This window comes from Heptranchias perlo, chromosome 5 (assembly GCF_035084215.1).
Source record: "Heptranchias perlo isolate sHepPer1 chromosome 5, sHepPer1.hap1, whole genome shotgun sequence".
Lineage (NCBI taxonomy): Eukaryota > Metazoa > Chordata > Chondrichthyes > Hexanchiformes > Hexanchidae > Heptranchias > Heptranchias perlo.
The window spans coordinates 88437117-88569236 of NC_090329.1; the positions used below are offsets into that span (position 1 = coordinate 88437117).

The following is a 132120-nucleotide window of genomic DNA, read 5'->3' on the forward strand; positions in this document are numbered from 1 at the left end:
AGATTAGACAAGTGTGTAACAAAGGCATAGTGGTCTTAATGGGGGACTTTAACCTTCACATAGATTGGGGAAAGCAGACTGGCAACTGTCAGAAAGGTAGTGAATTTCTTGAGTGTTTCCGGGATAGATTTCTACAGCAGTATGTCCTAAAGGCAACAAGGGTGCAAGCCATACTAGATTTAGATTTAGTAATGAGTAATGAACCAGATTCAGTTAACTGTGCATGAACATCTATCCAATAGTGATCATAACATGATCGAGTTCAAGGTTTGTTTGAAAGGGAAAAAAGTGAATCAGCTGCTAAGATTCTAGACTTGGGTAAGGCCGACTTCAATGGGATGAGACAGAGACTGTCCACAGTAAACTGGGCAAATCTGTTAATGGGTAAAACGACTGATGATCAGTGTGAAATGTTTAAAGAAACATTTAACATGATACAGAATCGGTTTGTACCCCTGAGGGGCAAGAACTCTACTTGCCAAAAAAAACAGCCATGGACAACTAAAGAGGTAAGGGACAGTATAAGACATAAGGAAAGGGCATACAAAAAGGCAAAAAATGGCACAGATCCTGGTGAATGGGAAAGATACAAAGATCAACAAAGGGTCACAAAACAGATAGTAAGAGCAGCAAAAAGAGAGTATGAAAAGAAACTTGCAAGGGATATCAAAACCAATACTAAGAACTTTTATAGTTACATTAGGAAAAAGAGGGTGGTCAGGAGCAGTGTTGGTCCCTTAAAAACTGAAAGTGAGGATATTGTCATTGACAATGGGGAAATGGCGGACATGTTGAACAATTACTTTGCGTCAGTATTTGCAGTAGAAAAAGAGGATAGCATGCCGGAAATCCCAAGAAAACTAATATTGAATCGGGGACAGGGACTCAATAAAATTAACATAAGTAAAACAACAGTAATGAAGAAAATAATAGCACTAAAGAGTGACAAATCCCCAGGACCAGATGGTTTCCATCCCAGGAAGTAGGTGAGCACATTGATGATGCCCTAACTATAATCTTTCAAAGTTCTCTAGATTCAGGAACTATCCCTCTAGATTGGAAAATTGCACATGTCACTCCGCTTTTTAAGAAAGGAGAGAGAGGGAAACCAGGGAATTATAGACCAGTTCGCTTAACATCTGTTGTGGGGAAAATGCTGGAGTCTATAATTAAGAACAGGGTGACTGAACACCTTGAGAATTTTCAGTTAATCAGAGAGAGCCAGCATGGATTTGTGAAAGGTAAGTCGTGCCTGACGAACCTGATTGAATTTTTTGAAGAGGTGACTAAAGTAGTGGACAGGGGAATGTCAATGGATGTTATTTATATGGACTTCCAGAAGGCATTTGATAAGGTCCCACATATGAGACTGTTAGCTAAGATAGAAGCCCATGGAATCGATGGAAAAGTACAGACTTGGTTAGGAAGTTGGCTGAGCGAAAGGCGACAGAGAGTAGGGATAATGGGTAGGTACTCACATTGGCAGGATGTGACTAGTGGAGTCCTGCAGGGATCTGTCTTGGGGCCTCAATTATTCACAATATTTATTAACGACTTAGATGAAGGCATAGAAAGTCTCATATCTAAGTTTGCCGATGACACTAAGATTGGTGGCATTGTAAGCAGTGTAGATGAAAACATAAAATTACAAAGGGATATTGATAGATTAAGTGAATGGGCAGAACTGTGGCAAATGGAATTCAATGTAGACAAATGTGAGGTCATCCACTTTGGATCAAAAAAGGATAGAACAGGGTACTTTCTAAATGGTAAAAAGTTAAAAACAGTGGATGTCCAAAGGGACTTAGGGGTTCAGGTACATAGATCATTGAAGTGTCATGAACAGGTGCAGAAAATAATCAAGAAGGCTAATGGAATGCTGGCCTTTATATCTAGAGGACTAGAGTACAAGGGGGCAGAAGTTATGCTGCAGCTATACAAAACCCTGGTTAGACCGCACCTGGAGTACTGTGAACAGTTCTGGGTACCGCACCTTTGGAAGGACATATTGGCCTTGGAGGGAGTGCAGCATAGGTTTACTAGAATGATACCCGGACTTCAAGGGTTAAGTTACAAGGAGAGATTACACAAATTAGGGTTGTATTCTCTGGAGTTTCGAAGGTTAAGGGGGGATCTGATCGAAGTTTATAAGATATTAAGGGGAACAGATAGGGTGGATAGAGAGAAACTATTTCCGCTGGTTGGGGATTCTAGGAGTAGGGGGCACAGTCTAAAAATTAGAGCCAGACCTTTCGAGAGTCAGATTAGAAAACATTTCTTCACACAAAGGGTGATAGAAGTTTGGAACTCTCTTCTACAAACGGCAATTGATGCTAGCTCAATTGCTAAATTTAAATCTGAGATAGATAGCTTTTTGGCAACCAAAGGTATTAAGGGATATGGGCCAAAGGCAGGTATATGGAGTTAGATCACAGATCAGCCATGATCTTAACAAATGGCGGAGCAGGCACGAGGGGCTGAATGGCCTACTCCTGTTCCTATGTTCCTATCCCTTCCCTTCCCTCCCAGAACCATGATAGGGTCCCCCTTGTCCTCACCTTCCACCCGACCAGTCTCCACATTCAATGTATCATCCTTCGCCATTTCCGCCACCTTCAGCAAGATCCCACCACCAATTACATTTTCCCTTCCCCTCCCCTTTCAGCATTCCGAAGGGACTGCTCCCTCCGCGACACCCTGGTCCACTCTTCCATCACTCCCAACAACTGCTCTCCTCCCCATTGCACCTTCCTGTGGAGATGCAACAACTGCCCTTTCACCTCCTCCCTTCCCACTCTCCAGGGCCCCAAACGCTCCTTCCAGGTGAAACAGCGATTTACTTGTACTTCTTTCAGTTTAATTTACTGTATTCGCTGCTCAATGCTTTCTCCTCTACACTGGGGAGACCAAACACAGATTGGGTGATCGCTTTGCTGAACACCTCCGCTCAGTGCGCAAGCGCGACCCTGACCTGCCGGTCGCTTACCATTTTAATTCCTCGTCCCACTCTCACTCTGGCCTCCTACACTGTTCTAATGAAGCTCGATGGAAGATCAAGGAACAGCACCTCATCTTTCGATTAGGCACTTTACAACCTTCCGGACTAAACATTGATTTCAATAACTTCAGATCATAACCACTCCCATTTTTTCAGACAGTAGGTGCTGCTAATTGTTCTGATGTTGCCATTTACAGCTCCTCTAGACCCATCTTTTGTGTCTTTTCTTGTCCCATTACCTACAAAGTTATTCTTGACTTGCAGCATCATCCCTTTTGTCATTTAATCACTCCTGCCGTTCTCCCTATCAGAGACCTTCCATTTTGTTCTTTCCTCCCCTCCCCTTCCTCCCCCTTCCTTTTCCCTGGCTCTGTACTTGCTTAAAAACTGTTTAATCTTCAACATCTTCCAGTTCTGACGAAGGGTCATCGACAAGAATTGTGCACGTACACCCCAAGGACTCTCTGTTCCTGCACCCCCTTTAAAATTGTACCATTTTGTTTATATTACCTCTCCTCATTCTTCCTACCAAAATGCATCACTTCGCACTCCTCTGCGTTAAATTTCATCTGCCATGTGTCTGCCCATTTCACCAGTCTGTCTATGTCCTCCTGAGGTCTCCCACTATCCTCTTACTGTTTACTACAATTCCAAGTTTTGTGTCATCTGCAAACTTTGAAATTATGCCCTGTGTACCCATGTCCAGGTCATTAACATATATATCAAAAAGAGCAGAGGTCCCAATACAGACCCCTGGTGGACACCACTGTATACTTCCCTCCAGTCTAAAAAAACAACCATTCACCACTACTCTCTGATTTCTGTCTCAGCCAATTTCGTATGCCACTGCCCTTTAATCACATGGGCTTCAATTTTGTGGTACTTTATCAAATGTCTATTATGTGATACTTTAGCAAACGCTTTTGAAAATCCATATACACAACATCAACTGCATTACTTTCATCAACACCCTCTGTTACTTCATCAAAGGACAAAGAGAGTAGGGAAAAGCAGGTCATTTTCAGTTTGGCACGCTTTAACTAGTGGGGTACCACAAGGACTTGGATGACGGGATGGAGTGTAATGTATCCAAGTTTGCTGACAATACAATACTAGGTGGGAAAGTAAGCTGTGAGGAGGACACAAGGAGTCTGCATAGGGATATAGACAGGTTAAGTGAGTGGGCAAGAAGGTGGCAGATGGAATTATAGTGTGGGGAAATATAAGGTTATTCACTTTGGTGGGAAAAATAGAAAAACAGAATATTTTTTAAATGGTGAGAAACTATTAAATGTCGGTGTCCAGAGAGATTTGGGTGTCCTCATACAAGAAACACAAAAACTTTAGCATGCAGGTACAGCAGGCAATTAGGAAAGCAAATGGCACGTTGGCCTTTATTGCAAGGGGGTTGGAGTACAAGAGTAAGGAAGTCTTATTACAATTGTACAGGGCTTTGAAGGATTTTGTTAACGCACGGAGTAGCAGCTATCGACAGAGTCTGGTTTCGACAGAGTCTATAATTGGGAATTTGGTGAATGAGGGGATTCGGTGCAGTAAGGGGTGAGGTGCATTTGTTTGGACAGCGGAGAGGAGCGTACCGAGAGCGGGACACAGCAACAACAAAACAAAACTGCAGTGTGACGTCACAGGTGAGGAAGGTAGGTGGTTGGTGGTGAGTATCTCTTCTGTTTTCTTCTTTCTTAGGACTGTGGGCTCAGTAACTTATAGCATAAAACTAAGTTCTTTTAAAAAAAAACTAAACTTAATTTAGTTATAGCATGTAGCGTTTTTAGTGAATCAAGGTCCCTAGTGTAGTTAATATTCTCTAAATTAAGAGTAATTTAAAGGAGTAAACTCCTTCAAGGGAGTAACTAAGGAGCTTATCATGGCAGCAGAGCTCGCACCCATGATATGCTCCTCCTGCACTATGTGGGAAGTCATGGACACTACCGGTGTCCCTGGCGACCATGTGTGCAGGAAGTGTGTCCAGCTGCAGCTACTGGCTAACCGTATTTCGGAGCTGGAGCTGCGGGTGGATTCACTGTGGAGCATCCGCGATGCTGAGATTATCGTGGATAGCATGTTCAGTGAGGTGGTCACACTGCAGGTAAAGATTATGCAGGCAGAAAGGAAATGGATGACCGCCAGGCAGAGTAAAAGGACTAGGCAGGTAGAGCAGGAGTCCACAAGGGCCATCTCCCTCTCAAACAGATATTCCACTTTGGATATTGTTGGGGGAGATGGTTTGTCAGGGGAATGCAGCAAGAGCCAAGACCGTAGCACCACGAGTGACTCAGCTGCACAGGAGGGGAGGAAAAAGAGTGGCAGGGCTATAGTGATAGGGGATTCCATCGTAAGGGGAACAGATAGGCGTTTCTGCGGCTGCAGACTTGACTCCAGGATGGTATGTTGCCTCCCTGGTGCTGGGTCAAGGATGTCATGAAGAGGCTGCAGGGCATTCTGAAGGGGGAAGGTGAACAGCCAGAGGTCGTGGTCCATATCGGTACCAACGACATCAGTAAAAAAAGGAATGAGGTCCTGCATGCAGAATATAGGGAGTTAGGAAATAAATTAAAAAGCAGGACCTCTAAGGTAGTAATCTCAGGATTACTCCCAGTGCCACATGTTAGCGAGAGCAGAAATAGGAGAAAAGACCAGATGAATACGTGGCTTGAGAGATGGTGTAGGAGGGAGGGGTTTAAATTCCTGAGGCATTGGGACCGATTCTGGGAAAGGCGGGACCTGTACAAGCTGGACGGGTTGCACCCAAGCAGAACCGGGACCAATATTCTCATGGGGGCATTTGCTAGTTCTGTTGGGGAGGGTTTAAACTAGTATGGCAGGGGGATGGGAACCAAAGAGCAGGTACAGATAGGACAAATTCAGACCAGGAAACGGGAAGTAGAAAAGCAGTTAGTGATGTAGTTAGCGACTCAGAAAGGCAAAAGAAGCAAAGGTTAAATAGTGTTCAGCACAGGAATTTGACGGGGTTAATGGGTATATACTTCAATGTAAGGAGTATTACAAACAAAGCAGATGGGCTAAGGGCACAGATAGACACATGGCAGCATAATATCATTGCTATAATAGAAACCTGGCTTAAAGAGGGGGATAATTGGCAGCTCAATATACCTGGATATAAAGTTTTCAGGCAGGATAGAGTGGGTGATAAAAAAGGAGGGGTGGTAGCATTATTGGTTAAAGAATCAATTACAGTTGAGAAGGGATGATATGCTAAATGGTCATCAATCGAGACCATATGGATTGAGCTAAGAAATAAAAAAGGGGCAGTCACACTACTAGGAGTGCACTATAGACCCCCGAATAGTGAATGGGAGATAGAAGAACAAATATGTAGGCAAATTTCTGAATGCAAAAATAAGAGGGCAATAATAGTAGGGGACTTTAACTACCCTAACATCAACTGGGATTCAGACAGTGTGAGGGGCACAGAGGGCTCAAAATTCTTGATCGGTGTCCAGGAGAACCTTTTTAGCCAGTACATGACAAGCCCAACAAGAGGAGATGCAATTCTAGATTTAGTCTGGAAAATGAAGACGGGCAAGTGGGTGAAGTGACAGTGGGTGACCATATTGGGGATAATGACCACAATTCAGTTAGTTTTAGCATTATTATGGAAAAGGACAGAGTTAAATCAGGAGTAAATGTTTTAAATTGGGGGAAGGCAAATTTTACAGAACTAAGAGGTGATTTGGCAGAAGTGGACTGGACACAACTACTTGGGGAGAAATCAGTGACAAGCCAATGGGAGGCACTAAAAAGTAAAATTCTACGGGTACAATGCAGACACGTCCCCTCAAAGAAAAAGGGTGACACTGTCAAATTTAGACCTCCCTGGTTGTCTAGACGTATACGGGGCAAGATAAAGCAGAAAAAGAAACCTTATGACTGTCACAGAAAACTAAATACTGCAGGAAGTGGAGTATAGAAAGTACAAGGATGACGTAAAAAAGGAAATAGGGAAAGCAAAGAGAGGGCATGAAAAAATATTAGCTAAATAAGATTAGAGAAAACCCAAAGATGTTTTATCAGTACATTAAGAACAAGAGGATAGCTAAGGAAAAGATGGGACCTATCAGGAATGATAAGGGTAACTTGTGTGTAGAAGCAGAGGATGTGGGAAGGGTTTTAAATGAATATTTTGTCTCTGTATTCACAAAGGAAAGGGATGATCTGAACGTAGTCGTTAAAGAGGAGAGGTGTGAAATACTGGATAAGGTAAACATTACGAGAGAGGAAGTACTAGAGGGACTGGAATCCTTGAAAGTTGATAAGTCACCAGGGCTGGATGGATTGTTTCCTAAGCTATTGAAGGAAGCCAGAGAGGAAATAGCGGATGCTCTGAGGGTCATTTTCCAATCCTCACTAGATACAGGAGAGGTACCGGTGGATTGGACGACTGCAAACATAGTACCATTGTTTAAAAAGGGTACGAGGGACAGGCTGAACAATTATAGGCCAGTCAGTCTTACCTCGGTGGTGGGCAAACTATTAGGATCAATACTGAGAGATAGGATAAACTGTCACTTGGAAAGGCATGTTTTAATCAGGGATAGTCAGCATGGATTTGTTCAGGGAAGGTCATGCCTTACAAATCTGATTGAATTCATTAAGGAAGTGACAAGGAGGATTGATGAGGGTAGTGCAGTGGATGTTGTCTACATGGATTTTAGTAAGGCATTTGACAAGGTCCCACATGGCAGACTGGTCAGAAAGGTAAAAGCCCATGGGTTACAGGATAATGTGGCGAATTGGATCCAAAATTGGCTCAGTAACAGGAAACAAAGGATAAAAGTCGATGGGTGTCTTTGCGAATGGAAATCCGTTTCCAGTGGTGTGCCATAGGGTTCAGTGTTGGATTCCTTGCTGTTTGTGGTATATATTAATGATTTGGACTTGAATGTAGGGGGCATGATTGGCAAATTTGCAGACGACACAAAAATTGGCTGTGTAGTTGATAGTGAAGAGGATAGCTGTAGACTCCAAGAAGATATCAATGGGTTGGTTGAGTGAGCGGAAAAGTGGCAAATGGAGTTCAACCCAGAAGTGTGAGGTAATGCACTTAGGGAGGGCAAACAGTAAAAGGGAATACACAGTAAATGGGAATATATTGAGAGGGGTAGAGGAAGTGAGAGACCTTGGAGTGCATGTGCACAGGTCCCCGAAGGCAGCAGTACAGGTAGATAAGGTTGTGAAGAAGGCATATGGAATGCTCTCCGTTATTAGCCGAGGTATAGAATACAAAAGCAGGGATGTAATGATGGAACTGTATAAAATGCTAGTAAGGCCACAGCTGGAGTATTGTGCGCAGTTCTGGTCACCACATTACAGGAAGGACGTAATTGCTCTGGAGAGAGTGCAGAGAAGATTTACAAGAATGTTGCCAGGGCTTGAAAATTGCAGCTATAAGGAGAGATTGGATTGGCTGGGGTTAATTTCCTTGGAGCAGAGGAGGCTGAGGGGAGACTTGATTGAGGTGTACAAAATTATGAGGGGCCCAGATAGAGTAGACAGGAAGTATCTGTTTCCCGTAGCGGAGAGTTCAAGATCTAGAGGACATAGATTTAAGCTGATTGGCAGAAGGATTAGAGGGGACATGAGGAAAAACCTTTTTACCCAGAGGGTGGTGTGCGTATGGAATTCGCTGCCCAAATTGGTGGTAGAGGCAGGGACCATCAACTCTTTTAAAAAGTACCTGGATCTGCACCTAAAGTGCTGTAAGCTGCAGGGCTATGGACCTGGTGCTGGAAGGTGGGATTAGAATGGGCACTCAGTTGTTCTTTGAGCCGGCACGGACATGATGGGCCGAATGGCCCCCTTCTGTGCTGTATCTTTTCTATGGTTCTATGGCTTTGGTGAGACCTCACCTGGAGTACTGCGTACAGTTTTGCTCTCCTTATCTAAGGAAGGATATACTTACCTTAGAGGCGGTGCAACAAAGGTTCACTAGATTAATTCCTGGGATGAGAGCGTTGTCCTATGAGGAGAGGTTGAGTAGGATGGGCCTATACTCTCTGGAGTTTAGAAGAATGAGAGGTGATCTCATTGAAACATATAAGATTCTGAAGGGCCTGACAGGATAGATGCCCTGGCTGGAGAGTCTAGAACTAGAGGGCATAGTCTCAGGATAAGGGGTCGGCCATTTAAAACTGAGATGAGGAGGAATTTCTTCACTCAGAGGGTTGTGAATCTTTGGAATTCTCTATTCCAGAGGGCTGTGGATGCTGAGTCATTGAGTATGTCCAAGTCTGAGATAGATAGATTTTTGGACTCTAAGGGAATCAAGGGCTATGGGAATCAGGCTGGAAAGTGGAGTTGAGTCGAAGATCAGCCATGATCTTATTGAATGGCAGAGCAAGCTCGAGAGGCCGTATGGCCTACTCCTGCTCCTATTTCTTATGTTCTTATGTAATCAAGTTAGCCAAACACAATTTGCCTTTAACAAATCTATGCTGGCTGTCATTCATTAACCTATATTTTTCCATGCGGCAATTAATTTTGTCTCAGATTATGGTCTCTAAAAGTTTCCCGAGCACCAACGTTAGGCTGACTGGCCTGTAGTTGACGGGCTTATCCCTCTCCCCTTTTTTGAACAGGGGTGTAACATTTTCAGTCCTCCATTCCTCTGGCACCACTCCCATATCTAAGGAGGATTGGAAGATTGTGGCCAGAGCCTCCACTGTCTCCAGCCTTACTTTGCTCAGTAACCTAGGATGCATCCCACTAGATTGGGTAACTTCTACTTTGAGCGCTGTCAACCTTTTAAGAACCTCCTCTTTATCTATTTTTAGCCTAGCCAATATCACTATTACCTCCTCCTTTACTGTGACATTAGAAGCATCCTCTTCTTTAGAGAAGTCAGATGTAAACTATTCATTTAGTACTTCAGCCACGCCCTCTATATCCACTAGAAGATCACCTTTTTGGTCCCTGATTGGCCCCACCCTTCCTTTGACGAGCCTTTTACTATTTATATGTTTGTAAAAGACTTTTGGGTTCCCTTTTGTGTTACCTGCCAATCTATTCTCATACACTCTCTTTGCCCCTCATTTCCTTTCTCAGTTCTCCCCTGTACTTTCTGTATTCAGCTTGGTTCTCTACTGTATTGTGAACCTTACATTTGTCATAAGACTTCTGTTTCATTTTAAATCTTTATATCTTTAATCATCCAGGGAGCTCTAGCTTTGGATGCCTTTCCTTTCCATCTCGTGGGAATGTGTCTAGTCTGTACCCGAACTACCTCCTCTCTGAAGGCCTCCTATTGCTCATTTACTGTTTTACCTGCCGATCTTTGATTCCAATCCACTTTACCCAGATCCCCTTTCAACTCACTGAAATTATCTCTCTCCAGTTAACTATTTTCACATTTGAGTGTTCCTTGTCCTTCTCCATAACTAGCAGAAGCCTAATGATATTGTGATCACTGTTTCCCAAATGGTCCTCCACTGAGACATGGTCCACCTACCCCACTTCATTCTCCAGAACTAGATCCAGCACTGCTTCCTTCCTTGTTGGGCTGGAAACACACTGACCAAGAAAGTTTGTATGTACACATTTCAGGAATTCCTCCCCTTCGTTGCCCTTTACACTTTTATTTTTCCAGTCTATATGAAGTTCCTTGGCTTGGATTCACTCCTGCATTTTTTTTTCTTCCTCCATCCATGTGGGGAAAAACCTGGCCTTAGCTCTCAGCTTGTTCCTGATGGTACAAGTGAGCACTCTCTGGTACAGCACATTGTGCTGTCACACTGCACATCAGTACTGTAACCTCTAGCAGATTTGCACTGATTACACTGGGATCTGGGGGTCCTAGTGCAAGAAAATCAAAAGGTTAGTATGCAGGTGCAGCAGGTGATCAAGAAGGCCAACGGAATGTTGGCTTTTATTGCTAGGGGGATAGAATATAAAAACAGGGAGGTATTGCTGCAGTTATATAAGGTATTGGTGAGACCGCACCTGGAATACTGCATACAGTTTTGGTGTCCATACTTAAGAAAAGAAATACTTGCTCTCGAGGCAGTACAAAGAAGGTTCATTCGGTTAATCCCGGGGATGAGGGGGCAGACATATGAGGAGAGGTTGAGTAGATTGGGACTCTACTCATTGGAGTTCAGAAGAATGAGAGGCGATCTTATTGAAACATATAAGATTGTGAAGGGGCTTGATCGGGTGGATGTGGTAAGGATGTTCCCAAGGATGGGTGAAACTAGAACTGGGGGCATAATCTTAGAATAAGGGGCTGCTCTTTCAAAACTGAGATGAGGAGAAACTTCTTCACTCAGAGGGTAGTAGGTCTGTGGAATTTGCTGCCCTAGGAAGCTGTGGAAGCTACATCATTAAATACATTTAAAACAGAAATCGACAGTTTCCTAGAAGGGAATTAGGGGTTACGGGGAGCGGGCAGGAAATTGGACATGAATTTAGATTTGAGGTTAGGATCAGATCAGCCATGATCTTATTGAATGGCGGAGCAGGCTCAAGGGGCCGATTGGCCTACTCCTGCTCCTGTTTCTTATGTTCTTATGATTGTTCTTTATTGAAGGAGAATTTTCAGTGACAATTCTTTTCAAAAGAGCAGGGTAAAATCACAATGGACGGGATCAGAGGGAGTTAGTCGCCGCGGCATTTTAACTGCCCACCTGCATGGTTTCTGCCAGGCAGCCAGGGTTAAAATCGGCCCTTTAATTCGCTTCTAAATTATTTGCATCTTTATTTAATGCTGATTTCTATTTTTTCCACAGGAGGGCGCTACAATTGCTTATTGTAACAAACAAATTTATTCCAGTTTGTTACTATCAACAAATGGATCTTATTGCACAAAATAAAGACATTAAATCTTGAATGGATTGATTAGAATCCATGACAGGGCAACTTGTATGTGATATGTGGGCAGAATGGATATAATGTGCCAAATGGCTTTTCTTCATTCCTATGTTCTTATGTGCTGCTGCTGATTAACTTGGCTTTCCCATTCCCAGTGCTGCAATGCACATAGAACAAATCACGTTATAATATAGATCACTAGTCACTGTATGTTGTAACATGTTCCCACAATTCAATGCATCAAGTGAAATCACCAAAAGTATTAATTCTGTGTATCAAAGTATTATACAATCATTCAAACTTCTGAGAGAAACTTTAACAGGCAGAAGAAGGAGCGGGGGTCCAGCCTATCCAATCAACAACAACAACAATTTGCATTTATATAGCGCCTTTAACATAGTAAAACGTCCCAAGGCACGTCACAAGAGCTTTATCAAACAAAATTTGACACCAAGCCACATAAGGACAGGCTTGGTCAAAGAGGTAGGTTTTAAAGAGCGTCTTAAAGGAGGAGAGAGCGATAGAGAGGCGGAGAGTTTAGGGAGGGAATTCCAGAGCTTACAGCCGAGGCAGCTGTTGGCACGGCTGCCAATGGTGGAGCGATTAAAAACGAGAATGCTCAAAAGGCCAGAATTGAAGGAGCACAGAGATCTTGGAGGGTTGTAGGACTGGAGGAGGTTACAGAGATAGGGAGGAACAAGGCCATGGAGGGATTTGAAAACAAGGATGAGAATTTTAAAATTGAGGCGTTGTCAGACCGGGAGCCGATGAAGGTCTGCAAGCACAGGGTGATGGGTGAATGGGACTTGGTGCGTGTTAGGATACGGGCAGCAGAGTTATGGATGAGCTCAAGTTTATGGAGGGTGGAAGATGAGAGGGCAGCAAGGAGGGCATTGGAATAGTCAAGTCTAGAGGTAACAAAGGCATGGATGAGGGTTTCAACAACAGAGCAGGGACAGGGGCGGAGATGGGCGATGTTACAGAGATGGAAGTAGGCGGTCTTGGGGTCAGAAGCTCATCTCAGGGTCAAATAGAAAGCCAAGGGTGTGAACAGTCTGGTTCAGCCTCAGACAGTGGCCAGAGAGAGGGATAGAGTCGCAACCTCAAATTCCCACCTCAAATTCTGCCAGCAACTGCCCAGATTATGGTGTTTTTGCACTTCCAGGTCCCATAAATTTTGAGACCAATGAGTTTAAATAGTAAAGTAAATATTTAGAATTCTATTGTGTTCATTATTACAAAACTCAATTTATGTGGTTTGTTTTCTACACTAGTGTTGCAACCAATTCAATTAATGTAGATATTGAGCAAGGCCTTTGCCATCCACGACCTAATTGTGGATGATTGCATTGATGTCAAGGCTTTGACGGAAACTTGGCTCATGGGTAACAACGTCTTGACCCTTACTGAAGCCTCCCCACCTGGCTATACTTTCCACCATCTGCCCCGTCCAAACTGCTGCTGTGACAGATTGGCTCTTTTTGCCAAATCACACCTTGGTCTCTCCCACTGCTCCTCTCGTACCTTTTCCTCTTTCAAGCACCTCACCTTGATCCACCCTTCTCTCTTCTTAAAAATCCTGACTCTCTGTAGTCCCTCCCAAGCCCCACCCTTGTTTCTTACTTTGGTTTGCTCCCTCTTACCTCCCTCAGCCTGCTCACTGAGCATCTCCTCATCCTCAATGATTTTAATCTCCATCTCAAATCACCTTGCCCTCTCTCCTCTTATTTCACTGCCCTTTTGTCCTTCCTTAACCTTTGCGTCCAGATAAACCTTCCTACCCATATTCACGGTCACTCCTCTATCTTGACATCTCATGTGAAATAACACAAGATGACTTCAATGAGGAAATGAGGAAATCAGGAACAATCATTACATTGAATGACATAGAATGTACAGCACAGAAACTGGCCATGCAGCCCAACAGGTCTACGTCGGCTTTCATGTTCGACAAGCCTCCTCCCACCCCTCTTCCTCTAACCCTATTACAAAACATAGAAAACATAGAAAATAGGAGCAGGAGTAGGCCATTCGGCCCTTCAAGCCTGCTCCACCATTCAATATGATCATGGCTGATCCTCTTTCTTAATACCATATTCCCGCTTTCTCCCCATACCCCTTGATGCCTTTTGGGTCTAGAAATCGATCTAGCTCTTTCTTAAATATATTCAGTGACTTGGCCTCCACAGCCTTCTGTGGGAGAGAATTCCACAGGTTCACCACCCTCTGAGTGAAGACATTTCTCCTCATCTCAGTCCTAAATGTCCTACCCGTATCCTGAGACTGTGACCCCTCGTTCTGGACCCCCAGACGGGGGAAATATCCTCCCGGCATCCAGTCTGTCCAGCCCTGTCAGAATTTTATATGTTTCAATGAGATCCCTTCTCATTCTTCTAAACTCTAGTGAATACAGGCCTAGTCAACCCAATCTCTCCTCATACGACAGTCCTGCCATCCCAGGAATCAGTCTGGTGAACCTTCGCTGCACTCCATCTCTGTCAAGTATATCCTTTCTTAGGTAAGGAGACCAAAACTGCACACAATACTCCAGATATGGTCTCACCAAGGCCCTGTATAACTGCAGTAAGACACCTTTGCTCCTCTACTCAAATCCTCTTGCAATGAAGGCCAACATACCATTTGCCTTCCTAACTGCTTGCCTCACCTGCATCTTTGCTTTCAGTGACTAGTGTACAAGGACACCCAGGTCCCTTTATACATCAACATTTCCCAATCTATCACCATTTAAATAATACTCTGGCTTTCTGTTATTCCTTCAGAAGTGGATAACTTCACATTTATCTACGTTATACTGCATCTGCCATGTATTTGCCCACTCACTCAACTTGTCTAAATCGCCTTGAAGCCTCTTTGCATCCTCCTCATAACTCACAATCCCACCTAGTTTTGTGTCATCAGCAAACTTGGAAATATTACATTTGGTTCCCTCATCCAAATCATTGATATATATTGTGAATAGCTTGGATCAGGGGCCCAAGCACCAATCCCTGCGGTACCCCACTAGTCACTCCCTGCCACCCCGAAAAAGACCCATTTATTTGTCTGTTTTCTGTCTGTTAACCAATTTTCAATCTGTGCCAGTATATTACCACCAATCCCATGTGCTTTAATTTTGCCATTATGTGGAACTTTATCAAAGGCCTTCTGAAAATCCAAATAAACCACATCCACTGGTTCTCCCTTATCTATTCTACCAATTACATCCTCAAAAAACTCCAGTAGGTTTGTCAAACATGATTTCCCTTTCATAAATCCATGTTGACTTTGTCTAGTCCCGTTGATATTTTCTAAGTGTTCTGTTATCACATCCTTTATAACAGACTCTAGCATTTTCCCTACTATTGATGTTAGGCTAACCGATCTGTAGTTCCCTGTTTTCTCTCTCCCTCCTTTTTTTAAATAGTGGGGTCACATTTGCCACCCTCCAATCTGCAGGAACTGTTCCAGAGTCTATAGAATTTTGGAAGATGACAACCAATTCATCCACTATTTCCATGGCTACCTCTTTTAGTACTCTGGGATGCAGATTATCAGGCCCTGGGGATTTATCGGCTTTCAGTCCCATTAATTTCTCCAGCACTATTTTTTTACTAATACAAATTTCCTTTAATTCCTCCTTCTCACTAGTCCCTTGGTTCCCTAGCATTTCCAGGAAGTTATTTGTGTCCTCTTCCATGAAGACAGAACCAAAGTATTTGTTTAATTGCTCTGCCATTTCCTTGGTCCCCATCATAAATTCTCCTGTTTCTGACTGTAAGGGACCTACATTTGTCTTCACTAATCTTTTTCTTTTTATATACTTGTAGAAGCTTTTACAGTCCACTTTTATGATCCTTGCAAGTTTACTCTCATACACTATTTTTCCCCTCTTAATCAATCACTTGGTCATTTTTTATTGAATTCTAAACTGCTCCCAATCCTCAGGCTTGCTAGTTTTTCTGGCAACTTTATATGACTCCTCTTTGGATCTAATAGTATCCTTAATTTCTTTTGTTAGCCATGGTTAGGCCACTTTTCCTTTTGTGTTTTTGCGCCAGGAAGGAATGTGTAATTGTTGCAATTCATGCACTCGTTCCTTAAATGTTAGCCATTGCCTATCCACCGTCATGCCTTTTAATGAAGCTTCCCAATCAATCATAGCCAACTCACCCTCATACCTTTGTAGTTTCTTTTGTTTAGATTTAGGACCCTAGTTTTGGATTGGACTATTTCACGTTCCATCTTAATGAAGAATTCTATCATGTTATGGTCACTCTTCCCTAAAGGACCCCGCACAACAAGATTATTAATTAACCCCTTCTCATTGCACAATACCCAATCAAGGATAGCCTGTTCCCTAGTTGGCTCCTCAACGTACTGGTCTAAAAAAAATCTCGTACACACTCCAGGAATCCATCCTCCACAGTATTATTGCTAATTTGGTTTCGCCAGTCTATATGTAGATTAAAGTCACCCATGATTACTGTAGTACCCTTGTTACATGCATCTCTAATTTCCTGTTTGATCCCATCCCCTACATTTCCACTATTATTTTATTTGAAAATCACAAGCTTTCGGCGCTTTCTCCTTCGTCACCTGACGAAGGAGAAAGCCTCCGAAAGCTTGTGATTTTCAAATAAAACAGTTGGACTATAACCTGGTGTTGTAAGATTCCTTACATTTGTCCACCCCAGTCCATCACCGGCATCTCCACATCATACATTACCACTACTATTTGGAGGCCTTTCGACAACTCCCACCGGTGTTTTCTGCCCCTTGGTGTTTCTTAACTCCACCCAGACTGATTTTCTGAGCCAATATCCTTTCTCACTATTGCTCCGATTTCATCCTTTACTAACAATGCCACCCCACCTCCTTTTCCTTTTTGCCTGCCCTTCCTAAATATTAGCATACCCTTCTATTGATTTCTCCCTTCTGTGTTTATCTAACTTCCCCTTCAATGCATCTGTGCTAATCACCTCAACTACTCCTTGTGGTAGCAAGTTACACTTGCTAACCACTCTCCGGGTAAAGAAGTTTCTCCCGAATTGCCTACTGAATTTATTAGTGACTGTCTTATATTTATGGCCCCCAGTGTCTAACGTGAGGTGCAGCACCCACCTGGAAGGAAGTCCCCAACCTCCTCTTACCACTTATGGCTCAGCTGCTTATTGTTAGGAACAGGGGATGGAAAAGTAGTTCTAGCCCCAGCTCAGGATTTATACTCGACGGACTAGAAATTGAATCCTGCAGCAACTGTTTTTCAGGCGAGAAACGGGCACTGAAGGGTCCAATATGGCGTCGGTATGCACGCGTTCATTCTTCACCAGGTAATTGCCACACACCATATTGGATAGGGCACCCTGTAGTCGCCCAGGGTGCCTGCCTGAAACAGGCGTTAGGCTCATTCCCTATGCAAATCGGTGACCTAATGCCTATTTCAGGCCTCTTCCCAAAGTCGGTTGGTGCCTGGGCACAGGCACCCACAACTTTATGCAAATGACCACGTCCCTAGGATTTGGGATAGGATCAAGGCCACTGGTGAAAATCCACTGCGTCATATTTCCCGTAACAGAGTGTGGTTCCAGGAATTTTGGACCCCAATTTATAATGGCAGAATTAAGAAACATTTTCTTCCAATGTAAATGGTGGAATTTAGTGTTGGTGTCTAAATGACGCCACTTCTTCCTCATTATCTTATTGTAATGAAGGTCCCATTCATTTCTGGCAGGAGCTTCCTGGGCCCCACATTAACCCTGACTAGAAATTCACATCAAGCGCATAATAGGTGGAGATCAAGCATTACTGATCTCCACCGATATTGACAATCTGTTAGGCCCTGATGGCACTCACTTAGAGGGTATTATGGAGCCAATAATCAGGGCAAACATGTCGTCAACACATGAAACTAAACTGCATTCCGCAGTTCCTAAAATATATACAAGGGCCATATATATATATATATATATATATATATTCAAATATATGAATGCAAACTACCAGTGGGGAGCCTGGCCAGCCGGCCACGCAGACCAACAAATCGTAGCTACATTGCCCATGATTTTCATTCCATTCCCTTTATGTCATGGGCAGCCTGCCTGTAATCTCCTGATTTGTGTGCCGAGCAAGCGAGGCTGTTCACCAGTGACGCACATTCATAAAATTGGCCTGACACTGAATGCTATTCCGTGCTATTCCATTGCTACATACAGTTAAATGATTGTCAATTGTCTAACTGTAACTATTCATTTATTTGCTAGTGATTGAGCTTTTGTTGCCATTTCCAATATAGTATCACTTACAACCCACAACATAATATGCCCTTTAAGGCTGGAACGTCGAATTGTTCTGCGTTGTTGAAATGAATGCTGAGGTCAGTTACATGTCAAGCTGAAGATTGGAATCTTGGCTTTGTTTGATTGACAGGTCAATTAAGAATTTGTGGGCATTGTGGGAGAGAGATAAATGAAACACCACATTTTTAGATTGTTGTTCATCTGTATGAAGGAGTTGAGTGCAGGAGATAAAGTATAGCAACTGCAAATTATTCTAATTATAAGAATCATTGTTTAAAAAGTTTAAAAATTCCTATTTGTACACGTACACCTAGTTAGGAGCTTAACCAATAGCCTGCTCGTCAATGCTCAGTTCAGGGTTTGCCAGAATCACTCAGCTCCAGACTTTGTCACAGCCTTGGTCCAGAAATGTACAGAAGTCAATGAAAAAACCCACTACTGGCTGGAGTCATACCTGATACACAAGATTTTGGTCATGGTTGTTGGAAACCAATCATCGCAGCCCCAGGACATCTCTGGAGCAGTTTCCTAAGGCTCAGCCCAATTATCTTCATCAATGGCCTTCCCTCTGTGATAAGGTCAGAGGTGCGCTGCTCACTGATGATTTTACAGTGTTCAGCTCTACTCATGACTCCTCTGACAATGAAGTAACCATGCCAGCCTACAGCAGGACTTGACAACATCCAGACTTGGCTGACAGATAGCAGGTAACATGCGTGCAACATAAGTGTCAAGCAATGATCATCTCCAACAAGAAAAGACCAACTAACTCTCCCTGACCTTCAATGGCATCATCATCACTGAGTCCCCACCATCAACATTTTGGGAGTCACCATTAAGCAAAAGCTTAATTGGACCAACCATGGCAATACTAGAGCCACAAGAGCAGTACAGAGACTGGGTACTCACTTCCTGATCCCTCATTGTTTCTCCACCATCCACACATCACTCATCTGGATTGGTGCAGCCACAACAATACTCAAGAAGCTCAACACCATCCAGGAAAAAGCATCCCACTTGATCATCACTTCCTCCAACACCAGCACATGGTGGCTGCAGTATGTAAGATCTACGAGATGCGCTGCAGAAACTCACTGGTGTACTTTTACAGCACGTCCCAGCCCCACTACCTCTACCACCAAGAAGGATAAGAGCAGCAATGTCATGGGAACACCATCACCTGCAAGATCCCCTCCAAATCACATGCCATCCTGACTTGGACAATCTTTCCTCATCATGTGGTCAAACTACTGGAATTCTCTACCTAACACTATCGTGGATGCACCAGCAGCACAAAGACTGCACTGGTTCAAGGAGAAGGCCCACACATCTTTCTCAGGGCAGGGATGGATAATAAATTTAGCCTTGCCAAAATTGCTCACATTCCAAGAACAACAACAAAAACTTGCATTTATATAGTGCCTTTAACATAGTAAAATGTCCCAAGGCACTTCACAGGAGTGTTATCAAACAAAATTTGACACCGAGCCATATAAGGAGATATTGGAGCAGGTGACCAAAAGCTTAGTCAAAGAGTTAGGTTGTAAGGAGAATCCTAAAGGAAGAGAGAGAGAAGAGAGGAAGATAGGCCTAGGGAGGGATTTACAGAGCTTAGGGCCTGGGCAGCTGAAGGCATGGCCACCAATGGTGGAGCAATTAAAATCGGGGATACGCAAAAGGCCAGAATTGAAGGAGTGCAGAAACCTCGGAGAGTTGTAGTGTTGAAGAAGGTTACAGAGATAGGGAGGGGCAAGGCCACGGAAGGATTGTAAACAAGGATGAGGATTTTAAAATCGAGGCGTTACTGGACCGGGAGCCAATGTAGGTCAGCGAGCACAGGGGTGATGGGTGAATGGGACTTGGTGCGAGTTAGGATATGGGCAGTGGAGTATTACATGAGCTCAAGTTTACGGAGGGTGCAAGGTGGGAGGCCAGCCAGGAGACCATTGGAATAGTCAAATCTAGAGGCAACAAACACATGGATGAGGGTTTCGGCAGCAGGTGAGCTGAGGCAAGGTTGGAGACAGGCAATGTTACGGACGTGGAAGTAGCAGCTCTTTATAGGTGATGGAGAGGATATGTGTTCGGAAGCTCAGCTCAGGGTCAAATAGGATGCCAAGGTTTCAAACTCTCTGGATCAGCCTCAGACAGTGGCCAGGGAGAGGGATGGAGTTGATGGCTAGGTAACAGAGTTCGTGGTGGGGACCGAAGACCAGGGCTTCACATGATAATTAGTTGGAGGAAATTTCTGCTCATCCAATACTGGATGTTGGACAAGTAGCGTGACAAATCAGAGGCAGTGGAGGGGTCAAGAGAGGCGGTGGTGAGGTAGAACTGGATGTTGGCAGCGTACTTGTGGAACCTGACGTCGTGTTTTTGGATAATGTCCCCAAGGGTCAGCATGTAGATGAGAAATAGGAGGGGGCCAAGGATAGATCCTGAGGAGACTCCAGAGGTAATGGTGCGGGAGCAGGAAGAGAAGCCATTGTAGGTAATTCTCTGGCTATGACTGGATAGATAGGAATGGAACCAGGCGAGGGCAGTCCCACCCAGCTGGCTGATGGAGGATAGGTGTTGGAGGATGATGGTGTGGTCAACTGTGTCAAAGGCTGCAGACAGGTTGAGAAGGAAGAGGAGGGATAGTTTACCATGGTCACAATCACATAGGATGTCATTTGTGACTTTGATAAGGGCCGTTTCAGTACGGTGGCAGGGGTGGAAACCTGTTTGGTGGGGTTCAAACATGGAGTTGCAGGAAAGATGGGCACGGATTTAGGAAGCGACAACATGTTCAAGGACTTTGTAGAGGAAAGGGAGGTTGGAGATGGGGCGATGATTTACAAGGACAAAGGGGTCAAGGGTGGGTTTTTTTGAGGAAGGGGATATTGATGGCAAATTTGAGGGGAAGGGGACAGTATCAGAGGAGAGGGAACCATTAACAATGTCAGCTAAGTTGGGGGCCAGAAAATGAAGTTGAGTGATCAACAGTTTGGTGGGAATAGGGTCAAGGGAGCAGGAGGAGGGTCTCATGGACAAGATGAGCTTGGAGAGTGCATGATCCCCTCATAGGAGAGAAACTAGAGAAAGATGAGAGCTCAGGAGGGAACCTTAAGCTAAGTTTGCCTCGACAGGCTAGGGGAAGTTAAGGAAATGGCAGCTGAATGGATGGTCTCAGTCCTATAGACAAAGACGTCAATGAGCCCCCAGCACTTGTTGTTGGAGGTGAGGGTTGTGGGGGGCAGGGAAGAGGGGTTTAAATAGACAGTTTGTAGAAGAGAAGCCAAGGGTTATCTTTGCATTCCAGGATGATCCTGGAATAGTGAGCAATTTTGGCAGTGAAGAGCAGGACCCAATGTGCTCCAGCCAGATCTGGCGATGAATGGCTAACCCAGTTGTCCATCATAAACGTTCAAGTCTGCATCCGCTGGACTTAAGGGAGTGGAGATGAGGGCCATACCAGGAGGAAGGACCAGGGTGAGGGAGAGTAACGGTTTTAATGGGGACAAGGACATCAAAGGTGGAGGTGAGGCTGTGTTTGAGTAGATTGGTAGCTACAGAAATGTCGTGGTGAATGGCGGGCCAAAGGCTAGACTGTTGGGAATTTGAAAGTGCCGTTGTAAGTGACTTGGGGGAGAGCTTTTTTCCAGGGGTAGACACAGAATGAAGTGGTCCTGAGAGAGGGAAGGAAGTGAAGAGGGATACAAGAAAGAACAAATAAATAATTTTTTTAATGTTTCAGCATTTATACACAGGTGGCAGGGTAAGATCAGCTATATCTTAGGCACCTAAGATGTAAACACATGCCTCCTTTGATCCTCCACTTCTTCCTCCAGAGCCAGTATATAGAATGACATGCCCAGTCAAATGGGTACTATGGAGGCTTAAGTTCAGTGGCTTTAATTGTTCCCATAAGTGATCTGAGTATTTTACTTTGTGGGAGTTGACTCACACTGTCCTATAGCTGCTTGTACAATAGTATGACTCAGGAGTGTAAAAAATAGTCTGCCCTTGTGACCTAAACCTTATGTTCACATCTTTCACACATGTACTTTCTCTATCTTACAGAAGGCAGACCAAACAAACACTTGGTGAGGCAAGGCTTGATACAAATTGTTAAGCTGCTTTATTTCACAGCAAACATACAGAGCAGCAGTTATGATCAGATTCACTTAGTTCAATCAGTACAACTTATTTTCACATATTGATACAAAATAAGGAATATGCCATGCCTCCCCAATCAGTGGTTGTCTTACTTGACTTAAACAAGATGTCTTCTAACAGTTTCTCCAACATTTCTGACATGATGATCCTGTCTAAAACTTTTGCAGCTCTCTGTTTAAAAGCCTGACAGCCTTTCTGTTTCAAAAAGCCTCTCTGCTTTTTTTCCCTGTCTCTTTTTATCTGCACAGACAGATCAACCACCCATTATATATCTCTCCCAATTTTCATTTCAGCTGATCCAATATCTCCCATTTTACTTGATCGTCCAAAGTCAAAATTACCCCCAATGAGTGTGAGGTGTTCTTCAATGATCTAGACAAGCTAATTAGTTGCTTATTGCTTAGTCTCTAGGTGCCTTTTTTAAACTTGTGAAAATATGTTTTTTTAAACAACGTTAATGTAACACCTATTTTCAAATCATTTTTGTGGAAAAATGGTCAAAAATCCTGAAACATAACACAGACTCTCCTTTAAGAAAAGGACCCAACATAGCTGATTGGGTCTACCACCATTTTATATGGGTGCTTGGTGACTGGAGAGCTGTTCAGGCACTCTGAATGCACAATGGGGCCGTAACTTCATTTGAATAATTTGGGAGGATTTAATGAACGTACCGCACTGAACCACATGTGTTTTCCAGCCCACTGTGCAAAATGGGTACAGCACCAATCTGAGACATGAGCACCTTGTAATCTGCGTCATTCAAACTTACTGCACTGCTGCATTCCCAGCACCAACCACCACATTATTGGCTCTACATTCAAATAAGTGAATGTATTTAAAACTATTTCCTCATCACCAGTCTACTACAAATTGCATTTTGATTGGCAATGCAGTGCTGTTGATCATTTGCTTGTTAATGTTCAGAGCTACAGAGAAAAGAGAGACATGGGTTTGATCTTCAAGGTATGCTCTTGATCTGAGCTGCATCAAGCAGGAAGGGATTAAGAAGAGGCTGTGGTATTTTCCAGCAGAGGAAGGATAATCATAGGGGACAGCGACGCACTTGGCAGCTCTTTATAGGTAACACTGAAGCAGGCTGGACATCTGCCCTCTTGGCACTAAGGTGTCAGGTCAAATGGACAAATGAAAAAAAGTGAAAACTTACAGAAAAAGAAATCTTGCCTAGAAAAGTACCCCAGTGGGTATACTGAGCAGTCAACACCACTAGATTTATAATGATAAACATGTAAAAGATCAATGAGTAATTAATGTTGTTGATGACACTAATATTCTTATACTTCAAGAGCCAATGTTGACTCAAGCACCATTTTACGTACCTTAATTTGTGAAATAATCTCAAGCTCCATGTGACTGTTACAGCAAAAGCCATGGCAAGTGTTATAAACAGCATTGGTATTCAGATGTTATGGGTATTATTTCATAATTCAAACAATGGTCAGATGAAAATGTTTTGAATTAAATTGCTGTAAAAACATTTCTCCTTCCTTTTGAGAAGTATACATATTTGAGCTATTATTACTTGGTCCCATTGGCAACAATTTTGTTATTTCAGCTACTGGTGCAGATGATAAAATGAGCAAACCCCAAGCTAATAAGAAACTGGATGTGGATTCAAACAATGGACAAATGTTATCCTGTTTCTTTCTCTTTCCCCCTTTCCAACACCAAGACACAATAGCCTAGAAATTACTGTAGCCAATGTGTTTATTTGACATTCTTTTGTCTGCTATTTTAGTGAAGCCAGTGACCTGTTTAAAATAAATGGGTTAATGTCTACATTACAAAAGGAGGCAGAGGAATGTCAAACATTCATCCGCTAATATCAGCAACAGTCATTTCTAGTAGAAAAATTGTTTTTCTCCCCAGCCTATACACTATTCTCTAACCAAGAGAGTGCGTATATAGCCTGTTCCCAGGCCTTGGAGGTGCCACCATGAAGTTCACAAGAGTGTCACAGGTTAATCTGGCTCCTCTGTGGCTAACTGTATTGATTTAATCAAAGTGGTGTGCCATAAGGTCACTTATACTTCATCCAGTTTTAAGATGCAAAACAGTTTCTAAAAACTATGTTAGGTCCATGTTGTATTTCGGGCAAGACGTTAAACCAAGGCCCTGTCTGCTCTCTCAGGTGGATGTTAAAGATTCAAAGAAGAGCCGAGAAGCTCCCCCAGTGTCCCGGCCAATATTTATCCTTCAACCAACATCACTAAAAACAATTATCCAGTCATTTATCTCATTGCTCTTTGTGGGACCTTGCAGTGCGCAAATAGGCTGTCGCATTTCACTACATTACAACAGTGACTACACTGTATGTGAAGTGCTCTGGAACATCCTGAGGTCATCAAAGGTGCTATATAAATACAAGTTCTTTTCTTTCTTTCTTTTAACCTCAATTTGACTTGAGTATTTTCTCATCTATAGAATTAAGGATTAAAGCCATTTACAGCAGAGCTAGTAATGCAGTAAGTATATATTAATTGCTCCCAAGTATTTGAATAATTATATTCTAAAACTATACTCTTTCCAGGTCCTGCACTGGAGAGATAATATATAACAAGGAGAACCAAACAGGGTAAGAATGTATGTTTCATGCACACTGTTGAAATTACTATCCACTTCACACACTGGCAGATAGTATAAATGCATACACAGTTTAAATATATAAAATCCCAGAAAACAACTGCTACATAATCTTATTCAATCAATTCATAATTGAGCCTAGTAGATAAGTGCGTAGTTCATTTAAGTACACGACTGCTTCCCATGCACACTTAAAAATGTTGCCTCCTTAAATTGGCATTTATATAGCATGTTCTGTGATATGATGACCTACTTTCACCTTTAACTTACAGCATAAATCTCAGTGTGTTACAGTACATGGCAGAGTCATCCAGTGCCTTGTAACTCAGAGCAGAGACGGTCTTATTTATATTGTGGCAGACCTGTGCTTGGTTTCCATGGACATTATAGTACTTTTAGATGTATATGGTTTTGAATTGACTAAAATTAATGAAGCAGAGTAGCACGTTTCTGCGGCATAGCTATAAAGAATTGCAATGTTAAAACCAGGTACTGTAACATTAGGCACACAAGGCTACATACTGTACTGTGACTATTATGACTGAATGTGTTGTTCTATTAGCTTTACTTAAGCATATACTTCAGTTAAGTACTATACATTTGAGAGGAGTGGACTTTATTGATCTAAAGGAGCTTTTCTGTTTTTGTAACTTGGTACTGGTAATAGTATCACATTGGTCCAAATAACAATACCTGTATTGAGTGATTCCTAGTGATCTCCAGACTAAATCAGTTTACTGTGTAAGGTGCAGAATATACAATTATGTATTTTTCTTCAACCCAAAAGTTTCTTCAGTGTGTTTCATTTGCTCTGTTCGTTATCTGTGTACTCTTCCATTTCCACATCCGAATCGAAGAGCGAGTGACCAGTGTAATCAGTGTCCGGAGTCTGTGAATAGGAAACGCTGTTCTCAGTTACTTCTTCGTCAAATGTTTCTGTGCGAGAATACAAGCTGAAGTCTTGGAGTGGTGTTGGAGTCAAACTGTCTTCACTGGATTCATCTTCATTATCATATGAAGCATCATCACTCTCTTCAATCCATTCAGGCCAGAACTTCCTCTTAATCCTCTCACAATACATGGCAAGATTAACTAGCTCATCTGAAAAAAGTCAGGAAGGATGTACACAAAATTACTCTACATCTCTGAGCATTCTGTCATTCAGAACAGAGAACAGTGTCTCAAAAGGTTTTCAATATTAGATTCTCTAGAATAACTTGATCATCAAGAATGGCAAAGGGAAACCTTTGACTTGGGCTAAAGCAATGGTTGTATTTGCATGAAGTCAATTTATTTGAATCTTATTCACCAAAATAGATCAAATCAATACTCTATTTTGTTTGTATACAGCTAATATTCTGCTGGCTCCAAGCGTTTCACCAGGTTTAGAAATAATGACTATTTCCAGAGATTCCCAAAATGGACCTAAAGAATGCCAGAAACCCCTGATGATTAATTTATGCTAAAATTAAATCTACCCATTTGTTTTCAGAATTTGTTGATCAATTGAAAAACACAAACAGCCATTTTGTGTCAACAAATCTGAACGGTAACAGCTTCCTTGTAGGGTCTTCTTCATTCTTTTGAATGATTTCCATCTACTACACATTGGGAGTAATTTTCAACTTTGCCACCTGTGTGGTAACCTGGCAGAGCCATTCACCCGACCGTTGTAGCACCTGCCCGTTTTTCATTGATTTGAACGGGATGAAAACTGGGCAGGTTTTACAATGGGCTGTGACCCACTCCATAGGTTAAATATTCCCCCTCTATATGAGTAGATCTTACCTTGTGTAGCTCTAGAGAAACCATGGGCCAATTAAGCGTGGCATCGGAATGCCAGCAAGATCTCATCAGATCATGCGCACACTGAGCAAGGAAGCTGACCTCTCTTCAATTTGCACAGTCAATTCATCTAAATCATTTGAACATACTCCCTTTGCACATTTGCACAGGCCCATGCAGCTTAACTGATGTGTGGGTGAGATATCTGCCATGATCCAGCAGGTCCTTAAGAGATGTAATCACTACAGGTGTGCAAAAATTCTTTCAACCCTTAGAAGGGATGAAAATAGTTTTAGATGTTCTGCCTTGGGTCACTGATAGTACTCTCATCTCTAAGTCTGATGGTGGTGGGTTCAAGCTCCATTCCTTGAGCTTATAATCTAGGCTGACACTTCAGTGCAGTACTGAGGGAGTTCTGCACTGTTGGAAGTGCCATCTTTCAGGTGAGATGTTAAACCAAGGCCCCTTCTGCCTTCGCAGGTGGACGTAAAAGATCCCATGGCACTCTTCAAAGAGTTCTCCTGGTGGTCCTGGCCAATATTTATTGCTCAACCAACATCACTAAAAACAAATTATCCAGTCATTTATCTCATTGCTGTTTGTGGCACCTTGCTGAGCATTAGGGTCAACAATACCTACAGGACCTAGGAACAGATGTAGGAGAAGATGGCATGCTCATGTTGATGAGTTTCTAGTATGATGCATGGCAACGGTAAAAAGATAGGATGGATATCATTCCAACAAGACAAATGGCCCAGTGCAGTTGAGGAGAAGAAAATATCAACCAATTGCTACTGCTGTTCTCATGCTGCCACTGGTCTGTCTTCCTCAGGGGCAGATACTGCCCTTCTTCACCCTCCTGTTGGAATGGTGAACTATATGCTGATGCCTCATCAACAGCATCGTTTCACAGCATGCAGCACACCAGCACCATTTTACCATCTTTCAGATATTAGAGTATTCAAAGCACCTGAAGAGCTGGAGCTAAAGGAAAAATCTGCAGGGCTATGGGGAAAGAGCGGGGGAGTGGGACTAATTGGATATCTCTTTCAAAAGAGGAGGCACAGACACGATGGGCTGAATGGCCTCCTTCTGTGCTGTATCATTCTATGATTCTATATTTCAGTTTGAGCATGTCAAAAGTCAACTTGTACTGGTATGTAAGCTGTAAAGAAACATCATTGGGGTCATTTTCAAATTTTCCGCCTGGGCACTAACCTGGAGGAGTGGTTAATCCACCCATTGTAGAACCCACCAGATTTTCATCCGATTGAGTCATGGTTGCAATACATAGGCCAGCTGTTCAGCCATTTTAAACTTTGGAAAAGCACAGTAATTTTGAAATGGCACATGATTATATGAATCGTAGGAAATCTCTGAGACACAGGCATTAATCTGCCAAATACTAAACTGGCGGTCATATACCATCTGCTTATTAAGGGAATGAACGCACATTTAATTTATGTACACCAACACTGCTGGACAATGCCTGGATATCAATGTAAATACAAAACCCTGAGCTCTAACGAATTGCACAAGCCGGCAGTCGCACTGTTGCCTTCGGAATTGCAGGTTCTGCTGTGTGCCCAAGTTAATGTATGGTGAGCATTGCCAAACATCTGCTTGTGGATAGAATGATGGCTCATGTGCTTAGAAGGATATGCTGATAGGGTAAGATGAAGTAGGGTGAGAGGAGGCTCGTGTGGAGCAAAAGCACCGGCATAGACCATTTGGGCCGAATGGCCTGTTTCTGTGCTGTACTGTGATGTCCTATTGGGAATTGAAAGCAACCAGAGGCATAAAAATTGAGAGCTGTCATTTTCCTGACTGATACAGCGAGAGGAGCACCAACTAAAGACTGTCCTTCCAGCTCATTGATCAGGGCTCATTGATCAGGAGGGGATACAGGTCAGTAACCAACTCCCTGAACAGCCTCAACCTTTACACACACTGCGTCTCCTTTATAGGGAGGTAGCATTTTTTTGGGGTAGATGTTCAACTTACTGCCTGGACATAAAGTCAATGAAAATTAAAACCGTGTGCTTTCTGCAATGGGTGGCCGGTTTTACACCTGGGCGGTAAGTTGAGAATCTACCCCTTTGTCTCTCAACACAGTACTGGAGATAGTTAGTGAGGGTGGTTGTGTGTTTTCTATGAGGCCTTGACTCCTGTTCCATCCTCTGTCTCCTACAGGGATACAGGATACCACTTCCTGCAGCTGTAATGTTAACCAGCATGTTCACTTTAAAAAAAAACTTCGCACTTAACAAGAATCTCAGGTTCCATTAACTTTTCTTAAATGAAGTTGGTCAAAAAGTCCTTTTATAATGTCAGGGCCTTAACTGAAATATATTTACTAGCCTGCCAAACCATTTATTATTCCACCCAAAATCTCCAATTAACCAGTACTAATATCACATCAAGGGGAGAAGAGTTACAAATAACTTTATAGCACAAATTTTAAGAAGTATTCTTTTTTTACCTCTGTTCATTTAGTGAAATAAAAGGGAACAAAAATCTTCAGATCACATATTTCTTTTGATTACAATCACGTCCTGTCAATGTAAGTCTATCTGTCTGTAGCCTGCTGCAGGGTTTAAATCATTGGCTTGAAAATGCACAAAATAATGTTAACCATGTGCTTTGGAAATTAAATCATTGATAAAATACATAAAACAAAAATATCTGCACGCCTTATGCAATGATGTGGTTGCTATTAATATTTGTTTGACACTGTGTTCTAAACACCCTTAACTTTAACTGTGATATAGTATTTTTGTAATAGTATTATAGTAATTCCATCACTGTCAGTCAAGTTGTAAGAGGAGACCATAATTCCGAAAGCTCCTTGAAGCACAGGAGCAAATGTGAAGACATTTTGCCCATAGCACCACCTTCTGGACTAGATTCTGGTAGCTGTGACCTAACATTACCACCGGAGGTCACTGTTTTTCAGAACTGTGAAAACCAAAGGCTGAATTTTAATAGTGAACCAGAATTTCTTGAAAACTTACACCGAAACAACAGCGTATATATTGTGTAATGCTGATTTTCAGTAAAAAAAGATTGAGGAAATTCGGTTGTAAGTGACTTATGTCCATTTTTACGTTACACCAGAATTTCCTCGATCTTTTACGCCAATTCCATGAAACCCTCTGCAGCCCATTAACATAGCTCCATTCCCATGCAAAAGTGCAGCTCAAGCAAATTTCCTGAATTTACACATGCTGAACGCCCTGTTAATTTACATCTAGGTGCAACAGGACACAAAGTCATATTTTTCATGTTAATAGTGATGGTTTTTTGAGCAATTCTTTTTTTTATTGCTCCCCACTGAGATCTACCATGTATTTTCTATATCTTTGAATGCATCTTCATGACACCAGAATGATTTACATTAAAAATTTAAAACCTTACACAATTGCATTTTCTCAAATTTGCTGTGCCTAATGTGCATAAATGATGGTTTGTTGACTTCAAACTTTAGGGGCGCTAAATTGCGCTGTGTAGCGCCCGTTGTTTCAGCGCTATACGGCCTCTCCGACATCCAAGATGGCGTCTTGGATGCGCACGCAGGTGTGACGTGCGCCAGACGCCATTATGGTGTAGGAGTTAGTGCATGTGCTAATCCTGAACGCTGGAAACATGTAAAGTAGGGAGAAAATGGCTGCAATCAGTGTGCAACGGTGATTTAAAGTGATACACACCATTTTTGACCTTAACGCTCAACTCAACACACAGTCTTATCCCCAACCATCTAAACGTTCCTTACAGTGCCTGAAGGACCCCCCACCAGCGCTATTTAAAGGAGCCATGCAGGTGTTGCAGGTTAGTTGCTGGATTATTGCTTCTGGCTGCTGGAGGAGTAGGAAGTGATTTTTGAAGCTCCCTATTCTTACTGAGAGTTCCCACACTACTTTTGAGAGTGCTTTGGCAGGTATTGCCTTACGGGTCGGAAAGTTACAACCCTGGTGGAACAACATTCCTGCCAACCATGGGCGGTCTGCTAGGGCTCCCGCTGAGCATTGAGCATGACTGGGAGCATGCAGAGAGGCCACGCATAGCAGGTCAAGCTGCGAGGAGACGGAGGACGAGGAGGCGCAGGGCACTGAGCAGGAGGCCCTACCCAATGAGGGCCTTCCAGGATCAATTCTCTTACTCAACATGACTGAGGAGGATTGCATCCGACTCCTGAGGTTCACCAAGGAAGCCGTCACTGAGATCTGTCAATTGGTGCGGCCACAACTGCAGCCTCAGAGCAGGGCAAGGACAGCATTGCCTGTGGCTGTGAAGGTCACCATGGTGCTGAATTTCTAGGGCAAAAGATCATTTCAGGCCTCTGCTGGCGACATGTGCAACATCTCGCAGTATGCAGTGCACTGCTGCATAAGGGAGGTCACAAACGCATTGTACCAGATGAGGAACAGGTTCATCACCATCCCTCTCAACAGAGACAATCAGAACGAGCGAGCACAGGGGTTCGCCCGCATTGCTGGCTTCCCCATGTTGCAGGGTGCCATTGACTGCACACATATTGCCCTGCGTGCCCCGCACATCAGCTCGGCTGTCTTCATCAACCGAAAGGGCTTCCACTCCCTCACCGTGCAGCTGGTGTGCGACCACATGCATTGATTCATGGAGGTCGATGCCCGCTACCCTGGGAGCAGTCACGACGCCTTCGTCATGTGGCAGTTCAACGTGCCAGCCATCTTCCATCTGACTCGGCAAGTCAAAGGCTGGCTACTGGGCGACAAGGGCTATCCCCTCACGACATTTCTCATGACACCGGTCAGGAACCCACGCACACGTGCACAGCAGGCCTATAATGAGAGCCATACTGCCACACGCAACATCGTGGAGCACACCACAGGCCTCCTGAAACAACGCTTCCGCTGCCTAGACCGGTCTGGAGGAGCCCTGCAGTTCTCCCGAGTGGGTGGGCAGATTCGTGGTGGTCTGCTGCATGCTGCACAACCTCGCCATCATGAGGGACCAGCCTTTGCCACCAATGACTGCAGAAGATCCTGAGCCAGAGGTGGAGGAGGAGGAGGAGGCTGAGGAGCAGGAGGATGAAGAGACTGAGGAGGAGCAGGAGGAGGGGGGTGGAGCTGGAAGAGGAAGTGGAGGAAGACGCAAGGTTGTAGCAGGAACCACACGCCTTGTCTGCAAGGACTGTGCGTGCTCACCTGATCCGTGCCCGCTATCAATAATTGGAACTACATCCCCCAACTCACCAACAGTCCGACATTCCCTACCTTTCCCCTCCCACAAGACAATCAAATCGCCCTCCATCTGATTATACATTGGTGTCCCTCTCAGCTTATTGCATAAATAAAAACCACCGCCAAATGCAAAATCAAACTCTCATTTATGGATTAATAAATTAAATTATGCAAACATAACAGAACTATTTACCCTTGTGTATTCCCTTAGTGCCTGTTGTCCGTGTGCCTTTACCTATCCTAGTGCTCCTACAAGGTGCTTCCCCAGTGGCTGGAGCATGGGTGGTGGAAGGCTGCTGGCCTTCAATGGAGGAATGTCCAGACCGCCTTGGAGGACGACCTCGAGCAGCTCCGGGCCTGGAGGGCCCGGCTTCAGATTGCACCATCTCAGCATGGGCTGCAGCAGTCTGGTCTGGCTGGCCAAGAGGCAACAACAGGGGCACTGGCGGAGTGGCAGGGGTGGGAGCAGGAATGCTGTCATCCTGAGGGAGGGCCGCAGGGCTGATTGCCATGGTGCCACTGTCACTCTTTCGGGGCGGCGCCTCGGCAATACTGTTGATCGGCTGAAGAACGGATTGCTGGAGTGCTGTGACGCCTTGAAAGCCCCGTTCCACAGTGGTCCCCAGAGCCACGATAGCAGCAGTCTGAGCTTCAAATGCAGCAGTCTGAGCTGAAAATGCAGCAGTCAGACCTTGGATGGCAGATGTTTGTGCTGCAATGGATGCTGTGACATCAGTCATCAGACGCTGTATCATGGTGGCTGATGGAGGTGACCACCCGTTCCATGTTGGAAAGGATGGGCTCCAAGTTGGAGCTGGACTCCTCCATGCCCCTTCTCATTGTGCGCAGGCTTTCTGGCAGGCTTTCCAGTGCCCCAAGCATTTGGTGGTGTACGCCCATCAGCCGTCTTCTGTAGCCTGGCCCATCGAAGTGCTCATCTGACTCCTCTGCAGCAGAACTAGTGAGCGACCTCGCCCTGCGGCGAGTTGGCACCTGTGGTATCCACTCCCTCTGCCCCAGCTCCTGCACACTTGTGCTCGGTGTCTCACCACATGCAGATCCCTCCTCTAACTTAACCTCTAAAGGACGCGCAGTGTCAGTCTATGAACTGATGGAAGCAACTGTCAGATTGAGTGACGGTGTGGCTTCAGTGTCCTCCTCCTCCTCCTCCTCCTCCTCGGGTGCCGTCACATGTTCTTGGGTATCTGCAATGACAAATGGAAACAAATGGAGTTGTTGAGTGGGGAGGGGAGCAAGTAAGAGGTGTGTGCTGACAGCATGTACAGCACATGAGTCAGAAAAGATTATGGGAGGAGGGAGATGTGGAAAAGGAGAAGGAGCATTAGATATGCAGAGACTCCCTTCACCGGGACCTCCAGCGCGGCATGTTGTGATGGCTGCAGCGACGGCCCGCCCAATGATCCGCAGCACCGTCTCCTCTAGGGGGGCGAGGACGTGCAGATGTGCCCGTCCAGCCTCAGGTCCCTCCTGCTGGCGGGTGTTATACGCCACCTTCTCCTGCAAGACAGAGGACAGTGTGTCAGTGAGTGTCCTGCAAGGCGTGCGGGTGATGTGCCTGTCATGGTCAAATAGCTGCCAGTTTGTGTGACTTGTGAGTGGTGGTTGTGTAGCCTCCAATTGTGGCACTATGTGTGGGTGAGATGCAGCATTGCGTATGGATGGGCAGTGTTTGTTGGTGGGTGTATGGGTGGGTGACGGGGGGTGCCATGCATGGAGTAGGTAGGATGTACCACTTGACACTTGTATTCACTCACCTTGATCACTCGTGTCAAATCATTAAACTTCTTCCGGCACTGCACCCACGTGCATGGTGCAATGCTCCTAGCATTCACTTCCTGTGCCACAGCCTGCCAATGCCTGCACAGCTGTAGTCTGGAGGGTCTCCAGCCACCCTGCGGGTACATGCTTCCCCTCCTTTGGTCCACACCTTCCACCAGGGCCTCGAGAGCATCGTCGGAGAATCGTGGAGCCCTCTCTCTTGCCAGTGCAGCTACTCGCAATGCCATTCTCCATTCTCCTAGTTGGCTGTGTACCTGCCATTGGAAATGTGCCTGCACCTTTAAGTAGTGCAGGCTGCTGATGACGTGCGCTGTGCACGCCCCATTTCCAACTTCCTCATTCTCCGTGCAGCCCCTCAGCAGCGAGGGCTGCGCTTGCTGCACGGATGTTTCATGTTAAGTAGCAGGCAGCATGAAGTTGGACCCTTCTCCAATTTTTCCCCCTAATTGTCACAGTATCATAGTAGGTACAACACAGGAGGAGGCCAATAGGCCCATCGTGCCTGTGCCAGCTCTTTGAAAGAGCTATCCAATTCCTCTGCTCTTTCCCCATAGCCCTATAAATTTTCTCCCTTCAAATATTTATCCAATTCCCTTTTGAAAATTATTATTGAATCTGCTTCCACCTCCCTTTCAGGCAGTGCATTCTAGATCATTACAACTCGCTGTGTAAAAAAATGTTTCCTCATGTCACCTCTGGTTCTTTTGCCGATCACCTTAAATCTGTGCCCTCTGGTTACCGACCCTTCTGCCACTGGAAACAGTTTCTCTGTCAAAACAGTTCATGATTTTGAACACCTCTATCAAATCTCCCCTTAACCTTCTCTGTTCTAAGGAGAACAACCCCAGCTTCTCCAGTCTCTCCACATAACTGAAGTCCCTCATTCCTGGCACCATTCTAGTAAACCTCCTCTCCATCCTCTCTAAGGCCTTGACATCCTTTCTAAAATGTGGTGCCCACAATTGAACACAATACTCCAGCTGAGGCCGAACCAGTGTTTTATAAAGGTTTAGCTTAACAACTTCGCTTTTGTATTCTATGCTTCTATTAATAAAGCCCAGGATCCATATGCTTTTTTAACAGCCTTTTTCAACTTGTCCTGCCACCTTCGAAGATTTTTGTATATGCACCCCCAATTCTCTCTGTTCCTGCACCCCCTTTACAATTGTACCATTTAGTTTATATTGCCTCTCCTCATTCTTCCTGCCAAAATGCATCACTTCACACTTCTCTGCATTAAATTTCACCTGCCATGTGTCTGCCCATTTCACCAGACTGTCTATGTCCTCCTGAAGTCTGTTACTATCCTCCACATTGTTTACTACATTTCCGAGTTTCGTGTCATCTGCAAAATTGAATTTATACCCTACATACCCAAGTCCAAGTCATTAATATATATCAAAAAGAGCAGTGGTCCAGTACTGACCCCTGAGGAACACCACTGTATACTTCCCTCCAGCCTGAAAAACTGGTATGTCGTGTGTAAAGAGGGAGTGAAAGAAGGAAGATGGTGTAAGTTCAGTGCTTTCGTTGGTCCCCGATTGTTTAAGCTGACTTCCACTTGTTTTACGCCGGTTTGTACATTCCAGTTTATGCTAATGAGATTCTCCATAACTTGCCAGTTACACCATTTCAGGAAATTATATTATATTCTTTGGGTGCTCTGGGATACGTGCTATTCCTCGGTTACATATTTTCAATTCCTGCCATAAACTCTACTGTTTGCTACTTCATCCTCCTCCCCAGCCACTCACTCAGGCTGAACTGCAAAACCCTGTTCGACCCAGAGCTGAGCTTCAAACCTTAGGTTCTATTCATCACCAAGTTGGGTCATTTCTAGCCATTCAGATGCCACAAACCACCAGCATGAAGCTCAAGATTGAATTGCTATCTTTGTCCATAAATTCAGTTCAATTTTATTAAGAGTATTAAGATATAATTGATAACAAACACAGTTATGTTACATCAGAGTTGCTGCCCTTGTATCATTGTACAATGAGTGTTAAATAACAGTGTCAGCATGCCAGAAATAGTTCTGGGTTTGACATGAAGCTAAATAATAAAGCAATCTCACTGGTGCGGTGCAAACTCCAAGTGTATGCTTGCCTTGTGGTGCACGGCTGACATTAGATTAGCATACTAATCATCATGGCCTCATATATTAAAAATTACATAGGAACAAGAGGGACTATACCTGGAGTTTTAGAATACAGATAGTCGGTCACAATATTGCTATTAATGCAATTTCAATGCTTTCAAGCCTCATGACTGACAGAAGGGTGTAATAAGGTAACCTTCAGTACTAACACAGAAATATTATGGAATTAAGGGTTTGGTATATATTACTACAATTAAATAAATACAGCATGATTAAAACAATGTGAAAACATATTTTATATATTCAATAAAGAGCAGCTCAAACAAACAGAATCAAAATTATAAATCCAAAAAAATTAATTTGCCCAAACATAAACCAACTTTTTCTATCTACCAAAAGAAGCCCAAAAACAAATACACCATAGTGTGCAAATTAACTAACTGGAAAATTCCTTACTGAGTGATAACATTAGTTTCAGTTGTGTGGATTTTTCTTACATCCCTGATTACTTCTCACCTCTGATCAGTCTTTCCGGCCTGGTTCCTGGCAGGGTCCACATTGCCTGAGCTAATTGCCCAAATACAGCAGCATCCACTGTGGAAGGTCTTGGGCCCATGATGTACTTCTTATCGCCTGCAAATATCAGGCCAGATCAATTTAGATTTGTTTGTTTTTCCATTGCCTCCCCATTGTTAAAATACCCTCTATGCCATGTATAACTCCCTCATTAGGAGGATAGATAGAGACCTGTTCACAGCCCTTTGCCAACGTCACCCTTGAAGCAGAGCTTGCGAGGTGTATCAGAGCAGTGCAGAATGATTCGCTTTTCAGTATTCTTTCCTTCTATTTTCCCTTCTTTCAGTCTTTTGTCACAAGTTACATTTTTATATGTAAACGCGGACAAAAAGAATACTTCGGCTGGGGGATTTTTTTGCAATTACTATGAGAAAAGTGGAACAGAACATGTTTGATCACTACCCAGTCAATTCTTTACCTCACCCATATCAGAATCTACATATACCATGTACGTATTTCATTAACACGAAACACCCTCATAGCATAACCTACATTTTCACTTATAAAGTTAAATAGTATTAGTGTATAATACTGTACTGTCCATTAGTATCAGCGTGTTGTTCTGTAACGCTAATTTATCATAGTACATTGCCCTATAACAACAGTGTATAACACTATTGCATTGTAATGTAGTATCCAGTAATACCCGAGTAGTACAGTAACAACAACAACTTGCATTTATATAGCGCCTTTAACATAGGAAAACGTTTCAAGGCACTTCACACGAGCTTCATCAAACAAAATCTGACACCGAGCCACACAAGGAGACATTAGGACAGGTGGCCAAAAGCTTGGTCAAAGAGGTAGGTTTTAAGGAACATCTTAAAGGAGGAGAGAGAGGCAGAAAGGATAGGGAGGGAATTCCAGAGCCTTGGGCCTAGGCAGCTGATTAAAATCGGGGATGCGCAAGAGGCAAGAATTGGAGGAGCGCAGAGATCTCGGAGGGTTGTAAAGCTGTAGGTGGTTACAGAGATAGGGAAGGGCGAAGCCATGGAGGGATTTGAAAACAAGGATCAGAATTTTAAAATCGAGGCATTTCCAGACTGGGAGTCAATGTAGGTCAGCAAGCACAGGGGTGATGGGAGCACAGGATTTGGTGCGAGTTAAGATACGGGCAGCAGAGTTTATGGGAGGAGGAAGGTGGGAGGCGGAAGATGGGAGGCCAGCCAGGAGAGCATTGGAATAATTGAGTCTAGAAGTAGCAACGGCATGGATGACGGTTTGAGCAGAAGATAAGCTGAGGCAGGTGCGGAGACGGAATGTTATGGAGTTGGAAGTAGGTGGCCTTGGTGATGGAGCGGATATGTGGTCGGAAGCTTATCTCAGGGTCAAATAGGTCGCCAAGGTTGCGAACGGTCTGGTTCAGCCTCAGACAGTGGCCAGAGAGAGGGATGGAGTCGATGGCTAGGGAACGGAGATTGCGGCGGGGACAAAAGACAATGGATTTGGTCTTCCCAATATTTAGTAGGAGAAAATGTTTTTTTGATTTCAGACAAGCAGTGTGACAAATGACAGACAGTGGAAGGGTCAAGGGAAGTGGTGGTGAGGTAGAGCCGGGTGTCATCAGCATACATGTGGAATCTGATGTTGTGTTTTCAGATGATGTCGCCGAGGGGCAGCATGTAGATGAGAAATAGGAGGGGGCCAAAGATAGATCCTTGGGGGACTCCAGAGGGAGCGGGAAGAGAAGCCATTGCAGGCGATTCTCTGGCTATGACTGGATAGATAAGAATGGAACCATGCGAGGGCAGTCCCACAATCAACTGTGTCAAAGGCTGCAAACAGGTCGAGAAGGATGAGGAGGGATAGTTTACCACAGTCATGCCACATAGGGTTTCATTTGTGACTTTGATAAGGGCAGTGTCAGTGATGTGGCAGGGGCAGAAACCTGATTGGAAGGATTCAAATATGGAGCTGTGGGAAAGAAGGTCACGGATTTGGGAGACAACAACACGTTCAAGGACTTTGGAGAAGAAATGGAGGTTAGAGATGGGGCGATAGTTTGCAAGGACCGAGAGGTCAAGGGTGGATTTTTTGAGGAGTGATGACAGCAGATTTGAAGGGGAGGAGGACAGTACCTGAGGAGAGGCAACCGTTAACAATATCAGCTAACATGGGGGCCCAGGAAGGGAAGTTGGGTGGTCAGCAGTTTGGTGGGAATTAGGATCGAGGGAGCAGGAGTGGGTTTTGGGGTTAAGATGAGCTTGGAGAGGGCATGAGGGGAGATAGGAGCGTTCAGGGCTAGGGCAGGGGGGAACCTTGGGGAATCTATATTCAAGACTGAGATCGACAGATTTTTGGACACTAAGGGAATCAAGGGATATGGGGATAGGGCGAAAAAGTGGCATTGAAGTTGAAGATCAGCCATGATCTTATTGAATGGCGGAGCAGGTCAAGAGACCATATGACTTACTCCTGCTCCTATTTCTAATGTTCTTATAAGTTTGGCTTGGTGAGCTGGGGAAGGGAGGGAAGCGGCAGAGGAAGCTGAACGGCTGATCTCAATCTTAGTGACAAAGAAGTCCAAGAGCTCTTCGCACTAAACTATTATACCATACTTGTCCAGTAGTACTAGAGTATTATAGTGTATTCCTCAGTAATACTATTGTATTATATCACACAGTAATATTAGTACATTGTGGTACATTAACAGTAATAATGCTGTATTATATTGTACTACTCAATGATGCTATTATGTTATGTTATCTTTAGGTTTAACAGAAACAAGCTATTTAAACATAACATTATTGTGACTGGGACTTTTATATTATCCTATATTTTCACTTATTTGAACTTATCACAAATACCTTTCCAAAACTTGGGCCCTGAAGGATACAACCTTCCCTTGTTTCTATGACGTGATAAGAACAATCTGCAGCTACAATATATAAAAAAGCACAGATATTTTGGATGAATATTCATGTATTTTCAGGTTTCAACTTCCTTTATGGAATTCAGAAAGTCAAATTCTGATTTCATCCAGAAAACACAAATGCAGCATTCTAGGGAATTTAGAAGTAAATCATTTGGAAATACAGACACAGACTGCCAGTAAAATACTGGCACAGATATTGATAGGAACATATGGAGACCAGCAGGACACACAGATATTGATAGGAACAGATGGAGACCAGCAGGAGACACAGATATTGATAGGAACAGATAGAGACCAGCAGGAGACACAGATATGGATAGGAACAGATAGAGACCAGCAGGAGACACAGATATGGATAGGAACAGATAGAGACCAGCAGGAGACACAAATTTTAGTCACTTTTATATTACGTTAATACCACGGGCCCCCAACAGCAAGTCCTAGTTAGCCGGCAATATTACCAAAAATAAATGTGTTATAGGTTCATCGCCATTAGAGATCCAGGCTCTGGATTGATCTTATGAATGCGTTCCACATTCAGTGGACATTCTACTCTCTGCTATTTTAGTGAAGGTGTTAACCCATTAATTTTAAATGATTAAGAAACTGTTAAAATAGAGGGAGTGGACTTTCAGATGATGCCTTAAGCATTCGTACACTATTGGTGTAATTTCAGCTCCCCCAGTTTTTGCTGCGTCTCCCTATTTCCCACTGATGCTGGAACTCCTGCCACTGGCCAGTAAATGTGCTGAGTGGATCAGTATTTGCATGGTTTGTTGCCATGGCATGGATCCCTGTACATTACAGACAACAACATGGCTTTGCGCGTGGGCTATGACCAAGGTGGCAACATCATGGATTCATTGTGTTTCCAATACAGAAGCTACAGAGATACCTGTATGTGAAAACGTAAGAGTATCTGCACTTAGGTCACTCCCGCGTGTCTATAATGTAAACGTGCCTACAAAATCTCAGAGATCACAGACACAGAATACAAGGGAACAGACACAGATCACCAGAGAACACTACCACAGATCAACAAGGAACAAAGATGCAGATATTGAGGAATTGAAGGCGCAGATTAGCTGGGAACACATATGCAGATGTTGAGGGATGACAGGCACAGATCACCGGGGAACACAAACACAGAGCAGCTGGATTGCAGATTTCCAGGAATTATAAATGCAAATCATGGAACATAACTTAAGGAACATAAGGGGTGATTCCACACACCAGTCCTCTCAGATAGGAACATTGCTCCCCACTGGAAACCCAGGATTACAGAATGACTCTTAATAATCTAAAAGAGGCAGAGATTAAAGATGCAGATCATGAAGGAACACAAAGAGTAAAAATACCCAATCGGAGGAGGGCCGATTTCAGTGGGATGAGAATGGATCTGGTCCAGGTAAATTGGAATCAAAAATTGGCAGGCAAAACTGTAATTGAACAGTGATCGGTCTTTAAAGAGGAGCTGGTTCAGGTACATTCTAGGTACATTCCTGTGAGGGGAAAAAGTAGGGCAACTAAAGCCAGAGCTCCCTCGATGACAAAAGAGATAGAGATTAAGATGAAGCAGAAAAAGTGGGTGTATGATAGATGACAGGTTGATAATACAAGTGAGAACCAGGCTGAATATAGGAAGTTCAGAGGGGATGTGAAAAAGGAAATAAGAAGGGCAAAGAGACAGTATAAGAATAGACTGGTGGCTAACATAAAGGGAATCCAAAAGTCTTCTAGGCATGTAAACAGTAAATGGGTAGTAAGAGGAGGGGTCAGACCGATTTGGGACCAAAAAGGAGATCTACAAGGAGGCAGAGGGCTTGGCTGAGGTACTGGAGAATTGCAAATGTTACACCCTTGTTCAAAAAAAAGTGTAAGGATAAACCCAGCAACTACAGGCCGGTCAGTTTAACATCGGTGGTGGGGAAACTTTTAGAAACAATAATCCGGGACAAAATTAACAGTCACTTGAACAAGTGTGGATTAATAAGGGAAAACCAGCATGGATTTGTTAAAGGCAAATCGTGTTTAACTAACTTGATTGAGTTTTTTGATGAGGTAACAGAAACGGTCGATGAGGGCAATTCGATTAATGTAGTGTATATGGACTTTCAAAAGGTACTTGATAAAGTGCCGCATAATAGGCTTGTCATCAAAGCTGAAGCCCATGGAATAAAAGAAGCAGTAGCAGCATGGATACAGAATATCTTTTGTCAGATAATGAAGCAGTCCGAGCCCGCATGCAGCAAGACCTGGACAACATCCAGGCTTGGGCTCATAAGTGGCAAGTAACATTCGCGCCAGATAAGTGCCAGGCAATGACAATCTCCAACAAGAGAAAGTCTAACCACCTCCCCTTGACATTCAACGGCATTACCATAGCCGAATCCCCCACCATCAACATCCTGGGGGTCACCATTGACCAGAAACTGAACTGGACCAGCCATATAAATACTGTGGCTACGAGAGCAGGTCAGAGGCTGGGTGTTCTGTGGCGAGTGACTCACCTCCTGACTCCCCAAAGCCTTTCCACCATCTACAAGGCACAAGTCAGGAGTGTGATGGAATACTCTCCACTTGCCTGGATGAGTGCATCTCCAACAACACTCAAGAAGCTCGACACAATCCAAGATAAAGCAGCCCGCTTGATTGGCACCCCATCCATCACCCTAAACATTCACTCCCTTCACCACCGGCGCACTGTGGCTGCAGTGTGTACCATCCACAGGATGCACTGCAGCAACTCGCCAAGGCTTCTTCGACAGCACCTCCCAAACCCGCGACCTCTACCACCTAGAAGGACAAGAGCAGCAGGCACATGGGAACAACACCACCTGCACGTTCCCCTCCAAGTCACACACCATCCCGACTTGGAAATATATCGACGTTCCTTCATCGTCGCTGGGTCAAAATCCTGGAACTCCCTTCCTAACAGCACTGTGGGAGAACCGTCACAACACGGACTGCAGCGGTTCAAGAAGGTGGCTCACCACCACCTTCTCGAGGGCAATTAGGGATGGGCAATAAATGCTGGCCTCGCCAGCGACGCCCACATCCCGTGAACGAATAAAAAAAAAAAAAAATTGGCTAAGTAACAATAAACAGAGCGTAGTGGTGAACGGTTGTTTTTCGGACTGGAGGAAGGTGTACAGTGGTGTTCCCCAGGGGTCAGTACTGGGGCCACTGCTTTTCTTGATATATATTAATGACTTGGATTTGGGTGTACAGGGCACAATTTCAAAATTTGCAGATGACACAAAACTTGGAAATGTAGTGAACAGTGAGGAGGATAGTGATAGACTTCAAGAGGACATAGACAGGCTGGTGGAATGGGTGGACACGTGGCAGATGAAATTTAACGCAGAGAAGTGCAAAGTGATACATTTTGGTAGAAAGAACAAGGAGGGGCAATATAAACTAGAGGGTACAATTCCAAAAGGGGTGCAGGAACAGAGAGATCTGGGGGTATATGTGCACAAATCATTGAAGGTGGCACGCAGGTTGAGAAAGCAGTTAAAAAAGCATACGGGATCCTGGGCTTTATAAATAGAGGCATAGTGTACAAAAGCAAGGAAGTTATGATGAACCTTGTGAAACACTGGTTCAGCCACAACTGGAGTATTGTGTCCAGTTCTGGGCACCACACTTTAGGAAAGATGTGAAGGTCTTAGAGAGGATGCAGAAGAGATTTACTAGAATGGTAACAGGGATGAAGGACTTCAGTTACGTGGATAGACTGGAGTAGCTGGGGTTGTTCTCCTTAGAGCAGAGAAGGTTGAGAGGAGATTTGATTGAGGTGTACAAAATGATGAAGGTCTGGACAGAGTAGATAGAGAGAAACTGTTCCTATTGGAAGAAGGGTCAAGAACCAGAGGACATAGATTTAAGGTGATTGGCAAAAGAACCAAAGGCGACATGCGGAAAAACTTTTTTACACAGCGAGCGGTTATGATCTGGAATGCACTGCCTGAGGGGTTGGCGGAGGCAGATTCAATCGTGGCCTTCAAAAGAGAATTGGATAATTACTGGAAGGGAAAAAATTTGCAGGGCTGTGGAGAAAGGGCGGGGGTGTGGGACCAACTGGATTGCTCTTGCAGAGAGCCGGCACAGGCTCGATGGGCCAAATGGCCTCCTTCCGTGCTGTAGGAATTCTATGATTCTATGAAAGACTACTTGAAAATGTACATGGAAATGACCAGGGAATTTAAGGTAGAGTCAGAAAATGTAATCCTCTTTGTAGTTCCCATCATTAAGGTTCATGTAGAACATACACTGAGTGAGAGGATCTGTCATGGGGCAAGACCATTTTTTAATGCAGACTAATAAACAATGGAGGTGAGGATTGCATTCAAGTGAAGGTTGTTTCAGTGAAATTCTATATGTAGCAAATGGCAATAAAATAAGGTTTCATCTCACCCAAAATTACTGAAAGTGATCTCATATCCTTTTCCATTAAGGTATATATTTCCTCCTTTGAGAAGCGGCCAATGCCTTGACCATACATTTCCCGTTTAACAATGCCTCTTGTTAGATGGCACAATATCCATTTCAAGAATCCGCTGAATGGGCCTGAGACAGACAGTATTTTTCGGGTCTCATGGAGGTTGTCGATCCACTGACAATATATTATGGCCCTGTAATATTAAAAGAACAACACCGTAACATTAACAAACAACATTTTCGGTCAGATTTTGGTGCAGGGATGCAAACAATATATACACAGTAGCAAGGACAAGTGCATCTCTTGTTCCCCTCCCACAGCCACATGCATTGGGAGTGGGAAGGTAGCAGCACTGGAATGTGAGTAGGGGCGGGGCGGGGGGGGGCAGAGTCCAAGTCCAGCCGACAATGGGTTTTGGCACATCAACGGCTTCATCAAGCCACTTCCCCCAAATTATGGATGGATAGTTTTCAAAGCTATATACAGACAAACCACTGAAACAAAAGTTGGTGTGATCTGTACACTTTTTTTCAAAGAAGGAACTTTTCATTTTGAATCCCAAAAACGATTCTGATAATGTTTATGTCATTTTCAATTTTACTACAGGGGGAATTTTTGAAATTGTGAGTAAAATTCCCTTGATGATTCCTCCTGCGTTCGGTACATAGAACACCTGCCAAGGTCAAAATTTAATTCAAATGTAATAAAAATACACAGTCCGTGCAGCACTGCATCAATCTGGAGATGAACTGTTTGGGCACCGGCACATCAGCCATAGATTAGCCTGAGATTATGCCCAGTATAGTGCTTTTGGTGGGAAAACTGGCTCCTATAAACATAAACCTTTATACAATTGAAATGGTAAGATGACAGGGTCTCTCTCCAGCTCCCTGTCATTAATAAATGCTCAGTGGAGCCCTTTTAATATCATCTCCAACTTGGCAGCAAATAAAGAGTAAAAAAAACAAAGGTGACATGAAATTTAGCTGCAAGTTGCTAAGGTTGCCTGAAGACAAGCTCCTGTCTCAACCTCAGCACCCTGCTTTTAATGGTGCTTTGAAATGGAGCCACAAACTGCTAGCTATGGTGAAAAAATAAATGTATGAACTGCAACTGATATCAATGGTGGCAAGATTAAAATTATGCAAAACCATTTTCAGTCATTGTAATTTAAAACAATGTGACTAACTTTAATCGATCCGATCCTGCAAGAAATCAATCACAGAGCTTGGTGAGAGTTGGGCGCATTTGCTGAATGGAGTGGCTTGCTAAACAGAGTGACGAGGGGAATTTGGTGAGAGTGGGAAGGAGGTGCTACATAATTTAAACCAGTAAATAAGTAAATATATAAATAATCAGAGTAATTAATTAGATCTAAGGGGATAAAATTAAAATTAACTAAGTAGAGGATACCAACATTAAAGGGACCAGAATTGTATTAAATAAAAATCTGGTATAAATAATAAATAGGAGTAAGGGGTTACTAAACTAAAACATATATATATATATAAAACATAAGAGACATATATATATATAATGTAAGTATAGACTTTTAAGCAAAATGATGGTACAGCTGAGAGCAGTTGCCTGCAATTCCTGTGGCATGTGGGAACCCCAGGACGCCTCCAGTTGCTCGAGCTCAAGCTCAGGGTTTCTGAGCATGTGGAGCGGCTGGAGTCATTGCAGGGCATACAGGAGGCTAAGAATTTCCTGGAGTGCACGTTCCAGGAGGTGGTCACCCTGCAGCTACAGAGAGTTCTGGAGGATAGTAAGTGGGTGGCCATCTGGCAGGGTAGGAAGAGGCAGGCAGTGTAGGAATCCTCAGGGAATGTGGCACTCTCAATCCGGTTTTCAGTGCTGAACACCGGTGAGGGTGACAACACCTCGGGGGAGTGCAGTCTAGAACACATCCACGGCAACGTGGGGCAAGTGACTGCACAGGGAGGCACAGCAAAGTGTAAAAATGCAGTGGTCATAGGGGATTCGGTAGTCAGGCAGATAGACAGGCGTTTCTGCAACTACCGACAAGAGTCTCGCATGATGTATTGCCTCCCTGGTGCCAGGGAAAAGGATATCACTGAACAGGTAGAGAACATTTTGAGGGGGGAAGGGGAACAGCCAGAAGTCATCGTCCATATTGGAACCAATGACATAGGTAGGAAAAGGGATGAGCTACTACAGACAGAGTTTCAGGAGCTAGGAAGGAAGTTAATCTTTGGATTACTCCTTGTGGCACATGTGAGTATAGAAGCAGTAAGATAAGACAGGTTAATGCGTGGCTGGAGAAATGGTGCAGGTGGGAGAGCTTCAGATTTCTGGGGCATTGGGACCAGTTCGGGGCAGGAGGGACCTGTACAAGATCGACAGGTTGCACCTCAACAGGGCTAGGACCAATGTCCTCGCAGGTAAGTTAAATAGTGCTATGTTGGAGGGTTCAAACAAATTTGGCGGGGGGACCAGGATGAAGCATTAGAGAGGAGATATAAGATGAACAGAGGACTGGGAGAGACAAGAAGCATAAGAATAAAGAATAGTTTAGAAATAGGATGTGGGGAAATGCGAGGCAGCCTAAGATGGGCTTAGAGTGCATGTGCGTAAATGCACAGGCCATGGTAAATAAGGTTGGTGAGCTGCAGGCACAAGTAGCCACGTGGGATTGTGATTATAGTGTCAGTAACGGAGACCAGGCTCAACAAGAGAAGGAATGGACACTTAATATTCCTGGCCACAATGTATTCAGAAAGGATAGGGAAGGAAACAAAGGAGGGGTGGGGTGACAGTATTGATCAAAGATACTGTTACAGCACTAGAAATGGACGATGTACTTGAAGGTTCAAAGACAGAATCTATCTGGTTAGAATTAAGAAACAATAGAGGAGCAATTACCTTGCTGGGTGTGTAGTATAGGCCACCAAATAGTGCGAAGTAGAGAAGCAAATTTTCAGGCAAATTGCAGAGTGAACTTTAAAGTAGTGATAATGGGGGACTTCAATTATCCAAATTTCGACAGTGTAAAGGGCAAAGAGCGGGAGGAATTCCTGAAATGTGTACAAGTGAACTTTCTTGATCAATATATTTCCAGGCCAACGAGGAAGGAAGCAGTGCCGGATCTAGTTCTGAGGAATGAAATGGGACAAGTGGAGCGTGTTTCAGTGGGGGAGCATTTGGGGAACAGTGATCATAATATCATTACGTTTAGAATAGTTATGAAAAAGGACAAGGAAAAATCAAATGTTAAAATACTCAGCTGGAGGAGGGCTAATTTCAGTGAGTTGAAAAGGGATCTGGCTCAGGTGGATTGGAATCCAAGATTGGCAGGTAAAACAGTAAATAAGCAATGGGAGGCCTTCAAAGAGGAGATAGTTCAGGTACAGACTAGACACATTCCCATGAGGGGGAAAGGAAAGGCATCCAAAGCTGGTGCTCCCTAGATGACTAAAGATATAGAGATTAAAATGAAACAGAAAAAGGAGGTTTAAATGTCATGTTCATAATTCAGTAGAGAACCAAGCTGAATACAAAAAGTGCAGAGGAGAACTGAAAAAGGAAATAGGAGGGGCAAAGAGAGTGTATGAGAATAGATTGGTGGGTAACACAAAAGGGAACCCAAAAGTCTTCTGTAAACATATAAACAGTAAAAAGGTAGTCAAAGGAAGGGTGAGGCCGATTAGGGACCAAAAAGGAGATCTTCTTGTGGAAGCAGAGGGCATGGCTGAGGTACTAAATGGGTACTTTGCATCTGTCTTCACTAAAGAAGAGGATGCTGCCAATGTCACAGTAAAGGAGGAGGTAGAGAAATTGAATAGGATAAAAACAGATAAAGAGGAGATACTAAAAAGTTTGGCAGCGCTCCAAATAGAAAAGTCACCCGGTCCAGATGGGATGCATTCTAGTTTGCTCAGGGAAGTAAGAGTGGAAATTGCGGAGGCTCTGGCCACAATTTTCCAATTCTTAGTTATGGAAGTGGTACCAGAGGACTGGAGGATTGCAAATGTTACATCCCTGTTCAAAAAAAGGGGAGAGGGATAAACCCGACAACTGCAGGCCAGTCAGCCTTTTAGAGACATTAATCCGGGACAAAATTAATTAGCACTTGGAAAAATATGGGATAATAAATAAAAGCCAGCATATCGTGTTTGACTAACTTGATTGCGTTCTTTGATGAAGTAACGGAGAGGATTGATGAGGGTAGTGCGGTAGATGTTGTGTACATGGTCTTTCAAAAGGCATTTGATAAAGTAGCACATAATAGACTTGTTAGCAAAATTGAAGCCCATGGGATTAAATGGGCAGTTGCTGCGTGAATACGAAATTGGCTAAGAGACAGAACGCAGAGAGTAGTGGTGAACATTTGTTTTTCAGACTGGAGGGAAGTGTGCAGTGGTATCCCCCAGGGGTCAGGGTTGGGACCACTGCACCTTTTGATATATATTAATGACCTGGACTTGGGTATACAAGATATAATTTCAAAGTTTGCAGATGACACGAAACTCGGAAATGTAGTAAATAGTAAGGAGGATAGTGGGAGACCCCAGCAGGACATAGAGAGACTGGTAAAATGGGCAGACACATGGTGGATGAAATTTAATGGAGAGAAGTATGAAGTGATTCATTTTGATAGGAAGAATGAGGAGAGGCAATATAAACAAAATGGTACAATTTTAAAGGGGGCGCAGGAACAGAAAGACCTGGGGGTGCATATACACAAGTCTTTGAAGGTGGCAGGACAAGTGAGAATGCTGTTTAAAAAGCATATGGGATCCATGGCTTTATTAATAGAGATGTAGAGTACAAAAGCAAGGAAGTTATGCTAAATCTTTATAAATCACTAGTTAGGCCCCAGCTGGAGTATTGTGTCCAATTCTGGGCATCACACTTCAGGATGGATGTCAAGGCCTTAGAGAGGGTGCAGAGGAGATTTACTGGAATGATATCAGAGATGAAAGATTTCAGTCACGTGGAGATTAGAGAATCTGGGGTTGTTCTCCTTAGAGCAGAGAAGGTTAAGGGGAGATTTGAAAGAGGTGTTCAAAATCATGAACGGTTTTGAAAGAGTAAGTAAGGAGAAACTGTTTCCAGTGACAGAAGTGTCAGTAACCAGAGGACCCATAGATTTAAGGTAATTGACAAAAGAACCGGGGGGAGATGAGGGCAATATTTTTTACGCAGCGGGTTGTAATGATCTGGAATGCACTGCCTGAAAGGGTGGCGGAAGCAAATTCAATAAAAGCTTTCAAAAGGGAATTGGATAAATACTTGAAGGGGAAACATCTGCAAGGCTATGGGGAAAGAGTAGGGGAATGAGACTCAAAGAGTTGGCACAGGTGTGATGGGCCGAATGGCATCCTTCTGTGCTGTATCATTCTATGATTGTATGAAATCAAATTGTTCATTTCCATTACTCATGGTAATTCCTACTTATCACGATTATCAGTTGTTTTTCTAACAATTATTTCATTTTAAAAGTTGATGCAGTACCTTTTAACTGTTACTAAAGGGTTTACTTTGAAAATGTGCAGCATATAACATAACATGTACCATGTGAACTGGTGATATATAGTGACAAAGGTTCCAAACCTCCTTTTCCCTTCACTTTCATTATTATAGCAAACAGTTGGAAACATTACTCCTCAGCATTGACTTCCTCCAGCAAGTAAGGTTTCTCTCCATTCTTGTGGCAAGGCAAACTTGGATTGAAGTCGTGCCTTATGATACTAATATCACATGTATTAACACATTCATTGGAACATAGGAACAGTAGGGCATTCAGCCCCTTGAGCCTTGATTATTAGATTTGATTATTACTATTAGAACACCCCTCAACCTTCTAAACTCAAGGGAATACAATGACACGAAATTCTTCCATCCACTGTTTTAACAAGATCATTACCGCATATAACATTTTAAAATTCACATAACGTTAAACTAGCAGACAAAGGAACAGTGTGTAATAAAAATGGCTTATTCAGTAAGTGTAAACCTATGCCCTGAAAGCAGGTAATAGAACTGAGACTTTTCACATTTTTGATTGGAAGACCAAGTCATTTTCCTGAAGTGCCAGTTGTGTTTCTGAAAGTGCTTCATGTTTTCAGACTTTAAGCAAGTACTGTTGAATAGTGTCATATTTTAAACTGACTGCTTTGCAATATTGTTAGTCAACTTATTGTCAACCTTGTCATTTTAATCTAGCCGTAATGCAAAGGCAACAATAAAGCTCCAGTCAATAATGACACTAATGGTGCTATTGAATGTCAATGATTGACTGATTTTAAGGTAAAGATGACAACCAGATGGAACACAAAAGACTTTAAAGTGAGAACTGATTGAATTGTGCTGTCTCATACATTTTGTGTGGGAACTAATGGATTGCTTTCTGCTCCTGGTTTTTACCCTCTGGAAGTTGTGATATACTCATCTGTCAGCAAATTCAAAATTCTGGTAGTAAAACCACTGATGCTGGTACTTTGTTTTTCCATTACTTCAGCTATAGTTTTGTTAAAAAAAAACAGAACAGTTCAGAGGAAATGTATTCCAAGCACACAGAGTTAACAGAAAATGTTCATTTTGTCTATGACCCTACTGCAAAACTGTTAGACATTTTGCCGTCTAATACCTAATTCACAGCTTTACAGTCAGGTTGATGGTTTAGCAATGGACACATCAGTCTCCTCAGTCACAACTCTGCAACAGCTCCAATGCTTTCTAACATCTTCGGAGATACTACCCCTGTCTAACCATGAACCTCATAGAGCTTGACATACACAAACAGTCCACAGTGGCATTAATAACATTAGACTCATAGTCAAACTTATAGAGGAACAAATAGATGGGTTATTCCCTTTCCATATTGGGCTGTAAATTGCTACGAGTGGCAAAACAATAGTGGTCGCCGCTCATTAGATTTATGTTCACCCAATAAGTTAGCACGTTCTTTCTACCAGCAACTTCCTTGAGCTGCGATTTCAAAAAACATCAGTGTTCTTTCCCGGGCTGTGTGAGCGGTGAAAGGATCTCTAAGGCCCCTCAACTAAACAGCTTGAAGCAAGCCACGCTGTGAGAACCAGATAAGGCAGTTCATAGACAAACAGCGCAGACTAAAAACCCGGATGTGCCCGATAAGGTATTGTAAAATGACATAGAGAAAGTGAAATAAAGAGAGGATAAGATTAAAAGACTGAGATAAAAGAGACAGAAGGAAAAAAGTTTTTTTTTTAAAATTATAGTTTTTAATTTAATTTTTTTTAAATGTCCAAAATCTATTAAAATCAGGAGTAATGAGACTACACATTTTTAAAAGTTAATTTTTAGTGCCGGAGAGGTTGTGTGGCAGTCATTAAGACTTAGCACACTGTTAAAATTTAGTTTAGACCTAAAAAACTGAGCGTACCTATTTTGTGGCGAGATCAGTTCATTTCCAGCTGAGTAGGAGAGCAAATTGGCGCTGGTCCATTGATTCCATTGATTGCAGCCGGTGATATCCCTTCAAGACGAAGCTGTCACATCGTTGGCGAACCAGGAAGAGCAAGTTCCAGATTTCCGCATTTAACTGCGCACATGTGGTCAGCGGAACATGCTCTTCGATTTCGCCACTAATAACAGTGAGTGCTGTTAGGCTCACCGTTATTTGAAAAACAATTTCTGGGCCAATGTGCTGACAGAGAGACTGCCAGTAGGTTAAATATAAAGATTAATCTACTATCAGTGAACAATTCATGAATTAAAATGTAATGCAAAACGTTCCATAGTACCCAGTTTCATTAATAAACCTTCTGTCATATTGGTTGAACTAAAATGATTTTTTTAAAAATTCTTTCACGTACATTTGGAGAAAATGGATAACCTATCTCCCAAAATATATACATAAAGCATGTACCCAAACCCGAGCACCATCATTAAAAGACCAAGGCTACAGACACTTTTCTTATTATTCAAAAGATTCAGTACTGAAGGGTTCTAAATAAAGGAAACTGATGACATGGTTACATACTTGCCAACTGGCCAGGTTTCATCCAGCCACCACTTAGAGGTGTGTCCACTTGCCTGCATTTGCAGATGAAAATTAGTTCTGTTCCTGGCTCTGCCCCTCTATCTCACTGTGGCTCCTATGTGCTGCTGGTGCTCCTGCTGCTCCAGGGGATGGAATTCTGCTCTGGGTGAGAATTCTCGCAATATCTTTTCAGAATCAGGAGTTCCCGTCCGCTGCGAGGCACTATCCCCTTCTTCCCTCTAGGTGGACCTGGCAGTAAAGCCACAACTTCTTCCCTGCTCTGGCTCATGGTTAAAATAGCAATCGGGCCTAATGATATCATCAGACCCCCATTCTGCCTATTTAAAGGACCCCTCCAGTCCTTCTCGCCTGCTCAGAAGAGTAGATTAAAATTATAGTCTGTGGGATCAGTGCGAGACGTCGACGCATGAGTCCTACGATGGATTTTAATGGCTCACTCTGTTTTCGCAAGGGGGCCAGGGTTAACATCGCTCCACAGGTCTCCTTGCAGCTAATGGCACAACTGTGCAACCAACTGCTTGTTGACCCCCAAGCTTGCAGAGGCACTTGCCCTTGGTCATTGCCAGGTAGATGGCCGGCAGAATGATGAGTGTGGGCAGACTGGTTTCTGCTGAACTCATTGCCATGATTTCTTTTATCTTGCATAACTTCAACCATGAAATATTGCGACTGGGGTGTCTTAAAAGCAACCCCATCATTAATTTAAAATTGTTCTGCCAACCAACACAGAACTTTATAACTTGAAGTTAAATAGTTTCCCTGAGCAGAAGTCAAGTTTTGTATTGTAAGAGGCCACTTTCGAGTCCAATCTTACCTTTATCCTATTCTCTTAGAGGTTTAGAGCTTAGAAGGCAGCCATTAGGCCATTGTGTCTGTGCCAGCTCTTTGCTCGAGCAATCCAAAACTAATCTGACTGCCCTGCTCTCTCCAACATAGCCCTGCATCTTCCTCTGCTTCAAATGCTTATCTACTTTTCCCTAAAAAGGTGCCAATAGTCTCCGCTACAACTATTCTCTGTAGCAAAGCATTCCAGGTTCCAATAATTCTTTGTCTAAAGAAATTTCCCCCACACCTCTCTCCACACTCTCATAGTGACAATTTTAAATGGATGATCCCTTGTCACTGACTCCTCAACCAGAGGAAGTAGGAATTGATTCTCCTGTTATTGCGCCTGGGTATACTGGATCGCCTGGGTATACTGGATCGCCTGGGTATACTGGATCACCTGGATATACTGGATGGCCTGGGTATACTGGATCGCCTGGGTATAACGCACAGAGGAAAACTGGACGGGGAAAGTCACACACCCATCAGAGAGCCTGCCGAAATTTCCATCCATCAATTGGACATAAAATGGCAGGCTCTGTTACCAGAGTGCAATCCTCCTTGCCCGATTATCCTCCATGCACTAGGCCCAAGCGATCCAATACACCCAGGCACAATACAGGAAAATCTTCCCCATAGTCTTTCTCTATTCACCCTTTCAAAACCCTTCATAATTTTAAAAACCTCCATCAAATATTCTCTAAGCTTTCTCTGTTCCGATGGGAGTAGCCCTAGTAACTCGAGTCTCTCCTCATAACTAGTTTCCCATGCCTCGCATCATCCTGGTGAATCGGTACTGTACGCTCTCTGTGGCCTTAATGTCCTTTCTGTAATGGAGTGTCCAAACTGTACTCTTACTGTGGCCAAACCAATGTTTTATAGAAATTTATCATTATTTCTTTACTCTTATACTCTATGCATCATTATATAGAACCCAAAATGTTGTTGGCCTTTTTTATGGTCTCATCGACTTGCATTCATATTTTCAAGGAACAGCTCCGTAAAAGCTTCAATTACAGGCCTTATTTAAATATTAAAATGACTGCAAAACTGCATACGATCAAATTCCTGTGAGAACATGACAGTATCACACAACGTCCCTGTCTACCTGACACACCAGTGGGAACAATTCTGACAACTGGAAAATTCCTCCTAATAAAGACGAGGGAGGCAAAATTCCAATAGCCAAGCTCCACCAGCAGAAGTATGGCAGAGCTTGGGCCTACATCCGTCAGCTCCGAGGAATGCCGACCTAGCCCCTAAGACAGGATCATCAGCATGTTTGTGACGGATGCGGGAACAGTGCCTGCCCTGATGGAGGCTGGGAATGTCCTGTTGGGCCTATCAGGTGGTCTGCTGGATTGAATTTCCCAGGGAAGGCCGAGAGCTCTCCCAGACACACCCCTTTGAAATGGGTGGGAGATCCACTCTCTCCACTCCTCAATGGAATTCCCTGGCTACTCCTCCACAGGATGGATTCCTCATGGAATCAAGTTCCACCCCATTTTCTGCCTTCCCCCCAGCAGTTATTTCTGAGATACACCCAGTGCCCGCGCACAATTTTGGGTCCTAGGTGGATAATTTTATCAGTAAATGCTCTTGGCATGAAGCCTCGTTCACTTTGCAGTGCAGGCGGGCAGCTTTGCTTGCCAGCGATGCATAACAGCCCATCATAATTCATCCATCCAGAGAGATCCTAAAGTACCCCTTTTCCAGCATCCAACAGTTTCTTAAATGTTGCCAAGCTTTTCACCTCCACCATTCTTTCTATATGGATATGCCGTTTGTTTATCATTCTTTGTGCGAAGAAGAATTTCCTGACTTCATTCCTAAATTTCCCTTTTACTAGTTTGAAACTGTGTCCCGTATCCTATTCTCACAATTTAATTTAATTTAAAGTAATGTTCTGGATTTACCTTTCCCATTCCTCTATCTTATCTACAGAAGATCACCTCTCAGACTCCTCCTTTCTATACTGAAAAGTCCAAGGCTAGAAATTGGATTCCACTTGCTGGGAATCTCGCCGGCGAAGACCATTTGAATTTTGTTGCCAGTGACGCAGGTATGTCTTGCAAGATGGGGGCGGCTGGAACAGGGGGCAATCAGGAGATGGGGCGACCGGGAGAGATGGATTGTTTGGTAGAGGTTGGGAATGGAGCGATCAGGAGTGGGGGGTGGAGGTAGCGATTGGGAAAAGGAGGTCGAGGTAGCGATCAGGAAGAGGGGTGGAGGAGAGCAGTAGCCAGCAGCGGCCCGTGGTTTTAATATGGAGCCGGGAGTAGCACTCGTGCACCTCCTGGGTCAACATTCAAGTAAGTTTTTAACTGCCATAGCAATGGTGGAGTAGGACTTCCTTTCTGCCAGTCAGTTATGCCCCTGTGGTCAGGGTGGTCAGTGGATGGGTGCCCATACCAGTATCAGCACAGATGGGCACCCATGGGGGTGCGGAGGGACAGAAATAACTACAGCCTTGACAAGCTGCTGAAGACGACAGCTGGCAGGTCCAGAACAATGAACAAGTCACAATGAATGGGCCGTTTTCCACTTGCTGACATAAGGCTGTTGGCCTATAAGTATCTGGTGGACCACATTTTTGCTGGATTTTTGGGGCCATGATGTGCAAAATGGGCAAGTGCTTGATTTCCTGATGCCAATATTCTTCATCTTGATAAACACAAAAACTCAGAGAAAAAAAGAAAATCAGGACTGCCCTAAAAATTAAGTCAGTTGCAAACATGTTAAACAATTTTGATGTAATCATTCTGCACTGATCCACATTAGCTATGCTTTGATATAGTTCATCCTACATTGACCCACATTCACAGTGCTATGGTTTAGTTTGTCCTACATTAATCCACATTCACAGTGCTATGGTTTAGTTTGTCCTACATTAATCCACATTCACAGTGCTATGGTTTAGTTTGTCCTACATTAATCCACATTCACAGTGCTATGGTTTAGTTCATCCTACATTGATCCACATTCACAGTTCTATGGTGTACTTCATCCTGTAGTGACCCTATTAACTATATTTTGGTGTAGTTCATTCTGCACTGACCCACATTCGCGGTGTTCTGAAGCCAAAATGAAATAACTGAACTTTTTGCAAAATAAAGTAGGAATGAGAAAAGGTTATTTATCCCTTTTACTCATTCATCATTCAGGCACACACCACTTTCATTTCCTCAGTATATATCCATCTGCTCCCTCTTGAATCAGGAATCTGTCCAGTTTTTGAAAAGTCAACACTTCTGATTGATGCTGAGAGCTAAATCATATAAAGGATTTGGAATGAGGTGCTGGAGACTTTGGACTGTACCGTACAAGGAAGATGTTGTCCTCACAAATTCTAATCTCTGGCCAAACACCTGTGATGATACTGAAAACTCTACAAATCTCATAAATGCCTTGACTCTACCTTCAGTTCCCTCACTCCCATTAGATTTCTGATGATCTGTCATCCTCACTGGTCCCCCCCCTTCAGTAGTTATTATTCGGACCTCAAATTTGCTGCTTGTAACCTCAAATGTGATTGGCTGACTTATTGTCACTCGCTTTCCTGAGCACAATTTGCCAACTACCCTGTTGAAGAGTTGAAGAAATCTAAACTATTCTCCACTACCAACCTTCTACTCCCCTTTCTGTTTCCTTCATCCTCTCTTCACATTCTAAATGAGAGAAAATTAAGGACTTCTTCTTGTCCAAAATTGAGCCTATATACAGTAAGGCCTCTGCCCCTCTTTCATGTCCATTTCAATCTCTTGCTCTTTCCTTACTCTGTCCCTCCAATCCCCCTTTATTCCATAATTTTTATCCCTATCTCTCCCTCCATTCTAACTAAACTTATATTATCTATGGAGCCCATCGCCTGCTCTTTTGACCTCCCTTCCCTTCAGGCTCTTGACTACCCAGCTTCCCATCCTAAGCCCCTTGTTCACAGTAGTGCACTGCCCAAATTGTAGGCCGTGCGTGCCCAAATTTCCAATTTGTACTGCTGGTGGGCCAAGCTCTTCATTGACAGCTTTGATTCATAAAATTACGCCCATCAATTAAAAGAAACTGACAGCCTTTTTTTATTCGTTCATGGGATGTGGGCGTCGCTGGCAAAGCCAGCATTGATTGCACATCCCTAATTGCCCTTGATTTCTTTTCGCTCCTTAAGGTAAGTTTATTTTTCAACTACAGATACTTCATTGTTGATTTGTAGAAGATAAAAGAAGGCATGCCAGGGAGATCAGCAGGTGTCAGACCATTCTACATACCTTGGTACTTTGGTGGAAGTGAGGAAACAGCTTTATCATCTACAGTAAGGTCACCTACAGAAAACCTGTATCATAGGGACGGCACTACCAGTCACTGGCAAGATCATCACTTCGTCAATTGTTGTGTCTATGGTTCATATCTTGCTAACACTGCAATATTAGGCACTGTATGGATCAAAGAGGCGACTGATGCATTGGTTGGCATGGCCAGCACTTTCATCTCCTTTCTCACTGAATGCCATGACACACGTGCCCAATGTCACCACATTGGTGCACTTCTGAAAGTGCAGGATGGGTTCACTGATGGCTGACATGAGTCCAATCTGAAGCCCTTGGAAGATGTGAGTGTCACAATCAATTGTACATTGCATCTTGACTTTGTGCCTTGATGAGGTATGATTATACATGAGACGCAATGGTAAAGCTGTAAAAGTGTGTGAAGGCTTGGTGCGGATGAGTAATTAACATGGAACATGTTACTAGGCTACACTTTCCGGCATGTGCCATCCATCTGCAATATGATATTGTTAGCTAATCTTAACTTACCAGATCCTTTAATGTGTGATCTCTTCTCACCTCTCTGTTTCTAGGCACTGCAGGCAGTATTTAGTCTGGCTGCCACATCCTGCCAGGCATGGTGCACTGCTGTCTTCTGGGGAGGGTTCCTTGCAGTGCCAAGCAGAGTAGGCCTCCAAGCACCCACCTCATGCAAGAGAACGTCCACTTCACCAACCATCAAATAGGTTGTTGGAGGCAGCGCTACACTGTAATTTTCTCACAGTCTCCACATTACGCTGGCTGCCCTTTTGACCTCGCCTGTCAGTTCTTCCCCTCTTCCCCGTACAACCTTTGGAAAGGCTGAAAACTGCTGTGACCATTTTTTGAAAAAAGTTTTAAAGGGCTATAAAATGGGCCATGAAGCCCCTGTTTTTTTTAGGCACTACGCGTCCTCCTAAGGTCCCAAAATGGACTCCGGAATGCATGTGCACGCTTCTAGCACCAGCCGCCATCTTGGTAAAGGTATTTGCGCACGCGCAGGTAACAAATGTCGCTGCCATGTAAAGTAAGGAGAATATGCGTTAGATCAGTGTGCAATGCTGAATTAAAGGGACAGATACAATTGTGCAACTCAACGCTCCAGCCAACGCACTGTCTCAACCATGAACAGCTGACCAAGTCTTAGACAGCCTGGAGGACCCCCCACAGTGCTATTTAAAGGGACCATGCAGGATTTACAGGTTAGTTGATGGATTATTGCTTCTGGCTGCTGATGCGTTTGTACCTGTTTTTGGAGGTCTCCTATACTTGAATACTAGAACAAGGGGACATCGCCTAAAATTTAGAGCCAGGACTTTCAGGAGTGAAGTTAGGAAATGCTTCTACATGCAAAGGGTGGTAGAAGTTTGGAACATTCTTCTGCAAACGGCTGTTGATACTAGCTCAATTATGAATTTTAAATCTGAGATTGATAGATTTTTGTTAACCAAGGGTATTAATGGATGTTGGGCTAAGGCGGGTATAGGGAGTTAGGTCACAGGTCAACCACAATCACATTGAATGGCGGAACAGGCTCGAGGGCTAAATGCCACCGGCACTGCTGCCTCCTGTTATGCGCCACCTTCTCCTGCAAGAAAGCGGGACATGCGTCGGTGAATGTCTTGCAGGATGTTTGGGCGATGTGTCTGTCATGGTTGAATAGCTGCCAGTGTGTGTGACCTGTGAGTTGTGGGTGTGTGGCTGGCAACAATGGTAATGTGTGAGGGTGAGAGGAAGCATCTGATTGAGAGCTGAGTACTAGTTGAAAGAGTTTGTTGGTATGTGGGTGATAGGGGGCGTATTGCGTGGAGCAGTGGATGCGGCTAGTGATGCAGTTGGTAGGAGATGCCACTTGACAGTTGACCTCACTTACCTTGACCACTCGTGTCAAAGCATTGAACTTCTTCCTTCACTGCATCTATGTTCGTGGTGCTATGCGCCTGGCATTGACTTTGTCCCCTATTGCCTCCAACCGCCTCTTGAGCATATGTCTGGTGGGCCTTTTGCCCCCCTGTAGATATAGGATGCCCCTCCTTCTGTCCACCTCTTGCACCAAGGCCTCTAGTGCATCATTAGAGAATCTTGGTGCACGCTCTCTCGCATGTTAATTGTATCTATGTGATTTATATCAATTAGTGTTAATTGTATTCAGGTGGTGGGCATCAACTGGGGACTCTCTTGTATCTGTTTAGAGGAGGGTGTGTAATGTTGAGCTGTGTGAATAAAGGCTTGGAAGCAACTGAAGACCAGGCTCTAGTATTCTATCCTTCATCACCTGGCTATCCAATTTATAACATCGCAGGCCTGGTACCAACTCAGATTGGCAGATTGGTGAGGTCCGGCGTGCAGATTGGAAGATATGGGATTTAATAGTGCGCAACCTTTATTCAATGTTTTAAAATAGCTCAACAGTTTGTAACCATATGTGACGGGACCTACATTTGTGTTTTACGTGTGCGACGTCTGATCTCCGTTCAGACTCCGTGCAGACCCATATCTTATTTTTTGCAAATAAGAGGTGCTGGCTGCCTTTATCATAGAATCATAGAAATTTACGGTACAGAAGGAGGCCATTCGGCCCATCGTGTCCGTGCCGGCCAAAAAAGAGCTATCAAGCCTAATCCCACTTTCTAACTCTTGGTCCTTAGTCTTGTAAGTTACAGCACTTCAAGTGCATATCCAAGTACTTTTTAAATGTGATGAGGGTTTCTGCCTCTATCACCCTTTCAGGCAGTGAGTTCCAAATCTCTACCACCCTCTGGGTGAAAACATTTCTCCTCAACTCCGCTCTAATCCTTCTACCAATTACTTTAAATCTATGCCCTCTGGTTATTGACCTCTGCTAAGGAAAATAGGTCCTTCTTGTCCCCTCTATCCAGGCCCTTCATAATTTTATACACCTCAATTAAATCACCCCTCCACCTCCTCTGTTCCAAAGAAAACATGTCCAGCCTATCCAATCTTTTCTCATAGCTAAAATTCTCCAGTCCTGGCAACATCCTCGTAAATCTCCTCTGTACCCTTTCTAGTGCAATCACATCTTTCCTGTAATGTGGTTATCAGTACTCTAGCTATGGCCTAACTAGTGTTTTATACAGTTCTAGCATAACCTCCCTGCTCTCATATTCTATGCCTCGGCTAATAAAGGAAAGTATCCCATATGCCTTCTTAACCACCTTATCTACCTGTCCTGCTACCTCCGGGGATCTGTGGATGTGCACTCCAAGGTCCCTCTGTTTCTTTACATTTCTCAGTATCCTACCATTTACTATGTATCCCCTTGCCTTGTTTGCCCTCCTTAAATGCATTATCATACACGTCTCCAGATTGAATTCCATTTGCCACTTTTCTGCCCACCTGACCAGTCCATTGATATCTTTCTGCAGTCTACAGCTTTCTTCCTCACTATCAACCACACGGTTGTATCATCTGCAAACTTCTTAATCATGCCTTCTACATTTAAGTCTAAATCATTGATATATATCACAAAAAGTAAGGGACCTTGTACTGAGCCCTGCGGAAACCCACTGGAAACAGCCTTCCAGTCACAAAAACACCCATCGAACATTACCCTTTGTTTCTACCACTGAGCCAATTTTGGATCGAACTTGCCACTTTCCCTTGGACCCCATGGGCTTTTACTTTTCTGACCATTTAAGAGGTGCAAGCTGCCTTTTAGAGGTACAAACTGCGTTTAACAGGTGCGAGCCACTCATGTGTTATCTGGGCCTCCCTGCTGGTGAGAAGTCACTGAACAACGCAACTAGGCCTGTTTGCTCCCACTGGAATCAGGTAAGTGAGCAGGCAGCACAAATCTCACATGCTGTCTGCATAAGGACGACCGGGCATGGGTTAATCGGGCGCGGCGACCCCCGTGCCCGGATTCGGGGGTTATCGAATTTAACCCCCAAAGTTTTTTCCCCCCGAAAACAGCTTTTCATTACACTCCCTGCACAAGGCTCAAGCTGCACAGGTAGCACAAATAAATGATTAAAATGATCTGACCTTGCCTATTCCAGCAAGGTCAGCTCCCCACTTCAGTTACACATGTGCATTTCTGCAGACAGCAATCCAAGGGCTGTTTTCCACCGGACCCTGGAATTGGCATTATAGTCAATCCTAATAATCTTCTGGAGGAACAGAAACATTTCCACTTTAGAAGAAATGCAAATCAAGCCAATTAAAATTGTCATGACATTCAGTCAGCCAAACAGCACAGTGAACAAACCTGTATCATCTTTCAGACATTATAGGGATAATCTTCCGAAATTGCACTGATGATGGCCAATAGTGCAAAGTCGGAAAATTGCCCCCCTCGGTCCAAACTGCCATAGCACTCTGAAGTTGACTTTGATTTGATCTCATTATCTTTTCGTTTCTTACTAAACAATAAATTTGTTCTTGCAATATACAGAAAGGAAGTCTTTTTCTTCATTGGGCGAGCTTTTACCAACTTACCAATAGAAGTGTTCTTCCATCATTTTTGTTATGGCTCTTGAGACAGCTCTTTCACTGGAATCCAGGTGTTTGCTTAGGTTAACGCCCAGTTTATCTTGAAGAAAATCAATAATGAATTCGGTGCCTGATACTTTTTGATGATTATATTCAATCCATGGCATCTTTCCTTGAGGGGAGAGTTTGCCGTCAAAGTAATTCTAAAAGGAAACCGGAATAGCATTTTAGGAATAACTTGCACAGCCACATACAAATGTCTTTTTATTAGTATTTTAAATGAGAGTATAATGTAATCTCACTCCTCTGGAAGACACTTTTCTAATTTATTAGCAAAATGAGTTGGCCATTGTCTATATAGTTTTAATAGGTCCATAGCACAAAATTGCGTGCAAAGTCAATACTAAACTAGTATTCTGAGAGGGTAGAAGAATGGCTCTCATAGGAAGTGGAAACATTTAAACAGTTTAGGGAAGAGTAGAGATTTACTCTACAGGGATAATTTTCTAAATTTACATTGCGAGCAGGGAGCTCTGCCCACTGGTATTACATGTCTGGAATCCGGGTGGCTGATTTTCCATTTTGCATCCATCGATAGGTTACGCTTCTTGCCAGCAGAATAAATTTGGAAAATTATCACCTATACCTTAACATACTGTACCTAATCTTGAATGCTTGATGCTAAAACTAGGGGCAAAAGTGGAAAATGTTTACACTTTCCAGCACCAACATCCTTTACCTTTATTAGCATAAAAATTCATCCACCAAGAAAAACTTATGCTTGACCTAACATACTTCTAACTCAGCCAGTCCTGTCTGCAGGTCAGCTGTGGTTAGCCTGTCACATCTGTCTATTACGTGCTGCCACCAATAATGGTGTTAACCATGCAGAACATTTATTATTTAATGTTTAAAATTTATTTATTCAATATTTTGTATTAAATTACCCTGGACTAAGAGGGTTAAAGGAATAATATCTCCAAATTAGATGACTTAGTTACCCAGGCTGCATATTGAAATAGTTCCAATGACAGTAGTATTAGATTATTGTCTTGAACATTTTTTTTGTGATCTCAGAGAGACATGTTTAACAAATCACTGTATTTGGTCCATTAATGATCTTCTAAAGGGCTCAAAACACTGTACGGTACATAATCATTTACAACACATCAGGCCTGAGTTTGGACTGGCATTAATGAATATTTGCATTTGGTGATGGTGTAAATGGTTCAGTGAATTAGACTGTACACTTAGTCAGATATAATATTTGTCATTTACAGCAGTGTTCACAGTTTGTGCTTCAGTGCATTTTAATGGGCTTCACTGCAGCCTAAGAAAATAACACTGAATATTTTTAAAGTCAGCACATATGGTATTTTTATGCTGACTTGAACCGTACCAAGAAGTGGGAGGCATGGTGCTGGGGACTGCATGTCTAAATGTCATTACCAAAAAAAAATACTGTAACATTTTTCTGAATATGGCAAGGACTTGAGTCTTTGCAAACTGCAATTTATTGTAGAGCTCTACAATCTCCAAGATCTCTACGTTCCACCAATTCTGGCCACTTGTGCATCTCCGATTTCCATTGCCCCAACATCGGCGGCTGTGCCTTCAGCTGCCTAGGCCCTAAGTTCTGGAATTCCCTATCTAAACATAGAGTTACAGAGAGTCTAAGGCACAGAAACAGGCCACTCAGCCCAACTGGTCTATGCAGGTGTTTATTCTCCACACGAGCCTCCTCCCACCTCTCTTTATCTAACCCTATCGGCATATCCTTCTAAATCTCTCCGCCTCTCTCTCTCCTCCTTTAAGATGCTCTTTAAAACCTACCTGTGACCAAGCTTTTAGTCACCTGTGTTAATATCTGTTTATGTGGATCGGTGTCAAATTTTGTCTGATAACTGTGAAGCGCCTTGGGACATTTTACTACGTTAAAGGCGCTATATAAACACAAGTTGTTGTTGTTGTTGTTGTTGTTGTTGTTGTTGTTGTTGTTGTTGAGCAGAATCTGGTGCCACTGTAAGAGCCATCTGGCAAGCTCCCATAGAGAATACCTCTTAACTTGAAAATGTGACCACTGCCTTAATAATCCGGTCTACTTTTTTTCCCTCGCACTTCACAAATATCCCTTCACCTGCATTGCATTAAATTTGCAAATTTAGCAATTGACAAATCTTCCTTTCCTGCCACCTGCCACATGTTTACAAACCATTGCGAGAAATTCTCTACATACAGTTTGAGTGCATTTAGATTTTTTTACTATTGCGTTGCCTGGTAGTTTGCTTCCACTGTGCCTCACTTTAGTGATGGAATGTGACAATTGTGCTCTGGACCCTAGCTTTTGCTTCATCTAATTGTTACCTCAATGGCTGAAGCAGATGAGATGGATTTGATGCCCTGTGTGCAAATGAGCTTGACATGGTGGATGCTGAGAGGCTATTTCCACTGGTGGAGAGACTAGAACCAGGAGTCATAGTCTCAAGATAAGAGGTCGGCCATTTAGGACCAAGATGAGGAAATACTTCTTCACTCAGAGAGTTGTGAATCTCTGGAATTCTCTACCCCAGAGGGCTGCGGGTGCTCAGCCATTGAGTATATTCAAGACTGAGATCGATAGATTTTGGACTCTAAGGGAATCGAGGGATATGGGGATAGGGCGGGAAAGTGGAGTAAGGTAGAAGATCAGCCATGCTCTTACTGAATGGCGGAGCAGGCTCGGGAGGCCGTATGGCCTACTCCTGCTCCTATTTCTTATGTTCTTATGAGATGACTTTCACCTCCTGGCAGTTGAGTCCTAAAACAGATCTGCTGCAAACTGCACCAGTTCTGCTACTGCATGGGCAGCCCGGGCTTGCATGCTTTCTGGCCCCTGTAAAAGCATCAGCTAGTAGACTCCTCCAACTGAACTGCCATCTGTAGTAGACTCATAGGAACAGGAGGAGGCCATTCAGCCCTTCAAGCCTGTTCTGCCACTCAATTATAAGGAATCTTACAACACCAGGTTATAGGCCAACTGTTTTATTTGAAAATCACAAGCTTTTGGAGGCTTTCTCCTTCATCAGGTGAGTGTGGGATTCCATGGAAGGTTACCACATTCTGACTATAAATGCATTCTGACTATAATCTCTGACTATAAATGCGGTAACCTTCCATGGAATCCCACACTCACCTGACGAAGGAGAAAGCCTCCGAAAGCTTGTGATTTTCAAATAAAACAGTTGGACTATAACCTGGTGTTGTAAGATTCCTTACATTTGTCAACCCCAGTCCATCACCGGCATCTCCATATCATTGCCACTCAATTGGATCATGGCTGATCTGTACCTCAATTCCATCTACCTGCCTTTGCTCCATATCCCTTAATATCCTATCTACAAAAATCTATCTCCGATTTGAATTTTTCAATTGACCTAGCCTCAACAGCTCTTTGTGGGAGTTCCAGATTTCCCACTACCCTTTGTGTGAAGAAATGCTTCCTGACATCATCCCTGAACGGCCTCGCTCTAATTTTAAGCTTATGCCCCCTTGTTCTCAACTCCTCCACCAGAGGAAATAGTTTCTCTCTATCTACCCTATCAAATCCTTTAATCATCTTAAACACCTCAATTAGATCACCCCTTAACCTTCTACACTCAAGGGAATACAAGCCTAGTCAATGCAACCTGTCCTAATAATTTAACCCTTTTAGCCCCAATATCATTTTGGTGTATCTATGCTCCACCCCCTCCAAAGCCAATATATCCTTCCTGAGATGTGGTGCCCAGAATTCTTTGGCAAGGATTCAATTGCCTGCCCAAGTGTTGATGCTCAGAAAGCATCTTTTTAAAAAAAAAGTCTCTTGAGGTCCAGATTCCCAGGCTCAACAGCCAAGGTTAGCGACCCTCTGGCCAGCACGTTCCTCTTCTTCCTGTACCACCTTCACCTGTTCCTGCCCAATCGTAGTGTTTGTCTCACTCAGTTCACTCTCCTCTAACTCATTCTCTAAATTCCCTGGAATGAATACAAATGAGTTTGTGTTTGGGTGGGAGTGAGTGATGGCGCATGCTGCGAAGTGCTCATAGAGCCTGGCTTGCTTTTCTTGGCACAGCGCGAGAAAGAGAGGAGGAAGACAGTTTACAAAGTATCTCGATGAAAGGAGGTGTCAGCCATGGCTCAGTGGTAGCACTCTCAACTCTGAGTCTGAAGGTTGTGGGTTCAAGATCCACTCAGGGACTTGAGCACAAAATTCAGACTGACACTCCAGTGCTGTACTGATGGAGTGCTGCACTGATGAAGATGCTATCTTTTGGATGAGATGTTAAACTGAGGCCCCATCGCCCCTCTCAGGTGGACGTAAAAGATTCCATGGAAATATTCAAAGAAGATCAGGGGAGTTCTCCCTGGTATCCTAGTCAATGTTTATCTCTCAACCAACATCAAAAAACAGATTAGCTGGCCATTATCTCATTGCAGTTTGTGGGACCTTGCTGTGAGCAAATTGGCTGCCGTGTTTCCTACATTACAACAGTTGCTACACTTCAAAAGTACTTCATTGGCCGTAAAGTGCTTTGGGACACCCTGAGGTCGTGAAAGGTGCTATATAAATGCAAGTCTTTCTTTTTTCACAGCGAGAAGAAATAATATAGTGAAGGGTTTCAGCATGGAAAGGAAGCAGCAGAGGTTGGTAATAAACTATGAGCTGACAGTGGCCCTCCTACTTCCCCATCTCTAACATAGTCTGTGGCCTCCCTTCTCAGAATTTCTGGGGGTTCGTCCTCATGCAGCATTTGTGATGTGAAATGAAGGGGGGGGCACCTCCTATGTGTGAGATCTCTCACTGCTATCTTCTTCTGCAAGAAGAGTAAAAGAAGTGAGAATGTTCTTATGATGACTTGCAGTGATGCCCACATGTCATTATGCAACCCATAGTGAGTGTAATGACATGTACATGCAACAGTCAGCTACATTAGATGGGCTGAATGTATGCAAGGATGTAAGTGAAGTTGGGGCCACCCTGTAGATTCATGGGCATTCATAGTAAGGTTTTGAAGTACTATAAGACAATTTGTGGGGGAAGTCATTGTAAACATGTTTAGTATGCTGTAGTAATAGAAGGTCATGCTTGCTCTCCCCTTGACTGACCTGATCAAGTGGATCCAAAAGGTCCCATGGTGTTATTTGAAGAGGAGCGGGCAGTTCTCGTCATGCTCTAGCCAGCATTCATCCTCAACCAACACCAACAAAAAGAGATTATCTGTCATCTCTTTCATTTGCTGTTTGTGGGACTTTGCTGTGCATGAAAAATAGGTTCTTTCCAAGATGATAGGGGATCTGAGCAAGTGGCATCATGGACCCTGGCCAATCGCAGCAAATTCCGTCAAACACTCCATCTGCACAGATTTTAGCACCCTGGAGAATGGTGGCAGTGAATTTGAGGGAAGTACATCTTCAGAAGGAATTTAATAAAGAAGGAGAAAGCTTTCCTGACATCCTTTGTGTGCCATGCGCAATTCCTTCTGCTGGGCCTCTCCCAATACTAGTGCAACCAGTAGGCTCAAGAGAGAATAGTCCAAGTTGACTCATCTTCTGGTTTCCTCTCCCTTCACATTTGCTAAATGTAACAGCACTGGCAGCCCTGACAATATCAGCATCTCATTATGTGAAGAAATGCAAGTACAAACCCACATCCTACTACTCTGCACACATAACAAGTCGGTGCACCAACATGCTACTTTACCACACACACCGCCTCCTTAACATTCATCCCTTTTGATGCAGATAACACCAAAAAAAGAGGACTTTTTTTAAATGATCATCTAAAGAAGCAGACAGTAATTTCTGTATTTTCAAATGGCATCAGAGGATGCCTGTGCTATTTTCTTTTACCTTCCTCGTTCTACAAGGCAGCAGATTAAAAAGCTTTTAAGCAATCAACTGTTGCTAATGTATTTCTTCTTCCTATCCACATATCTAGTTATTATAGTGCAGTGCATAAGGGTAACCTTGACAACAGAGCTGTCCCTGACTGGTTGACTATATAATTCCTTTCACTTGGCATTGCTGTCACTGTGCTCCAAATCAAAGGGCCGATTTAACAAAATTGCACTGCTGGCGGGCAAAGCTCTGCACCAGTATCGCAAAGTGGAGCAAGGCACAAGAGGAGCGTAAAACAACCAGGAATTAATATTGTGGCCTTCAGTTAGGAAGGCTCAAGCACAATCTGGTCTAATTCCTGATGGCTTTCCACTATATTTTACACATGTAGAATTACTAAAACTAATTATAGTGATCCACCTATGCTTTCAGAATTAACATGTAATTCTGATTTTTTTTTAATGTGGATAGAATTGAATTACATTTTATCTTGAGGGAAATATTTAAGCTTTTTTCTTCATAATGTTATTTGTGATTTTGTTGAAATTTGGGGTCAAGTTCTTTGCCCAAATGGTTTCTCTGCTTACCTTTACCAAAAAAAAATGTCCTTTAAACTGGTTCCCCTATTCCAGAAACTGTTTCATGAAATTACTAACTCTGATAACATCTCAATACATGAAGTCTTAAACTCTCTTATACTGAAAAAAGGACAAAGATCCCCATGAGTGTACCTCAGCTTATTATTCTTTTGAATTGCGGCTCCAAAATTTTTGCAAAAATCCTTTCAATTTTTCTGAATAATCTGGCTGCCAAATTAGATCCGAGGAGCACTCTTATAATATCTGGTGGCTTCTCAACATCATGGCGTCAATATTGTGGCCCCTGCATGGGCTGAGGTTGGTGCTGTTCAAGAGCGCCACGTGGCTATGCAGGAAACAGCTGAGCTCACCACAAAATGCAAGGTTAGCACAGTAAAATCATTTTATAGTGCTTCTGGCATGTAACTTCCGACATGTTGGAATTTCAGGCATCAGTAGCCAGCCATATTCTGTGGCTGTTCGCTGTCCATCAAATGCTGGCACCATTTTCTGGGGATGGGGGAGGGGGGAACAGAAGGTAAAGGTGGCAAAGGGAACGGCCAAGCACGTAAGAATTTTAAAAAATATATTTATTGGGGCCTCCCCTTCAGCTCCCATACCAAATGTACGTTATGCAGCTGAAGCAGTGCTTTGGAGCTCCAGTTTCATTACAAGGAGACTCCCTAATTTAAATTTTTCTCAGGGCCTTAATAAACATTACACATAGTTTCTACGTAGGTTCCCAGTACCCTTCATGATAACAACTCATATGCAAGAAACGTTGGGCTCCTGGGAAGCTTCAGGCTAATAATATGGGGAACAGACTCCCAAAGTGCATCGGACGCCCACCATCACATTATTGGCTCCAAATAATGGTTGTGGTTGTGTCAGATGAATCTAGCATGGCCCTCTGTTTAGAAAATGAGAAGGTTTTTGAATGGAGTGGTCTTTGTTGAGATGGGTGCCTGAAGCCAAAGGGGAAACCATTACCTAATGGATCTCCCTGACGTACCTCTGCCACTACTCATCCATGTCTCTAATGGGATTATGACACTTGAATTGTACCAGTGCACTCCACAACTATTTTTATCACAGCAAGTGAACTGCCAGCTGCCAGTATTTGTGCCACCTAGGATATTGAAGGGATTTCAGTAGCAAGCAAAGAACATAAAATATGCTTGCGTAACAATAATTGGTTCGAAGTTATGCTGTGAGATATTAGTAACAAATGTGTTAACATATTCATATGAAATTCTTCAGGCCACATCTGCCCTACCTTGGGAGAAAAAATCCTCCATTTAATTACTGCAGGTTATCAGTGATCACATAGGAACACAGAGCTGCTGCCTGTACACAAAACTGGCTTAGACTTTTCTTCAAACGGTGTGAGTGTGTTTACAAGTAAGAGGCAATCTTCTGACATTGCTCGACCGGAAGGAAGCCTCACCTGCCAGTACCATGTATTGGAAATCTGGGTGCCTGAATTTCCAATATTCAGCATCGGCAGGCGAGGCTTCCTGCCAGGAATGTGAAGTAGGGAAATGACTCTCGTACTGTATAAAGAGGGTGGTGAGTAGAACAAGTCGGAGAGGAACAGTGGAGGATGGACAAAGGGAATAATTTCTGCACCACTTCTCTTGGCCCAAATTTAATGTTTCATAGTAGGGGGAAAGAAGGATCGATTCATATGGTGGCCAGAAAGGCTGCTTTTTTAAAAAAAGAGCGAGATCCCGAGGGCTGTGTTGCCTACCCGGTGCCAGGGTTAAGGACATCTCCTCAGGGCTGGGGTGAAACTTGGAGTGGGAGGGGGAGGATATCCAGTTGTCGTGGTCCATGTAGGTACCAACGACATAGGTAGGACGAAGAAAGAGGTTCTGCTGAGTGAGTTTGAGCAGCTAGGGACTAAATTAAAAAGCAGAACCACAAAGGTGATCATCTCCATATTATTACCTGAGCCAGGACCAAATTGGCACAGGGTAAATCAGATCAGAGAGATGAATGCGTGGCTCAGAGATTGGTGTGGGAAAAGTGGGTTTCGATTCATGGGGCACTGGCACCAGTACTGGGGAAAGAGGGAGCTGTTCCTTTGGGACGGGCTTCACCTGGACCATGCTGGGACCAGTGTTCTGGCAAACCGAATAACTAGGGCGGTAGAGAAGGCTTTAAACTAAATAGAGGGGGGGAGGGTTCAGGTGGGGCGAAGTTTAGATTGGTAAAGAGAAAAGACAAGGAAATAGTACAGGAAAGTGATGGGGGTAATGATAAGCAGAGTGTGTCAGGAAGGGACAGAGCATACAAACATAAGAGTGCACTAGTAAATGGGGCTGGGGTAGGAAAGAATGGTAAAAAGACAAAATTAAAGGTTCTTTATCTGAATGCGCGCAGCATTCGTAATGAGATAGATGAATTGACGGCACAAATAGAAACAAATGGGTATGATCTCGTGGCCATTGCAGAGATGTGGTTACAAGGTGGCCAAGGTTGGGAGCTAAATATTCAGGGTTATTTAACATTTCGGAAGGATAGGAAAAAAGGTAAAGGTGGTGGGGTAGCTCTGTTAATAAAGGATAAAATTGGTATAATATAGTGAGAAATGATCTTGGCTCAGAAGATCAAGATGTCGAATCAATTTGGGTGGAGGTAAGAAATAGCAAGGGAAAGAAATCACTTGTGGGAGTAGTATATAGGCCCCCCAACAGTAGCTACACTGTAGGGCAAAATATAAATCAGGAAATAACGGAGGGCTTGTAAAAAAGGTAATGCAATAATCATGGGCGATTTTAACTTTCACATAGATTGGACAAACCAAATTGGCAAAAATAGTCCTGAGGCGGAGCTCATAGAGTGTATTAGGGACTGTTTCTTAGACCAATACGTCAGGGAACCAACCAAGGAACAGGCCATTTTAGATCTGGTCATGGGTAGTGAAACAGGATCAATTAATGATCTCAAAGTAAAGGATCCCTTGGGAAGCAGTGATCATAACATGATAGAATTTCACATCCAGTTTGAGAGCGAGGATCTTGGGTCTGAAACTACTGTATTAAACTTAAATAAGGGCAATTATAAAGGAATGAGGGCGGAATTGGCTAAAGTGGACTGGGTAAACAGATTAGATGGTATGATGGTGGATAAGCAGTGGTGAACATTTAAAAAGATATTTTATGACTCGCCACAAAAATGGTGAGCCAACCATGGCTAACTAAGGAAGTCAAGGATGGTATCAGGTTAAAAGAAAAAGCATACAACATGGCAAAGATTACTGGTAAGCCCGAAGATTGGGAAAACTTTAAAAACCAGCAAAGGATGACTAAAAGAATAATAAAGAGGAAGAAAATAAATTATGAGAGTAAACTAGCAAGAAATATAAAAACTGACAGTAAAAGCTTCTACAAGTATATAAAAAGGAAGAGGGTAGCTAAAGTAAACATTGGTCCCTTAGAGGATGAGACTGGGGAAATAATAATGGAAAACAAGGAAATGGCAGATGAATTGAACAGATATTTTGTATCTGTCTTCACAGCAGAAGACACTAAAAACATACCAATAATAGTAGAAAATCAAGGGGCAAAGGGGAGGGAGGAACTAAAAACAATCACTATCACTAGAGAAAAAGTGCTAGGTAAACTAATGGGTCTAAAGGCTGACAAGTCCCCTGGACCTGATGGCTTTTATCCGAGGGTCTTAAAGGAAGTGGCTACAGAGATAGTGGATGCATTGGTTGTAATCTTCCAGAATTCACTAGATTCTGGAAAGGACCCAGCGGATTGGAAAAACGCAAACATAACACCCCTATTCAAGAAGGGAGTGAGACAGAAAGCAGGTAACTATAGACCAGTTAGCCTAACGTCTGACATTGGGAAAATGCTAGAATCCATTATTAAGAAAGTATTAACAGGACATTTGGAGATTCATAATACAATCAAGGAGAGTCAACATGGTTTTATGAAGGGGAAATCATGTCTGACAAATTTATTAGAGTTCTTTGAGAAAGTAACGGGCAAGGTGGATAAAGGGGAACCAATGGATACAGTATTTTTGGATTTCGAAAAGGCATTCGATAAGGTGCCACCTAAAAGATTACTGCACAAGATAAGAGCTCATGGTGTTGAGGGTAATATACTGGCATGGATAGAGAATTGGCTAACTAACAGAAAACAAAGAGTCGGGATAAAAGGGTCATTTTCAAAATGGCCATTTTCAAAATGGCAATCTGTAACTAGTGGGGTGCCGCAGGGCTCAGTGCTGGGGCCTCAACTATTTACAATATATATCAATGACTTGGATGAAGGAACAGAGTGTCTTGTGATGATACAAAGATAGGTGGAAAAGCATGTGGTGATGAGGACACAAAGGGATCAATTTTCGGATGGCCGAGCGGGTGCGTTCGTGGCGGGGCTGGGCTCCTAAAATTGGGGATTCCTGGAGCGGGTCCGAAGCCCGGCTCCAACCCGCCCACTTCCGGGTTCCCCAATGACGCGAATCGGTGTGCGCGCAGCCCCCTCATGCGGGACTCCCAACGGCAATCAAAGCCGGCGAGATCCCACTTAAGATCATTATCTGGGTACTTGAGGTCGTTTACAGACCTCATTAGTTGGAGATTTTAGGAGGATTCGGATTTTGGACTACCCAGAGTGTGTTTCCCAAGCTGGGGGAAACAGTCCCTGTTTAAACAGACGTGTTGCAGCCAGCAGCCAGTGGCAGCTGCAAAGGTCCATTTAACAGGTGCGGGGTAAACCCTCATTCATTGCAGCAGGGCACTCTGTCACCTCAGACAAAGTTTTGCCTGCCACACCGTTGTCTCCACACTCCAAATTATTAAATCATACCCTAAACTCTGATGTCCAAACACATTTACCTACTTTGTGGACCCCCTCACACTCACACCGACAGGATGGGGGGAAGGGGGGGGGGGCGTCCATTGCTGCATTCATCACTCCATTGGAGGACGAGCAACATCACCAGCCTCGCCAGGCATGCCGTCCACCTCCGCCACGTGGAGCTACACAACACAGTGCTGTGCAACAGGCACCTGCATAAAGTAGTCGTGCAACTACACATACACCCACTGTAGGGTGACCCAATGGGTGACATCAAGGGTGTTCATGGAGAACCTCATGAAAGGGCATTATTGCACAAGCCAGTCAAGAATGGCCAATATGTGGCAGAGTGGTGACAATATAATATGTAATGTGAGTTGATCAGAAATCAAATATAAGTAAAAACCATGACAAACCTTCACACACCCTTGTGCATCCCCTTCATGCTCACGACACATTTTCCTTACGCTTCCTACTATACATATGTGATGCATGCCCTGTGGATGCAGCACAGGTAGTGGCAGGTGGGGTGAGGCTGACCGTGAAAGAGATGCATGAGAGGGTGAGTATAAGATAGAGCCATGAGATTGTATGAGGATTGGGTTGAGTGGTAGTGGTGGGATGAGTACTGGCGAGGTGAGTAAGTGCAGGTAAGATGAGGATGAGCTTTGAGTGGGTGTGAGGAGTGATGTGATAGAGTGGTGTTGGCTGTGCAGAAGGAGATGTGGGGTGGGGGCGGTGATGTGGCAGACGGAGTGTAGGGGAATGAGTAAGTGTACTCACTTCGGCTGACCTACTTAGGTTATTGAAGCGCCTCCTGCACGGTATGCAAGTGCTTGATATATTGGTGGTGCAGGTGACCTCCTCTGCCACCTCGAGCCAGGCCTTCATGGTGGCAGAGGCAGGCCACTTCCTCCCGTCCACCGGGAGAAGATCTCTGTCCTCCCCCTCCTCCTCACCCCATCAAGTAAGACCTGGAGTGAGGCATCATTAAACCTGGAAGCAGCCTTTCCCCTGGGATGCTCCATGCTGTAATTTTGGCTCCTTTCTGCAGCATCAGTCAGTTGAGGACTGCCCCTTTAAATACAGCTCCTCCAGCTGACAGCCCGCTGCGCAACTTTCCAGCACGAAACCCGGAAGCCAAAGTAAGTGGTTTCAATTTACTTACGATCGCATGGGATAACCACCGATTTTACTGGGCGGGTTACCGACAGCCCAGTCAAGCCCCCCACTGCCAACCCACCTCCCTCCTAATATTGGGCCCAAAGTGTCTGCAAAGGGATATTGACAGGTTAATGAATGGGCAAAAATTTGGCAGATGGAATATAATGTGGGAAAATGTGAAGTCATCCATTTTGGGAGGAAAAATAAGAAAGCAAAATATTATTTGAATGGAGAAATACTACAAAATGCTGCGGTACAGAGGGATCTGGGTGTCCTCGTACATGAAACACAAAAAGTCAACATATAGGTGCCGCAGGTAATCCGGAAGGCAAACGGAATATTGGCCTTTATTTCTAGGGGGATGGAGTATAAAAGCAGGGAAGTCATGCTACAACTGGACAGGGTGCTGGTGAGACCACACCTGGAGTACTACGTACATTTCTGGTGCCCTTATTTAAGGAAGGACATACTTGCATTGGAGGCAGTTCAGAGAAGGTTCACTAGGTTGATTCCGGGTATGGAAGGGTTGAGGAAAGATTGAACAGGTTGGGTCTATACTCATTGGAGTTTGAAGAATGAGAGGAGATCTTATTGAAACATACAAGATTCTGAGGGGACTCAATAGGGTAGATGCTGAGAGGATGTTACCCCTCATGGGGGAATCTAAAACTAGGGGGCATAGTCTCAGAATAAGTGGTCACCCGTTTAAGACTGAAATGAGGAGGAATTTCTTCTCCCAGAGGGTCGTGAATCTTTGGAATTCTTTACCCCAAAAAGGTGTGAATAGATTCAAGGCTGAGTTAGACAAATTTTTGATCAGCAAGGCAGTCGAAGGATATGGGGAAAGGGCGGGAAAGTGGAGTTGAGGTAAAAATCAGATCAGCCATGATCTCATTAAATGGCGGAGCAGGCTCGAGGGGCCGAATGGCCTACTCCTGCTCCTGTCTCTTATGGTTTTATGGTCTTATGGTCTAACCAGGATAAATAAATGAATTAATTTACCACCTCTGCAACAGCAGGCTCCAGTTTGCTGGTGGGATCCAGCTGTGAGCTGCCATGTACACATAATGACTCCTGATTCAGGAAAATGGGTCAGGGTTATGGTAAGGCTGTGGTGGCGGGTAGAAGTACCACCCTGATCATCCTGGGGTCGGAATAGACGTATCCAGGCCCCATATGAATTCCCAGTTTCAACGAGCTCAAGAAGAAGTGTTGCTGATGTCCTCCAAGATGGTGGGTGAGGGAAGCCCAGGATACATAGTCTACATAGACTTCCTAGAAGCTTTTGACAAGGTACCGCACAAGAGGCTTCTCTACAAGATCGAAGCCTCTGCTATTGGCGGTAATATATTGAGCTGGATTGAGAACTGACTGGAAGGCCATAGGCAGAAAGTAGTTATACATGGATTTGGATCTGTTTGGAGACTGGTCACCAGTGGTGTCCCACAGGGAATGGTGTTGGGATCATTGCTCTTAACTATTTTTATTGATGATCTAGATGTAGGTGTTGGGGGCACGATCTGCTAGTTTGTGCAAGTGTCAGGACCGTAGACGATGCTCGACTGCTTCAGGCAGATCTTGATGTGTTGAGGGATTGGGGTCGTGACCTGCAAATTATGTTTAACTTGGAAAAATGCAGTGTTATGCATGTGAGCAGGGTGAATGCTGAACGTACATACACCCTTCAGGGAAAAGCATTAAAGCAGGTGGAGAAAGAAAGAGATCTGGGCGTTCTAATCCATAGATCTTTAAAGATCCATGAGCAATGCCATGAAGCAATAGCTAGAGCGAATGGGGTGTTGGGGTGCTTTTTTAGGACAATTAACTATAAGACAAAGCATATTATTTTGTCCTTGTACAAGATTTTGGTCAGGCCTCGGTTGGAATACTGTGTCTGGTTTTGGTCTCCTCACTTGGCGGGTGATATTGAGGCTTTGGAAAGGGTGGCAGAGGAGGGCCACTGGACTAATTCCCAGTTTAAAGATCTTAGTTATCAAGATAGGCTAAAAGTGCATTTTTTAATGTAGTAAACAATCCTAGGCTCTTTATAGAGGAAAAACAGATGCAAAACAGTAATAGGTGCTGGGAGAAATGACCGAGCACAGATAAAGAAAATGGTTTTGAGGAGGTTTTTAAAAGAGGCAGGCAATATTACACACATGGAAATAAATGTTCCTGGTGAGGAATAGGATATGGACAAAGAGAACATCCTCTGGTCCAACCTGAGAGAGTAGCCACAGAGGAGGATGGAGTCAGGGTCTAGGATATGGATGTTTTCTCTTATACTGCACTCACTACTTCCTCACTGCGATCTAACGGTGTTTAAATCAAGATATAATATAGTCTCCTACTCCAATTCATTCTTTGCCAGGACTGCAAAACTGTGGAATGCCTTATCTTCCTGTTTTTCCATCCCAGGTCATCTACTCCCTAAATTGCCTAGTCTTCTTTTTAACCTTTTCAACCTCGGCAGTGTCATGCACTACAAATCTTGGCCCTTCACCTTCGTTTCTCAATGAAAAGGTCAATGGAGCCACTGAAGAGGGAAGGATATCTAGGATTGCAGATTTCTATGAGGCTGCTGCAAAGGTAATATTTTCTGACAGGTAACAAATAAATATGTTGCCTTATTTCTTCAGACAATGAAGGGTATTTTTGATCATTGTTGAGTAGAGCTTTACACATGCACTTAACTGTAAATGTGCACAGATCTGCCCCGGCACACTACTCCTAAAAATGTTGTGCAGTATAACTGGGGCATTACAAAATACCTGGTATACATCTACTGCCTAATGTACATTACTTATATATATTATAAATATAGATTCATACATTCATATTACATTGCCTAGGATCTTCCTCTCCTTTAAATTAAAATGTGATGCAGAATAAATTCAGTAACAAAATGGAGACTTTTTTTAAAAAATGAACAAGAATACGTAGCAATTTTTTTAATAATTGCATCTTGATTGTTTCTCACTTCTGCTACTACTTTATTTGGCCAAATGCTTTGCTGATATAAAAGTTGTAGTTGTTACTGCCAACAACAAATTAACGCCGGGTGCTAGGCAACAAAAATGGCTCTGGGATTTTAGGCTCAAGGGTTATGTTGGAAAACTCAAACTGTCAGTTCAAACTGGCATTGAGTGGCTCTTCCAACCACTACTTTAAGCTGGTTTAGGGGCAATCAAGAGAAAGATCGACTACTGAAATGTGCCATAAAATGTCTTTAACAGTGCTGGTTTGGAAAAGTTCAGGCAGGCAACATTATATGTACTACGACCAGTAATAATACATAGTAGCAGAGATTTTAGCAACCTGGTACGGCAAGTCTGCCATTCGAAGATACGTTTCCATCTTCAAGCAAAAAGGAGACAGACTAGGCACCCCACACTCAGGTCGTGAGAACTGATGCAGAATAATTGCATCTTTTGAATCAAGTTTTTGTTCCTTTCTGAAAGAAAAAAGAAACAGAGATTAGTTGCTGAAAGAATACTGGTGTTAACGTTTTAATACATCTACAGATAATTTATGAATCATTAATGTTTATGACGAAAGTGGTCCTCTGTTTAATGGAGAGCTAAGATCAGCGGTGCAGAAGGCAGGGAAATCAGCCTCTGGTTACTTGGCCTTCTCACCCCACTATCACTCACATGCGGTGGGACAGTGAAGCAGCAGCCGGCACCACTATCTGCAGGGGCAGGGGTAGGAAAATCTAGATTAGGGTGGGGATGCACGAGAAATGGACAAAACTTGTCCAGGCAATAGCACCTTTAAATGGATCACTTCTGCTTCTGACAAGATTACACCTCTTTCATCTGCTTGGGAATTACACTGATGGTAATGATGTATAATGGAGGCAGAAATCACAGGAATCCTGATGCCTTATGTCATTTGTATTTGGTGAAGGGTGGGTGCAGAAAACAGCCCTTCCCACTCAGATTCCTCAGGGGTACAGTAGCGTAGCGATTATGTTACTAGGCTAGTAATCCAGAGGTCTGGATTAATAATCCAGAAAACGTAAGTTCGAATCCCATCATGGCAGATTGAGAATTTGAATTCAGTTTCTAAAAATCTGGAAATAAAAAAAGTGCTAGTATCAGTAAAAATGACCATAAAGCTGTTGGATTGTTGTAAAAACTAGTTCACTGATGTCCTTTAGGGAAGGAAACCTGGTCTGGCCAATATGTAAATTCAGTTGCACTCTTAACTGTCCTTCAACGTGGCCTAGAAAGCACTCAGTTATATCAAACTACTAGAAGGCTCACCACCATCTTCCCAGGGCAACTAGGGTTGCCAGCGATACCCACACCCTGAGAATGAAAAAACAAGTCAGCTTAAATGTCTGTTACTGTATATTAAGGGGGCATAAAACTGGCAGACGTAGGTCTGGGCCTAAAATCCAACCCTCAAATTGAGATATGCCCACATTATATGCCTATCTCATCAAAAACAGACTGGATTTTTGACCCCAAGGTAAACTAAATGTTTAATATTTTACTTCCAAGCATTCCAATAATCTACTTTAATATATTACATAATCTGTAAAAGTATTATCTGGGCCTTAGCTAGAACTCACTGACAGATATCATTCATGATTGGCTTTGGTCTCTCCAGCCAGTGACTATATCACGTGCTATGCACAGAAGAAAGCTCTCACAATGACCCCACTCTGACATTCATTGCAGGGAGTAGCTGGACATAAAGGTACTTGCTATCTTCCATGACCTGGCTTCCTGTGGTACTTAAGTGAAGGCCCTCAGAGCTTTCAAAAATACTCACTGGAGAGAACGTCTTCTGTTCTGGAAGAGCCAACGGGCTCAACTATAAAGACCCAATATGAAAGAAGTTTAAAGAATGGCAAATCCAGAATTTCTATGTTAATCAGAATTTAGATTCTTTAAACAATTTCATTACAACGGTTAACTTTTATTATATGACCAATGCAAATATTTGCAAATGAGGAAGATTGTGTTGGACGGAAGTGTCTGAGTTCCATATTCTGCCAGATATTTAATGTTAAGGAATAACAATCTCCATTGTGTACTGCACAAAATTTGAAAAAGGGATCTGTGACATGGTTAAGAATCGGAGGATGCATTCCTGCTAGAGGGAGATACATAACAGGTCCAGGACAAAATCCTTCATCTCATATGCAGGGCCCTTGTTTAGCTTAAGACTTTGTGATGTCAGAGGGAACCCTGTTGAAAAGGCATTAGTTTACATGATCACAAGATAAATCTGAATAATTACATTGTTCACAAACAAAAAAAAGTGTCTTCATCTTGCTTTGTTCCTTTCCCTTTCTCCAATTCTTTGTCCCTCTCTATGCCTTCCTGTTTGTGTTCTACTCTTCATTCTCTCTGTATGATTGTTACACATTTTTCTTTTTGTGGTGTCTGTATCCCTATTTTGTGTTCCAACAGTTTCACTATCACTCTCTAAGTCTCTCCCTCCTTCAATCTCTCCTCTCTTCTGAATGTCTAACAATCTCCCTATTTGGCTCTCACACATGGCCCTTTCCGATGTAGTTACAGTGAGGTTGGGCAGTGGGCAGAAATGCTGTCCAGGAGGAAAATTCCAGCCCAGTGTCTTAAAAGTTTCCTCGTTGTAGGATGGGGTTCCCTAACCTTATTCCTGAAAATGTGAGTCATATATATATTAATTACTACAAGGAGACCCAAGATGTCCCTATCTCCAACAATGCATTGCTTAAGTACCAAAACATATTCACTCTGGTCCAGCACCCCCTTACATCCCTGTATTTTGATATTACCTTATGTAATTTTTGTTGAAAGCTAAATTCTGTGGTTATGTTCATCCACTCCATTCACTTCAGCATTATTACTCTTCTAATTATTCTACTGTATGCTACCTTTTTATTTCCCTACATTACACCAGTGACTACACTTCAAAAAGTACTTAATTGGCTGTGAAGCACTTTTGATGCCCTAAGCTTGTGAAAGGTGCTATATAAATGTAAGTTCTTTCTTTAACAATGGAAACAATAAAACTATCAGTTATTATCCAGACAACAATCGATAGAAATAATGCAGCTGCCATGCAAGATTCATTTGTTTACAATTTTTAAACTTTAATGGCCCTGCATAATTACTTTTAAAACCATAAATATTAGCATGATTAAATATTGCTGATTTTATTTCAAAAAATTTGAAAAATATGTAATGTGATTGAAATGATGTGTATGTGCATGCTGATGGAAATGATGTAATTGATATACAGCACAGTCTATTCAAAATACTTGAATTCTATGGTTCAAAAATGATTCATAAGACTTGAACCAAATGTTACTAATGACTTTCTTCCATTGTTCCTGTTCCTTTTGAGAATGAACACTCCACTTATATTTTTGGTGATGATTTGAATTATTATTGCTTCTATTTTAATTGTAGTTTTCAATGTTAAAAAAATAAGTTACTTGTTTAATTGAATTTTTTACACTGAAAGTATAGTTTACTTTCACATTGCTTATAAGTATATTTTCCTACTTCCAAGCTACCACTCAGAACAATTTTCAGCACTAGGAAAGAAAAAGCATGAGACCATTTTTTTGTAATGGTTTTTGTTTATTTTTTTAAGTACTTGTATCACTTTTTCTAGGCAGTGTAAACCTTGTCTGATCACCCTTGGTGATGACACATTCTTCCTTTGTATTAGCTACACTCCTCAATTCTGTGCCATCGGCAAATTTTGAAATTGTACTTCCGATTCCCGAATCCAAATTGTTAATGTAAATTGTGAACTATAGTGTTCCCAGCACCAATCCTTGTGGAACACCACTTTCCACCTTTTGTCAGTCTGAGTGTGTACCCTTAACCCCTATTCTCTGTTTTCTAACACATATTTGTACCGACACATATATTTGTATAGACACACCTATATCTACAAATACATTTGTACACACACATATATCTGTATACCCATATATACGCATACCCAAACATATATACATACATATTTGCATACCCACATATGTGTACATATATATATTTGTATACCCACATATGTGTGCATATATACTTGTATACCTGCATATGTGTACATATATATTTGTGGAACCGCACACATGTACATCTATTTGTGTGCCAGCATATATATACATATATAGTTGTATAACCACATACATATACACATATTTGCAGACACACATGTATACATTTCTATATACATCTATATTTGTATACACATACTTGTATACAAACATACATATACATATATATTTGTATACTGATATATATACATATGCCCATATATATATATATATACATATGTACACCCATATATATACACATATATATGTATGTGTGTATTTATATACCATATATATACATATCTATATGCCCACATATATACACACATATCTATACACCCATATATTTATCTACCCACATTTTTTCTATTCGTTCATGGAATGTGGGCATCGCTGGCGAGGCCAGCATTTATTGCCCATTCCTAATTGCCCTTGAGAAGGTGGTGGTGAGCCGCCTTCTTGAACCGCTGCAGTCCGCGTGGTGAAGGTTCTCCCACAGTGCTGTTAGGAAGGGAGTTCCAGGATTTTGACCCAGCGACGATGAAGGAACGGCGATATATTTCCAAGTCGGGATGGTGTGTGACTTGGAGGGGAATGTGCAGGTGTTGTTCCCATGTGCCTGCTGCCCTTGTCCTTCTAGGTGGTAGAGGTCGTGGGTTTTGTAAGGTGCTGTCAAAGAAGCCTTGGCGAGTTGCTGCAGTGCATCCTGTAGATGGTACACACTGCAGCCACAGTGGTGAAGGGAGTGAATGTTTAGGGTGGTGGATGGGGTGCCAATCAAGCGGGCTGCTTTGTCCTGGATGGTGTCGAGCTTCTTGAGTGTTGTTGGAGCTGCACTCATCCAGGCAAGTGGACACTATTCCACCACACTCCTGACTTGTGTCTTGTAGATGGTGGAAAGGCTTTGGGGAGTCAGGAGGTGAGTCACTCGCAGCAGAATACCCAGCCTCTGACCTGCTCTTGTACCCACAGTATTTATGTGGCTGGTCCAGTTAAGTTTCTGGTCAATGGTGACCCCCAGGATGTTGATGGTGGGGGATTCGGCGATGGTAATGCCGTTGAATGTCAAGGGGAGGTGGTTAGACTCTCTCTTGGTGGAGATGGTCATTGCCTGGCATGAATGTTACTTGCCACTTATCAGCCCAAGCCTGGATGATGTCCAGGTCTTGTTGCATGCGGGCACGGACTGCTTCATTATCTGAGGGGTTGCGAAGGGAACTGAACACAGCAATCATCAGCGAACATTCCCATTTCTGACCTTATGATGGAGGGAAGGTCATTGATGAAGCAGCTGAAGATGGTTGGGCCTAGGACACTGCCCTGAGGAACTCCTGCAGCAAAGTCCTGGGGCTGAAATGATTGGCCTCCAACAACCACTACCATCTTCCTTTGTGCTAGGTATGACTCCAGCCACTGGAGAGTTTTCCCCGATTCCCATTGACTTCAATTTTACGAGGGCTCCTTGGTGTCACACGCGGTCAAATGCTGCCTTTGTCAAGGGCAGTCACTCTCACCTCACCTCTGGAATTCAGCTCTTTTGTCCATGTTTGGACCAAGGCTGTAATGAGGTCTGGAGCCGAGTGGTCCTGGCGGAACCCAAACTGAGCATCGGTGAGCAGGTTATTGGTGAGTAAGTGCCGCTTGATAGCACTGTCGACGACACCTTCCATCACTTTGCTGATGATTGAGAGTAGGCTGATGGGGCGGTAATTGGCCAGATTGGATTTGTCCTGCTTTTTGTGGACAGGACATACCTGGGCAATTTTCCACATTGTCGGGTAGATGCCAGTGTTGCAGCTGTACTGGAACAGTTTGACTAGAGGAGCAGCTACTTCTGGAGCACAAGTCTTCAGCACTGCAGCTGGGATGGTGTCGGGGCCCATAGCTTTTGCTGTATCCAGTGCACTCAGCCATTTCTTGATATCACGTGGAGTGAGTCGAATTGGCTGAAGACTGGCTTCTGTGATGGTGGGGATATCGGGAGGAGGCCGAGATGGATCATCCACTTGGCACTTCTGGCTGAAGATGGTTGCAAACACTTCAGCCTTGTCTTTTGCACTCACGTGCTGGACTCCGCCATCATTGAGGATGGGGATGTTTACAGAGTCTCCTCCTCCCGTTCGTTGTTTAATTGTCCACCACCATTCACTACTGGATGTGGCAGGACTGCAGAGCTTTGATCTGATCCGTTGGTTGTGGAATCACTTAGCTGTGTCTATATCATGTTGCTTCTGCTGTTTAGCATGCATATAGTCCTGAGTTGTAGCTTCACCAGGTTGGCACCTCATTTTTAGGTACGCCTGGTGCTGCTCCTGGCATGCTCTTCTACACTCCTCATTGAACCAGGGTTGATCCCCTGGCTTGTTGGTAATGGTAGAGTGAGGAATATGCCGGGCCATGAGGTTACCGATGGTGCTGGAATACAATTCTGCTGCTGCTGATGGCCCTCAGCGCCTCATGGATGCCCAGTTTTGAGCTGCTAGATCTGTTCTGAATATATCCCATTTAGCACGGTGATAGTGCCACAAAACACGTTGGATGGTGTCCTCAGTGCGAAGACGGGACTTCATCTCCACGAAGACTGTGCGGTGGTCACTCCTACCAATACTGTCATGGACGGATGCATCTGCGACAGGTAGATTGGTGAGGACGAGGTCAAGTAGGTTTTTCCCTCGTGTTGGTTCGCTCACCACCTGCCGCAGGCCCAGTCTGGCAGCTATATCCTTCAGGACTCGACCAGCTCGGTCAGTAGTGGTGCTACCGAGCCACTCCTGGTGATGGACATTGAAGTCCCCCACCCAGAGTACATTCTGTGCCCTTGCTACCCTCAGTGCTTCCTCCAACATAGAGGAGGACTGATTCATCAGCTGAGTGAAGACGGTGAGTGGTAATCAGCAGGAGGTTTCCTTGCCCATGTTTGACCTGATGCCATGATATTTCATGGGGTCCGGAGTCAATGTTGAGGACTCCCAGGGCCACTCCCTCCTGACTGTATATCACTGTACCGCCACCTCTGGTTGGTCTGTCCTGCCGGTGGGACAGGACATACCCAGGGATGGTGATGGAAGCGTCTGGGACGTTGGCTGAAAGATATGATTCTGTGAGTATGATCTGTCAGGCTGTTGCTTGACTAGACTGTGGGACAGCTGTCACAATTTTGGCACAAGTCCCCAGATGTTCGTGAGGAGGACTTTGCAGGGTCAACTGGGCTTGGTTTGCCTTTGTCGTGTCTGGTGCCTAGTGATCCATCCGGTTTTATTTTTATTATGTCTTTTTTTAAGCGAGATTTTACAACTGAGTGGCTTGCTAGGCCATTTCAGAGGGCAATTAAGAATCAACCACATTGCTGTGGGTCTGGAGTCACATAAAGGCCAGACCGGGTAAGGACGGCAGGTTTCCCTCCCTAAAGGACATTAGTGAACCAGATGGGTTTTTACGACAATCCAGTAGTTTCATGGCCACCATTATATATGTGGGTAGATAAATATATATACATATATATTACATACCCACATACATATGCACACATATATCTATATACCCATATATTTATCTGCCCATGTATATATATATATATATACACACACATATAGTTATATACCCACACATGTATAGTTATATACCCACATATATATATATACCCACATATAGTTATATAACTATATATAATATATATATACACACATATATAGTTATATACCTATATATATATATATACATATATAGTTATATACCCATATATATATATATATATATACACGTTTATAGTTATATACCCACATATTTATACACACATACAAACATGTGTATATTTACATATATATATACACACACAAACACACATACATACCCAAATATGTATACAGATGTATTTGCATACCCTCATATGTAGGCATATATATGTGCGTACCCATATATATACATATATTTGTATACACATATAGATATCGACACATATATTTGTATACCCATATGTATGTATATCCACATATATATATACATATTTGTATACCCACATACATATACACATATTTGTATACCCACATACATATACATGTATATTTATTTGTATATCCACACATATACACATATATTTGTGTACACATATATTTGCATATACACGTGTATGTATGTATTTGTGTACATATATATTTTTGTATACACACATATACGTACATATACATACGTACGAACATACGGATTAAGAGCAGGAGTAGGCCATTCAGCCCCTCGAGCCTGCTCCTCCAATGGATAAGACCATGGCCGATCTGATTGTGACCTCAACCCTACTTTCCCATATACCTACTATAACCTTTGATTCCCTTGTTAATCAGGAGTCTATCAAACTCAGTCTTAAAAATATTCAATGACCCTGCCTCCACCGCTCTCTGGGGAAGGGAGTTCCACAGACTCACGACCCTCAGAGAAAAAATTTCTCCTCATCACCGTCTTGAATGGGAGACCCCTTATTTTTAAACTGTGGCCCCTAGTTCTAGTCTCTCCCACAAGGGGAAACATCCTCTCAGCATCTATCCCTTCAAGTCCCCTCAGGATTTTATATGTTTCAATAAGATCACCTCTCGTTCTTCTAAACTCCAGTGTATACAGGCCCAACTTCATAGAATCATAGAATCATAGAATCATAGAAGTTACAACATGGAAACAGGCCCTTCGGCCCAACATGTCCATGTCGCCCAGTTTATACCACTAAGCTAGTCCCAATTGCCTGCACTTGGCCCATATCCCTCTATACCCATCTTACCCATGTGACTGTCCAAATGCTTTTTAAAAGACAAAATTGTACCCGCCTCTACTACTGCCTCTGGCAGCTCGTTCCAGACACTCACCACCCTTTGAGTGAAAAAATTGCCCCTCTGGACCCTTTTGTATCTCTCCCCTCTCACCTTAAATCTATGCCCCCTCGTTATAGACTCCCCTACCTTTGGGAAAAGATTTTGACTATCGACCTTATCTATGCCCCTCATTATTTTATAGACTTCTATAAGATCACCCCTTAACCTCCTACTCTCCAGGGAAAAAAGTCCCAGTCTGTCTAACCTCTCCAACCTTTCCTCATAAGATAACCCCTTCATCCCAGGAATCGGTCGAGTGAACCTTCTCTGAACCGCCTCTAAAGTAATTATGTCCTTTCTTAAATAAGGAGATCAAAACTGCACTGTCCAACTGTAGCAAAACATCTCTACTTTTATATTCCATTGCCCTTGCAATAAATGACAACATTCCATTTGCCTTCCTAATCGACGATCAGCCATGATCATTATGAATGGCGGACCAGGTCCGTAGGGCCGAATGGCCTACTCTTGCTCCTATTTTCTATGTTTCTATGTTTCTAATCACTTGATGTACCTACATACTAACTTTTTGTGATTCATGTACAAGGACACCCAGATCCCTCTGTACCTCAGTGTTCTGCAATCTCGCTCCATTTAAATAATATACTGCTTTTCTATTCCTCCTGTCAAAGTGGACAAGTTCACGTTTTCCCACATTATACTCCATTTGCCAAATTTTTGCCCACTCACTTAACCTATCTATATCCCTTTGCAGACTCCTTGGGCCCGATTTTACCAGGGGTGCGGGTTCCCGGCGGGTAGGCCAGCGGGCGCGTTTTCAACGCGCCCGGTGAAATTAGTGGGTTGCCCGCGCGATCGTAGCAGGCAACACACTAATTGGATCCACTTACCTGCTCCTCCGGGTTCCCCGCTGCTGATCTGCGCGTCGGGCGGGCTGCGCATGTGCAGTAAGATCTGTCAGCTGGAGGCGCTCTATTTAAAGGGGCAGTCCTCCACTGACAGATGCTGCCACAAACAGCAAAAATGACAGCATGGAGCAGCCCAGGGGGAAGGCTGCTCCCAGTTTAATGATGCCTCACCCCAGGTATCAATACATGGGGTGAGGAGGAGGGGGAGGACAGAGATCGTCCCCCCGGCGGGCGGGAGGAAGCGGCCTGCCTCTGCCACTAAGAAGGCCTGGCTCAAGGTGGCAGAGGAGGTCACCAGCGCCACCAACATATCGCCCACCTGCATACAGTGCAGGAGGCGGTCCAATGACCTCAGTAGGTCAGCCACAGTGAGAACACGTAGTCTTTCCCCTACTCTCCGTCTGCCACAACACTGCCCCCACCCCACATCTCCTTCGGCACTGCCAACACTACTCTGTCACATCACCCCTCATACCCACTCAAACCTCATCCTCATCTTACCTGCACCTACTCACCTCGCGAGTACTCACCCCGCCACTACCACGCAACCCAATCCTCATACAATCTCATGGCTCTATCTTGTACTCACCCTCTCATGCATCTCTCTCACACTCAGCCTCACTCAACCTGCCACCACCTGTGCTGCAGCCACAGGGCATGCATCACATATGTGCAGTAGGCAGTGTAAGGCAAACGTGTCGTGAGCATGAAGGGGATGCACAAGGGTGTTTGAGGGTTCGTCATGGTTCTTACTTCTATTGAATTAAAGAACAACTCACATCACACATTATATTGGCACCACTACTGCCATGTCTTCGCGAATCCTGTCCGGTTTGTGCAATAATGCCCGCTCCTGGGTATCCCTATGAGGACCCACCACTGATGCCACCCAGTGTGTCACTGCAGAGTGGGTGTAGGTGTATTTGCAGGGCTCTTCTGCGCAGACGACTGAGAGACATCGGGGATGTCCCCGGTTGCAGCCTGGAAGGCTGTGGAGCAGAAGTTCGGGAGGGCAGTGGTGACATTGACAGCGACAGGTAAGAAGATGGTGCTCGGGCCAGCCAGGAGCAGCTCGGCATGAAAGAGGCTGCAGATGTCCACGGCTACATGTTGACTGACTCTGAGCCTCCGTGTGCACTGCTGCTCAGAGAGGTCCAGGAGGCTGAGCCTTGGTCTGTGGAACGTGTGGCGAGGGTAGTGCCCTCTGCGACGCATCTCTCTCTGCGGTAGCCCTCCCTCCTGCTGTACAGGTGGATGTGTCACAGCACTCTGTTGTGGAGCTCCACGTGTCAGAGGTGGACGGGGTGGATGGTGAGGCTGGTGATGCTGTTCGCCCTCCGAGGAGGTCATGACTGCAGCTACGGCGGACCCCATCCGCAAGATGTACATCTGAGGGGGTCCGCAAGGTAGGCACATGTCTCCGGACCCCGGGGTAAGTGTGCAGGTTGGTGACTTCGACCGTCAGGAGGAGGGTGGTGGAGGCCAAACTTTGTCCCAAGTGACAGAGCGGCCTCCTGCAATGGGTGAGGGTCTCCCCCCCCCACCACCTGTCAAATGGACCTTTGCAGCTGCCACAGGCTGACGGCTGCAACACGTCCATTTCAACTGGGACTGTTTCCCCAGTGTGTGAAACAGTCCCATGTTTATCCAAAATCACACACAGTCCCTTAATCAGGTCAGTTAATGACCTGAACAAGCAAAGTAAATACACTCAAGTGGCATCCCGCTGGCTTTAATTGCTTGCGGGATTCCCACCAGCGGGGGCTGCGCGCGCACGCCGGCGCGTCATCGGGGAACCTGGAAGTGGGCGGGATCGAGGCGCGATCCGGTCCTGCACCTGGATTTCGGGATTTTCGGGGCCCCCCCGCCAAGAACGCACCCGGTAGCGGGTGCTAAAATCTGGCCCCTTATGTCCTATTCACAACTTACTTTCCTACCTACCTTCGTATCATCAGCAAATTTAGCAACCATACGTTTGGTCCCTTCATCCAAGTCGTTGATATAGATTGTAAATAGTTGAGGCCCAAGCACTGAATCCTGTAGCACTCCACTCATTACATCTTCCCAACCTGAAAATGATCAATTTATGCCTACTCTCTGTTTCCTGTTAGCTAACCAATCCTTTATCCATGCTAATATGTTACCCCCTATACCATGAGCTTTTATTTTGGGTAGTAGCCTTTGATGTGGCACCTTGTCAAAAACCTTCTGGAAATCCAAGTACACCACATCCACAGGGTCCCCTTTAACCACATTGCTTGTTACTTCCTCAAAGAACTTTAAAAAATTAGTCAAACACGATTTCCCTTTCACAAAGCCATCTTGACTCTGCCTGATTGCATTGAGATTTTTTAAGTGCCCTGCTATAACCTCCTTGCACTGCAGCAACTCGCCAAGGCTTCTTCGACAGCACCTCCCAAACCCGCGACCTCTACCACCTAGAAGGACAAGAGCAGCAGGCACATGGGAACAACACCACCTGCACATTCCCCTCCAAGTCACACACCATCCCGACTTGGAAATATATCGCCGTTCCTTCATTGTCGCTGGGTCAAAATCCTGGAACTCCCTTCCTAACAGCACTGTGGGAGAACCGTCACCACACGGGGGCAATTAGGGATGGGCAATAAATGCTGGCCTTGCCAGCGATGCCCATATTCCGTGAACGAATAAAAAAAAAAACGCCTTAATAATAGTTTCTAGCATTTTCCCTATGACAGATGTTAAGCAAACTGGCCTGTGGTTTCCTGCTTTCTGTCTCCCTCCTTTCTTGAATAAAGGAGTTATATTTGCTATTTTCCAATCTGATGGGACCTTTCCAGAATCTAGGGAATTTTTGAAAATTAATACCAATGCATCTCTGCAGCCACTTCTTTTAAGACCCTAGGATGAAGTCCATCAGAACCTGAGGACTTGTCAGCTTTTAGTTCTAATATTTTTTTCGGAACCCTTTCCCTGGTGATTGTAAATGTTTTAAGTTCCTCCCTCCCTTTTACCTCTTGATTCACAATTATTTCTGATGTTATTTGTATCCTCTACAGTGAAGATGGACGTAAAATATCTGTTCAATTCATCCGCCATTTCCTTATTCTCCATTATTAATTCCCCAGACTCTCTCTAGGGGACCAACGCTCACTTTACTTACTCTTTTCCTTTTTAAATACCTGTAGAAACTTTTACTATCTGTTTTTATATTTCTAGCTAGCTTTCTCTCGTACTCTAATTTCTCCCTCCTTATTATTCTTTTAGTCATTCTTTGCTGTTTTTATATTCTGTCCAATCTTTTGACCTGTCACTAATCTTTACGGAATTGTATGCTTTTTCTTTCAATTTGATACTGTCTTTAACTTCCTTAGTTAGCCATGGATGGTACGTCCTTCACCTAGAGTCTTTCTTTCTCACTGGTATCTTTGCCGAGTGTTATGAAATATCTCATTAAATGTCTGCCACTGCATCTCTACTGACCTATCCCTTAACCTAATTTCCTATTTCACTTTAGCCAGCTCTGTCTTCATGCTCTATAATTGCCCTTATTTAAGTTTAAAACACTAGTCTTAGGCTTACTCTTCCCTCCCTCAAACTGAATGCGAAATTCAATCATATTGTGATCACTGCGACCTAGAGGCTCCTTTACAATGAGGTCATTAATTAATCCTGTCTCATTACACATTACCAGATCTAGAATAGCCTGCTCACTGGTTGGCTCTAGAACATGCTGCTCTAAGAAACTGTCCCGAAAGCACTCTTCTATATGTTTGTATCCACGCGCCTATGCATACGCCTATCTTTGTATCCACTCACCTATCTTTGTAGCCACGCGCCATATCTCTGTATCCACGCGCCAATGCCTACGTATATCTTTGTATGCACGCGCCTATGTGTACGCATATCTTTGTATGCACACATGTATGCACATATATATTTGTATGCACGCACATACACATATATATTTGTATGCACGCACATACACATATATATTTGTATGCACGCACATACACATATATATTTGTATGCACGCACATACACATATATATTTGTATGCACGCACATACACATATATATTTGTATGCACGCACATACACATATATATTTGTATGCACGCACATACACATATATATTTGTATGCACGCACATACACATATATATGCACGCACGCACATACACATATATATGCACGCACGCACATACACATATATATGCACGCACATACACATATATATGCACGCACATACACATATATATGCACGCACATACACATATATATGCACGCACATACACATATATATACACGCACATATATATACACGCACATATATATACACGCACATATATATACACGCACATATATATACACGCACATATATACATGCACACACACATATATACATGCACACACACATATATATATGCACACACACATATATATATGCACACACACATATATATATGCACACACACATATATATATGCACACACACATATATATATGCACACACACATATATATATGCACACACACATATATATATGCACACACACATATATATATGCACACACACATATATATATGCACACACACATATATATATGCACACACACATATATATATGCACACACACATATATATATGCACACACATATATATATGCACACACACACATATGCACACACACACATATATGCACACACACATATGCACACACACACATATGCACACACACACATATGCACACACACACATATGCACACACACACATATATGCACACACACACACATATATGCACACACACACATATATATGCACACACACACATATATGCACACACACACATATATATGCACACACACACATATATATGCACACACACACATATATATGCACACACACACATATATATGCACACACACACATATATATGCACACACACACATATATATGCACACACACACATATATATGCACACACACACATATATATGCACACACACACATATATATGCACACACACACATATCTGTATATAAGACTTTGAGTAGTTAAATTATGCTCTTACGAAATCTTGAAAAAGATTGATTCTGTTAGTAAAGTAAATTGTTTCCAAAAACCTAAACCTAAAACAAATCGATAGGATCTGCTAATATAAAGTGCAACATATTTGGGAAGTATCCCATTTCCATAAGAGATTTTAAAAGCATACTGTATTCAAGATTAGAGAACAATTGTAAAAACACAGTAGAATTAGCATTTAAGGAATGCCAACATTAACAAAAAAAACTAGGCGCTCGTGCCTGACCTAATTTCTATTAACCGATTGGGCGGATACGGTATTTGGCCTATGGTCAATTTGAAACCATTCTTAATTAACAAAATATACGTTTTCGGTGGATTGTTTTTTCTTCACTTCAATGTATTTTCATTTTGAAGGATTTGCAATTAGATCTATATGATCCCAACCTCCTGACTGACAGGCAATATCACTTGTCAATTACAGTTCGCTGCCCTTGTGCCTAGTCTGTGCTCTGAGTATCGAAGAATGGACGGTGAGCTGTTACCTGATTGCTAGCAATTCATGCAAGAGATATGCAGCAGCTGCAAGCAGGGCTCCCCCGGTCAGACACAGCGTTTTCTTCCACCATGACTCTGCTCCCAGCCCTGACATGATGTTACAGTAATCCTGTAAAGGAAAAGTGATTATGTATCCATAAAAGGAATAGTGATCGTCAGAACCGCACAGTCCCAGTGAAAAGCTTTGATTCCTGCTCAGATCAACCACGCATGATCTGGACGATGCAAAACCAACACCCCAGTACATTCTTCGATATTCCGCTGGATCGTCCCCGAGTGATTGCTCTTTTTTAAATATAAAACTATTGCAGATGATCGGGGAATTGTAATGATGTCATGCCGATATAAGTTGCAGAAGAAGCAAACATGTCAACGCTGCTCATGTATCTGTGCAAAACAAGCAGCATATTGGTACAGCTCTTGCTGCCTGCCTTTGTCTTCCTGTTTTTTCTTCTTCCAGCTGCTCAGTGATGTCATTGCACGGCACACTGATTCTCCGAACAGAGATAAATTGCATTGCCACCCAAATCATATACTCATATTAACCTGAAAACTCCCAATCCTTATAGCAGTGCAGCCTGTACCTTTATAACGGAAATAGTTTCAGAATGTCATATTTATAGCTCTTTGTAGATCGTCACCTGATGTTGAGTACATGAGCTTATGTGCACATCTGTGCTTTCTCACAATCTATACAACCGCCAGCATCTATAATGCAAATATTAATTACAGTTGAGGGTTATAAGTGGCTGAAGGTATATTGTCTGATGCTGAAAGTCAGATGACCACAGAATCTTACAGCACAGAAGGAGACGATTCGGCCCATTGTGCCTGTGCCGGCACTTTGAAGCAGCTATCCAATTATCTCCACTCCCCCCTCTCTTTCTCCATACCCCTGCAATTTTTTCCTTTAATGATAAATACTTTATCTTATACATTGATAATTGCACTCAACATTTTTTGTCATATCTTTGTGCATTGTAAAAGAAACCTTCTTGACTGTTACCTAGGTGCGGTGAAGATGCTTGCTTTGCGTATCTCCAGGGCATGAAGAGCTATGACAGTGATAGCCTTGTTACTAGTATTGGAACCTATGCTGGGAAGGTTAAGGTGCAGAGGTGAGACAAACAGCAGCTATGCTTAGGAATAGTTGGTCACCACCCAAACACAATCTCACCATCCTGAACAGAGGCCTCTAATTTAGAGCCATGGGGAAAGAGAACCTACAAACAATAGCTCTGTGCAAAGCACTTTTACTTAAATCCATTGCCATGCAGGTTTTTTCCTTTTTGGAGGAGATGATGATGAGATAGAAGCCCTGCAGTGATGTGAGTGGTGAAACAACAGGCACGGTGACATTGGGAGGCATAGCGCAGGCACATGGGAACACCACCACCTGCACATTCCCCTCCAAGTCACACACCATCCCGACTTGGGAATATATCGCCGTTCCTTCATCATCGCTGGGTCAAAATCCTGGAACTCCCTTCCTAACAGCACTGTGGGAGAACCTTCACCACACGGACTGCAGCGGTTCAAAAAGGCGGCTCACCACCACCTTCTCAAGGGTAATTAGGGATGGGCAATAAATGCTGGCCTTGCCAGTGACACCCACATCCCATGAATGAATAAAAGAAAAGCTGTAGATCTGCTTGTAGTCAGTCAGAGACTCTGGTCACTTGGTGCTGAACTTTTGAGGCTGCAGCACCAGTCAGCAGCATCCTGAATGACTGAACATCCCTATTTAAGGTTCACACTGCTCATTTTACATGGGGAATAAACTAGTAAAGGTGGTGTAAGGATTGTTAGCCTCTTAACAGCCAAATCAACTAACTGTGACTAGTCAGCCACTGCAGGTGTAAAACAGGCAACAAAAATAGAACCGGATATTGGATGCATGGAACATCTGAACTCTTCTTGACTAACAAGACACAGAAAGACCAGAATGGAGAACTGCACTGGTAGCTTGACAGCCGGTTTGTTATGACATCAATATTGCTTCGCTGAGCAAGACAAGGCTGACTGGAGAGGGCCAATCGGTAGAAGATGGGACTGCCTATACCTCTTGTGCAGTGGCCAGGCAAATGAGGCATTGCTACAGGTGGTGTAAGATTTGGAATTTATAAAGACGTCACTGCGAAGTTGGATCATTTGCCAAAAGATATCAACAAACTCCTGATGACTGTGAAACTATCATTGAAACAGAAGCAATATTAATACATATGTACAACAATGAAGAACAAAAATTAGTTGATTTAGATAATGTGATCAATGCAACACTATCAGCAGGCAAAATGATCATGAGCAAATTGAGTGTGTGCAGTTAGCAAAGTTGCCATCACCTAGGCTGGTGTAATTAGCCCAATGATGCTGTGAAGGTCTTATGAAAATGCATTGAGCCTGAACTACTCATCACCAACACAGTCTTCCAAAAGCCAGACCAGCATAAAACATCCTGTGTGCATCCATAATCTAAGGACTGGCATCTGATCGATGACTCAATATCTAGCAATGTGCTTTTTAGATATAAGGATTACCAGAGCCATGTGTAGACCAGAATGCTGGGCCAATCACCGTATACTCCAAGCTACTGCTATCAATTCAATCACATTGTTATAGAACTTTTTCAAAGTTCATTCGGCATTAAGATATGACATGGTTGAAGGACCCAAACTCTAATTGAAGTTGTACAGTACCATTATCACAAAGCTTACCTCTAGTGATGGTCAGAGTGAATGAAGGACATTGACTGTGACTTTGTACAATGCATCATGCAAATAATTGGCTTTGATTTGTTGAGAATGACTAGAACATTGCTTGAAGAGTGGAGAGCACACAACACCCTAATCTCTAATTCCAATTTTGCTGCAAAAAAATACACCACAAAACTGCAATAAATGAAAGATCATTGGTGAGACAAAAAAAATGATAAAATCCAATCCTGTACAGATCAGAATGATAACACTCTTCTACGATATGCTACAGGAGGTGCACAAGTATACCAGTATTGCACCTTTGAAGAGTGCAGATGGTGCCACCCTTGACATTGCATGGTTGAGGTGTGCTGTGGACACTTTGAGAAATTACTGAATAAACCATCTATCATTATGGATGAATCCCTCAACAGAATTACACACATAATGATAGCATGATGAGATCTCCACAATTTCCAAAGTTAGTAAAGCCATTAAGGCAGTAAAGGCTAATAAAACTACAAGACCAGTGACTTTTTAAAATCTCACATATTGTGTCTGATTTAAAAGGATAACTATCAGACCAAGACAAGACAGAATTGCTTCTATTTGTCACAGACCTGTCACTGGGGGCTTTCCACTTGGTTCCAGATAACGGTGTTGGTGAATTGCACAGTTTAAGGTGGTTAAACAGCAGCAGTACCCCTGTGCACCCTTGGGAGTCCTTAAGCACTGTCAACCTATACTTGAGCTCTCTGGACTTAGAGGGAGAGTATGCACTCCATATTGGGAAAACAGAAACTCTACTTGTTTGGTCTTAGAACTACTCTCTCCTAATGCCAGCTCAAGAAGTATCAGTCTGGACAACATTCATAATTATTTCTGATTCTCCATCCAGAGCCTCATGTCAATTGTAGGGACAGTTTAAACAGTAGATACCACAACTTGTGCACCATAAAATGTAGGTTCCATTTTGGAATTACAATTTTTTTTTATTCGTTCATGGGATGTGGGCGTCGCTGGCGAGGCCAGCATTTATTGCCCATCCCTAATTGCCCTAGAGAAGGTGGTGGTGAGCCACAGAAGAACCACAGAAATTACAGCATAGGAGGCCTGTATTGGTGCTACCTCTAACTGGGAAATTTACTCTAATCCCATTTCACTGTAGCTTTTACAGTCATCATTTACAAATATTTATATATTGTTACAATTTCTACCTCAATAGCCACTTGTGGTAAAGCATTCCATGGTCTAATAACCTGCTGTGTGAAAAATCTTTTTCCAACTTCCCCGCAGTGGACACAATCTTTCACTATATCGAAGCTTTTTGTAATCCTGAAAACCTCTATTAGATCCGCCTAAATCTTCTCTGTGCCAATAAAAAAAACTAGTTTTTTGAATGTTTCTTCATGACAATAGCCTCAGATTCCTGGTAACAACAACAATTTGCATTTTGTTGATCCAAGGCTGTCAACCATTCTGCAAGACAAATCTTTAGGAGTGGACAGAATGGCCATTTTGAACATTTAAACCTATATTATGTGCAGCTCCCTTGCACGAGTCTAGGGATGAAAAGTTGCTGTGGCAGGCCTTGGGGGAAAGAAGCAGCTGGAAAGTTCATAACTGGGCCCACCATGGGCTAACAATGTATTCCCTACATAGTGGCATTGAGAATACTACACATTGGGCAGTGGCTGGACCTGCACCCCAAGTCTAACTTCATCTGATAATGCAAGGTCAGTTCTTTAACATAATTAACTGGTGCTCCCACCACACAGCAAATGATGTGCCAAGGTCGGGAGGAGTAGCTCTTAAAGGTGTACATCTTTAAAGGCTGATAAACAGCATAATGACCCCAGGCTTTGGTAGTCTTGCTGCAGGAGGACCTACAGTAAAAATTGGTTCTATTTGGAGGACAGGCCAGCCCACAATAAAGAGTACAGCCAGAGCCGCATGGATGCAGTAGACAGAATACATCAATACAGTGTCACCTACGGCCAGAATCTGGGAACTAGATCTGGGCGAAGAAAATATTTGGTGCATGCAAGGTTGCGGTGGTAAGTGTGCAAACATGTGACCTCTTAATAGGCTGTTTTATGAATGTAAAAATGATGGACAGGTAAAGACCAGCTGGTCCATTAAGTCTGCTCCACACATGATTCATAACACCCACCCACCCACCCGCCAGTGGCCATGTAATCTCTGGGGAAGAGACAAAATACAACAGATTTTAAAAATCCACAGCCAATTTAGGGGGGAAAAAATCTGGAAAATTCCTCTCCAATCTACTTAGGCGATCAAAATTAGTCCAGGAGGCCACATTGGCCATGATTTATATAACTTAGTATTCCACCTACCTATTGTATGCCATGATTTCTGTCCCAGCTGTCTTAAGAAGGTATGCAGTAAATCAGTACTTACTGCACAAGCCAGCGACTTGTTCCATAGGTCTATTAGGCTTTGGGTAAAGAAGAACCTCCGAACATTTAAAATAAAAGCAAAATACTGCAGCTGGAAATCTGAAATAAAAACAGAATATGCTGGAAATACTCAGCAGGTCATCGACCCGAAACGTTAACTCTGTTTCTCTCTCCACAGATGCTGCCTGACCTGCTGAGTGTTTCCAACATTTTCTGTTTTTACTCCTAACATCTAACCTAATTCTGCCCTTGAGTAACTTATACGCTTAACCCTTGATCCCCCCTAACCTATATAATTTAAATAATCTGTCACTATGAATACATCCTAGTCCCATCATTATCTGAAACACGAGAGTTTGATGAGTGTGGGATTTCGGTGAAGTGGGGGAAGGAGGTGCTGCTTTGCCTTGCTTTTCCCAACTTTTTCCGCAGAGCGGCGGTGGACCTGAGCGGCAGAAGACTGAGAGTGGGGATAAAAGCAGCAGCAGACCTGCAACAAGAGAAAACTACTGTGCGACGTCACAGGTGAGGCAGGAGAGTCCGAGAGGCGAGCACAGTATAAAAGGAGAGTTCGAGAGCGGGAGGAGAGTCTGAGGGGTGAACGCAGTGTAAATCTAAGGCAAGTCATGGCAGCACAGCTCGCATCCATGATATGCTTCTCCTGTAATACGTGGGAAGTCATGGACACTACCAGTGTCCCTAGCGACCATATGTGCAGGAAGTGTGTCCAGCTGCAGCTACAGGCTAACCGTATTTCAGAGCTGGAGCTGCGGGTGGATTCACTATGGAGCATCCGCGATGCTGAGATTATCGTGGATAGCACGTTCAGTGAGGTGGTCACACCGCAGGTAAAGATTACGCAGGCAGAAGGGAAATGGATGACCGCCAGGCAGAGTAAATGGACTAGGCAGTTAGAGCAGGAGTCCCCTGGGGCCATCTCCCTCTCAAACAGATATACCGCTTTGGATACTGTTGGGGGAGATGGCTTATCAGGGGAAAGCAGTAAGAGCCAAGTTCGGGGCACCACGGGTGGCTCTGCTGCACAGGAGAGGGGGAATAAGAGTGGCAGGGCTATAGTGATAGGGGATTCAATTGTAAGGGGAACAGATAGGCAATTCTGCGGCCACAAACGTGACTCCAGGATGGTATGTTGCCTCCCTAGTCTTCGAGTTAAGAATGTCACGGAGCAGCTGCAGGTTATTCTGGAGGGGGAGGGTGAACAGCCAGTAGTCGTGGTCCATATCGGTACCAACGACATAGGTAAAATAAGGGATGAGGTCCTGCAAGGTGAATTTAAGGAGTTAGGAGATAAATTAAAAAGCAGGACCTCAAAGGTAGTGATCTCAGGATTACTATCAGTGCCACGTGCTAGTGAGTATAGTAACAGGAGAATAGACCAGATGAATGCGTGGCTGCAGGGATGGTGTAGGAGGGAGGGATTTAGATTCCTGGGACATTGGGATCGGTTCTGGGGAAGGTGGGACCTGTACAAGCGGGACGGGTTACACCCGAGCAGGACTGGGACCGATGTCCTCGCGGGGGTGTTTGCTAGTGCTGTTGGGGAAGGTTTAAATTAGAATGGCAGGAGGATGGGAACCCGAGCAGGGAGACAGAGGAGGGGGAAACAAGGATAGAAACAAAAGACAGAAATGGAAGAAGCAATAATGGAAGGCAGAGAAAACAAGGGTGAAAAACAAATAGGGCCATAGTGCCAAATAAAACTAAGATGACCAGCAATCTTAAAAATCTTGTGTCTTAATGCACGGAGCATTCGCAATAAGGTAGATGAATTAACAGCACAGATAGATATTAACGGGTATGATATAGTTGCGATTACGGAGACACGGCTGCAGGGTGACCAAGGATGGGAACTGAACATCCAGGGGTATTCAATATTTAGGAAGGACAGGCAAAAAGAGAAAGGAGGTGGGGTAGCATTGTTCGTAAAGGAGGAAATCAATGCAATAGTGAGGAAGGATATTGGCTCGGAAAATCACAATGTGGAATCTGTATGGGTGGAGCTAAGAAATACCAAGGGGCAGAAAACGTTGGTGGGGGTTGTCTATAAGCCCCCAAACAGTAGTGGAGATGTAAGGGAGGGCATTAAACAGGAAATTAGAGATGCATACAAGAAGGGTACAACTATAATCATGGGTGACTTTAATTTACATATAGATTGGTCAAACCAAATTATCAATAATACTGTGGGGGAGGAATTCCTGGAGAGTGTATGAGATTTTTTTTTAGACCAGTACGTTGAGGAGCCAACTAGAGAACAGGCGATCCTAGACTGGGTATTGTGCAATGAGAAAGGATTAATTAACAATCTTGTTGTGCGGGGTCCCTTAGGGAAGAGCAACCATAACATGACAGAATTCCTCATTAAGATGGAGAGTGAAGTAGTTGAATCCGAAACTAGGGTCCTGAATCTAAATAAAGGAAATTACAGAAGTATGAGGTGTGAGTTGGCTAGGATAGAATGGGGAACTTTACTAAAAGGGATGACGGTGGATAGGCAATGGCTAATATTTAAAGAACGTGTGCAGGAATTACAACAATTATTCACTCCTGTCTGGTGCAAAAATAAAACAGTAAAGGTGGCTCAACCGTGGCTTACAAAAGAAATTAGGGATAGTATTAGATCCAAAGAGGCAGCAAGCCTGAGGATTGGGAGCAGTTCAGAATTCAGCAAAGGAGGACAAAGAGATTGATTAAGAGGGGGAAAATGGAGTATGAGAGTAAACTAGCAGGGAACATAAAAACTGACTGTAAAAGCTTCTATAAATATGTCAAGAGAAGAAGATTAGTGAAGACAAATGTAGGTCCCTTACAGTCAGAAATGGGGGAAATTATAATGGGGAACAAAGAAATGGCAGAACAATTAAATACATACTTTGGTTCTGTCTTCACAAAGGAGGACACAAATAGCCTCCCGGAAATGTTAGGGAACCAAGGGTCTAGTGAGAGGGAGGAATTGAAGGAAATCAGTATTAGTAAAAAAAAGGAGTTCTAGGGAAATTAATGGGGCTAAAGGCTGACAAATCCCCAGGGCCTGATAATCTACATCCCAGAGTACTAAAGGAAGTGGCCCTGGAAATAGTGGATGCATTGGTGGTCATCTTCTAAAATTCTATAGACTCTGGAACAGTTCCTATAGATTGGAGGGAGGCAAATGTAATCCCACTATTTAAGAAAGGAAGGAGAAAAAACAGGGAATTACAGATCAGCTAGCCTAACATCAGTAGTGGGGAAAATGCGAGAGTCTATTATAAAGGATGTGATAACAGAACACTTGGAGGGCATTAACGGGATTGGACAAAGTCAGCATGGGTTTATGAAAGGGAAATCATGCTTAACAAATCTACTGGAGTTTTTTGAGGAGGTAGCTAGTAGAATAGATAGGGGAGAACCAGTGGATGTGGTGTACTTGGATTTTCAGAAGGCTTTTGATAAGGTCCCACACAAGAGGTTAGTGTGCAAAATTAAAGCACATGGGATTGGGGGGAATATACTGGCATTGATTGAGAATTGGTTGACAGACAGGAAACAGAGAGTAGGAATAAACGGGTCTTTTTCCGGGTGGCAGGCAGTGACTAGTGGGGTACCGCAGGGATCAGTGCTTGGGCCCCAGCTATTCACAATATATATCAATGATTTGGATGAGGGAACGGAATGTAACATTTCCAAGTTTGCAGATGACACAAAGCTGGGGTGGAATGTGAGCTGTGAGGAGGATGCAAAGAGGCTCCAATGTGATTTAGACAAGTTGGGTGAGTGGGCAAGAACATGGCAGATGCAGTATAACGTGGATAAATGTGAGGTTATCCACTTTGGTTGTAAAAACAGAAAGGCAGATTATTATCTGAATGGTGATAGATTGGGAAAAGGGGAGGTGCAACAAGACCTGGGTGTCCTTGTACACCAGTCGCTGAAAGCGAGCATTCAGGTGCAGCAAGCAATTAGGAAGGCGAATGGTATGTTGGCCTTCATTGCAAGAGGATTTGAGTACAGGAACAGGGATGTCTTACTGCAGTTGTACAGGGCCTTGGTGAGACCACATCTGGAGTATTGTGTGCAGTTTTGGTCTCCTTATCTGAGAAAGGATGTCCTTGCCATGGAGGGAGCGCAACGAAGGTTTACCAGACTGTTTCCTGGGATGGCAGGACTGATGTATGGGGAAAGATTGGGTCGATTAGGCCTATATTCACTAGAGCTTAGAAGAATGAGAGGTGATCTCATCGAAACATATAAAATTCTAACAGGACTAGACAGACTAGATGCAGGGAGGATGTTCCCAATGGCTGGGGAGTCCAGAACCAGGGGTCACAGTCTCAGGATACGGGGTGTGCCATTTAGAACCGAGATGAGGAGAAATTTCTTCACTCGGAGGGTGGTGAACCTGTGGAATTCTATACCACAGAAGGCAGTGGAGGCAAAGTCATTCGATGTATTCAAGAAGGAGGTAGATATGTTTCTTAATGCTAAAGGGATCAAGGGATATGGGGAAAAAGCAGGAACAAGGTACTGAGTTAGACGATCAGCCATGATCATTTTGAATGGCGGAGCAGGCCTGAAGGGCCGAATGGCCTACTCTTGCTCCTATTTTCTATGTTTCTATATGTCTATCAGTTCTCACCTGAATCTACACATCTCTAGAGTAAATAAATCTAGTTTTTTAAAACTGTCTGCATAACTAAGCTGTTTTAAGCTCGATATCATCCTAGTGACCGCCCTCTGAACCTTTTCCAAAGCCATTGTATCATCTACCATGTTTGGTGACCAAAACTAGACATACTATTCTAAGTGAGGCCTACCAAATTTTTATACAATAAAATAGTGTGTTTTGTTTTATATTGAATCATCCTGGCAATGCAACCAAGTATCCTATTTGCCTTGCCTTCTCTTAGTGGCATTGGTGTGAACCTTAAGAGAATTGTGTACTATAACACCAAGATCTTTTATTCATTCAACAGACTTCAGTTACCGTTGCTACCACAGCTGTCCAGTCTTCTTCTCCATTGACCTATTAACTGATCTAATAGCAGCTTTAATTGCTTTTAATTGTGCACCATAACCACATGAATAACTACATTTATCTGTTAAATACCATTTGCCAAACCATTCCTCATCACATCAAGATCCATTTGCAGTCATTTTTTTTGTCATCCTCAGTCCTAACACTCTCACAAATCTTTGTAAAATCCGCAAACTTGTGGACCATTCACACAACACCTACATCCAGGTCATTAATAAAGACAGTAAATAGCAATGGACCGAACTCCTATCCCTGCAATTGGTCTCCAAGCAGATCCACAACCCTTGATAACCACGGCCTATGGGAAGGCAGCCAATTCTTAATCCTCTATAGCAACTTAGCACCAATTCCACAAGATTCTATCTTATAGCATAACCTATTGTGAGGTACCTTATCAAAGGCTTTCTGAAAATCCAAGTAGACAATGTTTACTGAGCTATCCACGTCAATCTAGTAACGTCTTCAAAAAATTCAATCAAATTAATCAGATACCTTTTCTTTCCCAGCATCTGTTTTGAGTATCTCTGATATTTCCTTCTCTATCCGGGTGATCACAGAGTGCATCTCTTGTAATCCTTCTGGAATCTTGTTTATGATTGAAGTCAAATGAATGAGCCTGTAGATCCCTGGTACTGACGTCACTCTTTTTGAAAATTGGAACTACATGAGCATCCTTCCAGTCCAAGGGAACAATCCCCGGCAATAACCAGCTGCTAAAAATACAGGCAAGAGGCTCGCAAAGCACATCCCATCTCTTTAGGCATCAACGGGTGGATGGCATCTGAACTGGCAGCCCAATCTGTTTTGAGGTTCCTAATTCTATCTAACATGATATCCTGCGCTATTTTAATATCTGCAATTTCCACGTCGACAGTGTAACTCATTGCTGGTAACATCGTCCACAGGAGTGAACACTGATGCAAAATGATCATTTAAGACTTGTACCATACCCTGGGAGTCCATTCAAAACTGTCCAGATGAATCCTTCAATGTCCCTATGCATCTTTAATGGAACTGTGACTCCTGACATAGCTAAAAAAGCTTTTTACCATTGCCACCACAGCTGTCCACTATCATCTTCTCCATTGACCTTTTAGCTGCTCTAATAGCAGTTTTTGTTGCTTCTAATTGTGCACAAGACTTGTCTCTGTTCTTCTGTGAATTATTTTCTTTAAGCCTAAGAAACCATTTTCACTTGAGTCTAATTTGCCCTTTTGCCAAGTTTCATTGTTGCTTCTCACTGTAAACTCAGCACACCATTTCATAGGGAGAATGCAGGAAACTTTGTTAACTGCTGATCTTTGTAAATGCAGATGTGCTCATTTATTTCTGTATCATTTTGCCATGTTGAAATATCACAGCACTGCCTGTATATGGGTCAACAATAAAGCACCAAATACTATGTCAGTACATTGTTCCTTACAGCTACATGGCCCCACACTCACAAAGTGGTTGTTGTCTGGGACACTTTAGCAAAACTCATCTATTTCTTACAGTTCTGATGAAAGGTCATTGACCTAAAATGTTGACTTGGTTTCTCTCCACAGATGCTGCCTGACCTGAGTATTTACAGCATTTTCTATTTTCATTTTAGATTTTGAGCATCTGCAGTATTTCGCTTTTATTTCTTACATATGTCCCTTTAATGTCTGCTTACATTGGAACAAGAGGTGGCCATTCAGCCCCTCGAGCCTACTCTGCCATTAAATTAGATCATGGCTGATCTGTACTTCAACTTCATTTACCCGCCTTTGCTGCATATCCCTTGATACCCTTCCCTAACAAAAAATCTATCCATCTTAGTCTTGAGCTGGATGCATGGGCCACGTTGTACCTCTGTTGAGCTCTTGCCTGCAGGACACATCCTTAGTCTCCAAATAAGGCTGACACCATTGGCTGACACAGGATGAACAAATCACGGCAGCCATCTGGGATAGGCGCATCCACATGCATGATTCTATTCATGTAGTCGCTGACCAATCGTACATTGATAGCATGGTAGCCCTTTCTATGTTTGGGCTCGGAGCATGTACGGCCTTGGATGCACTTGTGGGACTTCTGCCATCCACAGGAAATCTAATGAAACCTCTGGCCCTGAAAAACAATATGCAAGTTACCTGCTTGACAGAATCGTGGACTGAAGGATGGGAAGAGCAAGAGAGATCTCCTGCACTTATCTAAAAGGAACCTGCCACATAAAAGTTCAAAAGCTGCAACAGAGCCACCTGTGCTGCTGGAACTGTCTCCAACGCTGGCTGCGCTGAGTTTGGTGATGGCTTACTTTTGGAATCCAAGTCAACAGGTTTCTTCAGACTGGTTGTGATAAAGATCGTGCCCCATTTACATGAATGTCACCATAAGGTTTGTCCAGATGGAGGGTCTAAGGTGCAATCCTGATCTTCCTCCACCTTCCGAGAGGTACCACCAGAGCCGAATTCTAATAAGCTCTCCAACAACTACAGCTGTATAGTCACTGAGATGAAAATGAAGTACAGCTTTAAGTAGCTATTAGGAAGGCTCCAAGTTTGCAACAGTGACTGCACTTCAAAAGTACTTCGTTGGCTGTGAAGTACTTTGGGACATCTTGAAACCCGCTATCTAAATGCAAGTTCTTTCTTCAAAAATGGATCAGAAAATTGTATACAAGAAAATACTAACATTATAATTTTTTTCAGAGTACAAAGAGACCAGCAAAGACGTGTTCCTTATGAGAAAACAATGAAAATACACAACATCCTGATATTAGTTAGCAATAGGGTAAATGATTTATAGTAGGAAAAAAATGCCAAAAATCACAACAGCCATTGGGGTGTTTCAAGTCAGGTTTCATTATGGAGGTTAATGCCTCTTCCCCCCCCCCCCCACTCCTCACCACTTCCTCTCTTCCCCCAAGACACTGCTTGCTGATGCCTCACTCAGTCTTTCTCTCCACTCGCTACGCTGCCCCCAAGCGCCCTTGCTGGTCCCACTCAAACTGGCATTTCACTGCCTTCAAGACTTTGCGTGCAAAACCGCAGGCATCAAGTTGCAACATATACAATAAAAATGGAAACTCGAAGGATATTGTGCCCTAACAAATCATGTGCTCCAGTTAACAGCAATACTGAAAATGAACATGCTTATCATTGGTAACTCAAGTAACCAAAAATCCCCACACCAATGAATTATAGAACACATCAACACCCAAAAGTATACAGAGATCAAGAGTGTCTGTTTAATGTTACAACAATCACTGAACAAAATTGTGTAATGTTGGCATTGCCATCTTCAAACTTGATATTCAAACATAAATTTAAAATTTCCTGAAATCAAAACAGATTGTAGAATAATCTTTGTAGGACAGAGGGAATGAGAGAGGGAATCCAAGAAAGACAAGAGTGACAAAGGAGAAAAAGGAGTGAGAGAGAGTTGGTAGAAGAGGGTACCATCCAGATTTCAAGTAAATAGTTTGAAACAAAGCATGTTAAAAGTCACACTGATGGACTAGATTTCAAAAATCACTTGCATGGTATGCTTTCGTTAGTGAGAATATCAGTAAGCACACCATATTTAAAAATGGTGGTTCTTTGTCCATTTACAATTTATTTTTCTAGCTTCGAAAGGTTGCACATATCCACCAAACATAATCAGTCTGATCAGTCTGTTTAAATTAGTACGGTAGCATTTTTGTAGGAGTACTCAATTACATGATTCCCTTTCCTATAATTTGACTGTGGAGCCATCACTGGATTCCGATTGATAGTCTTTCCCATCACCTTTTTCTGACATGATATCTGATTGCTCTTCAACTCTACTTTTTACTGCATGCAGTGCATAATTTATACTAGCATTACTAATCCAACTCCAGGAGCCAAATAGGGGATTATACAGCATTCCATTGATAAACTCTACTGTGAATCCATCTGAAAAGCAAAAAAGGAAAAACAAGTAAATCATTTAAAGAAAAGCATCTGTTTTATTGACTCATTACTTAAATGAAGCAGCATGTCTTCACTTTAACAAAATACAAAAATGTTGATCTATTATTTTTTCTTTCAACAATGAACGTAAGATGCAGTTGACGTTTCCTATAAATTACCAGTGTGTTGTTTGTGTTGTTGAACAGCTGTGGGAGATCAACTTGCAAGATGCCTGGAATTGAACCACAAACTAAGCACAGCAAAGGCAGGCTCCAACCAGTTTGGTGAGAAGTGGTTTTATACAAAAGGGAATCAAAAAATCATCTTCATGGTTGCAAAAAAAATACTGCTAGATTTTATTGTTTCAGTATAACAAAATTACCATTATTAGTTTTCAGATATTTTCAGTTTATTTTTCACAAAAGTTCCAAGTATTTGCCCAGCGCTCTTATCTCTTAGCACAATCAAACCCCTTCCTGAATCACAAGTATTCAGGTAAATAGTATGAATGCTTTATTATTTGTTCACCTGCAGTTAATTTCAGACAAACAAGCATATCACGTGCCTTTCTGCTCTTTTTGTAATTAATTATTGTAATTGTGGCCATGATGCGAAGCAAAGAGAAAGGCAACCAGACAAAGTGGGAAAGGGGGTAGGGGAAAAACAGGGGGAGAAAGAAGAAGGGAGCAACGATCAGATGGCATGTCACTCATCACCTCATGGTTAGCTCAAAAATGTCAGTGACAGAGGCCTGGATCATCTTTTTTTCACCTGCCTGACCTATGGAAGTGGAAGTAAAAGGTTTTATTTTGAAAGAAAAAGAAAAAATAGTTGCAAGTTTATTTTGTTATTGACATTTTATATTTGCAGTATTTAGCGGCATTGTTCTCTGGCTCTTAGGCTACAATGAGGTGGATTGCCACAGCACAGCCCCTGCCATCCATGTTCTGCACAAAAGTTTCTTTATACCATTCACTGCAGATACATCACCTGGAATGTATACAATCTTTAACCGTTCCTCTAAAAACATTTTAAATTTCCCAAAATATTTCAGCTAAACCATTAATGCTGGCCTAGTGTTGGATAATTAGTTGAATGGTAAGAGTACCTCTAAAAAGAAATTAGCAATTTGACTTCCTTAACTTTTAAAACTACATTTCCAAAGAAAAATACATTTACCTCTGAACAAATTCAAGGTAAAATACAGCTTGCCCTTTTTCCTATGAAACAAATATATCATTGAAACTAAAAGATTAAAATCCATATTACTCACTGGACTCTAGAAGTCTCTGCAGCTCTTCAGGGCTTATGAACTTTTCCCATTCATGTGTCCCATTTGGTACAATTCTTAATACCTGCTCAGCTGCTACGATTGCCAGTACGTAGGACAGGGACGTTTTGTTAATTGTTGTTATAAATAGTGATCCTCCAGGCTGTTTAAGAGAGAATCACTGATTTCAGAAACCCTGGGAACTGCACACCACATTAATATAGATCAGCAAAATTATATTTTTTCTGAGCTGCTGGGAGTCTGACACATAGAAATCCACATCCACCTTTTTGTTTGCCCAATATTGGTGCACATTCGTTCTGTAGGAACACATCCCACTTAGCTGTCTAGAGAGTTTGGGTGCAGATTGGTAGAACTACGGCTTAAGGATCCCAAGTGTGCGTAGCTAAATCAGCTTAAACCATGGAACTTACCAGGGCAGATCACTGGTAAATACCCTACCTATTAGAGCTTTAGTCTGCAGGATTAGCTGGAGCCGAGTGGGAAGAATCCCAGTCCTCACTGACACGGTGTCAAGTTGCAAGCGTTGCTGCAGTACGCCCATCACAATCCTAACTTGCCCCTCACAGATAGTGGAGAGGCTTTGAGCGGTCAGGGGGTGAACCACTTATCGCAAAGTATCCAGCTTCTCCCCTGCTCTTGTAGCCATGTTGTTCATATGGCTGGTCCAGTTAAGTCTCTGGTCAATGGTGACCTCCAGGATGTTGATAATAGATCAACATTAGTAAGCCAGGTTAATTGTTAACAGTGTCCTGGAATCGGGTGAATCTGTCTGTCTCATGTACAGACCCTTAGGACGGAAGGTCAGAGGAACATTATTAAGTCTGCCATGGAGGACTGACTCGTTTCCAAACTTCAACCACAGAGACCCAGCCTAAATCCCCTCCACCCACCCCCCCAAAGGATGAGTCACGTGTCAGCCGTTGGACAACTGATATGTGCAGATATGAGCCCTTATTAAGTGCCTGAAGCTCTCAAGCAGCACAGCTCACCATAAAATGTGCAAATGTATTACCACCATGCTCATTCAACTGTATGCTACAGTGATAATCCAACTCTTGCTTTCAAATACTATCCATGAAAGAGAAGCGGGGAGAGTGGGGAGGAGGAAATTCTACTTCCATTTCTTTAATATGTTGCTTCTTGAACCTTCAAATTTTGCAGCCTGATCAAAACATTTAATCTGTAACTCAGTTAAAACCAGCCTACTCAGAACGCTATAATTCTGCAATGACCTTGTGCATAAAAATACTAAATAAAAATAATGAGGAGATCATATTTTACTCACCCTGTTAGTGAAATTCAATTGTAATTCGAAATGGTTTTCAAACAGAAGAGATTTCAGAATATTTTTAAATAGAAATCACAACAGGTGTTCACTAACAGGGAGTACAACACTCACATTAAAATTGACGGCCAGTCAGAATAACTTCTCACATTTAAAAAAAAATTGTTCTCTGGATGTGGGCGATGGCAGTAAAGTCACATTTATTACCCATCCCTACTTCCCTCGAGATGATACTGGTGGGTTTTCTCCTTAAACTGCTACAATCCGTATGCTAATAGTGCTCCCACAATGGTGTTAATTAGGAAATTCCAGAGTGATGAAGGAATGGCATTATATGTCCAATTCGGATGGTGTGTACTTTGGAGAGAAACTTGAAGATCTTGCTACTCTTGTCCTTCATGGTTGTAGTCGTTACATAGCTGGAAGTGCCATCAAAGTAAGTTTGGTGAGTTGCTGTAGTGCAAACTGCAGATCGCACATACTGCAGCCACTGGGCTAGTGGTGGAAGGAATGGATACTTAGTAAAGTGGCAGGGCGCTGATCAAGCAGATTGTGGTGTCAAGCTTCAAGTGTTGTTGCAGTGCACCCATCACAATCCTAAATTGTGCCTCACAGATAGTGGAGAAGCTTTGAGGGGTCAGGGGGTAAACGACTCATTGCAAAGTACCCAGCCTCTGCCCTGCTCTTATCGCTATGTTGTTGATATGACTGGTCCAGATAAGTCTCTAGTCAATGGTGACCTCCAGGATGTTGATTATAGGGAACTTGGTAATGGTGCTATCATTGAAGGTCAGGGGATGGAACTTTTCTTGTTGGAGATGGTCATTGTCTGGCACTTATGTGGTGCGACTGTTACCTGCCATTTGTTAGCCTAAGCCTGAATGATGTCCAGGTTCTGGCGTGGGCTGCTTCTTATCACAGGAGTTGTGAATGGATCTGAACACTGTGAAATCATCAGCGAACAGCCCCACTAATGACCTTAGGACGGAAGGTCATTGTCGAAGCAGCTAAAGATTGTTGGGCTGAGGGCTCTGATTTAAGGAACTTCTCCAGCAATGTCCTGGGGCGGCAATGATTGGCCTCCAACAACCACGACCATCATCCTTTGTGTCAGGTATGACCCCAGCCACTAGTTGATCGATTGTTACATTTGGCATTTTTGACCATTTTGCCTAGGAAGGATTTCAGATTAATTTATATTAAGATGCTGTCATGGGATTAAATCTGCACAATGCAGTCTGCTTCTGGGAACATTGATTAGTTCCAGACAAAGAGGCTAGGAAAATGGTACTTCTTGCATACCACATCAGTGAGAGACAATGAGGTTTGTTAACAGAGAGGAAGTTGGGTATAGAATTATAATAGCCTCTCTTCATAGAGCACAATGTGAGGTCTTATCTGAGCAGTCCCTGTATATGCCACATGTGGCATTTCAAATTCGAGTTAGCATGCTTAAATGGCAGGTTAATAGGCTAATCCCCAAGCATGGAGAGCTGGGGGCACGTCAGAGGTCAAGTCTTTGCCCGCCTGGTTAGTTGGAACACAATATGGACTGAGAAATCTAGAATGGCAGTCACAGAGAGAATGCCCCCGCTAATGTACAGTTAATTAGTTTCAGAGATCTGCTAGCCAAGTGAATTTAGTCTGCTAACAGAGATAGTGTGGCGTGCAGTTATTTTCTATGTTACGAGGGGCATATTGAAACAAGTTTGAAATTCACTAAGTTTACATATAAAAATAAAACAGCTTGTTGCTTTACAATTGGCCTCATCTCACTAGAGTGTTCATCAGTCTGCTTTCTCAAGGGTGGGAGAAATGCACATGGTGGCATGTGCGCAATTACAGTATGCAGTACACACAAGGGATTTCACTATTATATTGGGCAGTAAAGGTAAATTCCTGATCGTAGGAGATGCAGGATCAATTTATGTGACAGACTGATGACAGTGGACCGAGGGAATAGCTAGTGCAGACCTAAAATCCGTAACACTGACTGAAGTTTGAATACGTTGGGGCTCCTGTAAATCTGACTCTAAAGAATACCTGAGTAACCCACACTGTAGTACATAATGACCAAGTGGATTTATATTCAAAATATTTCTTGTAATATACCCACCCACTTATCAAAGTTAAATCAATTAAACCAATAACTCTTTTTGCCAGAGTTATAAAATGAAGGTTTACATTCATGAATCCCTTTGGTGAATTCACGATTGCAGCTAAGATCAATCCTGTCCGCAGTCAACATTCACACAGACTTAGTTCCAGCAGCGGCTGCTGGAGAATGATCAGCACTGGGAATCTTAGCCAATTTTCTCCTAACTAACGCAGGGCCACTGAAACCAACTTGTAGCACCCTAATCACTGGTCCAGCTGAGTTCAGGTAACGCAGCAGAAATTGAGGAATTTAATCAGGAGCCTTCCTGGTCTGCATAACTCATCTATCTACTCACTGAGTGATAAACTCACTGAGCCAGTCAGAAAATTTATACTATAATGCAAAAGGACAGAACCATCATGCCATATATTGATTCAGGACATTAATGAGTAATTTTGTTCATTATAACATCACATCTCAGTTTCTTGCAGTTATTTGATACAATTTAATTCAATTGGAATTATTCTTTTTAAACCTTACCTTTAACACTTGTGCAGCATATCTGATAAATGTTTCCACATCACTAACATGCTCCACAACTTCAGATGCTACAACAGCATCAAAAGTTCCAGCTGCTTCCATTGCCATTTCCTCCAGAGAGCAGGCAGTGTACTGTACTTGCTCTCGGAGGACTGGATCAAATGATTGGTGTACCTCTGCTGTTCTGATATTATCTTCCACAGGATCAATTCCAGCAACCATTGCTCCAAGTCTACCGAGTGGCTAAATAAGTGAAAAGTAAAATCACCAAATGTCTGAAAACAGTTTGAGAAAATACAACCACCATTTTATAACCAAGTGAGAAAAAAATTGAAGCAAAGTCACACTGATTTATCTTTAGCTAAATGCTTTTTTCTGCTCCATTTCACTTGTGTGGGTATTACTCTTTGATTATAGAAACACATGGTCAGCATTAAGAAAAAAATAAAGAATTTGCATTTATATAGTGCCTTTCACAACCTCAGGACGTCCCAGCGTGCTTCACAGCCAGTGTCCCACGTAAAAAATGAGAAATCATGTTTCAAAGATCAATTTAATGTTAAGAGATAGTGCAGGAAAAACATCTGCTGTTTTGATGTCGAGAAATTTAATAAACTTTGTTAGCTATTGTAAATATACATTGCTTGTTTAAATAAATTTGTCTGTTAATCTATAGCTTGATCATTGGTCCAACTGAGTATATTCATTTGTCTACCGAAAATGAGGTCACATGGTATGATATATTCCAGTAAGAAAGAACGAACTTGCACTTCTTTAGCGCCTATCATGACCTCAGGATGTCCCAAAGCACTTATACAGACAAATTAATCACTTTTTGAAGCGCAGTTACTGTTGCAAAGTAGGAAACGCGACAGCCAATTTGCGCACAGCAAGTTCCCACAAACAGCAACGTGATAATGACCAGTTTATATGTTTTATAAGATACTAGCCAAATAAAGACACACTCTAGGGGTCATAGGAAATGCAAGATCTGGTTAATGACACTAAACCCAAGGAGAATATCTAGTATAAAAATTCAGTAACGTAAAATCATACCTTTTTCACCTCTAGATTCAAGTTTTCCAATGCCCAATTCACTGGGTTCCCGAGCTCCACCCCACATGAACTCCAAATCATCCAAAACTCTGCTATTGGCATCCTATATCTGCATGACGTTCTGCTGAAAGTTGTCTTTGGCAACGTTCACTGTCCATTAACACATCAAATTCAAGATCTTTTTCATAGTCTATAACTTCCTCCCTGACTTCACTGCACTCTGCCTCTGCAACTTCCACCAGCCCCAAATCCCTGCTCTATTGTGCATTTCCCTAACCCTGCAACCTATCACTGGTGCCAGTCCACACACTCAAATTCTGTCTCTAAACCCTTCCACCTTGCTATGTCTCTCATCTACAAAGGCATCCTTAAAACCCCTCTTCAATCACATCTTAGGCCACCTCCCTTTGCTACTCTAGCTCAAGTCTGACTCCTGGGGGAGGGGGCAGAAGTACTAAAAGATATTTCAGACAAGGCAGTCACTGATAGGCTGGGGAAGTAAAAAGAAAAGACACCAGGCCCAGATGGACTACAGACAAGTCTACTTAAAGAAGCAACTAGAAAAATAAGTCAAATCCTTGCCACCAATGATTAGAAAATGGTAAATTGAGAATTGTAAAAAAAAAGCTAACATAAAACCAATACTTAAAAAGGCACTACAGGCTAGTTAACTCACATCTGTTGTGAAAATATCCTGAAAGAGGGGATAATGGAACAGCCAGATAGATATGGTATGGTAAGAAGTTGTCAGAACAGATTTATGGGAGGGGGGTCATTCCTAACTAATGTAGTTGAGTTCTTTGCGGAAATTACTGACCTTGTTGACAACCAAAATTCTCTGGGTGTGATGTATTTAAATTTCAACTTTTGATTTTGTGCCACAGAAGTGATTAATTCATGAAGTAGGAGGAAGCGGCGGCAGATTGAAAATTGGCTAAATTAGAGAAAGCTAAGGGTTGCTGTGATAGAGCTGCACTGACATGACAATGAGTCACTAGCAGGGTGTCACTGTCACTAGTTCTAAGGCCAAAGATAGGAAAAGATGGGCGGATGAGTGGCAAATAGAATTTAATGTTGATAAATGCAAGAGAAGGAAAATGTCAGTGGGAATAAATGGCTTTGGGCTACAGGGCACAATGTAGGAAGGGGATCCAGGGGCACGGGTGAATAGATCGCCAAATCCACAGCACAGTATGAGGCGACAATAAAGAAAGTTAACCACATCTTCAAATGTATACCCAAAGGGATACAGCACAAAACCCAGGAAGCGATAATGAGTCTATAGGCACTGGGACAGCCACACCTGAAGTACTGTTTACAATTCTGGTTGTTGCATTATACAGGGTATAATTTAAAAAGTTTGCAGATGACACAAAACTCAGAAATGTACTAAACAACATGGAGGATAGTAACAGACTTCAAGAGGACATAGACAGACTGGTGAAATCGGCAGACACATGGCAGATGACATTTAACACAGAGAAGTGTGAAGTGATGCATTTTGGTAGGAAGAATGAGGAGAGGCATTATAAACGAAATGGTACAATTTTAAAGGGAGTGCAGAGGCAGAGAGACCTGGGGGTGCATGTGCACAAACCTTTGAAGGTTGTAGGGCAAATCGAGAAGGCTGTTAATAAAGCCAAAGATCCCATATGTTTTTTTAATAGAGGCATAGAGTGCAAAAGCAAGGAAGTTATGCTAAACCTTTATAAAACACTGGTTAGGCCTCTGCTGGAGTATTGTGTTCAATTCTGGCACCGCACTTTAGGAAGGATGTCGAGGCCTGAGAGAGGGTGCAGAAGAGATTTACTAGAATGGTACCAGGGATGAGGGACTTCAGTTATGTGGAGAGACTGGAGAAGCTGAGGTTGTTCTCCTTAGAGCAGAGAAGGTTAAGAGGAGATTTGATAGAGTAAATAAGGAGAAATGTTTTGAGTGGCAGAAGGGTCAGTAACCAGAGGACCCACAGATTTAAGGTGATCAGCAAAAGAACCAGGGGCAACTTTATTTATGCAACAAGTTGTTATGATCTGGAATGCACTGCCTGAAAGGGTGGTGGAAGCAGATTCAATAGTAGCAGTCAAATGGGAATTGGATAAATACTTGAAGGGAAAACATTTACAGGGCTATGGGACTAATTGAATAGCTCTTTCAAAGAGCCCACACAGGCACAATGGGCTGAATGGCCTCCTTCTGTGATGTATCATATGATACTATGATTACACCAAGGATAACCAGGCATTGGAGGCAGTAAAGAAAAGGGCAACCAGACTGATGCCTCACTTAAAGCATCTGACCTATGGAGGAAAGGGTGAAGAGCCTGGCGTTGTTTATTCTGGAGGGGAAAGTTCAACAACAACTACAACTTAAATTTATATAGCGCCTTTAACGTAGTAAAACGTCCCAAGGCGCTTCACAGGAGCAGTTTTCAAACAAAATGTAATATCAAGCCACATAAGGAGATATTAGGGCAGGTGACAAAAAACCTGGTCAAAAAGGTAGGTTTTAAGGAGCGTCTTAAAAAGGAGGGAGAGGTAGAGAGGCTTAGGGAGGGAATTCCAGAGCTTAGGGCCTAGGCAGCTGAAAGCACGGCTGCCAATGATGGAGCGATTAAAACTGGGGATGCGCAAGAAGCAAGAATTGGAGGAGCATAGAAATCACGGACAGTTGTAGGGTTAGAGGAGGTTACAGAGAAAGGGAGGGGCGAGGCCATGGAGGAATGTGAAAACAAGGATGAGAATTTTGAAGTCGAGGTGTTCCCAGACCGGGAGCCATTGTAGGTCAGTGAGCACAGGGGTGAACGGGACTTGGTGCGAGTTAGGATATGGGCAGCAGAGTTTTGGGTGAGCTCAAGTTCAGGGAGACAGTGTTCCAGATCCTTAAAGAAATAGATAAATTGAACCCAATTAATCTGTTCAAATTTGCCATCGGAGATAGAGGCTCAAGCTCAGAAAAGGAAAGGGGCATAGCCAGTCAGATTGAAATATTTTACACATATGGCAGCAAATGTGTGGAACAGACTATCTAAGGAAGCAGATACTGTGGAAAGTTTTACAGGAGAATTGGATATTTGAGGGAGTGGGTAACTGGGGGTATTATTATTTTTTAAAAATTTAACCCAATGGACTGCAGTGCCTTTTCCCATCATGCATGTTCACATGTTCCTATGTAACTGTGAAGTGCCGTTGGACATTTTGCTGCGATACAGATGCTATATAGATGCAGGTTGTTGTTAGTAAGATGTTCTCTATTTTATGCATAAAAAGCAAATTGGTTTGTCACTTTCATAGGCCTTTACTGTACCTCACTTAGTAGCCCTCCTCCACAGCCAACATCTAAAATTCGGAAACCGTGAAGAGGACATCCTAATTGCTGTTTTTCACTATAGGTCAACAACGTATCTCTAGAAAAGATCAGAGAGGGGGAAGAAAGAGATTATCCATATAGAGCATTTCCCTAGAGAGCGCCCTTAAAGTGCTACGATGGGAGAAAGAAAGCAATGCCTTAAGTATGCTTTGTTTAATTCTGACAGCATGTTCATCCCTTGAGACAAAGTGTCCTGATTTACAGGTTATAAATTCAGGACGTGCCAGTAATGTAGATAATGATGGACTAGTTTTAGGCATAAATAAAATGTGTTTAAATCAAAAATTTATTATACATAGCTATAATTTCTTTTTTAAATTTAAAATATCCAGATTTTTAAAAATGTTTGCACAATAAAATCAGGGCATTAAGCTGCCCAAATGAATGTTTCTGGAACATTACAGGGGAGTTAATAAAACTGGGACAATCTTGGTAAAATTATGATGTCTTACAGCTTGAAAATTCAAAGCTTATTACAGACTGAATAAAAACAGAACATGCTGGAAGCAGGTCCATCAGTGGTGAAGATAGAAAAGATAGGTTAACTTTTTGGGTGCAAACGTGCATTGAACCCAATAAATACACAAATGCTCACAAGTACGCAGTGCCCTGGGCATGTTTAGGGTTTATACAACACTAATGTATAAAATATAAACCACAAATTATAGTTTTATAAAAGTGCATGGGAATCAATAAAGCTTTCATATTACACTTTCAAAACTATTAGAGATATTGTATCTACTTCAAACATATAAATGTATTTTATCATCTATCAATGCTAAGAGCAAAGTGATAAACAATACACTAGTTTTAAATGACAAATCAAATCAGAATATTAATTTTTTGGATGGGTTTTTAGTCAATGTCTTTGCCTTCAGACAACCTTATTAATTTGGAAGCGTGGAGTCATCTTCATTAATGATTAATGGAATCAGCTCACTATAGTATAAAAGTGTTAGATGGGTATCGATGGCATTTACTTCCACAAGATTACAAGACAGGCTCAGGTGAAGAAGGTCCTTCAGCCTATTTGATCTCAGCCTTCTAAATTACCAACCCTATCGTCCTCCCATTACAGCATCTAGCTGTTTCTTAAATAAGTTCAGTGTCCAAGTCTCGTCCACCCTTCCTGGCACTTGTTCCAGCTGTTGATCACTCTGTGCAAATAAATGCTATAATGTATATGTAGGGAAATGTTATTTGTATAGCTATTCAGATGGGTCACAAATCAAAATGGCAGCTCAAGTCAGTTCAAAAAAAAAATTGACATTGCAACCTACTTGAATATTCATTAAATTCCTTCCTATTTCTCCCTCTTCTTGTCCCAACCCCAGATAAATACTTGGTAAGGTGGAACCCATAAAAGGATTTATAAAACTCACTGCCAAACTGAGACGGAGGCAAGTCTCAACCGAGAGAGAAGTTACCACCCTGAGGCTACCCATTCTATTTTCATTATTTCAAAAAAAGACATAATTTTCACAAAAAATATTCTTGTAACAGGTAGCAAAAGTTTTTCCAAACACAAAATGTGATTAAATAAATCTCACTGAAGCACATCATGTATCATTTACACTGTACACTTGTGATAAAATTAACCTACCCCTCTTCTCCAACCCCAAATAATAAAGCATTTGCTTGACACATTTTCCATATCTCCTTAAATGTCACAAATTCTAAAATCAACCTAATATGTTTTTGCCACATATGGTGAACTGAAATGTTACCATACCGGATAAAAGGAACACGGAGATCGTTCAAAGCATGTAGAGCAGCAAATTCTCCATTTCTATCCCACCATTTTTGCGACCAGGCCTGAAACTTCTTCAATTCACCAGGTTCCACAGTTGTCTTTGATGTGCTGTACATCCTAATGAAGCTAAGAAACAAATCACAGTAACTAATGCATCACACAACCTCTTCAAAAGTGGAAAGGTTTTCTTACCAGATGACATTTAAAGTTAGACATTATAAACGTCTAACACACCAAACAAGTGCCAGGCAACGACCATCTCGAACAAGAGAGAGTCTAACCACCTCCGCTTGACATTCAACGGCATTACCATTGCCGAATCCCCCACCTTCAACATCCTGGGGGTCGCCATTGACCAGAAACTAAACTGGACCAGCCACATAAATACTGTGGATACAAGAGCAGGTCAGAGGCTGGGTATTCTGTGGCAAATGACTCACCTCCTGACTCCTCAAAGCCTTTCCACCATCTACAAGGCACAAGTCACGAGTATGATGGAATACTCTCCACTTGCCTGGATGAGTGCAGCTCCAACAACGCTCAAGAAACTCAATACCATCCAGGACAAAGCAGCCCACTTGATTGGCACCCCATCCACCACCATAAACATTCAATCCCTTCACCATCGGCGGACTGTGACTGCACAGTCCACAGGATGCACTGCAGCAACTCGCCAAGGCTTCTTCGACAGCACCTCCCAAACCCGCGACCTCTACCACCTAGAAGGACAAGAGCAGCAGGCACATGGGAACAACACTATCTGCACGTTCCCCTCCAAGTCACACACCATCCCGACTTGGAAATATATCACCGTTCCTTCGTCGTCACTGGGTCAAAATCCTGGAACTCTCTATCTAACAGCACTGTAGGAGAACCTTCACCACACGAACTGCAGCGGTTCAAGAAGGCGGCTCACCACCACCTTCTCAAGGGCAATTAGGGTTGGGCAATAAATGCTGGCCTTGCCAGCGATGCCCACATCCTATGAATGAATTTAAAATAAATACAATTTTGTTAGGAAATCTTTTAGAGCTTTTTAGGTCAGCATTATATCTAATTGGCAGGCAGCTCTTTTAAGTTTAGTCCAGTTTAAGATTAATTTGGAGTATTTCAAAGAAGAGCCAGGAGTTCTGGCCATCATTCATCCCTCACTCAAAAACACCAAAACAGTTTAATTGATCATTAATTTCATGACTGCTTGCTGCGCACAAAACTGGTTGCTACCTTTCCCAACAAAACAGTGTCTACACGTCAAAAGTAATATAAATGCAAGCTTTTATTTCATTTCAAGTTTTTTTTAAAAAAATGATTTTACAATGTGTTTAATGGTTGATGAAATACCTTCGTGACAAAGTCATTTAGTCGAGAACACTCTCTAAACTCCCTTCTCTCATCGAACTTTTTCCACTCCTTCAAAACTTACTCTTCTGACCTGATCTTCAATCACCTCTCCTAATTATTTCACTAGTAGCTGTTAGGTTTTTTTTTGCCTATTTCAAGTGCTTTGGGGAGACTCATTGTCTTACGGGCACTGTATAAAATGCAAGTACGCGCTGTAATACGCGAGGTCACGACCACCGAAATTCACTCTCGAAACTTGGCCACCTTTAACATTTAAGAAAAATGTCTTGTGACATCGCGGAGGTCCCTCTCTGGAAAACGTAATCACAAATATTCACGTCCTCATTTCTCACCGGCTGGTGTCCCTGCAGCGGAGAGGTTTTTGTGCGCTGCTGCTTTTGCTGCAGTCGCCTCCTCCTCCTCCTGCTCCTGCTCCACCCGCCCCGTCCGGGCACGCACGAGTTCGGAGTCGGGGCAGTCCCATCGCCGGGTTCCAGCGGCAGAACGCGGCCCGGAGACCGCCTTCCACAACCCGGCAGCGAGCACGACTGGCCGCGGCGGACAGGAGCAGCCCGCTCGGCATCACGGCGGCTGATTCTCACTCCCAGCCGCACGTACAACCCAACCGTGCAGCAGCAGCAGCCGTCCCTCCCGTCGACAGAGTCCGGCGGAAATACGTGCACCTCACAACTCGATCCAGTTTCTTTTTGCAGAAGTGGTTGTTGCTCGTGAACCGTCTGTCCAGCCCTTTATCACATCGGAACTACTCGAAGCGCTTCTTGCAATCAATTACTTGAGATGCAAAGACTGTTAAATAGGCAACCAATAAAATACCAGTGGGAAATTCATACCCGATGATTTTTTAAATAAATATGTTTATATAAAAGGAACATGACATACAAACATAGAAAATAGGAGCAGGCGTAGACCCTGCTCCGCCACTCAATATGATCATGGCTGATCCTCTATCTCAATACTATATTCCCGCTCTCTCCCCATACCCCTTGATGCCTTTTGTGTCTAGAAATCCATCTAGCTCCTTAAATATATTCAGTGACTTGGTCTCCACAGCCTTCTGTGGTAGAGAATTCCACAGGTTCACCACCCTCAGTGAAAAAATTTCTCCTCATCAGTCCTAAATGTCCTACCCCGTATCCTGAGACTGTGACCCCTCGTTCTGGAACCCCCAGCCAGGGGAAATATCCTCCCTGCATCCAGTCTGTCTAGCCCTGTCAGAATTTTATAAGTTTCAATGAGATTCCCTCTCATTCTTCTAAACTCTAGTGAATACAGGCCGAGTCGACCCAATCTCTTCTCATACGACTGTCCTGCCATCCCAGGAATCAGTCTGGTGAACCTTCGCTGGACTCCCTGTATGGCAAGTATATCCTTTCTTAGGTAAGGAGACCAAAACTGCACATAATACTCCAGGTGTGGTCTCACCAAGGCCCTGTATAACTGCAGGAAGACATCTTTGCTCCTGTATTCAAATCCTCTTGCAATGAAGGCCAACATACCATTTATCGGCTTTCAGTCCCATTAATTTCTCGAGCACTTTTTTTTACTAATACTAATTTCCTTTAATTCCTCCTTCTCACTAGTCCCTTGGTTCCCTAACATTTCCGGGAAGTTATTTGTGTCCTCTTCCGTGATGTTAGAACCAAAGTATTTGTTTAATTGCTCTGCCATTTCCTTGTTCCCCATTATAAATTCTCCCGTTTCTGACTGTAAGGGACCTATATTTGTCTTCACCAATCTTTTTCTTTTTACATACTTGTAGAAACTTTTACAGTCCATTTTTATGTTTCCTGCAAGTTTACTCTCATACTCTATTTTTCTCCCTCTTAAATCAACCTTTTGGTCCTTTTTTGCTAAATTCTAAACTGCTTCCAATCCTCAGGCTTGCTACTTTTTCTGGCAACTTTATATGATTCCTCTTTGGATCTAATACTAGCCTTAATTTCTTTTGTTAGCCATGGTTGGGCCGCTTTTCTGTTTGTGTTTTTGCGCCAGAAAGGAATATATAACTGTTGCAATTCATGCATTCGTTCCTTAAATGTTAGCCATTGCCTAGCCACCATCATGTCTTTTAATGAAGCTTCCCAATCAATCATAGCCAACTCACTCCTCATACCATTGTAGTTTCCTTTGTTTAGATTTACGACCCTAGTTTTCATAGAATCATAGAATCATAGAAGTTACAACATGGAAACAGGCCCTTCGGCCCAACATGTCCATGTCGCCCAGTTTATACCACTAAGCTAGTCCCAATTGCCTGCACTTGGCCCATATCCCTCGATACCCATCTTCCCCATGTAACTGTCCAAATGCTTTTTAAAAGACAAAATTGTACCCGCCTCTACTACTGCCTCTGGCAGCTCGTTCCAGACACTCACCACCCTTTGAGTGAAAAAATTGCCCCTCTGGATCCTTTTGTATCTCTCCCCTCTCACCTTAAATCTGTGCCCCCTCGTTATAGACTCCCCTACCTTTGGGAAAAGATTTTGACTATCGACCTTATCTATGCCCCTCATTATTTTATAGACTTCTATAAGATCACCCCTTAACCTCCTACTCTCCAGGGAATAAAGTCCCAGTCTGTCTAACCTCTCCCTGTAAGTCAAACCATCAAGTCCCGGTAGCATCCTAGTAAATCTTTTCTGCACTCTTTCTAGTTTAATAATATCCTTTCTATAATAGGGTGACCAGAACTGTACACAGTACTCCAAGTGTGGCCTCACCAATGCCCTGTACAACTTCAACAAGACATCCCAACTCCTGCATTCAATGTTCTGACCAATGAAACCAAGCATGCCGAATGCCTTCTTCATCACCCTATCCACCTGTGACTCCACTTTCAAGGAGCTATGAATCTGTACTCCTAGATCTCTTTGTTCTATAACTCTCCCCAACGCCCTACCATTAACGGAGTAGGTCCTGGCCCGATTCGATCTACCAAAATGCATCACCTCACATTTATCTAAATTAAACTCCATCTGCCATTCATCGGCCCACTGGCCCAATTTATCAAGATCCCGTTGCAATCCTAGATAACCTTCTTCACTGTCCACAATGCCACCAATCTTGGTGTCATCTGCAAACTTACTAACCATGCCTCCTAAATTCTCATCCAAATCATTAATATAAATAACAAATAACAGCGGACCCAGCACCGATCCCTGAGGCACACCGCTGGACACAGGCATCCAGTTTGAAAAACAACCCTCGACAACCACCCTCTGTCTTCTGTCGTCAAGCCAATTTTGTATCCAATTGGCTACCTCACCTTGGATTGGACTACTTCACGTTCCATCTTAATGAAGAATTCTATCATGTTATGGTCTCTCTTCCCTAAAGGACCCCGCACAACAAGATTATTAATTAACCCCTTCTCATTGCACAATACCCAATCTAGGATAGCCTGTTCCCTAGTTGGCTCCTCAATGTACTGGTCTAAAAAAAGTCTCGTACACACTCCAGGAATTCATCCTCCACAGTATTATTGCTAATTTGGTTTGGCCAGTCTATCTGTAGATTAAAGTCACCCATGATTACTGTAGTACCCTTGTTACATGCATCTCTAATTTCCTGTTTGATCCTATCCCCTACATTACCACTACTGTTTGGAGGCCTTTCGACAACTCCCACCCGTGCTTTCTGCCCCTTGCTGCTTCTTAACTCCACCCAGACTGATTCTACATCTTGATTTTCTGAGTCAATATCCTTTCTCACTATTGCTCTGATTTCATCCTTTACTAACAACGCCACCCCACCTCCTTTTCCTTTTTGCCTGTCCTTCCTAAATATCGAATACCCTTGAATATTCAGCTCCCAGCCTTGGTCACCCTGCAGCCATGTCTCTTTAATTGCAATTATATCGTATCTGTTTACATCTATTTGCACTGTTAATTCGTTCATCTTATTACGAATGCTTCTTAACATTTTTAGACATCTTAACATTTTTTTGTACTATGGCCCTGTTTGACTTATTAACATTTTTTTCTTACTCGAACCCTATTTGTTAGTGCACTCTTTTGTTTGTACACTCTGTCCCTTCCTGACACAATCTGATTATCCTTACCCCAATCACTTACCTGCACTGTTTCCTTTCTTGTCTTTTCTCTTTAGCGTTCTAGATTTCTCTCCACCAGGACCCCCCACCCTTATTTAGTTTAAAGCCCTATCTAACTCCCTAGTTATTCGATTCGCTAGAACTCTGGTCCCAGTATGGTTCAGGTGTAGTCTGTCCCAACCGAACAGCTCTCTCTTTCCCCAATACTGGTGCCAGTGCCTCAAGAATTGAAACCCACTTCTCCCACACCAATCTTTGAGCCATGCATTTATCTCTCTGATCTTATTGACCCTATGCCAATTTGCTCATAGCTCAGGTAATAATCTAGAGATTATTACCTTTGTGGTTCTGCTTTTTAATTTAGTCCCTAGCTGTTCAAACTCTCTCAGCAGAACCTTTTTCTTAGTCCAACCCATGTCGTCGGTACCTACGTGGACCACGACAACTGGATCCTCCCCCTCCCACTCCAAGTTCTTCTCCAGCCCGCAGGAGATGTCCTTAACCCTGGCACCGGGTAAGCATCATAGCCTTCGGGACTCATGCTCCTGGCTGCAGAGAAGTGTCTATCCCCCTAATTATACTGTCGCCTACCACATCCACCTTCCTTTTTACTCCCCCCACTTGAACGGCTTCCTGTACCACGGTGCCGTGGTCAGTTTGCTCGTCCTCCCCGCAGTCCCCGCACTTGTCCACAAGGGTTGCAAGAACCTCAATCTATTGGACAAGCACAGGGACTGAGGCTCCTGCAATACTACCTCCTGGATCACCGTACCTGCCTTACTTGCAGTCACACCCTTCTGTCCCTGACCACGTGTCAATTCTAAAGTATTTAATCTAAGGGGATGTGGCTGCCTCCTGGAGCAAAAGGACCAGGTAGCTTTCTCCTTCCCTGGCAACATCCGCAGCTCGGACTCCAGCTCCTCAACTCGGAGCTGAAGTTCCTCGAGCCGCAGACAATTACTGCAGACGCAGTCGCCCCGGACAAAAATGTCCACAAGCTTCCACACATTGCAACAGTAACACATCTCCTGTTCTCCCATTATTTTATTTAATTAATTATATGTTAATCAAATTATTTACCTCGTTTAATCTATTAGATTAATTAAATTAAGTTTAGTTTTTAAAATTTAGTTATCTGCTATATGTCAACTTAAAACTTAGCCCAAAGTCACTGCCAATCACTTACCTGCCTCACCTGTGATGTCACACTGCAGTTTTCTCTTGTTGCAGGTCCACTGCCGCTCTGCGGAAAAAGTTAGGAAAAGCAAAGCAAAGCAGCACCTCCTTCCCCACTTCCCCAAACTTATCAAATTCTCAAGTTGCTTACTCTGTGCTCGCTGCACTCAGTGCCGGTTGCACTCACAGGCCCCTGTGTTTCTCCTGTTTGTGACTCAGATGTGTCAGCACTGCTCTGCTACTGTTTCAGGAACCAGTTTAATCTAGCTAACTAATTAACTAACTACAGCAGGTCTCCACTAGGAGAGCTTGCTTGTTTGTCTCTGCTTAAGCCTGACATGAACTTAAAAATTTAAAGTTTAAATTTTAACTTAAACAGTTGATCTTACTTAAAAGCTAAAGCAATTAATACTAAATTTTAAAATAGATTAACCCTTACAAATGATTTTATTCTGTAAATAACCTTTTATAAATGCTCTTCTTCCGCTCTACCTTGCCTCCCTCACCGTTTCGCTATTCATCTCACCTTCCTCTTCCACTCTCCTTCCTCAAATGTTTCCCTCTTTCTCTTGTTCTTCTCACCTGCCTCAATGTTCCACTGTTCCTCTTCCATGCCCATCACACATGACACTCACCTTTGCCCTCTTCCTTCTTCCCCTCGGCCTGGGCTTTAGCTCATAATCTAGGCTAAGACACTAGTGTAGCACTGATGGATTGCTGCATTGTCCAAAGTGCCAACCACGGTGGACATTAAAAATCCCTTGGCACTATTTGAAAATGAAAAAGAGTTCTTCTGATGTTCTGGCCAACATTCCTCCCCCAATAAAAAACACTAAAAATTCATCTCATTGTTTCTTGTGAGAGTTGCTGGCACAGAACATCTGGCATGTATATCTTTACAGCAAGTCACTTCACTTCAAAACAAATTGATTATATGAAGTGTTTTGAGGGTCTCGACACGATAAGGCACAATTTAAATGCAATTATTATTTATTTACCTTCAAAAACAAGCTACCTAGAAGATGAGAAACAGCCCCTCTGAACTAAGGATGCTTTTGCCCAATCACAATTATACAATAGGAGTGTCCACAACTTCAGATGGTGTTGGAATCTCACTTCACTTATGTTTGGATCAGAAATGGAGAAAAGGAATATAAAATAATCATTGCAGTAGTGCTATGTCAGAGGACAGACTTCTTCATGCTACTTTACTGGCTTACTGTTCTGGGTTATTTACACCCACATAAACAAGTCTACAATACGTAAAGAAAATGTGTTGTGCTTAGCAGGCTTAAATTGTCTGCTACCTTTGGAATTGACTACCAATTGGGAGTGATTGATATTTCTTCAACCTACACTTGGTATAGGGATTTTGGCCACAATACTCTCACTTTGAAGGAAACACTTCAATGAGTTATTAGTTCATATATTTAATACCTCTTTGAGATCTACGCTAGTTCCAATGGACTGGAGGGAAGCTCACGTGATCCCAGTATTTCATGGTATCATTGTACAGTACAACACTGGGGGCCATTCAGCCCTTCATGCCTGTGCCGACTCTTTGAAAAAGCTATCCAATTAGTCCCACTCCCCTGATCTTTCCCCTTCAAGTATTTATCCAATTGCCTTTTGAAAGTTATTATTGGGCCCGATATTACCATGGCGGCAGGTTCGCGGCGGTGGGTTGATTGGGCGCGTGGGTAAAGCGCCCAGTGAATTCAGTCTGCTTCGCGCGCAATCGCAGGCTGATTGGAGTAACTTACCTGGTCTTCCGGGTTCCCCGCTGCTGAGCTGCGCGGCGGGCGGACTGCGCATGCACAGTAAGGTCTGTCAGCTGGAGGAGCTCTATTTAAAGGGGCAGTCCTCCACTGACTGATGCTGCAAGAAATAGGAAAAATTACAGCATGGAGCAGCCCAGGGGGAAGGCTGCTCCCAGTTTAATGATGCTTCACTCCAGCTCTTATTGGATAGGGTGAGGAGGAGGGGGAGGACAGAGATCATCCCCCCCGGCTGGCGGGAGGAAGCGGCCTGCCTCTGCCACCAAGAAGGCCTGGCTCGAGGTGGCAGAGGAGGTCACCTGTACCACCAACATACCGCGGACCTGCATACAGTGCAGGAGGCGCTGCAATGACCTAAGTAGGTCAGCCAAAGTGAGTACATTTACTCATTCCCCTACACTCCGTCTGCCACATTACCGCCCCCACCCCACATCTCCTTCTGCACTGCCAACACTACTCTATCACATCACTCCTCACACCCACTCAAAGCTCATCCTCATCTTACCTGCACTTTCTCACCACGCCAGTACTCATCCCGCCACTACCACTCAACCCAATCCTCATACAATCTCATGGCTCTATCTCATACTCACCCTCTCATACATCTCTTTCACAGTCAGCCTCACTCAATCTGCCACTACCTGTGCTGCAGCCACAGGCATGCATCACATATGTGCAGTAGGAAGCGTAAGGCAAACGTGTCATAAGCATGAACGGGATGCACAAGGGTGTTTGAGGGTTTGTCATGGTTTTTACATATATTTAATTTCTGACCAACTCACATTACATATATTGGCACCACTACTGCCACGTCTTTGCGAATCTTGTCTGGTTTGTGCAATAATGCCCTTTCCTGAGGATCACAATGAAGACCCACAACTGATGCCACCCATTGTGTCACTGCAGAGTGGGTGTAGGTGTATTTGCAGGGCTCTTTTGTGCAGATGACTGAGAGATGTCGGCGACGTCCCCGGTGGCACCCTGGAAGGATGCGGAGGAGAAGTTGTTGAGGGCAGTGGTGACTTTGACAGCGACAGGTAGGAAGATGGTGCTCGGGCCAGCCGGGAGCAGTTTAGCACGAAGGAGGCTGCAGATGTCCACAACTACATGTCGAGTGACTCTGAGCCTCCGTGTGCACTGTTGCTCAGAGAGGTCCAGGAAGCTGAGCCTCGGTCTGTGGAACCTGTGGCGAGGGTAGTGCCCTCTGCGACGCATCTCTCTCTGCGGTTGCCCTCCCTCCTGCTGTGCAGGTGGATGTGTCACAGCACTGTGTTGTGGTGCTCCACATGTCAGAGGTGGACGGCGTGGCCAGCGATGCTGTTCGCCCTCTGAGGAGGTCATGACTGCAGCTACAGCGGCCCCCAACTGGAAGATGCACATCTGAGGGGGTCCGCAAGGTAGGTACATGTGTCTGGACACCGGGGTAAGTGTGCAAGTTGGTGAATTTTATTGTTAGGAGGAGGGTGGTGGAGGCTAAACTTTGTCCAAGGTGACAGAGTGGCCTCCGACAATGAGTGAGGGTCTCCCCACCCACCTGTCAAATGGACCTTTGCAGCTGCCACAGGCTAATGGCTGCAACACGTCCATTTGAACTGGGAGTGTTTCCCCCAGTACGGGAAACAGTCCCAGTTGTTTGCAAAATCCCACCCCTCCTAAAATATCATGTTAATCATGTCTGTAAACGACCTGAAATACCTAAATAAATGCCTTAAGTGGCACCCCACCGGCTTTAATTGAAGGCAGGAGTCCCACATGCGGGGGTTGCGCGCACATATAAGCGCGTCAGTGGGGAACCCGGAAATAGGGCGGGTTGGAGCTGGGCTCTAGACCCGCCCCGCGAATCCCCAATTTTCGTAGCCCCCCGCCAGGAACGCACCCGATCGCGGGTGCTAAAATCGAGCCCATTGAATCTGCTTTCACTGCCCTTTCAGGCGGTGCATTCCAGATTATAACAACTCGTTGCATAAAAAAAATGTTTCCTCATGTTGCCTCTGGTTCTTTTGCCAATCACCTTAAATCTGTGTCCTCTGGTTGACCCTTCTGCCACTGGAAAGTTTCTCCCTAATTACTCAATCAAAATCCTTCATGATTTTGAACACCTCTATCAAATCTCCCCATAACCTTCTTTTGTCTGAGGACAACCCCAGCTTCTCCAGTCTCTCCACACAACTGAAGTCCCTCATCCCTGGTACCATTCTAGTAAATCTCTTCTGCACCATAAGGCCTTGAAATCCTTCCTAAAGTGTGGTGCCCAGAATTGAACACAATACTCCAGCTGCGGCCTAACCAGTGTTTTATAAAGGTTTAGCATAACTTCCTTGCTTTTGTACTCTGTGCCTCTTAATAAAGCCAAGGAGCCCATTTTTTTTAAAAAAACAGCCTTCTCAACTTGTTATGCCACCTTCAGATTTGTGTACATACACCCCCAGATCTCTCTGTTCCTGCACTCCCTTTAAAATTGTATCATTTAGTTTATATTGCCTCTCCTCATTCTTCCTACCAAAATGGATCACTTCACACTTCTCTGCATTAAATTTCATCTGCCATGTGTCCATCCATTTCACCATTCTGTCTATGTCCTCCTGAAGTCTATTATCCTCCACATTGTTAACTACATTTCCAAGTTTCGTGTCATCCGCAAACTTTGAAATTATACCCAAGTCCAGGTCATTAATATATATCAAAAAGGGGAAGAAATGGGACCCTGTTAATTTGACATTGGTTTTAGGGAGGATGCTGCAAGGGATTATAAGGGATGTGATGTACAATTATCTGGAGAGGTTGTCAGTTATTAAGAGAATCCCAACATGTTTCAGAAAACAGGCCAACTTTACTAACCTGCTTCTTTTAATTAGTGGATGATGGCAGCACCAGATATTGTACATCCTGATTTCCAAAAAAACTTCTGATGAAGTACTGCAAAGACTATTCGGTAAGATTTCATTATATGGGATTGGTAGTCAGATGTTATGCTAGATAGGAAATCGGTTGCAATTTTGTAGTCAGAGGGTCTTCAATGGGATTAGACCTGCATGGGATCGGGATACATCTGATGTCCCTTAAGGTTCCTTGTCAGGATCATCGCTGTTCACCATCTTCATAAACAATTTGGATGAGGCCATTAATGGAACCATTCACAAGTTTGCAGGTGACACAAAATGTGCATGATACTTAGGAATTTAGATCAAATAAGCAGGATACAGGCCAATTTAGATAAGTTAGGGGAATAGGTCCATGTGCGATGGATATCCTTCAATGTGAAAAAATAGTATTATGCATTTGGATCTGCAAAACTCCGGGTGCACATATACAATACAGGAATGCTTGTTAAAGGTATAGAGCAGGACATGGACCTGGGGATCATAACTGATAAATGACAGAATGTTTACTACCAGTATGACAAGGCCACTGGAAAGGCAAATAGGGTTTTAGACTGCATTGCTAGTTCAGTACAATATAACAATAAGGATACTAAAGGCTGCACAAGGCCTTTGTGTGGCCATATATGGAGTATTTTTCCAGTTTTGGTCCCCATATATGGCAGGAGACATTGTGGATGGCAGTCAAAATGATAGCTGAGAGCTCTGAGACTGGTTATCAGGAAATTCCCCGTTTTTTGTAAATTGGACAGTTTTTTTGTCTAATTTTTTTTTTGCTTCTCAGTAGTTTGTCTGGAGGAAGGAATTAATGTATGTAGTTGCACCATGCTTGGATAGTGGTCTTTTTGGATGAGATTTTTTTTCCCAGTCCTTTGGGTATGTTTGTAAATTATACATGAATATACCATGACACCCCAATACTTCAACCAAGTTAAGGATAGTACAAATGCTAAATTGCAACCTCCTGAGTCCAAACTAGAAAAACATGGAAAAGTCCCAGGAAAGCAACAGCAAAAACTTGATAATTATGACTGGTACAAAAAATATTTCCACAACTGAAGTCTACAGGAAGGTTTGAGATTATAATTTCCCCCACAATTGTATATGAATCAAATTCAAAGAGAAGGCAGTTGGTTCAGGGTCAATTGGTACCATTAAAAATAAACTGGATTGGTATTTGTCGAGAAAACAGATTGAGGGTTACAGAGATATTAATAGCACTATTTTTTTTATTCCTACAAGAATTAGGGAGTAGGAAATTAGTGTTACTTAAATTCAGCACCAAACAGGTGGTGGTCTGGCAGGAAGGATGTTCAGGATAGAATAATCATACACAAGTCTGAAGAAAGTGGGTTTAATGGTCCGAAAAGGCTCACCTCTGAACTTTATGATCTTAGCCTAACATCTGTTGTGGGGAAAATGCTGGAGTCTATAATTAAGAATAGGGTGACTAAACACCTCGAAAATTTTCAGTTAAACAGAAAGCCAGCATGGATTTGTAAAAGGTAGATCGTGCCTGACAAACCTGATTGAATTTTTTGAAGAGTAGTGGACAGGGGAATGTCAATGGATGTTATTTATATGAACTTCCAGAAGGCATTTGATAAGGTCCCACATAAGAGACTGTTAGCTAAGATAGAAGCCCATGGAATCGAGGGAAAAGTACGGACTTGGTTAGGAAGTTGGCTGAGCGAAAGGCAACAGAGTAGGGATAATGGGTAGGTACTCACATTGGCAGGATGTGACTAGTGGAGTCCTGCAGGGATCTGTCTTGGGGCCTCAATTATTCACAATATTTATTAACGACTTGGATATGAGACTTTCTATGCCTTCATCTAAGTTTGCCGATGGCACAAAGATTAGTGGCATTGTAAGCAGTGTAGACGAAAACATAAAATTACAAAGCGATATTGATAGATTAGGTGAATGGGCAAAACTGTGGCAAATGGAATTCAATGTAGACAAATGTGAGGTCATCCACTTTGGATCAAAAAAGGATAGAACAGGGTACTTTCTAAATGGTAAAAAGTTAAAAACAGAAGATGTCCAAAGGGACTTAGGGGTTCAGGTTCATCGATCATTGAAGTGTCATAAACAGGTGCAGAAAATAATCAAAAAGGCTAATGGAATGCTGGCCTTTATATCTAGAGGACTAGTGTACAAGGGGGCAGAAGTTATGCTGCAGCTATATAAAACCCTGGTTAGACCGCACCTGGAGTACTGTGAGCAGTTCTGGGCACCGCACCTTCGGAAGGACATATTGGCCTTGGAGGGAGTGCAGCGTAGGTTTACTAGATATCTGGACTTCTAGGGTTAAGTTACGAGGAGACATTACACAAATTGGGGTTGTATTCTCTAGAGTTTAGAAGGTTAAGGGGTGTTCTGATCGAAGTTTATGAGATATTAAGGAGAACAGATAGGGTGGATAGAGAGAAACTATTTCTGCTGGTTGGGGATTCTAGGAATAGGGGACACAGTCTAAAAATTAGAGCCAGAACTTTCAGAAGTGAGATTAGAAAACACTTCTACACACAAAGGGTGGTAGAAGTTTGGAACTCTCTTCCACAGACCACAATTGATACTAGCTCAATTGCTAATTTTAAATCAGAGATAGATAGCTTTTTGCCAACCAAAGGTATTAAGGGATATGGGCCAAAGGCGGGTATATGAAGTCAGATCACAATTCAGCCATGATCTTATCAAATGGCAGAGCGGGCTCAAGGGGCTGAATGGCCTACTCCTGTTCCGATGTTGTTACCCTTGTGTTCAAATCCCTCAATGACCTCATTCTCCCCCCTCCCGTTAACCTCTACCAGCCCTGAAACCCTCCAAAATCCCTGCACTCCTCCAATTCTGGCCTTCTGTGCATCCCCAATTTTCATCGCTCCACCGTTGGCAGCTATGCCTTCAGGTACCTTGGCCCTAATCTCTGGAATTCCCTTCCTAAATCTCTCCTCCTTTAATACGCTCCTTAAAACCTACCTCTATGACCAAGCTTTTGGAACACCTATCCTGATATCTCTATGTGGCTCGGGGTCAAACTTTGTCTGGTAACGCTCCTGTGAAGCACCTTGGCACGTTTTTACTATGTTAAAGGCATTATATAAGTTGTTAAAAACAATAAATCAATCTGGCAGTTTGAGGAGGAGAAAGGTGAAAATCACGACTTCAGTTGCCCAGTGATTCTTTCCCTTCCCCCTCCCGTGAGCCCATGTTTAGTAAGAATGACAATCAATTGGAGCTTCAGTTTTTATTTAATCGGTCTTTTACTGTCCAGTAATATTAGTTGTCCATTCTTTTCCCATTGCTATGATAAATCTATTACAGCATGGTTTATGAACATAGGTGGTATCTTCTCCATTCTACAGGATCTTTTCCATTTTACATGCAGCA

At 43.1% G+C, this 132120-nt stretch overlaps 2 protein-coding genes across 2 annotated transcripts; both read right to left on the reverse strand.

Annotated features, from left to right (window-relative positions):
- Window positions 1-25515: 25515 nt before the first annotated feature.
- On the reverse strand, window positions 25516-92289 carry faxcb (failed axon connections homolog, metaxin like GST domain containing b). Its single transcript, XM_067983845.1, has 6 exons — window positions 92030-92289; window positions 77023-77158; window positions 61293-61489; window positions 43679-43896; window positions 36325-36441; window positions 25516-26004 (listed from the first exon to the last, which is right to left on the reverse strand). The coding sequence occupies exons 1-6, from the start codon at window positions 92287-92289 to the stop codon at window positions 25706-25708; spliced, it is 1227 nt and encodes a 408-aa protein (XP_067839946.1). The 3' UTR covers window positions 25516-25705.
- Window positions 92290-105382: 13093 nt separating this feature from the next.
- Window positions 105383-119500, reverse strand: coq3 (coenzyme Q3 methyltransferase). Its single transcript, XM_067983846.1, has 6 exons — window positions 119176-119500; window positions 117461-117607; window positions 115666-115765; window positions 111307-111549; window positions 107363-107522; window positions 105383-106092 (listed from the first exon to the last, which is right to left on the reverse strand). Exons 1-6 carry the CDS (start codon window positions 119403-119405, stop codon window positions 105890-105892), a joined length of 1083 nt encoding a protein of 360 aa, XP_067839947.1. The 5' UTR covers window positions 119406-119500; the 3' UTR covers window positions 105383-105889.
- Between the last annotated feature and the right edge of the window lie 12620 nt (window positions 119501-132120).

Bases quoted from the DNA above. Each gene is read 5' to 3' on its own strand.
- faxcb (XM_067983845.1), bottom strand. From the start codon at position 92,289: ATGTACTGGGGTGTTGGTTTTGCATCGTCCAGATCATGCGTGGTTGAT. The intron at 77,159-92,029 runs GTAACAGCTCAC...TTTTTCTTTCAG, and splicing joins CATGAATTGCTAGCAATCAG to AAAGGAACAAAAACTTGATT. The intron at 36,442-43,678 runs GTGAGATGAAAC...TGATATTTGCAG, and splicing joins ATCACTTTCAGTAATTTTGG to GCGATAAGAAGTACATCATG.
- coq3 (XM_067983846.1), bottom strand. From the start codon at position 119,405: ATGCCGAGCGGGCTGCTCCTGTCCGCCGCGGCCAGTCGTGCTCGCTGC. The intron at 117,608-119,175 runs GTGAGAAATGAG...TTTGTTTCTTAG, and splicing joins CGCTGCAGGGACACCAGCCG to CTTCATTAGGATGTACAGCA. The intron at 111,550-115,665 runs GTACAGTAAAGG...TCACTTATTTAG, and splicing joins GAGGAGGGCTACTAAGTGAG to CCACTCGGTAGACTTGGAGC.